The sequence below is a fragment of the Antechinus flavipes genome, chromosome 6, assembly GCF_016432865.1.
Source record: "Antechinus flavipes isolate AdamAnt ecotype Samford, QLD, Australia chromosome 6, AdamAnt_v2, whole genome shotgun sequence".
In the NCBI taxonomy this organism is placed as follows: Eukaryota; Metazoa; Chordata; class Mammalia; order Dasyuromorphia; family Dasyuridae; genus Antechinus; species Antechinus flavipes.
Genome location: NC_067403.1, coordinates 177,273,893 through 177,406,800, shown reverse-complemented (window position 1 = coordinate 177,406,800; position 132,908 = coordinate 177,273,893). Strand labels below are relative to the sequence as shown.

Below are 132,908 nucleotides of genomic sequence, written 5' to 3'. Positions count from 1 at the left end.
ATGGCAGCTAGGTGATACAGTGGATAGAGCACCAGATCTATACACAGGAGAAGTCATTTCCTGAGTTTAAATCTGGCTTCAGATACTTATTATGTACATTTGGGCAATTCACTTAAACCCTGTTTACCTTAATTTCCTTATCTGTAAAATCTGGAAAAGGAAATGGCAAACCACTCCAGTATCTGTAATGCCAGAGAAACTGAGGCAAGATAGAGATTAGAGGTTTTTGATATTTTATTAATGGAGAGCTTGGACTAGTTGGCTGGATCAGACTACTGTTTCAATATATCCAGCTAGGAGCGAGGGATTCCAGGGATACTTATAGGCTTCAGCAATAAAGGAAATAAAGGCAAGGTGGGGGTAGAGCACTGGTGAGCAGGAACTTCCAGGAACAGACCATAATTTCGATATTGACAGGTTGGGGGTAAGAAAGGATCATAAATTCTGATAAGTTGGGAGGACTAGAAACCATGATGTCTGAGCTAGGAGAAATGCCTACATATTTTGAGAGAAACCATCTGTATTTTATGACTTTTTAGAATGCTAGTAGTCAGGGTTTCCAGCCCTAATTATCTCAGTACTAATGGCCAGGAAGGGGGGTTGCCACCAGAGAGACTGAGGCAGAACAATTCAGGGAAACTGAGGTAGGGAAATTGTCTGTGTCAAGAAAACACCAAACGGGATCAAGAAGAGAACAATAACAACAATAAATAGCTTTATCCTAGTTCATAATGCTCAGTAGTGTTTTAAAGAACCATATACTGTCCTTGGAAAGATTAGCATCTGTCAAGTGATAAAATGATGCAGATAGATTAAATTGGTCCACTTTTTCCAGAGGGTAAAAGGATAGGATATATATTAATATTTATTTATTATTATATATTTATTTATATATATGAGAGAAATAGCTAGAATGATTCTCTGGGTGTACTCCCTGCACCAAAAATATTCTACTGTTGAGCCCTGGGTAATAAGCCATAGCATAGCCATCCCTCTCCATTGCAATTAAAACTGGGAAAATTCAGTGTAGAAAAGAACTCAGGGATATTAATACATTGTTGATGGAACTGTGAATGGATCCAGCCAGTCTAGAGAGTAATCTGGAACTATGTCCAAAAAGTTGTCAAACTGTGCATACATAACCTTTGACCTAGCAGTGTCTCTACTGGGCCTGTATCCCAATGAGATCTTAAAGGAGGGAAAACATTTGTGGCAGCCCTTTTTGTAGTAGCAAGGAACTGGAAACTGAGTGGATGCCCATCAATTGGAGAATGGCTGAATAAGTTGTGGTATATGAATGTTATGGAATATTATTGTTCTGTAAGAAATGATCAGCAGGATGATTTCAGAGAGGCCTGGAGAGACTTACATGAGCTAAGTGAAATGAGCAGAACCAGGAGATCATTATTATACACGGCAACAACAAGATTATATGAAGATCAATTCCGATGGATGTGGCTCCTCTCAACAATGAGATGAGTGATGCCAGTTCCATTGATCTTGTGATGAAGAGAGCCATCTACATCCAGAGAGAGGACTGTGGGAAATGAGTATGAATCACAATATAACATTCTAACTCTTTTTGTTGTTATTTGTTTGCATTTTGTTTTCTTACTCATTTTCTTTTCTTTTTGATCTGATTTTTCTTGTGCAGCAAGAGAATTGTATAAATGTTACACATATTGGATTTAACATATATTTTAACATGTACGATATGTATTGGATTGCTTTCCAATAGGGGAGGGGATGGGGGGAAGGCGGAGAAAATCTGAAAAACAAGGCTATGCAAGGGTCAATGTTGAAAAATTATCTGTGCATATGTTTTGAAAATAAGAATCTTTAAAAATAAAAAAAAAAAAGGAAAAGAGCCCAGGAAAACCTTGAAACTCTGACCTCCCCCCCCCACCTTTACATACCATTAAGTCATAAAAGTCCAGGTGCATTATCTCCATCTTTTCTAAGATAATTCCCCCTCCTTTTGAGTAATTGCCCCATGTCATACTGTTTCCTATCCTAGACCGTCTTATCTTGACCCCTATCCTGTTAGGTTTAAGTATGATCCTGTGAGAAATGCTGAAAAGTTGTGTTTTCACAGTGTTGCAAGCTTTGAGGTAGTGTGAGACAGTGGGTACCACTGACCAAGAGGTTTTCAGAATGTGAGAGGTTAAGGAAGATTAGGATTCACAGAACAATTAAGTGAAGGCACGGGTGGATTCAGCCAATCAAAAAGACTCTTTTGGTTTTGAGAAAACCACAATTTTAAGATAATAACCCATCCAGCCCAAACTAATTGGGGTCAATGACCTGACTTGACCAAATCATTACTTGTGCCTGCTTAATAAACTGAATATTAAACAATACATCCCAGAGGAGGAGTTTTCTACCATTTTTGAACATGAGATGTATGATGGGGGGGGGGGCATGGGGAATCCTATGTTTTATGCATATTAAGGGAAAACATGTAATGTGCATATCAGAAAGACTGTAACCCAGATAAAAGGGACCAATCCATTTTCTGAAGGGAAGAGCTTGCATCACAAAACGAGTATAAAGATTCCCCTACTTTGTATTTGGGGCTCCCTCTTCCTGAAGTCTGCTTCTGGCCAGAAACATTAAGATGATTCCTTAAGATTTTTCTTTAATAAATTGTCCTTGATATCTGATTTTCAGTGTCAAGAGTATTATTTCTAACAATCCTTTCCTGGAATTATGGCTTGTCCATCCTCCCAGTGTCCTTGTCCCCCCTTATCTGCTTTTGTTTCCCCTAAAGCTGCAATATGTTAGGATAAAATTGTATACTCAGGTTATGGATTCTGTTTACAAATCCTAGTTAGCTAAAACCCTATATAAACTCTCTGTCTCTGTTTATCTGCACCAAATGTTTTGGATTGTAGTCCCATTCGGTCAGCTAGCTTAAAGTCTTCATAATAAAATTAAAAACCAATCTCTACTTGCCTCAGTTTCTCTAGTATTACACTATCAATCCTATTATTCATTCTTATCTAGCCTGTTCATAATTAGTCTCTTCATAGGTACCTAAGATCTGCTTAGCACACAGACTGGTAAAGTTGTAAATGACTCTGACTCCCTTCATTTATCTCTATATAGAACACCACAGACTTTTCTGGTTTTTTTTGTTGTTGTTCAGTCATGTTCAGCTCCCCCTGTGAACCAAGAGTGGTAGTGACAGAAGCACATGACTCTTAATAATGCTGGGATTCAAGGAGCCCCAAAATGTTGGGGTTCTAGACTTATGTCTTGAGGTATCTCAAAAGAATTTGTAGTCTCAAATCCAACTCCAAGTCAAGGAGCAAAGTTTATTATAACTGTAATGCCAATTAAAGTGGGCTAAGTTCCAAAAGAAATTAACAAAGAACCAGGGATAAAAAGATAAATTTGTAGGAAAAAGAAAGAGAAACCAGGTGCTTCATATGTCACTGACATGCTAATTTTATGTCTTAGAGGTGGAGTTGAGAAGTGGTCTGTTTCTGACTTTGTGTGCAGGTACAATACCCATAATTCTCTGGGCAGATCTGAGGGAGAGGAACCTCCTGGAGGTGTGTTTTTAGACTTGAAACATCATTAGATTAAATGGTGGATACCCAATTTTGTTCTGCACCTGCACTGATTTTAAGTACCTCATTATTGTTGCTTATTAATCCCAGAAACTGTTATTACTGACCAATAAGCTGTTATCTGACAGCCAGCAAAATTTATAGTCACATCATCCTGGCCATATAGAGTAAACTGGGGCAGGATAACCTAGGGGAAGAAATATATCATTTCCAACTAAACTACATCAGTCCCAGGCCAGATGGCCTTAAAGTTATTGCTATGCCTTCCCTATTATTATTTGGATAGATTTCCAAATTGTGAGAGTCTACTTCACAGTGAAAATCTAGTTCATCCAGTCACTCAAGAGTGAAAAAGACCTAAGCCATGGAAGATCTTCTATCACATTTTGATCTAGATCTCCACAAATTACACATTTGTGTTTGATATACAGCTCTATCTCAGAAGCTGTCTAGTCCAACTCTGTCACTTTCCAGTTGGGGAAAGTGATGCCCAGGAAGGAAATTAATTTGTCAAAGGTTCTAAATGGTAATAAGAGTCAGGATTTAAATTCTAAAATGGACACTCTTGGATGTGTTACACAAATTTTATCAGTCTGGTGGCTAAAAAAATGTTGACAAGCTATAAATGTAGCAAGGGGCAGTTTTCACAGGTTCTATCAGAATGTGGTCAGTATTGCTATCTAGAAACTATCTAGCACCATTTATATTGGGACTAAGCAGAGGGATGGGGATAGAAATTTGCTAGTGATAAGATCTTTGGTTGTTATTAAATAACATGAAATTCAGAAAAATTGGAAAGAAGAATTAATATTTCAGAGAAGCACTGATTTGACCAATGATCAGGAGTTTAAAAGCCGACATTGCTAACTTCATTTTTTCTATAGTAAAGAGCCCATTCAATCTACATGTGAATAAATAATTCTCTCAAGTCATTTGAAGTTGGGAAGGAGATTGGGATCCTTTGGAAAGAGAGATATGACTTAAACTGGTTATGAATTATGATGAAATGAAACCATTCCCTTAGGATTCATCATTCTGCAAGATGAAATCCACCCTAAAATTCATCACTCTTTCTCCTGGGTCCCTTCCCTTCTTCTTGGTGGAAAGGCTATAAAGTGAACATCTGGGAACTTGTCCCTGATCTTCCATTATTTAAGAAAAACATATAGGAAATTCATCATATCACTTCCTATGGGGCTAGAAACTTACCATTCTGCAAGATAAAATTAACTTTCAAAATTTTAGCTCCTTAGATCATTTCCTCACCCTGACTACACACTTTATCATGCTGCTATCTTGTCTTCCTATTAGATTATGAACTTCTTGAAGACAAAAACTGTCTTATGCTTTTCTTTCCATCCCTAGGGCTTTGTGCAATGCTTGGTACATAACAGTTCCTTAATGTTTATTTTTGTTGTTGTTCTATAGTTTCGGTCATGTCTGACTCTTTGTAACCCCATTTGGGGTTTTCTTGGCAAAGGTACTAGAATAATCTGCATTTCCTTCTCAGGCTCATTTTATAGAGGAAGAAACTGAGACAAACAAGAATAAGTGACTTGCCCAAAGTCACACAGCTAATAAGTGTCTGAGATCAGATTTGACCTCAGGAAGATGAGTCTTCCTGACTTCAAGCCTGGCACTCTACCCACTGTGCCACTTAGCTGCCCAAAGTGTTTATTTACTTTGCCTCTAACGTTGTAGGTCATCCAAAGAACAATGGTTGGGTTGTAACATATGAAGAATCCACTTACTATTGGGAGAACAAGTCTTCCTCTCAGATCTGTGGAGAAGGAAGGAATGTATGGCAAAGAAGAACTAAAGAACATTATGAATGCAAAGTGGATAATTTTGATTATATTAAATTTAAAAGGTTTTGTACAAAGAAAACCAATGCAGACAAGATTAGAAGAAAGCAGAAAACTGGGGGGGAAATTACATCCAAGGGTTCTGATAAAGGCATCATTTCTAAAATATATAGAAAATTAAATCAAATTTATAAGAATATAAGCCGTTTTTCAACTGATAAATGGTTAAATAATTTTCAGATGAAGAAATTAAAACCATTTCTAGTCATATGAAAAAATGCTCTAAGTCACTATTGATCAGAGAAATGCAAATTATGACAACTCTGAGGTACCAGTACACACCTTTCAGATTGGCTAAAACGAGAGGAAAAGATAATGATAAATATTGGAGGAAATGTAGAAAAACTGGGACTAATACACTGTTGATTAAATTGTGAACTGATCAAACATTCTGGAAAGCAGTTTGGAGCAATTTCTAGAGGGCTACAAAACTTCTGATCCAACAGTACCCATCCATTAGGCCTGTATTCTGAAGAAATCATAAAAAAGGGAAAGGGACCCAGATGTGCAAAAATTTGTAGCAGTCCTTTTTGTAGTGGCCAGAAACTGGAAACTAAATGGATGCCCATTTATTGGGGAATGTAATATATGAATGCTATGGAATATTATTGTTCTATAAGAAATGATCAGTGGAATGATTTCAGAGAGGCCTGAAGAGACTTACATGAAATGATTCTAAGTGAAGTGATAGGACCAAGAAAACATTGTACACAGCAACTACATGATTATGTGATGAACAGGATGCAGCTCTTTTTACCAATAAGGTGATTCAGGTCAATTCCAAGAGACTTGTGATGGAGATAACCATCTGCATCCAGAAAGAACTATGGGAATTGAATTTGGATCACAACATAGTATTTTCACCTTTTTGTTGTTGTTTACTTGCTTGTTTTTTTTTCCCTTTCATTTTTTTTCTTTTTGATCTAATTTTTCTTGTGCAGTATGATATTTCTGGAAATATATATAGAACAATCACACATGTTTAACATATATTGGATTACTTGCTGTCTAAGGGAAGGGGTGGAGAGAAGGGAAGGAGAAAAGTTTGGAACCCAAGGTTTTGCAAAGATGAAGGTTGAAAACTATCTTTGCATACATTTTGAAAAATAAAAAGCTATTATTTAAAAAAAAATCCCAGGGATCAAATGAGAAAACATTTTGAAAACCTTAAAGCACTATAAAATGATAAATTAAAAAAAGAATCTACTTGTTCCAATGGGCAATGCCAAGAGAAGTAGGAAAAAAATCCTCAGCATGTTGGGTAGACCCTGAGTTTCAAATTTATAGGAAATGGATGGAGTTGCACAGGTTGAAAAGGCAAAGCTGGGTCCTAATTTGCATTTGTAAGATGAGTACCCACATTGATGAGATCACAGATACATGGAAACATGTAAATACTTTCTTTCTTTCTTTCTTTTTAAGCTAAAGGAGAGGTGGATTTGACTGTTTCTTAAGAACTAGAGCTGGACTAATTAATTTACTTTCTGTTTATCCCATGACTATTGAGATTCAACATGGGTATTAAAGAAAAAAGTGGATTGTGGAATTCAGTAAATGAGGAGTTGGGAATGGGAAGCAGTTTCCAAAAATAGAAATAGGGGCTTACAGCAGAGATTTCTGGTTTTTGCAATATGACCTTATTCCAGATCATATGTATAGATCTGCAGAAAAAGTATATGTTGGATAGAGAGTTTTAGCCTTGATGATTGATAGACTAACAAAAGGAATAACTTACTACTACCCAGAAAAGAATGCTGATCACAAAGCAAGAAAAACTTCAAAAAAAGAGATATAGATTTGATCAGACTACAAGACAATGACTCAAGCCCCAAAATACTTGCAATACTTGCCCATGGTTGCAAAAATGCTTCAGTTGTGGTCGATATAGGTTTCCTGATAATGTTCCTCTACCATACTTCCACAGCCTATGGGGTGGCAAAAATCCTCAAAGAGAAACATCATTCCATTATAGAGGGTTCCTAAAGAGATTTATAGCAAGAGAAGTACCCATTTTATATTAGTTTCATTAGCTAAGCTGCTTTCATCCTAGCCAATTACTCAATGTCTCCATTATGCCTATCATCCCAGTCATCATGATTAACCATTCCTGATTAGAGTTAAGGGGGACTTAAAACCTCCTTTGCTAAATTGCTGAGGAGCTAAATATCCCCCTGGCCAAAGTCCTTCCTGTAGCCGTGCTAACCCTTAGGTGCAGACCATTTGATTCTCATAAGCTCAGTTCCTATGAGATAGTAACATAATGCCCAATGCCTCTGCATCCATGGGTGGGAAGCATAGCAGTAAAGGCTCCTTCCTACAGTACTGTATCAGGTTGGCTCAGAAAATATCAGAGATTTATCAACTTGTCTCATCTCATTCTTTAGAAATTCCAACTGATACTCAGACCCTGTTCCAGCCTCTTGGCTTGATCTCCCAGAAATGTCAACTCTGAAAACACTCCTTGAAGCCACAATGGAAAAGTCTCTTTGAAATTCTGCTCACAAACCCCACTGCAACCAAATTCCAGGGAATAGAATCCTTGATCCACATCTCAAAAAGTAGACTAGACCATAGAACCTGCAGGTGACTTGACCTTGAAAATGTAACAGTCCAAAGCAACCAACATCTTCTGAAATAGATAACTGTTCCCAAGAATCCCAGGCAGATGATGGTCAACATGTATGGATGCCCTGCTCTCTCTGAATCACCCACTCAGGAGCTGAATAGAATGCTTCTCAAACCATTAACCATTGGGCCCAAATTCAGGGCTCCACCCTCTTGAATCTTTAGCCAAAGCCACCCTGTTAGAAATCTGGCTAATGACCACAGTAGTTGCACTCTATTTTACTGACTCTCCAAGACTGCATGTTCCTACAATCTTTGTTCCTCCCCATGTTAAACCAAGAAGCCCCAAACTGTTTCACAGATCAGTAACTTGTGTAAAGGGAGCAGCTCATAACCTCTATCCCTATTCTCATGACGCCACCATAGTTGTAAGCACTAAAACACCTGCCTGTAGACAAAAAAGAATGCCCTGAATGAAGGTTAAAAGATTTCACCATAGATTTTAGAGTCCCTAGGATAAGCAAACCCTTACCTGTAGGGTCCATTACACTTTCAAGGGTCTTTTTAGAAACTCAGGCTCTGCTCTACACTCTAGGTACAAGTGGCAAAATGGGCCTCTATCTTGAATTTCTAAATCTCATGCAATGTAATTCTATCTTCATTCTGAACACCTCAGAGATTGCTCCTCTAATTACCCCGACTTGACCCTTCTGGCCAGCTTCTGCAAGCCACAGATTTCCCTGAATGGAACTGGGCCATTTTATAAAATTGCAGATGCTCTCTGTAGGAAGTGGAACCTGTCCTTACAAATGAGACATCAGAGTTTTGATCTTTATCCCCAATAAAAGCAATTAAAGGAGTCTATTCAATTTTCAGGTTAGTATAGGAAATCACAGGAAGGCTTCTAGCTCCATAACTTTCCCAGAACTAAATAGCTATATCTGAAAATATTCTACTCCATAAGTTTAACTCACTCTGCCTACCATTCAACTTCTAATCCCCATATCTTTGCCATTGAATTGCCTTTTTCCATAGTACTATTTTTCTTATATGGCTCTATTCTATATTGCAGTCTCCTTAGTTTGTAAGAAAGCCTCTGTGCTTGTTTATATCCTATCCAAATAATCCCTTTTTTAAGGAAACCACTCTGCTGAAGTTCCTCTCTGGTTAAGACTGTTCCTCCACTGACAACAAAAGCTTGTTTTCCTGCCTGTTCTGGCCCTGTTGACATCTGTTGAATCTCTGCTAGTACTGAAGCCACCTGTACCTATATGTCAGGAACTTCTCAGAAGAATTAGCCATGAGCCTGGAGTATACAGGGAAACTTGTTACCAGCTAACAAATATAGGTTGATTCACTAGTCCTCATGGTTTTGAAAAATTGATGTACTAAGGGGGAAGGAAGGAATGAGTCCATCCTTGGGGAGAAATGTTGTCTCTTTGTCAACAAATCCTCTCAAACAGAGGAGATCTTAGCAGTCTAAATAAGCAAGAAGACGACTTATGGAACAGGGGCCAAAACATTCTGAAGCATGTGTCCCCCTTAGCTTCCTTTGATCTACTCTCCTGGTTGCCTGGAAACCTTGGCAGCATTCTTCATTCTGCCCTTCTTGGTCTGATGTTTCTCTTATTTGCCTTGTTGTCTACCTTGGAAACTAGCTTTTTCTTATGTAAAATCAAAATCATGTATTAAATGAATGTTCCTCATCGATCTTTAAGAGTCGTTCCAACATTTGATCAAAAGGAGGGAATGTGAAGGCAATTATGATTTTCATGTTAAATAATATGATATGTTTAGCGAGTATACTAACAATTTATATTTTTCAGAGCTGTGTTTTCTGGCTTGAGAGTCAGAAACTCACAATGCAGCTTAAAATTATCAATCATTCCGGCAATTGCTATATTCTTATACCATACTGTATGTATGGTATGTATACCATATATGTGTATACATATTGTGTATGATAAATGAAGTGAAATGAAGTTTACAGAAAACTGTTTCCATCACAGAATTCTGTTTCTGTGCCCTAGGTGGGAGGCTGTCAGGATCCTCAAGATTTGAAACTTATGACTGTCATATCATCTTCCACTTATGGACTTGTCCTGCTAAATCACTCAAATCTTGGGAATGATTGCATTGTAACCTACCTTCCCCCTCTTTTCCCACTTAGGATTTGTGTATAAAATTTCTGCTTTTACTGCAACAGATGAGATCTTCCCAAGAGAGCATCCAGTTTGCAAACCACATCCCTCCCTCTGAAAAAAAGATTAATTAAACTGCTACTTGATCCCTAAAAACCTTTCTCTAAGCCTGCTTTGTGTGGCTCCAGCTATTTACAATTTAAAGATGGATACAGCAAAATTCTGTTAACACCATAAAGGACTGGAAAATTCCAAGAACAATAGGAATTCTGATCTAAAAGCATTTAATTTAGAATGAGAAATGATTCTTCAAGCTCTTAAACCAGAATAGTCAGCTGATGATACACCCGAATATGGACATCTTTTGAAAAGCCCTGTCCCTCAGGAATATCAATGATAAATTGGTTAATTGCAGGCAGTGTTAATGAGGGTTAGAAGTTTAGCAGATGGGGATGCTGGGAAAGCCAGCTCTGAAGATTTAAAGAATTAGGACTGGAAATGGACTAACACGCAGGAAGGTTCCCCTGCTTCCCCTCCCCCCCTGCCCCATTTCTGTTTGTTGCGGGTTGCGTGGATGCTAGTTGCACATGGTGGTGTTGCCAAATGAAGAGTGTCAGCCTGGCTCTTACCCCTGTTTTCGGGGGAAAAAAATTTTAACTCCCAGCGCCTGATCCACAGTAAGCGTTTAATATACGTTTACGAGGCACCTGCAGTCCCAGTGAAGGATCCCGGGAAGGCACGACCTCCAGACTCCACGTATTCAGCGTGGCGAGGAGCACCTCAGGCTGCGCGCGTCCACGGGCGCACTCACGAGACGCAGGAGGTATCGCGCCTCCGCCTCCATCCCCGCCCACCTCGTGCGTCCGCGTGCTGCCCGCAGGGGGCGGGGCGGTCCGAAGCCATGATCCAGAGAACTTGAAGCATGATTGGTCGCAATAGCGGTAGGGGCGGGCCAAAGCAGGCGTGAGGCGGTTGATGATTGGGCAAGCCGGCGCGAGCGCGGCCCGGTCCTGCAGGAGGCGCCCGCCTATTTGAAAGACGCGACCTCGCGCCCCAGGGCTTTCTTCGACCCACCTTCCACCCTGGTCCCAGCGGCGGCGTCGGCGACGGAGGCGGCGACGGAAGCGAAGACGGAGGCGGAGGAGGCGGCAGAGGAGGAGGCGGGGGCGGCGGCTCCGAGGCAAGGCAGAGCGGGCCAGCGGGGGCTGGGGCGGGCTGTATGCCGCGGCGTCCGCCGCTGGAGGCCCGGGCCCTGGGTTCGAATCCCGTCTCTGTCGCCCCCTCCCGGACCGCCCTGGCCCACTCCTCGGGGTGACCGGATCTTTCTCCGATAGCTCTGAGCCCCGGAGCCCGACATTAGGTCCCAGTGGCCCCTCCACGTCCGGTGCTTTTACAAAGAAGGAAACTGAGGCAGTGTCCACGAGGCTGGCGGCTGGGCCCGGGCCGAGAAGGGATGGGGGTGGTGGTAGTTGGGATTTGCAGACAAAGTGGTGCTGGTGGGAGGTCTTAGTTGGAAAAGTCGACTGTGCAAGGCTGGGATTGCATCAAACCGGAACCTCTCCGATGAGCCCATGCAGGTGGTCTGCACCTTCTGGTCCAACCTCTCGGGAGGTTGGAAGGGAGATCATTTATGAACCGCCTACTGTGTGCTAAGAGACCGCGGTGAGGTGAAGACTCCAGCTAGGAGTCACCAGTCGGTGAGAGTCAGAGACTTGAACCAGTATCTTTCACTCCGGCTGTCTTTTCTTCTTAAAGGCTCCCAAATGCAAGGTCAAAGATGGGGCCTCGGACCCCAGATTTCACGAACAGAGAGACGACGCTTCCCCCGGGGACCTACCCGCTTTGCAATTCAGAGTTTTGAGTAGAAAAATTAAGTGCTTCACGTGTCACGCCCTTAGAGGCCACATTTGAACCCAAGTCCAAAGCCCCCCCTTTTTTTACTCCTCCACCCTGCCCTCTCCTTTTTTGGTTAAATTTTAACATGCAAAAGAATCCTCTTAACTATTTTTTTAAAAAAGTAGATTGTTACAACCAGCAAAATCAACCTTTTGTACTGAATCATGGATAAATAAATGACTCTAAACGGGCAGTTTTTCGCCTCTTTAAAAGGATTGAGGATTTGAGTGAATCACCTAGGATGGGCAACTATGAATGTATTGTAATCAGTACTCCTGGAGGGAATCCTGACAATGATTAGTTCTTGGTTCCATTGGAGTAGAAAATGGGAATGTTAATGGCTGCGGGGATATTTTTTGTAAATCCATAAAATTTCAGATGCTTTTAAAATGCTATTATCATTGATTTTTAAATTGATGGTTTTGCAAGGCATAGTACCCGATGCCTGGTAGATATTTAAATGTTTATTGAATTATTCTTGTTTAGTTGATAAACGTTTTTTTCTCTCTCTCTTTTTTTAAAATCCTAATTTTCTTATGATTTCTAGGCTCAAGAAAATGTCTGGTAACAATGATTGGTTTCAGAGTTCCCGGGTTCCTAGCTTTGCTCAGATGTTGAAAAAGAACTTGCCAGTTCAACCTTCTTCAACAACAGTCAATCCTCCTCCAGGATATTCATCATCAGAGAACTATAGTGTGTCAAATTTAGCTTCTAAAGTTACGCAAGTCACAGGTATTTGTTTGTAGTAATACCTGGTTTTTTCAAATTGCTAACATCTGTTGTATTCCTTTGAAGGGTCTTTTCTTCCTCCATATCCTTCTTAAACCCCCATGGTTCAGATCTTTATCCCTTTTAGGCCTATACATATTAGAATGGTAACTAGAAATTTACATTAATATAGTAGGCCCTAATTGGCTTTTGTGACCAAATACCAGCCATATTATTGCAGGCCTGCTTCTGAATTTTCTATCATAAACAGGTTCTTCATGCCTTCATCCTTTCCCCCTTCCTTTACGTGGGTTGGTATGTAGATGCCTAATTGAACCCAGTTTATAAAAGCTCCACTTTTATCTTGCTCAAAAGTTTTTCAGCCTTTCTGGATTTCTGGAAGCCTGAATTTTTCTAGATTTGAAGGCTCTTCTCAGGTCAGATCCTGGAATTGCCTGGGCATCAACATGAATCTTTGGCTTCCCTTAGGCTGGTTTTGCTGTACCTCCAGCAGACTATGACATGGTGTCTGGTAACAATGATTGGTTTCAGAGTTTCCAGGTTCCTTCTGTCACCCTAGCTTCTGAGGATCTGGATTCAAGTTCTGCCCCAAAGCTTCCTACTTGGATTAGCTTGAGCAAATTACTTCGTCTCCTGGGCCTGTTTCCTTATTTGTGATCTTTGAGGTTCTTTGCAGTGCTAGTTCTATGATTCTCTATGAGTATTCTAACGCTTGGGGAAAAGGTGAAAAACCAGCATTTTCATCGAGAAGAATCCTGCTAGCTGAACTTGACTTCTTCTTTTGACAGGGTTCCAATTGTAGTTGATGAATAAAATGTAAAGTTGGAGTCTACTTAGATTTCATTTGACAAAGAATCTTATGCTTTTCTTGTGAAGAAGTAAAGAAAGAGACCTGATGATGGAACATTTATTGAGGGGATTCAAACTTGAACCAGATACAGAGTCTTCAGTGGTGAGAATGTCACAGGCTTGGCTCTGTGCTATATATGCCTGTGCCATTTTTATCAGTGACTTAAGTGTCCTTATCATATTTTCAGTTAGTATGAAGCTTGGAAAGGTCTCCAATTCATTGGATAAGGAGTGTCAAATTCAAATAGAATAAAGATCAACTTAGAAAATCACATATTGACAATATTTATGTTCCTACTGTATGTTTATTTTGTTCCATCAAACCAGTTCGTTTGGTTTGAGCAGTGAGTTTGACACCACTGCATCAGATGACTGATTGAGTATTCAAAAAGTTCTCAACAAGTTAGAACATTTAGCTGAATCTAATAAGATGAAATTTTAAATTGTGTTTTTTCTATACTTAGTAGGTTTTTTTTCAAGACCCTAGTACAAATTGGAGGAGTTGTGGCTAAACAAAATTTCATTGTTAGAAAGAATTCTAATAAATTGTAAGTTTGCTATGCATCAGCAGTAGACAAGTGATCATTCTTAGTTTGATGTCTGGAATCTGTCCTCCATACCTGGATAGCTTCACTATACTAACATATTTTAGCCTAGGGAAGCCACAGATTGTGATGTGTGGGATTCTCCCAGGGTGCCAGATCTGTTTACTGTCTCTCATATAACAAAAAGGGAGTTGGTAGGACAGGGCCTAAATTTTCCAATCCTCACTTCCATCCTTCCCCTACTATGTTATGCAGAGAAAGGTTTTAGCTGGGCAGGTCTTTAGGCTATGGGATTGTAGAAATAGAGCTGGAAGGGAACTATAGCACCATTTTGAATAAAAGAAATTGAGGCTGAGGATATAAAGTGACTTCTCCAACGGCATGCCATATCCAGTCTGGAGCCTCGATTCCAGAGCCAGTGCTGTCCACTAAAATGCAGACTTCAGGAGATCCTGAACTGCCTGAGGTTCTCTGATTATCTCACACATAAGATACCAAGAATGTGGCAAGGTAGGATGGAATTAGGGCAAAGGAGATAAGAGATGGAAATTTCAATAGGGAATAAAAGTGATGTTTGTATTATTTTAAAATGCATACTCATTTTGTGGGTGAAATCACTGAGCTCCATTTTCCACATCTATAAAATGTGGTAGATTAGAGTACCAGATCTATTTCAGCTGCAAAATTCTGTAACTCTATTAATTTAGATGTTCTTGATGTTTATTATTGCCTTTCTTGCAATTAAATGTGTTCCTAGATTGTGCTTAGTGTACCAGAATAGTTTACTGGCACCCTGTTGTCTAAATGGCAGAGTATCTATGATGGAATTTTTTTTATCTAGACCTAATGTCAGTATTGGTTTGGATGACTAAAGGAAAAGAAATCTTAAAGGCAGAGCAATAGGCTTTTTATTCTGCTTCATCTTTTTTATACTTACTTGAAGTTGTTTGTGTTTTAGGCAACTTTCCGGAACCACTGCTTTCCAAAGTAGTTCTACCTAGTCCAAATACCGTCCTTCCTCCAAAGAAGATTCCCAAGGAATTCATTATGAAGTACAAACGTGGAGAGATAAATCCAGTGTCAGCCCTCCATCAGTTTGCACAAATGCAGCGTGTGCAACTTGACCTTAAGGAAACTGTAACAACAGGCAAGTGTTTGCTAAAGTTGTCTGTACTTGTCACAGAAAGAATGAATGAACACAAGAATAATTTTAGGAAGTGCTTTTTAGGGGCACTGTGCCAGGCATAAGGAGACAAGCAAGACAAACTTGTAGTGGGTAGGGATAGAGGTGAAAAAAATGTCTCTTAGGGTCCTTTTCATTTATTGAACTTTTGGCAGGGCCCAAAGACATAGAGACCAGATCTTTCTTATGGAGACCAGATCTTTCTTATTTGTGTAGTCAGAAATGGTGATTACTAGGAGTAGGTTAGAGATGGCTTATGATACCCACCAAGGGAGTTGCCAACTAGCAATTTTTGAATTTCGTTCCTGGGTGATGGCTTTAAGGCAACATTACCAGTAGTGTTAAGTAGAATACAGTGGCCCTATTGCTGTTACCCCATTACTGAGGTTTGGCAGAAAGTTTTGTTGGATACCATTAAGCAACTTTGACATTCTTTGAAAAAATAGTTTATTTTTTTCAATTACCTGTAAAATAATTTTTAACATTTGTTTTTAAAAATTGAGAATTTCCATTTTTCTCCCTTCTCCCTCATTGAAAAGGCAAATATTTTGGTATAGGTTATACATATGTAGTTATATAAAACATTTCTATATTAGTCATGTTATGAAAGAAAATACAAAAAAAAAAAAAAACAAGACCCCTAAGAAAAATAAAGTTAAAAACAAAAGAATGCTTTATTCTGCATTGTTTTTTCTCTGGCCCTAGGTAGCATTTTTTTATTGTGAATCTTTTGGAAATGTTTACATGTATTGCTGAGAGCAGCTAAGTTTGACATCCCTTTTTTTTGGGGGGGGCAGTTTTGGTTTTAGCTTTCTCAGTCTCTGAAAGGGAATCTACAACTGGTGGGTGAAGTGTTTTTTTTCCTGGGCATAAGTTCTCTATACATGTACAGGAGATGTCTGTGCATGAATTCTCAGCATTTACGCCATTATTGTAGTGCAAGAAATATCATGTGATGCAGGTATAGGTTTGTCATGGAACTTAATTATGGCCACTTGTAGGAATATCTGAAAAGCAGCATTTAAAATTTTTTGTGCCTTCTAAGGAAAGTACATGGTATAGTAGCAAGGTTCTTTGATTTCCTTTTCATTAAATACCTACTATGTTCCCCTGGAAATACAAAGACAAAATTTGGAAAAAGCCCCTGAGGATGCTTATATTCAACTGAAAGAAACAATATATGTGCCTGTAAGTAAATACAAAGTAATTTGGGAGTAAATGAAGGCAGAAATAATTGGAAAGTTGGTAGGTTGAATTTATACCAGGGACAGATATGGTTAGTGTCACTTTGAGCTGGTGTATGTGATCTGGGACTCTTGCACAGGCCTCTCTGCAAAATACAGGAGGGCTGTTTGCTTATTGGACCCTGAGGGAGTTTTTCAGATATCAAAAATGTGGTATCCATGTCTATTCATGGTTAGTGAGTATGCCGAAGTCTGGAGGGGCCATTCAGTAAGAGAACTGCCTAAAGTGCTTCTGGGCCTGGGGATTCTTCATTGCCCAAGAACACAAAGAACCATCCACTCTGGGAAGTCAACAGACCCTGATGTATTGGCCTCATGATTTTGAAGGGATAATAATGAAAAGAAACATTGCTAAGGGATGTTACTGGCCATGAGATGGCCAGGAATTGTGGATTCTGTCAGGTAAATTCTATTAATGGGACCTGGAAACTTATCTGAGCCTGAAAATGTAGCCAAATCATGCAATGAAGAATGAATTGCTTTTCAGCTATCTGGATTTGTGATTAAAAAATTGTCATGGAGACTGTCACATAATAAGAAGGGATCAGAGGGGTCAGTGAAGATTGGTATCAGCTACCCCTTCTTGATAAGGGTTTTCTCCTCCAACCCTGTCTCAAAAAGTACCCCAGAAGGAAGTGGGATCCTCTCTATGTCATCTACTACTTGTATGCCCCAATTCTAGGATAGATGTGCTTTCGCTTTCCCTTCTTAGTATATATATTCCCTCCTCTCTTTCTCTCTCTCTTTTTAAAAATTCATTAGAATGTAACAAAACCACTTATTTTTTCCTTCCCCTTTCCCTCTCCCTCTCCCTTTCCTTTTCTCTCTCTCTCTCTCTCTCTCTCTCTCTCTCTCTCCTTTTCTCTCTCTCTCTCTCTCTCTCTCTCTCTCTCTCTCTCTCTCTCTCTCTCTCTCTCTCTCTCTCCTTTTTTCTCTCTCTCTCTCTCTCAAATTCGTTAGAATGTAATAAACCACTTCCCAAATTCCTCTCTGAGTTCTAGAGATCTGAGGAGTGGCTTGTTCTTTCTGAAGCAGCTCATCTGTCTCTGGAACTTTTTTAACTTCTGTTTTGTTGTTATTGTTGTTTTTACCCATTTTATGGCTCTCAATGACATAAGGATTCTGAAGGGGAGTCTTGTACCAGTTCCCTTATTAGAATGGAAGTTTTTCATCCTTCTTAGTTAGGCCTCACTTTTAGGGTAATGCCTGTTACAGCGTGAGTGATCCTTATAGCAGCTCTTTGATACTTGAACTTTTTTTTTCCCCTAACTGCTTGTGATTTTTTTGAGGACACTGATAGATTTCATATTCATTTTGTGCTCAAGTAGTTTTGAATAGTTTTCTTCTATGATTTCTTCAAATATATCCAGGCTTTTTTTGTTTTTCTTCTCATCATGGTTTTCAGGTAGCCCAGGAATTCTTTAATCACATCTCCTTAATTTTTCCCTAGTCACTTATTTTTGATATGTTTTCTTCAATTTAAAATTTTTTTCAGTTTTAAAATTATTATATTGTATCTGCATGTAAGGGAGGGTATAGATGATAAGGGTGACTCGGGCTTTGATAAAACACAAGTAGTAATTAATAGATAGTGTTAAAAATAGAAAAATTTCTATCTAGCAAAATGAACTCATCTTCCCCCCATCCCTGAGACCCCATCCAACTCCCAGTTGAACTTCCTACAGGGCATTACCTTTCTTATTTCCTAGTGTGGTAGGTGAAAGATAAAATGACTGAGGAAACAAAGGTTCAATCTTGTGAGCATATGATTTATTAAACAATGTATGGCAATTATTTCCCAACAATCTAGGACCATGTCTCTTTAGCTTAGGCTTAGACTCAGAATTCAGAAGGAGACAGACTTTTAATATAGTAGAAAGTCAAATTAGACCAATTGATTAAAAGGAAAATACAGCATTAAGTAATCTGATTTCTAATAGGATGAAAGATAAAGGACTTTCTAAGTTGGGCAGGGGAGAGTAAGAATAAATTTCTTTTCAGGAAATTTCAGTTCCGTGAAATCAGGAAAAAAAAGACATGTCCTATTCCCCTTAAGTTTCTATAAACAACCAAAGGAACATGGAAACAATAATTGATTATATGAGGCCAGTTGTCTAAAACATATGAGTTGTTTAAGATGTACAATTGTAAGTACTCCTTGCATAACTGTTTCTGTGTGATTTTAATTGTGAACAAATTGGGAAGGGCAGATGGTGTTGATCATTTCCAATGATGCAGCATCCAAGGAGCCAAAATCAGGGTTGGAGACCTTTATATAATATATCCTTTGAAATCTGAATACCTAGTTTTTGACTTTTTGGCTTAAACAGTAATACACTATGAACATTTAGCCACACAGACTTAAAATGTGGAATGGAGTGCCTTATGTTTACTTCTTTTGTAGGTCTTGAAGCAGAGCCTGTATAATCATTTCCTGAGATGTTATCAAGGGGATTCTTAGGAACAAGTTGAGCCAGATGACCTTTGAGGTTCCTTCTGACTTTGAGATTCTATGATTCCAAGTAAAGAAAAATAGATATTGGCTAAAAATAATCCCACAAGTGTTACATATCTGTGAAAAAAATTTAAAAGCAGCAGTATGGAATTAATGCTCTTATTTTTAAAATAATTGTTCTAAAGAGAAAAAATTTCTTTCTTTTGAACCTTTTAATCAGATTTTGAAGATTTTATTCATAGTTTAAATTCATACCAGTAACCCTGGATATTTTTTTCAGGTAATGTTATGGGTCCTTATTTTGCCTTTTGTGCTGTGGTGGATGGTATTCAATATAAAACTGGACTGGGACAAAATAAAAAAGAGTCTAGATCCAATGCAGCCAAGCTAGCCCTTGATGAGCTTTTGCAGTTGGATGATCCTGAACCAAGAAACGTAGAAACGTCAGGTGAGTGCTTTGGCCATCAAATGGTAATTCTTTCCCTTCTTCTCACACCTCCCCTCTCCTCTGTTTATTCCCCTTTTCCTTTCTCTATCTCCCATAAATAGAAACTGGACCTGTTATTTCATTCTGATAAAGAGCCTTTAGTGAGGAATATCTTATCTTGACCAAGCCTATGCCTGTTTTGTCATTATTTTTGATTCATGCTACTCTTTTTTTAAAATCAGGCTTGATTAAATCTCCTTTCTTTTTTTTTGTATTAGAAAAAAAAAATGATTTCAAAGTAGAACTTCCTGTATAGCTCCGTTTGTTTTTTCAGATGAGTCTTTGGGATTATATAGTTTGGGATTATATTTCTCAAACCTCTTTAAAGAAATTATTTTTTCTAGCCAGTTATTGAGAGAGAGAAAGAGAGAGAGAATGAAAGTGAGAGTGTGTGTGTGTGTGTGTGTGTGTGTGTGTGTGTGTGTGTGTATGAGATGATATTGTTGATCAGAAAGATCAGAGTAACAGGTACTGTATACCCTGATTACTTCCTCTCTCTTTCTTATAATTATTGATTTTAAGATTTAACAATTTTGGCTTCAAACTTCTAATGAAAGCTTTTAGACCTAGATTCCAAAATGATTGTTTTTTCCTTCCTGAATGATTCTCTGTGATGGCCCCCATACTGACCTTCTAGGTAGAAATTATAAAGAAGAAAGCAGAAAGCTTTGATTGTAAGATGCGCCAGAAGCCATGAAAAAAGCATTAATTACTGTAGAGTAGGCTCAGCTGATGTTCCACCAAAGACTTGCTGTAATGAATGGACATTCATTTGTATTATTATTCTTCACATGTATGTAGATATTTTCATGATTAATAAACTGCACATTATAAAAAAAGAAAATAGCTTTAGTTTATTGATTGTTCATATACTAATTTTTTCATAGAAAATGCTTTTTGCCATGATAGTTTATATACCACTATATCAGAAAAATTATGAAGTAGCCACCTTTAAAATTTTAATGGTCTTATGTTTCCCAATTTCTTTCTTTTAATAGGTCCTCCTCTCATCCCTGCAGAACCGATTATTTCAGCTGAGTCGAATTATGTTTCCAAGGTGCATTACGGTAGGAAAGTCTTTACATTCTTGTTTGGTACCAGCTGTACCATCTAAAGAAATATTACATATATAAACTTGCTTCAGATTTCTGTGTTTTTGTAGATCCTCAGCTGAGAAAGATATGATTGATCTGATTTTGTAAATATATGTTCAACATTTGGTGTGGCCAAAATTATTTTCTTTGTAGTCAACCTGAAGATGAACCATCTCACCCTTAGTGAGGCTATCCTTGAATGGCAGCCATGGTAATACTATTAGTGGATTAGGCTTTTGAAGACTTTCCAACTTAGAAAAGATAGAAAAGCTTCAAAAATTGGTCTCCACTGGCATTGCTATTAATTGTTTGGTTACCTTGGTCCTGGGCATGATGAGTTTTTGGGTGGCAGACACTGAAAGTTAATTCCATTGGAGTTATATATGAAAACTGAATTACTATGTATTAGCTTTCTGAGCCCAAGTAAAACCATTGCTAAGGGGAAAGGGAATTTGGCTTCACCTGAACTTTTGATTCTTCTGAAAATTACAGAGAATAGATAAAACTCTACTGGAGGCCAAGGAGCAAACAAGCTATCTAATTCCTCCCCTGAAATTGAAGACCCAGATTTGTGAGCAGCCAGCTCTTCAGTCTCTAGTCTGTTGCTAGAGCAGGGCTTCTTAACCTTTTTTGTGTGCCTTGAGTGATCTAATGACACCTAGAAATTCCTCGGAATGATCTTTTAAAATCTGTTAAATAAAATGCATAGCATTAGAGTGGAAACCAACTACATTGAAATAGTTATCAAAATGGAAAAAACAAAACAAAATCAAATCTTAGGCCCCAGATAAAGAGACTTTTGTTTTAGAGCTTACTGAGCTAAATATGTATGACATCTTTTTACCTACATTCCAATGGCAGTGACTTGTCAGTGACTCGGGAACACTGTCACATGACTGTTCAGCAGAAAGCAGTAAGGTCACTGTGCCATACCATTTCTTCTTGGTCCAGAAAACTAGATTTAGAGGACTTGACCCTTTAATGTTTCATATACTGAGGACCTCAAGTATTTGTAATTTCTATTAGACTGGGGGAAAAATAATATAGATTTACATCCTTTTTATCCCTTTATCTCTATTGCACCACCTTAAAGCCTGGGCTTTCAACTCCATAGGCAGAAATTTCCCAGAAGTATGCCTGATAAAAAAGTACCTCAGATTGCTAGTGTTAGTGGTCTCTGATTCCATGCTAGCTTCTCTAGTCCAAAAGAGCTCTATTCTCACTTTAGATCTCTAAGGAACAAGGTGAGAGCCCTCAGTGTTTACCTTCCCTTTCCATGGCATGTCTACATAGCTGCCTGGTTGAGTGAATTTTCTTAGTTCATTTTCATCTAGGTACAGCTTTGCTCCTGAGCCTCATGTGATTTCTTGTTGCCTTTGGAAGAAACCTGACCTCTATGGCTTAGTTTTCAAGTCAGGTCAGGTCCTGGAATATCACTGGTTACCAGTGTGAATCCTTGACTCTGCTTGGATGGATCCTTCTCACTGTGCCTCCAGCCCATCTCTGTGAAGTTATATTCAGTTTTGGATAGAGTCCTGGAGAAAAAATATAACTAACTAGAGCATGTCCAAAGAGTTTTCATGTGTGTGCTGAAAATTCTGGAGGTTATGCCTTTGGGAGAAGGACATGTGGTCATCTTCAAAGGAACCACCTGGTCATGTGAAAGAAGTGGCATTGAAGTTGGAATCCAAGGACTTGTGGTTATCTCCCAGCTGTGCTGCTTACTGCTGTGCCACCTTGGGCAAGTCCCTGTCTTTAGTGTGCCCTGTCTGACTAGAGGACCTCAAAGACTCTTTCTCTCTAAACCTTTGCTTTGATACTTAAAGCCCTCAAGTAGTACTCAGTTCTGTTGAGAGAGTAAAATTGAGAATGAGGATATGTAATCCAAATTTTATTAGCAAGGCATGCAGTTGCATAACAGATCAGATCCAAGATCCTTCAGTAGGCAGGAGGACATTGAATAATAAATGACAAATTGAAATGAAGAACAAATTGTTACATGATCTTGAGGAATGAGGATATTTCTTCTCTCTGAACAAAGTATGACAAAAAACAAAGGGTATTAAAGTACAAGTTGCACCAGAACATTTGCGGGTATTTCCATGAAATCATGAACTAAGCTTTTTTAGGAACATAAAAATGTCACCATGAATCTTAGTAACCAGTATTAAGGCTTTTCTGTCTTCTCATGAGGATTGGAATCAAGTAGAAAGAGCAGTTGGTAATAACTTGATAATTAAACAGCAAGAACATATAAGAGGTTGAAATCACATGATAAATACAATTGTGAGGCACAATGTAAATGGTAGAGTAAAAAATATCCATTAATTGATTTCTCATTCCCACAATTTTATGTTACTTTTTGATTCAGAATTCTCATGAACAGAGTTAACTGGGGAAGAAGAAACACTAGATGATGGTATTAAGATAAAGCAAAACAAAACAATTTTCAGTTACAGACCACACTCGTATGAAAACAGTAAGGAGGAGATTTTTACATGGATATAGTGTGTCCAAGAGTCTTTTTCTCCAATCTTGACTGCATTAGGATGGTCAACAATATTCAGAATGGGCCTTCCATTCTGCTGGAAATTCTTGTTTTGAATCTTCTCTCCAGGATGGAAGTCATGTAATGGAAAGTCAAAGATCTAGTTTGTACTGCAGCTCCTTCGTGAAGTCCCTTCATTCTATTTTGTAATTCCTGTCTATAAGAAGCAACAGACATATCTCTTCCCAACAATGATGTATAGATTGTGGAGAAAGGTTTTGCTTTTATGGGAAGATGACCAAACGGTATTTCAAAAGGAAAGACCTATAATTCTCACTTCAGTCTGCTTTGCAGATAAAATAAAGCAAAAGGAATTAATTCAGGTTACTAAGTGGGTTTTAGAACATAATTTACTAATAAGGATTTTAAGTTTTTTGTTTATACCCTTAATATATATAACTTTTACATGCCTGAACTCTAGAAGTGATGTGGAATATGAAACTTAGGAGTTATCCCAAGATAAGAATACATTTGAGAGTATTGAGCCAATGAAATAAGGATTCTCTGCCCTCCCCTTCTCCTTGAATCCCTATGCACTGATTGATCATACCTGGGCACTATTTAAAAAAGAAGAATTTTGGCAAAAAGTCTACTATGGCTTTAATCAATAAGTGCCTTAATCCAGTAAGTGAGGTAGTCTGCAATAGGCAAGACAAACTTTTATAGTGGGCAGCTCTGGCCATGCATATAAAATCAGTTTTCAAATGTTTAAATAGAGTATAAGCTAAGACACCAAAGGCAATGGTTTGGAAGGCATGTTGGTTATTAAATACCTGACAAGTGGACAAGGCAGCACAATATAGCTGCATGTGTGGTGATACCCAGAACAACCAATACCCATTGTATTAACCATTCTTTTAATGACAAAAAAGATCCCCTTTATGAACAGGCATGTGTACCTGGTGATGGTAGCTCAGAAAAAGGAGTGATTCACCTTCTTCAGCTACCCAGATCCCAGGGGCCTTTTTTGTCTTAAATCACAATGTCCATTTTTCAGCAAAACTCAGAATTGTAGACAAGTGGGTACTCATTATCAATGATAGAAAAGAGGGATAAAACATAAGCAAGTCCTTCTGATGTAGCTAACTTTGTTGCACCATGAACTTGATTATTATCCTGTAAAATAAGGTCATTGGCACCAATATGAGAACAGTGGATGATGGATAGAACTTTGGGCAAATGAAGAGCAAAATGAAAATCTTTAATGAAGTCAGCATTAACAATAACTTTACCAAATGAGATGAGAGATCTTGATTGTGACTATAGTATTCTGATGGCATGACAGATTCCGAATCCTAAGGACAGAATAGTATGCCACAGGGTGAAGAGGTGATCCAAAGATTTGTTAGGGAAAGCAAACCTCTTTGTTCATGTACAAAAAGATTACTGTAATTTGGGAATCCCAGAACTGGAACAGATAGCCAGCCTTTCTTGAGTTCAGCTGAGTTCAGTGAGATATTGTGATTCAAGGTGTAGGTGCTCTGGAGTTTAATCTTTGATTCAAGAGACAAAAGTCTTAGTAATCTCAACAAAGAAAGGGATCTACTGTTGATAGTATTTAACTGCTCCCAAAGTGGCACACAATTTTCTTTTGGTCATAGGAACAAAAGAGTGGTTGAAGAGCTTATATGTGCTTCAGGGAAGCTGCTCAAATGCTAGCAGACAAAATGAAACCAAAATACTCCACTTGGGGGAAGACACCACTGATTCTTTCGTTTGGAATTTTTTTGTGGCTTCTCTGAAGCTAAAGAAGATGATAGACTTTATCTAGGAAGGTCTAAATACTGGATACTGCAAGTATTGGACCAGAGAGGAATATTTAAAATAATGGAAATTAAAAATTTAAGAGAAACAGGGTAGAGTTTTCTATGTGTTCTTGAGGCAGATGAGTCCATATCCATTGTAAATTCTTCCAACACAAACAGGTACTGATCTTCGTAATCAATAGGATTATTGAACAAAGCTGAAGAGTAGCCAGGTGGCACAGTGGACAAGAGAACAAGGCTTGAAGTTAGGAAGACCTGAGTTCAGATTTGGCTTTAGAAACCAGCTTTGTGACACTGAGCAAAACATTTCACCCTTAGTTTTTTCATCTGTAAAGTGAGTTGGAGAAGGAAATAGCAAATTAACTACAGTATCTTTGCCAAGAAAAACCCAAAAGGGGTCATGCAGTATCAGATGTTATCGAAATAAATGAACAACCACAAGCTAGACACAAATCTAGTGCTGTAAAACAGGTAGTGTGACAAGGAATGGGTTTGGAACTAGTGGATGTCTAGATATAGGAGAAGCATTAATGGAATGTAAATTTTGCATAAAGCGACAAATAGGTTTACCATCAGGGTCTGGCTCAGGTTTTTGTTTTTTTTTTTTTTAAACAGGAAGAATGGAAGTTTTACAAGGCATTTACATGAAACAACAATATCCTGGTCTTTGTGAGAGTTGATCATGGGTGAAATACCTTCAGTAGCATATGGTAGTGGTTCTCCTTTAGTTCTAATAATGACGAGAATAGCCTATTTCAACAATGCCACATCTGAGGATTAGGCAGCAAAAGTCAAGGATGTCAGATGGAATACTCACATCATTTTCAAGGTTTTGGGGGGCAGTTTGAACCAAATTGGAAAGCTAAGAAGGGGAGTTCTCAGGGAAATGTAATATAGTAGATCCATTGGGGAGTGTAAAAAAAGGGGCTTTTAGTTTATAAAGAAGATCTTGACCTAACATATCCTTAGGAGATTTAGGCAGAAATAGAGGACCAACAGTTACCATACTAGGAACCAATTTGGGGACATTTTAGGGCTTATCAGAAGTTCCCACATCATTTAAAGTTTTACCAGTCATACAGTTAGGATATGACTTTCTTGTCAAAATCAAAGTTCCAGTATTTAATAAGAAAGAAGTCTAATAATAAATAAACTATGTGTTTCCAACTTTAAGAGTAAAAAAAGTATTTTGGCATTTTGGTACATATGATGCACCAAATGTGGGGAGAGGCAAATTGGTTTGGTTAAACCATTTGGTTTAATTTGGATTGGTTAAAAAAGAAAAAAATTTTTTCCAGAATTTGTGGTCCCTTCCCCAATTTTTCCCACCTCCTTCTCCACCTTTTTATCCATAGCTTCATGCCACAGATCTGCCTTGGTTCCTACTAGAGTTTCTCTTATTCTTCTTTAAGTCTCATTTCTTTTCTTTTTTTCTTTTTTTTTTTTTTTTTAGTTTTTAGTAATAATGTTTTATTTTTCCAAATGCATGCAAAGATAGTTTTCAACATTCATTTCTGCAAGACTTTAGGTTGCAAATTTTTCTCTCTCATTCCCTTCCCCCCAAGACAGTAAGCAATCTGATATAAATTAAACATGTGAAATTCTTTTAAGTATATTTTCATGTTTTTCATACTGTGCAAGAAAAATTTTTACCTCTTTAGGGAAAAAACTATGAAAAAGGGGGTAGAAAGGTGAAAATATTATGCTTTGATCCATATTTAGTCTCCATATTTTTTCTCTGGATGCAGATGGCATTTTTCATCCCAAGTCCATTGGAGTTGTCTTGAATCATAGTATATAACAAGGTGATATACAGCTTCTTAGGCCACGTAACCCTTTCGTTGGACAATGGAATGTAGTCCAGGCCTTATCTAAAATCACGTGAATCCGGATAACCAAAACTGAGGCCTATAGACTTGATCTACTTTAGCTAACAGTCTCTGATCAATATGTACTTAATCTGTAAGCTCTTCACCTTTTCCCACACATATATATATTTTTAATAAAGCTTTTTACTTTCAAAACACATGCATAGATAATTTTCAGTATTAACCTTTGCAAACTCTTGTGTTCCTAAAGTTTTTTTCTCCCTCTCTTCCCTTTGCCCCCTCCCCTAGATGGCAAGTAATCCAATAAAGATTTTTAAAAAATTTTTTTTTCAAATATAGTTGAAATGAACTTTGCTAAATATCATTGGCTGCCACTGGGGCATTATATAATGAAGGGTGTGATTGCTGCTCTTATCCCAGAGTCCAAGTGATAGTTTGTGTTATGTTCATGATAACATACAAATAAAAGTGATGATGAAGATCCCCAAACTGGACAAGTTTGATATTCTAATTTATTTTTTTTTTGATATTTTCTTCTAGAAGGGAGGCATATCCAGCATGCAAAGATCTCAGAGGCAATTAAGGATACCTTTAATCGTCTAACTGCCAAGCATTCAGAATATTGGAATTGTAGCAGCTCACTGGCTGCTTTTGTAATTGAAAGAGGTAAGTCTGACTAGAAGATGGGGATTTAAAGGGAAAGATAGAAAGCATCATGTGTTATTTTGCATAATTAAGTCATGAATTGAATTGTAATTCAGTAACCTGTTGATAAAACCTGCCTTCTGTCCCACAATCCACAAGTTTTTTTTTTTTTTTTTTTTTTTTTTTACTGCCCTTTAACTCTGTGTGGAGCAGACTGAGTCCATGTAACAACAGTAGGATTTGAAGTATCACCCACCAACATTGTTGCTATGACTACCACTCTCACTGTCAGCAACAGTGGGGAGGAAAGTGGCATGAGGGAGGAGAGAGTACAGACAAATCTAACCAAAAGTAGTCCCTGAAATAACTTGGCAAGTTTTAAACATTCTAAGTGCTATAATTGAAGTTCACATATCTGCTGATTCATAGGTATTGAGTAGCCAGAGAACTTGATCCACAGCCGGTCTCATAGAAAAATCCCAAATCATTTCATAATAATTATACTTTCCTCATTTTATACTGAGAGAAGAAAAATTCTGTTTTTGAAAAGTAGGAATGGTTTGCCTTGACTCGAATGTTCTCCAGTTTTGTTAGGAAGCACCTCCATCATTGAGCTCTTTTCATAAATCCTCTAAGGCCAGTTTTGTTCATTTCCCATTTGGACTTCATTAAGCCTCCTAGAAATAATGAAGTATTGGAGTGCAGTTACAGAGATGGAAGTATCAGACTTTCTCCCTGTTCTCAAAGAGCTTTGTAGAGACAAGATACTGTGTGAAAAAGCAGGAAGTTAATTGCTAAATTATGTGGTACTAACTTGAATTGTGATAAAAGTTCAGAGGAGACACATGAAGCCAAGTGTAGTGGTAAATGCCTGTAATCCCAGCTGCTGGACAGTCTGAGATTGGAGGTTTTCTTGAGTTTGGGAGTTTTTAGTTGTGCTGGGTTAATAAACTGAGGAGGCATTTGAATGAAATTTAGCATTATTATGGGAAACCCCCAGGAGTAAGGAGCCCCCAGGTTGTCTGAGGTGTAGTGTGTCAGTCCAAATCAGAGCTCCTGGGCCAGTTAATAGTGGGATTCAGCCTGGGCCAAGTGGGGAGCCTCAGTCTTAAAACAAACAACAAAAAACAGGAAAAAATAAAGAAAAAGGCATGGTTGGAATAGTTAGGGGGGAAAACATTGTTTGAAAAGGGAGAGTAATGTCAAGGAAAAGTTGTGTTGTAAGGACAATGAGGCCTCATTCTAGAGTTGATTGCAATTGGAAGTAGTAAAAAATCAAGTTAGCTTAGCTTGGGGGAAAAAAGTCAGATGATGGAAGCTCTTTGTTAGAATGTGAATTCTTTGACCACATGATCCTATCCCTTTGGACTTTGTGATCCCAGCTCTTGTGCTATTATCAAACAGCTGTGATGCTGGAATTTTGTTCTGGCTTAAAAACAAAACAAAATTCTGTACCAGTGTAGTGCCTCGTGTAGAATTGTATAGATTATACACATTGGCTGATTTGAATTGAAGAAGAGCTTTACAGCTCTGCAGAGGAGAATATGTAGGAAATGTATTAGCATGAGCCAGAGAATATTGATGGATTATAGATCTGGTCCCAATAGTGAGAAGTATTTTAAATGATAAATAAGGAGTAAGTAATAAGTAAGTGGAGAGGAAATGGAAGCAGTGAGTGTAAATTCTGTCTGAGGAATTTGTGAGCAGAAGGAAGGATGACTTACCAGAGCCAAGGCAAAATCTTTTCAAGACAGAGGAGATCTGTATCTGCTTTAAGGGAGAGGAGAAGATGTTGCCCCATTCTACCTCTTTCAGCAGAATGCTCAATTTGGCAACAGGAAGACCTGGTTTCAAGTCTTGCCTTAAACACTTCTCATGGGGGATCTTGGGTGAGTTAACTTTGTCATAATTTCCCTCATCTGTTAAATGGGAATATTAATACCTACCTTCTAGAGTTTTTGAGGCTTAAATGCAATAATTTATGTAAAGCTCTTTGAAAATCTTAAAGCCCTACAGAATGTGGGCTTTTTGCTGTGATAATTAATAGTAGTACTGGTGATACTTATAGTGTTATAATTAAACACATCTGTTATCACCTTAATGCTGTAGACTCATACAGCTAGCTACTCTCCTTACATCTTTTTTGGACAGCTTGACACATTTTAAATGTATATGGGTAGTAGGAAATCTGAAATAGCATTCAAAATCATGGATCCATGAAGTATTTGATGTAAATATAAGGGAAGAGAGGGGGGGAAATGAGCTTCTATTTTTGACATGTCCTTTTTCAGCTGGACAGCATGAAGTTGTAGCTGTGGGCACAGGTGAATACAATTACAGCCAGTGCATTAAGCCGGATGGGCGTGTGCTTCACGACACCCATGCTGTAGTTACTGCGAGGCGTTCCTTGCTCAGGTAAGGCCACTAGTGTCTTAACTAGCTTTTGTGTCCAGATTGTCTGTATGGCCAGTCTCCTGTCATTATTTACTGTCTTTTTGACAGGTGTAATCTGCAGGGCTACTGCAGGGATTGGGAGGTGACGGGATGAATTAGGCTGCCTTTCTTTCTTATCTCAATTGGCCTTCCCTGTTGCTAGAGGGTCCACCTCAAGACTGTTGGTGGTGAAAGGGGATCATCCTAGATCTGCAACAAAAGAGCTCCTTTGGAACCTGTGAAGGTTTGCAAGGGCATAAGGACTATATTTGTCATATAAGCCTTCTAAAATATTTTTATCAGCATAGTCACTTAAAACAACTAATTGGGCAAAGAGGAAGCATTTTGTTTGTTTTGTTGTTTTGATGCTCTTTGAATCATCACTTATTTTTTATTGCTGTTTTTTTTTTTTTAATGGCTTGACACTTTATTTTACGCTTGTCCCTTTTGGGTTTAAGATCAGATTTGACAAGTTCATTAAAATCTGTTTATTATTTTCCATTCTAAGCATATATAAGTTTTCTCATTTAGCCTTTCAGAAAATTTTCACAGTAGAAATGATTTTTCGGGAAGTTATTTCAATTGCAGATTCACCTCTTAGTGATGATGTTTTAGTGTCTGAGCCTGACATTTTGAACACAGTAGCGGCTGCTATATCTAGGGCAGTCTCCCTTTCTGTACCCTCATGAGCATCTGCCTCTCCTTCAGGAGATAGACCTTATGTTCTCTGGCAGCAGAGGAGAGAGAAACAGTCCCTGGGCTCTCCAAGACAGATCGGAGGGAGAGGGAGGCACAGGGGCAAAGAAGCCTATCCTAAGAAAAGTAAATTTTTTCTTAAAAAAAAAAAAACTGTATTTTCAAAATACGTGTTAAAATAGTTTTCAGTATTCACCCTTGCAAAATCTTGTGTTCCAAACTTTTTCCTTCCCTTCCTCCTATCCCCTTCCCCTAAACATCAAGTAATCCAATATATGTTAAGTATGTGCAGTTCTTCTGCATATATTTCCACATTTATCATGCACAAGAAAAATCAAATCAAAAAGACAAATAATGAGAAAGAAGAAAAAGCAAGCAAACAGCAACAAAGATGAAAATACTATGTTGTGATCCACATGAAAAGCCATTTTTAAAAGGCATTGGTGGGACAGAAGAGAAAATTGATGTGGAGCAATTGGGAGTAGGATTTTATGTAGAGAAGGGGCAGATTGAGATACAAATCATCCAACTAGACTGGATGCTATGCTAGATCTGGGGCAGATGCAGACATAAGTGAGACGTGGCACCCGCCTCATGGACCTTAAGAATCTAGCAAGTCAGTGGGAAATCACATGTGGACAGAATAAGATAATGAGATTGTGTTTTGGAACATATGAGAAGAGAAAATCTTAGCCTGCTTGGAAGTAGAAGGTAGGAAATAGGAAGTATAAGGAGCTGGGCTTTGGAAATGTGGATGGAATTTCACCATAGAGCTCTTCAAGGTGGGAGGAAGCAACAGATCTGTACCTGGAATCACCCCTGAATAGGACTAGTCAGGTCACATGATACTGGATTGTATATGATTTTGAATACTAGACTTAGAAGGTTAGGACTATCTCACACATCTTGCACATACTGTGTCTCTAGATAGGTTCTTCCTTTTGAAGTTTTCCTGCTTTATTTTAGGTACTTCTATAGACAACTTCTGCTCTTCTATAGCAAAAACCCTGCTATGATGGAAAAGTCAATATTTTGTACTGAACCAGCTTCTAATCTCCTCACTTTAAAGCAGAATATCAACATTTATCTGTACTTGAACCAATTACCAAAAGGATCTGCTCAAATTAAGTCACAACTGTAAGTATTTTTCAGGTATTTGTAAAAACTGGTCCTGTAAAAACTGGTTTATTTTAGAAACAATCATTTTAGTAACTGAGAACTTTTCTTCTTGGATATTTCAGAGTAATCCCTCTCTCTCCTCAGAAAGAGTTGATTTCTTGTGAGCTATAGCAGCCCTAAATTCTCTTTCTACTTCCTCCCCTGACACTGGTCCTTCATTGCTACCATTCACTATGGTAACTCCCACTTGCTGCCCCTGCTACTACTACTATTACTGAAATCTCCCATTCCTTTTCTCATTGAACCAAAGATCTTATTTTAGGTTTAGACTTCTTCCTGCCCAAGTGACTGAGGGGGCACTATGCTTCCTGTTGTGGTCATATGAGGGTCCTTCTCACCTCATGAAGAGAGGGTTCCCAGTTAAGTTTAGGGAGGGCAACAAGTTCTGTAATAAAGGCTCAGGAGATAATTGGTGTGGGAAAATCAGTCTAATGTGAAAAGGGAGAAGTTCACAGATGTATTCTGTATGTTGTATTATTAAGGGATACCTTAAAATAATGTGGCTAAATATCCTTGTTTCTTCTAATATTACTCATTATTTTAAATATTATTTCTCTTAAGTGATTTATGGAAATTAAACAAATTAGAATAACTTGTTATGAAATCAGATCACATACAGATAACAATTTTATGCTCAGACTTTCCGACTCTAGAATCATGCTGTTAAGTAGCTGTCAGAGGGACATTTGAGCATATGTTTGAGGCATCATTGATAATGAGAATAGTAGAATCTGGGCCTGGATTTGAATACTATATCAGATACTTGGTACTTGTGTGATACAGGGGTCAATCATATAACCTCTTGAGATTGATTTTTCACACTGCAAATGAAAATTCTATCTCTAACTTCTTGAGTCATTATGTTTTGGGGAGGTTCAAGTACTTTATAAATTGTCAAAGTGATATCTGCCTATTTTTTGACCTGATTTGCAGTAGGAAGAGGCAGAGACAGGTTTTCTAGATATGAGCCCTAAGGTGGAAGTGAATTGAATTTCATGCATTCCATATGAAAGGGACAGAAAACAGAGAATTTTGAGCTTTATGGTTGTGGCAAGTAGAGCTGCATCTCTGGACCAGATTCCAATTTTTCCTTATACTTTTCCCCCACTTCTTTTCTTTTTTGCAATCAGGATGGGAATAAGAAATAGCGTCTTTGTTCTTATTCTTGTTTTGGCTTTTCTTTCCCTCCTAGAGAGGATAATATGGTTTGGTCAAGACAGTGATTAGTTAAGCCTTTAGCTTGTTGGTTTTCAATAATGATGTTAATGGAGATTTACTTTCTGGAGTACTTTGACAGAATGAAAGCTGACTTCCTTTTTGTGTGCTGTGAGGGTCTTAAGAGCTCTATCCTTCCAGGTCTTTGTGTTTGTCATCTATTGTTATTACTCATTTCCAAGACATACAGGCAACTGTAACATGTTCTAGTCTTTAATAATAAGTGACATAAGGATATTTCATTTGATCCTCACTCTAATCTTGTAAGCTAGGTATTATACTCATTTTACTTAGGATGAGAGTAAGACTCAGGAACAGGGCTACCAGTGAGGGAGGCAAGGTTTAGACCCAAGTCTCCTGCTCCAAGGTGAGCACTTGACCTTGTTCCCTCTCAATTTCACTGTATTGACTTGAATGAGAGAGTCTTTGAACTTCAGCGCTTCCCCACTTTGATTTTCCCCCTTGTCAGTCCTTCTCCCCAAACCCTTCCTCCCTCATGGGGTGTAAGGACAATCTTATAAATCTTGAGGTTACTTATCTATATGGGGAGGTCGTGGTGGTAAAGATCATAGTCAAGAAATCAGAACAGAGGAAGTATAACTTTGTCTTCAAGAGTGGGGCCATTTCCCAGAAGGATCAACTCTGAATCCTGGCCATTTTCTTTTTCTCTTCTCATTAACATGTTAAATATGGATCTCTTGTTTTGGGACATGTGCTTTAAGAGTTAACTCCTCACTGTTTCCTTTTTAGACGTCTCAATCCTCGATCCTTATCTGCATTTGAAGCTAATGAGGAACTGAGTCTCCATGTAGCAGTAGAAGGCAAGATTTATCTCACAGTTTACTGCCCTGCAGAAGTGGTTAATCGAGTGAGCAGCATGTCCTCCAGTGACAAACTAACCAGATGGGAGGTGCTTGGGGTGCAGGGAGCCCTACTCAGCCACTTCATCCAGCCCATTTACATTAGCAGTATACTTGTGGGTAAGCACATGTCTTGAAAGCCTTCTGATGAGTTTCAAAAGCAGTCTAGAATATGACCAATTAAAATTAGAAAGATTTCTATGTGTGAAAGAAAACTGGTAAATTTAGTGGTTTTAATGTTTGGGTGTTAGCAGCATGTAAGAAACAATAATAGCTTCTAATTCCTCACTGTCTCTTAGCTTCGAGACCTAAGCCTGAAGACATTAGTCCAATTAATAATATGTAATAACTGGCCAAATATATTTTGATTTTCTGCTTTTGTTCAAACTGTGTTGCATTTTTGTTCTTTTAAAAAAAAGTTTTGTAAATGTTTTTTGTTTTTTATAACACAATCATTTCTGAATGTTCTTCCCTCTATCTTTTGTAACTGAGGGAAACAGGTGAAAACAGACATGTAATCCAGCGACTGCCTCCAGCAACGTAGATAACATTGTTCCTCCCTTGTTTTCCATCTTGGCCAAGAAAAAAAGATGTGTTTCATTATCTTTTCTCTTTTTCCCTTTCCTTTGGAAGGGAGAAGAATGAATGCTTCCTTGAAACTAATTAAATTTTAAGCTGGAATGGAATTTAACACTCTGAAAAGATAGAAAGAAGTGTAATCAACAGATTCCCAGCTCTATGGAGGCCAGAACAAGAAAAAAATGTTTGACCTTAAAGAGAAGATATTTAGGCTGCATCTTAGGAAATACTTTTTGTGTCTAATAATCATTAGATATCAGAGCTAATTACTGAAGAAGTTAGTTATTGAGGAATATTCTTAACAAAAGTTTTAGTTGTCAAGGTTTAAACAAAATCCTGCCTCTCTTGGACCAGCTGAATTCTTCTGTATTTAATTCTATGATTGACCTTTCTGATTTAATTCCTAGAAAGCACTTGGAACATAAAACTAGTCATGCAGCAGCACAAGTCGTGACTTTGTTTCTTGTTTCTTTATAGCCTGAAGAATATTAGAGTGAATGTTTTTCCCAGAGATGCTACAGTTCCCTCTTCCTCAGAAAAGATCCAGCATAGATTGGAAAATGGAAGAAGCAATCTCTGTGTCTGCCTAACTATCACTTTCTCTCTCTCTCTCTTTCTCTCTCTCTCTCTCTCTCTCTCTCTCTTTTTCTCTCTCTCCTCCTCTTTCCCCTCTTGATCTTGATCTCTCTTCTCTCCCCTCTCCTCTCTCCTTCCACGCTTTCTATCTGTCCTTCTCCTATCCTCTCCCCTCTGTTTTCTTCTTGTTGGAGGAAGATTACCATTTATTCTGATGCATGGTTTCATTTTGATGAAGTCATTTCTTTCATTTGGAGGCAGTCTTAACCACTATTAGAAGCCTCTCTTGATAACTTTCAAGTTTTATTATTTTACATAGATTGGGGGGGGTTCTTCTATAAGAAGGTTTTTCCTCCCCCAATAGATTTGTCCCATATGTAAAAATGATGGTGGGTTTTTTTTTTTTTTTTTTGCCATTTTTAAAAAATAAAGAGTAGTTATTTATAATGATAGCTTTTTGAAAGTATATTCTTGTGGCTGATTATTTGACCTCCTTTAAGTTTTATCTGTTAAAATTCTTATTATTTCTCCTTGATTTCTAATATATTTTGAGGTAAAGATAATTAAGGGATTTGGCTTTTTATGTGTGTAGAGGGACAAATTTGTGTTTTAGTGATAGCTGTCTTTTTCCATTGTGACACTTACATGTATTGCTTTTGTGTTAATGAATTCTAGGTCTACTAATGAGCTTTAAAGAGTCACTTAGTCCTCTGCAGTTGGTAAGGCTGGGACTGGACATAGTTATTTTGGGTTGTCATCTTGCCACTGTTGATAGCCAGGAATAGAGGAAACACAGAAACATTTTATTAAAAAAACTGTTTTGTTTTGTTCTTTCATTTCCACTATTTCTCCTCTATGAAAAGAATTGTTTTGTCAAAAATTGTAGGTTGTTTGAACCAAAACATGAAGTGATCTTACTACTAATATAGTATGGATATTGATTAGCCCTACTGATGCAGAGTTGAAAGGAATATGTTACCATCTTGGTGTGAGTTCCCAATTTAATTTTAAAAATTGTATAACGTGTCAGCAGTTGTACTGTACATAGGTGCTAGGGATGCAGACAGAGACAAGAATAAAAAATTCCTATTCTCAAGGAGCCGACATACTACCATATTTTTCAGATTGCTCTTAGTAGCTGATTCATTATTTGGAACTATTGCTACTTTCTGTTTAGTATAACAGCAATTGAAGTGCGCTAAGTTCCAAAAGAATTAATTTAGCCTATGTTCTGTAATAACAAAGAACTGTTCCCACATAGTTGTTGTAAGTATTTGAAACAATTTGTTCTATCGGACTTTGTTCAGATTTCCTTTGCTAGGCCAAATGCTCCCGGGTCCTCTTCTTGTGATTTTCCTCGGAGTTATTTGTTAGTTTGTCAGGGTGTGTCTATAAAATAAGATACTCAGAACTGAACATGATGGGCTGTTGACCAGAGAGGAGCATGATAGGATCATCTCCTCTTTTCATTTGTCTTGCTCTCCTTTTGTAATCTAGGCCAAAATATTAGCTAATGTAGTACCCACATTATACGCTTGGGGGCTCCTGTTCTATACTTTTGGGGAAAATGTTGTTTGTTTTAAAAATTTTATGCTATTTTTTGACCTGATTTTCAGTAGGAAGGTGTTATATATGAAATCCAGATAAAGGATCATAGAGCATCAGGATTTCTGATACATGTATTCTTAGACCTTAGAAATTGTGCAGTCTTTTGGAAATTCTTATGTTTATAACTACAGACTTTTCTCTGAAACAAAGGCCCATCTCTTTGACATCAGTTTTCTAGTAATGTTATTGTATGACTGATCATCATGGAATAACATAGCCCCCACGAAGGATTAAAGGTAAACAATAAGAATGGAACAAGGATGGTGGTGAGTGTGAGCCAATTTCCCCATGTCATCATTGGGGAATTATGTGGATTTCATCAGAGATATGTATGCGTTGAAAAAAAATATGAACTTGGCTATATGTAGTGAGAGTGAAAGATGACTGATGCTCATCCTTTGGAGTCTGTTTATTGTGAAGGAAACCTAAAGAAGGCTCCCAGGCTGTTTCTGGACTTATTGCACTGAATTCCTGGACAGAAGTCCAGAGAGTAGATGGGCTTTATTTTGTGTCATTAGAAGGGATACCTATCAAAACTGATCATGGCTACATTGGAATATTAGCGTGTAGCAGTGATGGAAGCCAAAGCAAAAGTTGTTCTTCATTTCCATTTCTTAGAATCTCTAAATTAGCTTAAGCACCACTTGTGCTCGAAACCTTCCCTGATACTCATAGCTGCTGATATCCCTTCCAAGATGCTCTTATCTTTATTTTTTTTCTTTTAAAATAGTATTTTATTTTTCCAAATTCCTGTAAAGATAATTTTTTATTACATAATTTTTAATTTATAAGGTATTTGCATGGGTAATTTTTCAGCACTGACAGTTACAAAACCTCTTGTTCCAACTTTTCCCCTCCTTCCCCCCACTCCCTCCCCCAGATTGCAGGTTGACCAATACATGTTAAATATGTTAAAGTATAAGTCAAATACAATACATGTATACATGTCCATATGATTTTGCTGTTCTTGTCTTTATTTTGTACATGTTTAGTATGTGTTAAATGGCTTACATTTTTTCCCATTAGGATGGAAACTCCTGGAGAGCAGGGCCTATTTTGCTTTTGTCTTTTGTACTCTCAGTGCCTAGCATAGTGCCCAGCCTATAGAGGTGTTTGAATGTTGTTGAGTGTTGCCTGCCCCATTCCTGTTAGTACAAAATTTTTTTTTCTGTTTCTAGGGGATGGAAGCTGCAGTGATACTAGAGGATTAGAAATAGCTATAAAGCAACGTGTTGATGATGCACTTACTTCCAAGCTTCCTATGTTTTATTTGGTCAATAGACCTAACATTAGCTTGGTACCATCTGTATATCCACTTCTGACAGACTTGGAATATAAATCCCTGAGTCTGAATTGGGCACAAGGGGACATTTCTTTGGAAATTGTAGATGGAATAAATGGAAAAATCACTGAAAGGTAAGAATTATTAATTTCTCCCAAAAGTTATTTATTAAGCCAAGAAAGTTGATTTTGAATACTTTTATCAAGTTTGTGTGATGGGTATCATAGAATATAAATCTGAAATATCTATATGCTATATATCAAACTTACAAAATTAAAAAATTAGTGTCTTTGGGGGACATTTTATTTCTGAAATGTGGCTATTCTGTATCTTTAACATTAGATTATTTAAATGGTGGTGTTACCTTACAACACCATACTAAAGATGGTATCTTCAGAGTTGCTGTTATAAGAAAGTGGTAGGTACATAATGTAAAAAAATAAAAATACAATTTTTCTCTTCCAAAACAACAGCCAGTTGTTATAATTAAGACTATATTAAAATGAAAATTGTCCTATATCATGCATGTACTGAGTTTTAGATAGAGCTTTATTTATTGTTACATGATGCTATGTGCTCTGGAAAAATAAATGTGACTTTTGCATGTAAGATTTCTCCTAGAATGAAATATTGCATGCAGGTTATCTCATATAAGGCTATCCAGATAGAAAGCAGAAGGTTTTAGAAGTCTATGAGAAATAGCAGTAGTTTCTGAAAATAGAATGTGAGCTTCTTGAGGGCAACGACTGATTTTTACCTTTTTTTTGTATCCTCAGCATTTATGGGCTGGCCCATAGTAAACACTTTATAAGGGCTTCATGACTGAATGAATCAAAAGTGATTTAGAAGTATGAGAAGTTAGAAATGATTCTGAGTTAGAGTTCAAATAGAGTCTTTGATAGAAATGTAAATGTCTTTGAAAAAATAACCTGAGTTTTATTCAGTGTTTTTCTTCATATCAAACTTGCCATTTCTCTAGCCTAGATATGCCATTGTAGAAAATACCAAGTTTCACAATGCTTGGAAAATGGATTAATCTCATTATCTCATTGTTATCTCATTGACACATGCTAATTAAGAAACTGGTGCGGTAGATAGAGGTGACGTTAGAATATGGAAAACCTAGATCCATTTCCTGTCTGTGTCACCTGTGTGACACTGGGCCCCACTTTCTAAGATTGTCACTGCTAGGTAAATTCCTAATTTGTGTTGAAGGAAGTTCCTTCCTCTCTAGAGAATCCACAGTTGGAAGGAAACCTTTCTTTAGCCTTCCCCTACCACTCCCATTATATTATGAGATCATACTGACAAATGCTTAGTTATCCAATTAAGTGCATTCTTGTGCATTTTTCCCTCTGGCCCCAGACATGTCTGTTAGAAGGAGCCTCCCTCCCCCACTGGAACCTTTTCTTTTTTTTGCAAGGCTACCATGATGAGGCCATGTCTGCAGGCAGAGTGGACAGTGATGGAGGAATGCTGTTGTACTCCCTTAGAGCTGATTACTTGAGGATGCTGGTTGAGGCCTTAATACTCTGTGGGCATATAGGATAACGAGAAAAACAAGTGTTCTGTAGTTCTGGGTTGTCTTTTCATGAACCTTATTTCCTCCTCACTGGGAAGAGTTGTATGGGGTAAACCCTTGGGGCTCTACCTAAAAGCTCTACCTTTCCTGCTGACTCAGCCACACTCCTTTTTGGTAATGAAGAAAAAAGGTAGAATTCAAACATTCCTAGTCTTTAATATAAAGGATAGACTATTTTACTTGGTATATTTGTACATATTTGGTATATTATTTTACTGAAAAGAAATAAGCCCAGAAAAGGACTCCTAATAGTGGGATAAATTTTTCTTTTAAGAGTCCTTACCTCAGCAATTCTAGTGCAACCATGAAATGTTTTCAAGCATCATATGGATATTTTCATTGCTTGAGAATAGCGAGTACTCAGCTACAGTGTTACTGAATGTGTGTTGAAATGTGTCAGTAAATGTTAGCAGAGTTAACTTAATAATTTGATCATTTATGGATGTTTATTTTCCACTTTAGTTCGCCCTTCAAAAGTGGTATATCAATGGCGAGTCGTCTTTGTAAGGCTGCAATGTTAAGTCGGTTTAATCTGCTCGCCAAGGAAGCTAAAAGAGAAGACTTGCTTGAAGCTAGTACTTATCATGCAGCAAAGGTGAGAGTGGTTGAAGGGAATGACCATTTTATTTACTTTTTATATTTTAAGTTCTGAATTATCTCCCTCCCTTCCCACCCCATGCTACTTCCATTTGACAGAGATCTTTGTAGCTATATATAGAAAGATAAATAGATGTGTGTGTGTGTGTATGTATGTATGTATGTATGTATGTGAGTGTATGTATATATGTATAACAAATATATGTATATATAAAACCATATTATGCATATTTCTATTTATCAATCCTTTCTTTCTCTGAAAGTAAATAGCATCTTCCTTTCTAGATCCATTGTAGTTGCTTTGAATATTTTTTAATACTAAAAATAGCTCAGTTATTCACAATTATTCTATGAACAGTTTTGTTCTTCCTGTATATAGCATTCTTTTGGTTCTGCTCATTTCCTTCTTCATTATTTCATGCAAATCTTTCCATGTTTTCCTAAAATCAACCTGCTTATCATTTCTTACAATGCAGTAGTATTTCATCAAATCACATGCCACAACTTGTTTAATTGTTCTTCAATTCATGAATATCCCTTCAATTTCCACTTGCCACCACAAAGAGAGCTGCTAAAAATATTTTAGGATATTTGGTCACTTTGGAAAACAGACCTAATAGTGGTATTGTTGAATCAAAGGGTATAACCCAAAGGTTCCTTTAACCTTTTCGTAACACTTTGGGCATAATTTCAAATTGTTCTCCAAAATGGTTAGATCAGTTCACAGTTCCACAGCAGTGTATTTGTGTTCCAGTTTTTCTCTACTTCCTCCAACATTTGTCATTTTCTCCTATCACTTTAACCAATCTGTTTTTCTGTACTCCCTCCAATATTTATCATTTTCTCCTATCATTTTAACCAATCTGTTAAGTATGAGTTGAAATCTTATGGTTGTTTTAATTTGCATTTCTCTAATCAATGATGAATTAGATTTTTTTTTCATATTACTATATGTAACTTTGATTTCTTTATTCAAAAACTGCTCTTCATATCTTTTCGTCATTTATCATTTGGGGAATGATTCATATACTTCAGACTGAGACTTTTTCCCACCCCTCTCCAATTTTCTGTTTTTCTTCTAATCTTGACTACATCGGTTTAGCTTTATTTATAATTTAATGTAGGCCATTTTATTTTAAAGCTCATACAAAAATAAAAATGCAAGCATAAGTTTTGTGGAATATTCACTATGGTTATTAGCAAATATCTTCTGAATGAAATGCATTGAGGTATGACCATATAAAATAACGAATGATTCTTTTAAATAATCATTTAAAATTCTGTATATTCTTAGAAGTCTATTTGACTCGAGACACAGTGTTGAATACTTGAGGTAAAGAACAAGTTTTAATGCAGCCTAAACCAGATTAACATATAACTGGGAAATGTTTAACAAAATAAATTAAAATATACCACCAAGATAATAATTTGTGGTTTTCTAAATCAGTGTATGGCGTTCTGGTATCTGTATCTATTTGAGTTTGACACATGTGTTCTACATAATATTACATGATCATAATCCAAAGCTCTTCATGAAAGTTCTCTGATGCCTCCTTGTGGGAATGAAGGTGACTGGTTTTTTGAAGCTTAGGCCATTTAAGTTTAAGCTCTGATAAGTTATATAGGGTTGGAAAAACTTCCAGCTTGGTTTTAGTGACAAATTGAATCTTTTGTCTGAGACGCAACATAATTAGGTTTGGTGGGGCCCATTTCCAAGAAGTTAGTTGTTCTCTGAGTGCTGGTGTATCTTTTCTACTGTGGTTATGGCAGAAGGATGGAAAAGAGTAATAGGAGTAAATCACAGCTCTTAGAACATATGGAAGCTGTCATTTGATATTGGGCATTCTTGGAGAGTGTCCCGTGAGTAACAAGTTGATAAATTATTGGAAAACTGAATTACATCAAAATTTACATTTTTTTTTGCTAAAAACAAGGCTGAAAGAAAAGGATCTAAATGGAAGGATGGTGCACAGGTTTTCCTTGGAGACTCATGTCAAGAAATTGTTCTGATCATATGTCCAAAGGCAACAAGAACATTTGGGATTCTTAGTCATCCTTGAATCTTCATGCTGAGCAAAAATTAAAAATTGCCATGAAAATAATTATGTTTGTGTGTAAATATCTGCAAAGAATGAGGTAGAGAGGAAACCAAAATGAAGAACTTTAACAGGATGCTTCAAGCCAAGTCAGTGTAGACTTTGGTACTCCTTGACTTAGGTGGACAGAAGGAAGGAGGAAAATGAAAAGTATATTGACCAGTATAGTTTGGTTTTAAGAAGCAAAAGAGGTCAAGGTTTTTAGATTATTCAGAAGCCATGTCCTTGGGCATCATCAATATTTTCTCTAAAAGATAGTTCACCATAGTGGACATGGTGAACAAAGAACATCATATGTTAGTCTTTTATATGTATTTTAACAGACAAACAACTGCCACTGAATATGCCAATATTAGATCAGAAGAAGAGATGAAGATAAAAAATACCATGCGCATTTTACTAGAGCTTCAAAATACCTATTCAGCAATGTTATTAATGTGAAAAAGTGGAAAAAAGTTAAACTTTTGACCCAAGTTAAGACTACTTCCTACAAAATTTAATTCTTGTTATAAAACATTCCTCATAATAATGAAGTCAAAAGATCTCAGAAGAACCCCCAGCCATCAAGTGCTTGATCTTACCAACAGCTAATATGGCAACCCAGGACAAACCTGACTTAGAATGCAAAATTGTTGTGTAAAAGATTATGGAGGAGCAACAGCCATGAATTCTGGAGAACCCAAGTTCTACCGCTTCCTAGCTGTGTGACCCTAGGCAAGTCACTTAACCCCAATTGCCTCAGGAAAAAAAGATTATGGGGAAAGGTTAAAAATTTGGCCTTCTAAAACATAAGCAACAAAGAAATTAAGTTCACCCAATTAAGACACCTTTTCCCAAGAACATTCACAACTGAAACTGGAGGGACTGCAGCCAATGTGTGAAAAATCTACACAATAGAGTAGAACCCCCACAGTTGGATTCATAATGCTTTAGTGAACCCAGGTACAATGAAAAGCAAGTAGAGGGGTAAAGTTGGGAAGGACAGCTCCAGGAAACCAAGCCAATCTAGGCTTTTTATTTAAGATTGTTTTATATGATCTAGCTTAGGGAAGAAATCACAGATACTGTTGCCGTCAAAAGGCAGACCCATTCCAAAATCTTGATAATAACCTACTTTATAATGAGGACATCTTTGAATATGAGAAGGGAACAGGCACATGTTGATTAATATCTGGGGATCAACACATGTTTCTTAAATTCTATGTGTTAAACCTGGGATAAACTAATATTCTAACAGAGGAGTCAGCATGCAAATAACTACATATGAGACATAAGCAGGGTGAGGGAATTGGGAAAGACCTTTTGTAGAAAAGGGTTTGACCTGGATCTTAAAGGAATCCTGAAAATCCAGGAGGAAGAGATGAGGTGGGAGAGCAGCCTAGATGTAGGGGATTACTAGTGAAAAGGCCCTGTGTGTGTAGGGATAGAATGTCATGTGCAAGAAATGGCTAGATAAGGCCACTATTGCTAGATAGGAGAGTGTGTTGAGAGAAGTAAAGTATCAGGAATTGCAAGCTTTAAAAGTCAGAAAATTTTATTTAATTCAGGGGTTAATAAGAGAACCACTGGGTTAATGATTATATGATTTTCACTTGGAGATACCACCTTGCCTATTGCAACAGTCCAGGCATGAGGTGATGAGGTGTTCTCTACTGGGGTGATGATTATATGAGTGGAGAGAGAGTAATGCTTATGAATGACAAGACTTGGCAACATGGGATGTGAGATGAATGCAAGTAAGATTTGAGAATAACCCTAAGATTATGAGCCTTGGTGCCTGAGAGGACAGTAGGGTCATCAACAGTAGTGGGGACTTTGGAAGAGGAGAAGTTTGTGAAAGTTTTGTTTTGGACATATTGAGTTTCATATGTCTGTACATCGGTCTGACAGTTGTAAAAGTACAGTAAATAATTGCTGATGTGCACCTAGAAATCAGGAAAGAGAATCATGATGGGTATATAAATCTGGGAATCATCTGCATTGTGATCATTTGAAACCCTGTGGAGTGGAGGAGGAGGACCAGAATAGAGGCTATTGGAGATCCAGTAGACTTAGGAAGAGTAGTTGGTTAGGTAGAGCAAAGAGCAAAGTCATGAAAACCTAGAGATATCCAAGAGAAAAAAGGTGGTATTATAAAAAGTTGCATAGATGTTGAACAGGACGAAGATTAAGAAAATGTCTTTAGCTTTGACACTTAAGAGATTATTGTTAACTTAAGAGAATAGTTTCAGTAGAACAATGATGTCAGAAGCCAGATTACTGAAAGTTTAGAATTGAGTGAGAAGTTAGGAGACAATGAGCACGGATGATTTTCTCAAGGAGTTTAGTTATAAAGGAGAAAAGAACTATAGTGTAATAGTGGAGATGTTCAGATCAGGTCGAGGTTTTTAAGAAGAGGGAGACAAGTTTGCCAACAAGAAAGCAGCGAAAAGATTGAGATTGAAGATTAACAAGAGTAAACGGTAAAAGGGCAACCAAATGGACAAGAAGACAGGATGGAATGGGATTAAGGGTGTGTGTAGAAGAGTTTGCCTTGGTCAGAAAGGTCACTTCTCCATATAAGACTAGAAATAAAGGAGAAGAGAGGAATACATCCTGAGTAACTTCCCCTCCTTCCATATTTAATCCTTCCTTTTGAAGTACAGTGTAACCAAGAATACCTGATAGAATAATGATTATATTTGAAAAGATTTAAAATAAACATCCTGTCCATAGAGTCTTCTGGCTCTCATGGAACATGAAGACAGAGGTATTGTTCTCTCTTACTGTTTTTTCAATTACTTAGGGTTTCCCACAATATTTTTTTTCCTACTATGAGGGTTATTGTTGATTGGGTGGTGGTGTTTATGCTTGAAAAGGTCCAAAATGACATCACTATATTAGGGTCAGGGTACAGTAGATCTGACAGTGGCTAATTAGACAGCCTGATTAGACCAATGATACTGTGCAGATAGTGAAACCAAATTAATGGTTGAGCTTGCCTCCTCACTGGTATCTGAAGACTATCTCAAAGAGGAAAAGCTTCATAGTAGTACCATGGATAAAAGGGCTTATCTTAGTGTGATTTGCCAAGATAATAGTTTATTGAGACCATCCCTCAGTATATTTATATTGAGAAGAAATTACAGGAGGGCAAAGAACTGGACCCATAATTTAATAGAAGTAGAGGCCAAATTGTCCAGTTTGGGAATTTGGCAGTGGTCTTAAGATGATCCTTACATAAAACTCATCTTTTAAAAAAAAAATTAGTTCCAGATTTTTTTCCTCCTTCCTCATCCTTTGAGAATGCAAGAATCATGATACCCATTATGTATATGAGGCCATGCTAAACATATTTCTGCATTAACCTTATTGTAGAAAGAAAAAAATGGAAGAAATACTTCTGTCCTTAATTCATCATTTCTTCTCTGGATTTCATCATGATTTCCTTGGAATAGTCATAAAATTCTTTTTTTTTTTTTAAATACAAGTATTTTCCTGTATAGTTGCAAAATTCTGGAATAATCACAATTCCCAAAACAATCAGTTGAATAATTTATTAGATACTTGTGTGTGTCAGGAACATGGCAGATCCATTTTTCACATATATGGCTAATTGATTTTCCTAAAATAAGGAAAGACCCCATAGCCTCTTCTGCTCAGAAAATTTCTCTGTCTCTTTATTGGCTCTAGGATAAAATACAAGTTCTTTTGGCATTAAAAACCTTTCACAGTCTGGTTCCTACTTCTTTCATGATTAATTTCATGCTTTTTCCCCTTATATCCCTCTTTAGGCTGCATTTCTAACTTCTGAACTTTTTATACCAGGTGTGCCATAGAAATCTCTTCCTTTTGGAAGTTCACCTTACTCCTAGACTTCTCATGGCAGAAATAACCCTTTGCTCTTGCTGCCTCTGTTTCTGATTTGCTGATTCCTTACAGAATCTCCATATTCTCTTTTTTCAGCTTCCTTTCACATGTCACTTTTTTCCCATTAGATTTAGGCAGAAATTTTGTTATCTGTCTTTGCATTCCCAATTCTGAGCATAATACTGGCTCATAAGACTTCATAAATGCTCATTGACTTGACTCACAAGTGGATATCTGGAGTTTTCAGTAGATAATATTTCCATCTCTTGTGTCTTTATCTTTATCTAATTTCTCCCCTCTGCCATATCTGGAATGTTTTACCTTCATTCCAGTGTTTCATAGAACCCCTACTTCAGGCTCAACCCAAGGACTACTTGTCCTGATAGATCTGTCCTGATTCCTCCAATTGTTGTCATAGTCCATGAACTTGCTTCTTATATAGTTTGATCATGCATTTTTCTCCTTGGGATGTAAGTTTATAGAGAACAGAGTCTCTTGCAGGGGTGCTTTTGTGCAGCACAATGCCTGGCACCTTGTAGGTGTTTAATAGTTGCTTGTTGGATTGACTTGATTTATGGATGACTAAAAGGGCAGTGGACATGTGAAATGTGACCATAGGTGGGCTACAGCATGTTTTTTTTTTTTTTTTAATAATGCTTCCAGTGATGGCAGGAAGTGGTGTAACAGATATCCAGGGAGTCTGATTGCACATGAAAGTGGGTCAGGAGAACAAGAACTAGTAGGTAGATAGTCTGAGGGGCCTTAAAGGAGAGTGGCCTCTGGAAAATTTATAGAAAAGATAGGCAAGAAGAAAGTATGAATGAGAATGATCTGCACCAGTAGAGGGAGCACACATACAAAACCCTAGATCTTTTGGAGCAAGTATTCTGCCAAAGAGTGCAGTGGGTTAGACCCCCAAGAGTGAGATCTTGACTTTCCTGTAGGGCATGGGTTGGAGCTAGGGCAGAGAAAAAAGACTTGAAGGAAGAGGTGCATAAGAGTTGGATATAAAATTAGAGTAAGATCTGAGACGTCAAACATAGGTAATGGCAGCATTACCTATTAGAAAAGACACAAGATGTCTTCTGGGTATTGGGAATGCTGAGAGTGAGAACAAGACTAGGGAGGTAGACAGGACATTACCAGATTATTCAGGGATCTTAGGATCATTGTTTTAGAACTGAAATCCAGTCTTAAGTCCTCATTTTATTGCTGGAATCTATATTGATTTTGCCCAAGATAACACAGGTCCTGAATAGTGGAACTAAGATTTGGACCTCGGTTTTCTGACTTTAAATAGGGTGCCCTCCTACCAGTGCCAAAAACTTTTCTTCGGTATGTATTAGGGAGAAGTGTAACTTAATCAGATCTGTGTGAAAGGATGATTCTGCCATCATCTATAGGCAGCTGGAGAAAAGGATGGGGAGGAACAGAAAAATCTTCTATTTTAAGGAAGTTGTTGTACGTTTTGGTATGGGGACAAAGAAGTGCTGCCCAAGCAAGTATGGTAGCAGTGAGGCCAGAGAAGGGAAGGAAGAAAAACAGACAATCCAACATTAGAAAGTGACAAATACTGTGAGTTGAATAAGAAGCAAGTGAGAATATAAATTTGCCAGATTTGAGAGATTAGGTAAATGGTGATGACCCAGCTAGAAAGAAGAAAAAGAAGCCGGTTTTAGAGGAAAGATGATTATGGTCTCTGTTTTATCATATATTTACAACTGGAAGGGATCTTCGAGGACATTTTCAATCCTTTTATTTTACAAATGAAGAAACTGGGACAAACCTTAAGTGACTAGTTCGGGGGTCATTCAGCTAGTAAATGTCAGAGGCAGGACTTGAATTCAGGACTACTTGACTCCAAGCTCAGTGCTCTATCCACTCCTCCATGTTGCTTTATGCTGAGTTTGAGGTCCCCCCAACAGTTACTCATATACTACTATCCATTCAGAGTTCACTTCAAGAAGTATGGTGTGAGAAGAGATTTAGAATGTAAGTAGAGAAGGGTAGTTTTATTTTTAAATGTTTTTGTGTCCCCAGTGGGTGACACATAGTTGGGACTTAATAAAAATATTTATTTTTCTTTTGCTGAAGCTTGGGGTTAAGTGACTTGCCCAGGATCACACAGCTAGGAAGTATTTAGTGTCTGAGACCAGATTTGAACTCTGGTCCTCCTGATGTTAGGGCTGGTGCTCTAACCATTGTGCCACTTAGCTGCCCTGACTAATAAATTTTTGAATTGATTTGTGGAAGATCGAAGATAGAACCCTAGGGCAATAGCGACATTAAGGAGATAGAGAAGATTATGAGGAGACAGAAAATACATTAGAGAGAAAGAGGAAGAACCAAGAGTATGACATCTCTGAAACCAAGGAAAAAGGTAGAATTTAGTGGAGGGAGATGGGATATATACTACAATGTCAGATGATGCCAAGAAATACAAGAACTTGGATGTCTTTGAAATTAATCTCCTTGGGAAGTTATACCCTTATTTTTGCAATGCTGCACTACTGAAAATATATATACTACAATTGTGTATCCACAATGGGGTTCATCTCTCACTTTTAAGAAAGAGAATGGCATTTTGACCTTGTCAGGAATATCTTTTGAAAGAATTATATGTATTTTTCTTTTTTTTTTTCTTAGTAAAAATACATGTAAAGATTGTTTTCTGCATTCATTTTTGTAGGACTTTGTGTTTCAAATTTTTCTCCCTCCCTTCCTTCCCCCACCCCAAGACAGCAAGCAACCTATATAGGTTAAATATGTGCAGTCCTTTTAAACATATTAACATATTTATCATTCTGTGCAAGAAAAATCAGACTAAAAGGGAAAAAAAATAAGAAAAAAACAAACAAAAAAAGGTGAAAATACTGTGCTTTGATCCATATTCAGCTTCCGTAGCTCTCTCTCTGGATGCAGATGACATTTTTAGGTATATTTTTAAAGTAAGAAAATGTATTTAAGGTATTAAGATGAAAATTGTTCAGCCTTAAATCTTTCAGGCTACTTAACATCAAACTTGGACTTGATTAATTAGTACAATCACTCAGTTCCTCTGACTTGTAGTTTATTTCACTCACCAGAATCACTTTGGGAGATGATGACTTGATTCTTTTTTTTTTTTTTGGAGGGGGGGAGCGAACTCTGCCTTTTTACTTATTTTTTAAAATAAAACTTTTTATTTTCAAAACATATGCATGGATAATTTGACATTGATCCTTGCATACCCTTATGTTTCAGATTTTCTCCTATTTCCCCCCATCCCCTCCCCTAGATGGCAAGCAATCCAGTATATGTTAAACATGTTAAAATATATGTTAAATCCAATATATATAAACATATTTATAAAATTCTCTTGCTGCACAAGAAAAATCAGATTAAAAAAAGAAAATAAATGAATAAGAAAACAAAATGCAAGCCAACAATAACAAAAAGAGTGAGAATGTTATGTTGTGATCCACGTTAATTCCCACAGTCCTCTCTCTGGGGGTAGATGCTCTCTTCGTCGCAAGATCATTGAAATTGGCATTAATCATCTCATTGTTGGAAAGAGTCATGTTCATCAGAATTGATTGTCCTATAATATTGATATTGCCATGTACAATGATCTCCTGGTTCTGCTCATTTCACTCAGCATCGGTTTGTGCAACTCTCTCCAGGCCTCTCTGAAATCATCCTCCTGATCATTTCTTATAGAACAATAATATTCCATAACATAGCTTATTCAGCCATTCTCCAACTTACGGGCATCCACTCAGTTTCTAGTTTCTTGCTACTACAAAAGGAGCTGCCACAAACATTTTTGCACATGTGGGTTCCTTTCCTGCCTTTAAGATCGTGTTGCGATGTAGGTCCAATAGAAACACTGCTGGGTTCAAAGGATATGCACAGTTTGATAACTTTTTGAACATAGTTCTAAATTGCTCTCCAGAATGGCCCGAATCCATCCACAGTTCCACCAACAATGTATCAGTGTCCCAGTTTTCCCACATCACCTCCAACATTCATCTTTGTCTTTTCCTGTCATCTTAGCCAATCTGAGAAGTTATGTAGTGATATCTCAGAGTTGTCTTAATTTGCATTTCTCTGATCAATAGTGATTTAGAGCACCTTCTCATATGATTAGAAATAGTTTTAATTTCTTCATCTGAAAATTGTCCATATCCTTTGGTCATTTATCAGTTGGAGAATGACTTGAATTCTTAATTTGAGTCAGTTACATATTTTAGAAATGAGACCTTTATCAGAATGCTTAAATGTAAAAATGATTTCCCAATTTATTGTTTCTCTTTTGATCTTGGATGACTTGATTCTAATGTCCTTATGATTTAACTAAAAGGAAACTCAAAAATGTATCAATTTTCCACAATATAATTCTATCCCATTTCCTCTCTTGATTAAAATTTTGATTCTGAACTACCTAAATCATTTTTTAAAATATGAATAGATCTTTAAAAAACTTTTTGTGATTATCCTTTAAATTAGAAGAATCACTAAAGCTTATATGGTTTCTGTGCATTAAAATTATTGAAGATTAGAGATGGAAGAAGCTGTGAAGATTATCTCATTGAATTTTCTCATCTGGTAGATAAAATCGAGGCCTAAAGAAGTTCTCATGTTCAAAGTCTCAGATCTAGTTAATTTATTGGAACTTCCCCAGTTTTGTGGGGAAATTTTGTTTCTCTGAGTTTAGTGTGGATATGTTAATGCATTGTTAATAGGGCTTTAAGGTTCCTCCTGCCTAAATGTTCTCGTATTATGAATTGGTAATCCTAATACTTTTGTAGCTATGCTAGGTTAGTTAAGTTGCTTTTCTAATTTCTACCAGAAATAATTGCAGGAAATCCCCAAAGGTGAGAAAAAGCAATTTTTGTATTCAATTATTTTTTGTTGAGTGGCTCATGATGGAGAATATTCTTTAAGACTCTTTACTTATCTTTTTTTTTTTTTTTTTTTTGGTGAAAATCATCTGTCATTACATGTTTAGAATATTTTCTACTTAATTGAATTGTAGAAACATTGTTGCAGTATGGTTTTTTTGGGGATATCAATCAGAGAGCGCTGGAGAATTTGATCTCTGATCTCTCTCTCTTTTTAATCTCAGGATTCTTCCATCATCTCATCTATAGCACGCCTGTGGTCTCTTAGTACAAAAAGAGAGTGTAGGGTGGGACTTAGTGAAAATTCCCACAGGGTTTGCCTATTCACTTTGTAACATGAAGGAAAGATGAATCTGCTGGTGGCAGCCCTAGGGGAAGCCAAAGGAAATGAGTTGTACCTGGTGACCCAACAGTCACATGGATCTTAGAAGGAATTAGGCCTAAGGCCCCAAAGAGGAATGATTCATTTTCTGAAAGTAGTCTTTACTAGATTAAAAACCCAGCTAAGAGTAATTTTGGAATGTATATTTATATTTGGGATTAGAGAAATTTCTGAGCATGGGTGTGCTCAGAAAAATTTTTTAAATGTAAAAATTTTTTAAAAATGGAAATAGAATTTTCCAAGAATATTCTCATCTTTCCCTTAAGTTAAAGAAGTAGTTAGGCTTACCTTGTTTATTTAAAGATCTTAATGTTCTCAGAATATTCCTGAAATTTCCACTTACCAACTGGATCATCCCTTTTTCTGTTTGATTACCCTCTAATATGGCATGTTTTTCTTTCCTTAGTGCATGTCTGGATCCTATCAAGAAGCTAAAACCTTGTTGAAGTCGTACTTACAGCAGCATGGCTATGGGTCCTGGATCATGAAGTCTTCCTGTATTGAACAGTTCAGCATGTGACCATCTGTGTCATGTATAAACACTTGTATTTTTTTTTGGTGTGTTTTGACGAGTAAAAATGTTTAAAAAAAAAAAAAGAAAGAAAAGATATCAGTAGTGTTCAGCTTTCAAATCAGTGTCTTACAACAGCAATGTCCAGCAAATGCTGAAAATTTGTAAAAATTCATGTCAATTTACATTGAACCATTAGTTGTTTTTTTTTTAGTAAAGCAATTACTTTACTCAAAATGTAGACTTCCTGCATTTATTTTTTTGCAATTATTTTAAAATCATCACCTTCTTGCAGCCTAAAAAAGAATTCTTGTTCTTGGCACCTTTTTACTTCTAACCATTTATACATTTTCTTCTCCATAATTGTGCATTATTGTGATATACTGGTTTTCCAATATGCTTTTATTTTTAAAAGCCCCACAAAACAGGAATTTAAAGAAAAATTGTATACAGCTTGTTCAATCCATTTGTGATATGTGCTAGGCCCTAGAATGTAGTGACAAAAATCATATGATAAATACAAAGAGAAATTGGAAGTAGGAAGGCACTAATACTTTGGACAATCTGGAAAGGGCACATGTAGAAGATGCCTCATGATCTGAATTTTGAAGATGTATATGGGTGTTTTAAGGTCAGGTGAGCAAAGAAGAGATTCCAGGGATGGCACAGATAGAATGGGTGAGTTACAGAAAGAAATGTGAAGGAGTGATGTTCAATATGCTTGGAAAGTAGGTTGGGGCCAGATTGTGAAGTTAGTCAATAAACATATTAAGTGCCTTCTGTGTGCCAGAATGACAATTCCTGACCCTAAGGAGATTACACTCTTAAAATGAGGACAAGACACAAAAGGAAGCTAGAATCAGGGGAGAAGGGGATGATAGAGCCCAGTCTAGAGGAGGGCAGTGTGGTGGGAGATAGATGCTGTTGGCCTGGAAACCCTTGTTAAATGGAGACTTTGGGAGGAGTTCTTCACACTTTCTTATGCATGTGTCTTACTGTTCAACCAATGAGTTCCTATATCATGGGCATGTCCTTGACAAAAATGAGTTAAGTTTAGGTTCTCTTTCAGGCAGGTTGTTTGAGATGCCTGCAGGAAATCAAATTAGAAGATCTCCATAGGTAGACTAGGGATATAGATAGATATGTCTGTCTATACAAGCACACACACACACACACAAACATACATATGGCTGGACCTTATGTATATAAGGTCATTATATACCTTTTATTATATATGTCATATATGTTATATGATATATATGTGTGTTTGTGTGTGTGTGTGTATGTATATATGTTAGCTAGAGGTTAAAGGATTTGCCCTGGGCCAAATTTGTAGCTAGGTCTAGGTCTTCCTGACAAGTTTTAGAGCAGCCCAAAGCATACTCCTCCTCCCACCCAAATCTTAATCTCTTGATGCCTACCCTGTCATCACACAAGCTACAGATCCTGACACAGGATAGCTCTGTGAAGCCTTTAAATTTGGTTTATCTAACATGTGATGTGCATGTGTTAGATAAGCTGATTTTGGAAGTTTCCCTACTCTGAAGTAATATTTCACTTTTATCAGTTTGCTTCTTAGCTCCATAGTGTCCATCATCCTCTTGTTCCTCTTGTTATGACCATGCTTTATGGGAAATCTACTTTATCATTCCCTTCTCTCTGTCACCTCATACACAAACTCCTTGGTAAAGACGCATGTGGTAAAGGGTTATTTAGCTAAACATGATAGAGTAGACAAAAAGATTCTTCTGAAATGATAGGTCATTTTTCCAGAGCCGTTTCTTTCTATTGGGTAATAATGCTTTGGGATTATTATTACACTTTTCTGTTCCTCACCAAGTTTCTTAACATCAAACAATCCTTGTTCTTTATTTCTCTGATCTGATATTTTCTTCCTTCCTGAAACAAAATTCCTAACTGCTTATATATCTCTTTTCTCTTTAGCTTCCAACTTTCTGTTATGGCACATTTTTCCTTGTATTAGAAAAATTCTTGCCCTCCCTTTAACATTCATTTAGTTTATCTTTTGAAATGCAAGTGAGAGCACTGCTTATGAGCTATGCCTCCTTCCCTACTGTTTCTGCATTTTTTTTCTGTGAATACTATACTATTCTATGGAATGTGAAAGGCTGTGTATGACTCTTCCTTCCATTCTGTCCTGGACTCTCTTGTATTGTGTATTTGTGAAGGATTCACAAGTCCTTCCCTCTATTTACCAGCATGTTGTTCTCCTATGTGACATCATGTCTCCCCGGGGCCCCTGAAACAAGGTAAGAGAATTGAAATAATAGTTAGATTCAGCCAGGAATTTGCAAATGTGTGACTTATAAGTTTTCTCAAATGAAACTGAGTTTTTGTAATAAGCATAGCATTAGTAATAAATGCAGCAAGAAATAAGAGCATTTTGTTTGAGATAAGGTCAATTTCTTAAATAAACAGTTGTAGAATTCCTATTAGACATTTTTTCCCATGTTTCTCTAATGTAATATGTGTGCATGTGTATTTGCTTCTCTATGCCTATAAATGTAGAATCCAGAAATGTTCATAGATACTGAAAATACACACATTAGTCAGCTTCAATTTTCACTGAATAGGAAGGGAAAATATTGCTAGGCTTTCAACAACAAGTTTGATTCTTTGAGAACGAACTGAAATAGATGAATCTAGATAAAAGTAATTATGGTTTGATTTAAGATATGACAGCCTATTGTTGGGTAAACAGGAAATATGTGAATTTCCTTTTTAGACCTTTTGATCCAAATGGCATCCTGTAAAGTATCAGCTTTAATTTTACTCTGCTTAGCTTAATGGTTATAGCAGGCATAACAATGATAGCCTGATCACTTAGATATTTTCTTGCCTGAAAAAATGTGTTTTTCATTAATTATGCTGCAACCAAATCATCTTTTAAGGTTTACCTAACTTGTTTTTCAAGGTTGGAGATCTCTTTCCATGGACAGAGACTAAAAAAAGGCAGAAAATGTTTCCTGTTCCCAAGGTTGGTGTCACCATTTAAAACTTACATATTTTAATGACTATTTTCCCCAAAGTAATAATTTTAACTTGTCTAAATTTAAAAGAGAATTCTAATTTGATTATATCACTCTTTATTTGCTAGCATTTTTTTCATCTTAAATTTTGGCTGAAATGCAATTAAATTGCTATTTTATGGAGGCATATTAAATGTGATTTTATGTGGATAAATGCATTCAAGACTTTTAAGTAGCATCCATGAGGAGCTTTTCTATATATTTTAATAATGACTTTTAAAAATGAACATCCATAGGAACATTTTTTCAATATTATTACAAGTGTTCATGATTACAGTTTGAAGTCTCTCAAAGTAAAATTTGAACATTTCTAAGTATATGTAACTCTGACCTAAGATTTGTGTTGGATAATGGTCTATTATACTCTGCATAATGTCTTCTATCCTTTGGGATTATATCATTCTTGTATCCTGAGTATAATTGACCTCTCCCTCTCGCCTTCCAAAGGCATCAGCAAAACAAACAATAGAAATTGGCTTGATTTTAAGAATAAAGCTTTTTAGTTTGATTTTAAAATGCAAATTATCTAGTGGTTATACTAGATAAGCTAATATCAGTTGCAACAGAAGCATGGTTTTGTGGGGGGAGAATGTTAAGGTATATAGCTGTTTTGTCAAGTCACAATCAAGGTGGCTTATCATAGTGATGATAATGTGGCATTGTAAGGGTACCAACAAGCATACCTGGAAAATGAATCCAGCATTCTAAAACATAAAGAATCATTTTTGACCTGTATTATTTGATGGTTTTTGAAAAATCTATGTCTAACAGCTTGGTAAAGTTTAACACAACAGAATTGAAATGTTATTTCATTTTGCTTTCACAGTAGACAAGTATGGAAATAGATTTCATTACCTAGCATCTCCATGATCAGCTTGGAGTCAGGAAGACCTAAGTTCAAATACTGCCTTTGACACTTTCTAGCTGTGTCTCTCTGGGAAAGTCATTTATCCTGTTTGCCTTACTTTCCTCATCTATAACATGAAGAGTTTGGACTTGATCTAGAGAGCCTCTTCCAGTACTTAATTTATGTTACCTAAATCAAATTCAATTCAAAAATTGCTTTAGGGTTGTTATGTTTTAGATAATGATTTATACTCTATTATGGCACTATTGTCAGAATCAAAAAATACATAACCTTATTTGTGACAAATCTCATCCATGTAAAACTCAAATATGTATTTCATCCTGAGATAAAGATTTTGTATTTTATTTAATACTTATCAGACTACCTGATTTCATGTATATTTCCCAAAGACATCCCTCGAATTGTCTTTTCAAGTGAATGTGCTCCCTTTCTTTGGTACTGAATTTTAAATGGTTACCTTGACTATGTTTCTCCTTTCCTTTTCTTTTCCCTCCCATGTCCCCTCTACATATCCATGCCCAAATCCATCTATAAATGAATGTCCTTGATTTTACATCAGTCATTTTTGGTTTTACATACCGCCTCCCAATCATGCCTTGTAATGAAGAAGCCCCAAATTAACGCCATGATCACAAAGACTATGTGTTATGTCCTGCACCCTCAGTCCCAGGTGTTTCCAGTGTTAGAAATAAGCTTTTGTCACTGAAAATCAGATCTTAAGGAAAATTTATTAAAGAATGGTTTTGGCCAAAAGTGAGTCCCAGTTCTCTTCATGGAAGCCAAGACCAATCATAAGCATAAGCATAAGGCTTTATTTTAGTGTTCTCATTTACATAATAGTATTTGTTGTCTGTGTTACACTTCTCTGCTGATTTCTCTAAATGATAACCCTTGCTAAGTCCAAGGGGTCAAAGATACTATGCCCTACATCCCTTCTACTTCAGACTTTTCTTTCTTCTCTGGACCTTTACACACTGATTGGACCAAGTTCAGTCCTGGATGTGACTTTGGCTCATTATATCTTCATCACAGTGTCTTGGGAAAATATTATTTAAGGTTTAAGCAACCACTTTTGTCTAGAGATCTCATAAAGGATGGAATAAAAAGGTATTCAGTGTATTATATGCTAAATACAAAAAACTCACAGCACACATGCTTAAAACAAATAATAATGAAAAAAAGAGGCAACAATAATTTACTGAGAAGTTAGGACTAGAGCCTCATCAGAAGTTAAAGCAGTTTGTGGGACTGCTGAATGGGTATTTTACATATCATCTCATCTCTGTATTATCTACTTCATGATATATCTTCTGGTCATTTGTTCTAAGAGGTTGAAATAGTGACTAATTAGCTCTAATCAAGGAACCTAAGACTATTGCACCTTGTGAATACATAAGATGTCCTCTAAACTTGAACATATCTACCTCAGGATTAATACTCATTCCTTCAAGATAAGGAAAGAAAAACAGAGGAAGCAACCCCCCAAACCAGAATCTATTTCACCTAATTAAGGTATGGGCTTAGTGGTTTGTTATTTTTTCTGGGGTGAGGGAAGGAAAGGCCCTTCCCTTCTGTCCTCATGGGAGAGCTTCTTGCCACATAGAAATTCCAAGGAATTTAGAGGAGTCAAAGATTGGTATCATTACTCTTTTAAAGGTTCTGGTCAGGAGCCAGTAGGGAATCCCCTGTCATTTCAAAGGTTGAGTCCTTTAGTGCTGAGTCATATATGATCAGAATCAGCAGTCTTCATCACACTCAAACTGTCTGACCACTGACCTTACACATGCGTTTATCTAGGCTCAAGGAGGGCAGCTTGGTGTATGCCTTGTTTAACCCATAATTGCATTTCATTCTAATCAGTTCATGAGTTTTCCTGGATTTCTCTGAATTTTCATATTTAATAATATCCTATTTTAATATATAATATGTTGACATATTAAAACATTTAATGTGTAATATTATAATGTTTTATTCATGCTTTCTGTGTTCTGTCCAACCATTATTCCATGAATATTCACTTTATTATTATTTTTTTTTTCTATTGCAAAAAGTATGCTGTGAATATTTAATATGGGAGACTTTTTTCTATAACCTGTTTTTGTATCCTTTGACTCAGAGATATCTCTGTTCCACATATGCTTTAAGGAGGTCAGAAGCTATTTTCTTATTATTCCCATTTGTTTTCCAGAAGAGATGGGCCAATTTGCAATACAATCAGCTGTTTGCTTACTGCTGAACCAACATTGGATATTACTATTGTTTGTCATTTCTTCTGCCAATTGAAGTGAAAACTAGTGGGTCAAGCTGAAGCATAAGGATTTGCTTTTTTTTAATCTTTAGGAATTTAGAGCCATTTTGGCCTTGTTGATAGTTTAATATTCTCCTTTTCCAAAACTTAAGATCTTATTCTAAAAGCAATGCTTTTTAGGGGGAGAAATAGAAGGAGTTGTAACAGGACTTATTAAGTAGTCACTTGTTTCTGTTTAAATACTTTTTCCGCTTTAGACCTTTAACAGTTAGTGCTAAATGATACATGTCCTTTGATTTATATGAATGACTTTGTTTATTGTAATGAAGTCTTGATATATAGCCTTAGGATTCTTAGGACTATAAACCAAAATTTTTCCAGAAGAATATAATTTCAGTTTTATAAGGAATTTATATAGCACATTATTAGTTACAATTTATTATATGTCCCCATGCAAAGTACTGTGAGCAATACTCAGAATTCAAAGATTAAAAAATGGACTAGAACTACATACCTCACTTCCCCATCCCAGAGAATGATCTCATAAACCATAATATTTTTAAAAGAGGAAAAAAAATCACAACCAAATAATACATTGAAAAAAGTAAAAAAAAAAAAAAAAAACAAAAACAAAAAACAAAACCCTGTACAATGCATAACACTTGTGCATCTATCACTTCCAAAAAGGGGTGGGTTGGAGGTGTTATCTCTTCATTTGTGTAACACTTGATCTTTATACTTTTGTTATGTTCATTTTTGGTTTTTATGTGTTCTTGGTTCTTTCATTTACATTGTTGTCATTTTTATGGATATTGTTTTCTTGGTTTTGCCTACTTCACACTGCATTGGTTTATGTAGATATTTCTTTGCTTCTCTCTATTCATTACACATACACACACACACACACACACTCTCTCTCTCTCTCTCTCTCTCACATATATATTTTACATTACACACATTTCTTATAGCACAAGGCCATCTCCAGTCATCCTGATCTTTGTCTGGCCACTGGATCTAGATAGTTTCAGAGGAGAAAGTGAGACTGTTGATTTTTGTAAAGCTCTTCCTCACTCAAATCCAATATGGCATCACTTCCCGTGTCATTGTCACCATTGAGAACAAAGGACAGATAAGCATAGCAATATTCCATTACATTCATGTACCATAATTTGTTTAGCCATTTTCCTATCAATAGACATATTGTGTTAACAATTCTTTGCTATCATAAAAAGTGATACTATAAATATTTTGGTGTATGTGTGAACTTTTTTTTTAATCTATGGCTTCTTTAAGTGAAAAGCCAATAATGAGAGTTTCTAGTTCAGAGAGTCTGGACGTTTTAGTCATTTTATTTACAGAATTCTAAGTTGCTTTCCAAAATAATTGTATCATTTCACAGCTCCCTCAGGAATGTGTTAATGTGTCTATTCTACTGTGATTCCAACATTAACTATTACTATAATTTGTCATTTTCACTAATTTGCATGATGTGAGGTGAAATCTCAGCATTATTTTGGTATGCATTTCTCTTATTAGTGATTTGAAACATTCTTTCATGTGGTCATGAGTATTTTGTAATTCCTTGGAGAATTGTACTTATCCTCTGACCACTTATCTATTAGGGAATAACTGTTGGTCTTATATATATGCAAGTATACATTTGTTTATATGTGTGTATGTGTATATATATATATGTGTGTGTCTATGTATAGATACATATATATAGTTTATCTTACATACCAAACATCAATTTCATACAATTTTTTTTCCACTTGACCACTTAATCTTCTGATCATTAATATTGTCTATACAGAAGCTTTTCAGTTTCTTGTAACAAAGTTGAATATTTTACGATTTGCAATTGCCTCTATTGCTTGGTTGAGTAAGAATATATCTCCTACCTATAGCTGTGAGAAGGATATGATCTTCTAATTTTTTCCCTAAATTTTACCATGTATCCATTTAGAATATACTGTGGAATATAGTATAAGGTATGGTCTATAACTAAGTTTCGCCAGTTTTCTGAGCAGTTTGTATTAAATAAAGTTTTTTCCTAGATAATTTATGTTTTCCATTTTATGAAACATAGAGTTACTGAACCCATTGTTTCTATTCTTCTTTGTCTGTTCTGCTTCATTGATTAGCTTTATTTTTTAACCCAAACCAGTTGGTTTACGATATAGTTTGAGGTCTAGAAGTGCTGTTTCCCCTTCATCCTTATTTTTTCCCATATTTCCTTTGATATTTTAGATTTTTTGTTTTTCCAAATGACTTTTGTTATTATTTTATCAAGTTCTATAAAGTATCCCCCTTGGTAATTTGATTTAGCAATAAAAATATATAAATTAATTTTGATAGTATTGCCAGTTATATTGGCATAGCTAATCATAAGCATTGCATATTCCTCTAACATAAAATGAAATGAAACCTGTAAAAATCTTGTGTTCTTTGATGAATCAATCCTGATATATTTTATACTTTTTATAGTTACTTAGAATGGAATTTCAATTTCTAAAATTTCTTGTGTTTTGTTATTATTATATAGCAATGCTGTTGATTATTGTTTAGGATTATTTTATAACTTACAACTTTGCTGATTCTATTAATTGTCTTAATTAGGATCTTTGCTGATCTCCCAAGATTTTCCAAGTATATTTTCATATCAACAAAAAGGGAAAAACATCACTTATTTATCTATCTTTAGGCTCTGATTTCTTTCTCTTTCTCTTATTGTTGATGCTAATATTTCCAGGACCATATTAAAGACATAATAGGGAGAACTGGCATCTTCACTTTACTCATGTATTTTTTGGAAAAGGTTTTATTGTATTCCCACTATATCTGATGCTTGCTTTTGGTCTTAGGTATTTTTTATGATGTTAAAAAAAAAGCCCCTTTATGCTTACTCTTTTTAGAGTTTTAAGGATAAATGAGTATTATGCTATGTCAAAGGGTTTTTCTACATCTATTGAAATAATAATGTAGTTTTACATAGTTTTGTTTTTAATGCGATTAATTATGTTGATTATTTTCTTAATGTTGAACCTCCTTGTATCCCTGACCAAAAAAAATACCACCTGATAGTAATGAATGGAGTTCTTTAAAAAATCACTGTTTCCTCTTGGCAGAATTTTGATTTCAAATTTTAAGTCATTCATTAATGATAATGATATTCATTAAAGATTTTCCTTCTACATTTTCTTTTTCCTTGATCTAGTTATTATGACTCTTTATTTTATAAAAGCATTCTGGTAGGGTGTTTTCTTTCTCAATTTTGAGAATAATTTATGAAGTGTGGGTGCTACTTGTTCTCTAAAAGTCTGATAGACTTTTCCTGTGAATCCATCAGGATAAGGATTTTTTCTTTGATACTTCCTTTACAGTAAGATCTATATTCTTTTTTGAGAGTGGATTATGATTTTTATATAGTCTTTGGTTATTTAAAATTTTTTGTTTTTAAGGTATTTCTGTATTTCTTTTGTGTTCTTAGTTTTGTTAGGATATAATTATGTACAATATGTTCTGATTATTTTTATTTCTTCTGGTTTTGTTGTGATTTCACCTTGCTCATTTTCTATTTTATTGATTTAATTCTCTGCCCTCTTTACTCAGATTAAAGATTTGTCAATTTTATTAATCTTGAAAAAGTTGGATTTTAGTTTTATAAATTCCATTTTTTGTTTCCAATTTATGTTTCTTTTCTAATTTTTAGTATCTCTTTTTCTGCACTTACTTTAGGTTATTAGTTGTCTTTTTTATTTTTTAAAATGTATATTCAATTCACTAATCCTCTTTTTTTCTATTTTTAACAAATATTTCGAGGAATATGACTTTTTCCCCTGAGGACTACTTTCATTGCATCCCAGAAATTTTGATATGTTGTTTGATCATCATAGGTTTTTTCCATGTAATTATTCATTGTTTCTATGATTTTTTGACCTACTCATTATTTAAGATTTCATTATTAAATAGATTCAGATCTATGTATTGTTTGTGGTCTTCCCTGAATCAGTGATTATTTTAATTGTGTTGTGTTTTTGCAAAAGATGTATTAACTATTTCTGTCTTTTTCATTTGTTTACAATATTTCTGCTCTTGTACATGGACAGTAATAGACAGTTTTTGTAAAAATTCCATGTAGTGCTGAAAAATAAGTATATTGTTTTACAGTCCCTTTTATGAGGTGTCATAGATCTTTTAACTCTAGTTTCTCCAGCACTTGGTTCAATTTCATGTTTTCCCTTTTGTTGATTTTTCTTTTAGACTTATATAAAACTAAGAAAGAGATATTGAAGTCTCCTGTTAACTGTTCTTGTAGCTCAGATAGTGTTTCCTTTATGCATTTGGATGAAAAGGCATTTGTAGCATATAAGTTTATTACTTATACTGATTTGTTGTATAGTATTCCTTTTAGCACGATGCAGTTTCCTTGTTTTTTACTTTTTTGAATGTTTTTTTTTTTTTTTTTTTTTTTTTGCTTTGTCAGAATGATTGTAATTCCTACTTTTTTGGGTCCACTTAATATATAGTACATTTTTTCTAGGGCCTTCACTTTTTTCTTGTATTTATTTTTATTTATTTTTTGTATTTGTTTTTAAAATGTTTTAAAATTTCTTGTAAGGAATTGATTATAGGGTTTTGTTTCTTATGCATTCTGTAACTTTTACATTTTGTTGGATTGTTTAATTCATTTATGAGAATTAGGTTTATACTTTTCTCTGTCCCTAATATTGGGATTTTTTTTCACGTTACGATTTTTCTGCCTCTTTTGCTATACAGAGTATTATATTCCTTCAGTTACTTTGGCTTAATCTTTTTTTTTAAGATGTTTCTGCTCCCATTGCCTTTCTTCCCAACCTCTCTCAAATTTGTTGCCCCTTTCCCTTTGGAGTTTCTGTTATTAGTTCCTTTTTTTTTTTCCTGCTTTTATCTGCTTATTTAATTCTCAGTTCTATTCCCCCCCCTTTTTTTTTTCTTCTCAGGCAGTAAATTCCCTCTTTTCAATTATTTCTGTTCAGTAGTTTTTAAAATTTTACTGAAATTTTCTCTTACTCCAATATTCATCTTTTTCAGTCAACTCTAGACCCTCATTCTCTGATTCATGTCCCTTGTAATTATCTAGTCTTTGTCTATTAACTGTATTCTGTTGGAATCCTTACAAACTTACTATATTGGAGATAATAAAAGATCTGAACTTTTATCACCTGGCTGCATTTGGGAAGATCACCACAGTATTCCTCATGGAATCAAAATTTCCAGGGTATCTAATCTGGACTCTCCTCTTTAGGGAGTTTCTGCTACTGCCTTACAGATCTTTCCCCATGAATTTCCCTTTTCCGTTGTGCCTCACCAAATGATGCTCATTACTATTTTTTAGTAGGACCTCCTCCCTACCCTAATCTCTGATTATATAGTCCACCACTGATCTATATCTTCTCCATGATTAGCTTCTTTTCCCCATTTTCCTCAAAATCACCTCCCTAGGCTCGTGCTCTCTCATTCTCTCAGGTGTTAGTTGCCCCCAACAGTTCTAATTCTTCATTTCATGAGGTAGAAAGAGAGGTTTTTTCCCAAGCACCAAGTTCCCTAGACCACCCAGTATAAGTCCCTTATTTTTCTTCAGACACCCTATCTCTTTACCTATAGAAGCATTCATATTGGAACTTCCTTCTTTCACCAAAGCAAGGCTTCCCTCCTTTCCCCTTTCCCTTTTCAATTCTCCCTCCTCTCCCCCTCCACCCCCCAGCCCATTCTCTTGTAAGTTTTTGAGATTATGAGTTCCTTCAGTATTAGATCTTGATTTGACCTGGGTATCCCACATACTTTCCTTATTCCTGCTATATATCTTGCCCTTTTCATGTACCCTCCCATTTTGTAATGTAAGTCCCCCTTCACCCCCTCACCTCCAAAAACACTGATTCACCTATAGGCAGCTGTTGGTGGATTCTCTTTATAATGCCAGATCTTCCTTTTCTTTATTACCTGCCCCACCTCTAACCTCTTTATATTTAGAAAGAAAAATTTGGTCTTAACTAGTCCTTCTGTTCTTGCTCTTGCTGTCCTTGGCTAGTTGCATTTATTCTCTATCTTTTCCCTCCTGCTCTTCTCTTCTCTGAATTCCTGTTATCTGGAGTATAGAAGAAGTAAATAATATCTTCAGGTCTGGTTTTCTTTTCAAGAATGCTTCAAAGGCCTCTTTATTATTGAACATTCATCTTTTTTTCATTTATTGCTAAACTTAGATTTACATGGGCTGTTTCCTGAGCTCAGTTACCCTTTGTAACACATTATTCCATTTTATCCTGTGTTTTCTGGTAAAATAGTTTTATGTCTTCAGCAAATAAATAAACCTTCTATGCTTTTAATTCAAGACCATGGATAAAAATACTCAGCCAAATATATTTTGCCTCAAATACGGGGCACAAATGTGAAATGACATAATGGAGATGAGAGTACTTGACAGATTTGTCTGTGATTATGTAGGAGAAACTGCTTTGTCTAAAATTCAGCTGTGAATTCTGAGTGACCACCACGTTAAACTTGCGGATACATTTCTGAACCCAATCAGGCAACAAATGGTATTTTTAGATTATCAGATACTTTAAAAACAAACAAAAAAGCAAATAAATCTTGATAGTCATCTTTTGTTTTTGTAGCAGAGTCTTTTATCTTTTAAACAACCCCTCTACCCTTCCCAAACCCTGGATTCATGGACTTCATGCAAGGAACTTTAGGAAAACTAAACTGCGTACAGTAAGTTTGACTATCTATTGCGCAAATAAAATTTTACTGTGCCACACTTATACCATGATTTTAAGAGAATATGTTTAGTTGATCACTGTTCCTGCAAAGGACAACTGGAACTGATGTATGCAAGTGTATTTCTAGTTTATAAACAGGACTTTGCAGATTTGATTCTGCCTTACTTCTGGCCATCAAACAGCAGAAGTTCCATAAGTAATGGAAGAGGTACAACTTACTGCCATTTGCAGTGTTCTGATTTGTAGGAAGCATATCCTCTTATGGTTGAACACAGCATCCAGGTGTGGGATGATAAGAACCTGCCCCAAGATGGGAGCAGTGTCAGAGAAGAGGAGGGCTCTTCTTGAATTCCACAGACTTTAGCAACAACTTGGATATGGGGAGTGAGTGAAAGGGAGGAATTTAAGATGACTTGGTGGGAGACTCTGAAATTGCTATTGTCCTTTATACTAGTAGGGAAGATAGGAGGTGGGTAGGGCTTAGGGGAAAAGATATATAGTAGTATAGATGGGAGAAGAGATCCTGCAAGTTTGAGGCCATAGTCTTAATCCAGTAAAGGAAAGAAGAGGAGTAATCAGATAGTGAAGAGTAGAACTAGGAGAGACAATCGAGATGGAGAATGTTCCCAGTATCAGAGGCTTCAGAGAGACCAAGGAGAATGAGGACTGGGAAAGGTTTGGCTTTTGAGAGATTGCTGACAACTTTGGAGAGAACAGATTTGGTGGAATGGTGAAAGCAGAAGAGCTGAGGTTGAGAAAACACCTCAAAGAGACAGTGAAGGTACCTATTGTAGACAGTTTTTTTCCAGGTGTTTAGCTACAAAGGGTGGAAGAGTTAATGATAAAAGAGATGGAAGGATCAAGTGAGGGTTTTTTTTTTTTCCAGAATAGGGGAGACAGTCACATTTTTTTAAACAGCATAGAAGTAGTCAATAGAGCAGAGATGGAAAATCTCTCAGTAAGGATGATCTAGAGAGGGCAGTATATTAGAATAGAAAGAATGAAGTTTAGCCTTGGTAATGAGCAAAACTACTTTACCAAATGAAACTGGTAAAGGAGGAGAGTGTTGCAGTAGTATCTGCCTTAAAAAAATTCAGAATAGCCTTTATGGAGAGTAGGTGAGTGGGCTAATAAAAGGGAAGTATAGCAGGATTGCCTAGCAGCAGGGAGGGCTTAGTTGAAAATAATATAGATTTGTGGATTCATTTGGAATGGTTTTTAGATTTTTCTCCACTTTGCATTTAGCAGTATATTTAGGTGCAAAGGTGATGAAAGATGGGAGTGATCCAAGGCATATAAGAGGGATATAAATGATATAGAAGGCTGGGGATTGAAGAGGAGAGATTAGTGTGGAGTTGAATTGGTTCACTAAGAAGTCAAGATGGGTAAAAGAGAAAAGATTGACTAGTGCAGGGGAAGTGGCTTGCAGGAGCTTTGAGGAGTTGTAGTGGTTATGATATAGATGAATAGGCTTAAAAGTATAAAACTAATAATATCATTATTTAGTCATTTTCAGTCATACCCAAATACACAAAATAATCAAGCTTCTTGTTATCCATCATCAGATTTATTAAATAACTTTATTAACCTACACAGACATTACATTTAACAAGTTATAATTTAATAAATAATCTTTGAGATGATAATTTAAAGTAGTTTTAAAGCCCCTAGGGCTTACTGTTAGGATCATAAGATCTATTATGTTCAGTATCTGAAGACTAAGACCAATAGTTATAAATCATAGTAAACCATACATTCAGCAATAAATTATAAAATTTAAATATTTAAATAAATAATTCTACCCAGACAATTAATTAGTTATCATCGAGTTAATTGGATGAGTCTTTGGCAGAAAGTAATGAATTCTTGAAAAAAGCCTGCGATCTTAATCTTGGCAGCATAGTGACACTGTGTTTCAGATCCCTACAATAAAAACAAAAGACAAAGAAATGCCATGTTACTCCTCACAAATGACTTTTAAATGGACTTCTTGTTAAGAAGAGCAGACCCTAGCCAATCTAGAGCTATCCTTTTCAAACACAGAGGATTCTTTAGGACATTAAGCTTCTTTAATTTTTGTAGTGTGGACATAACTTCCTTACAATACACTATAGTTTTGAGAATTTAAAACTACCCCCCAAATTCATCACCCTGCATCTGACCTGTTGACGAGTCTATCCAAACTACAGTGGATTACAGATGCACAGACAGACCCACACCAGGTCAATCGACATGATGGAGATTGTTCACTAATAGCAAACATTTTGAATATTAGAATAATGTATTGCTATTTATTGATACTATTAGTATTTGGTAATGGCACAAATCTAAGATTTTGCTTTGGTTTATTGTCTCGGAAGTATAATGCCATCTTTTCTCCCTCTTCCTGAATTACATTAAATATGAAAATAGTCTTTTAACACATCACACACACACACACACACACACACACACACACACACACACACACACCCTACTTGTAGCTATTAACATCTTGCTGAATCGTTTAGGTGGTCCATCTTCATTCTCACTCCATCAGTTTCCCTGAAGTTATAGTGGTAGACCTCTGAGCAAAAGCCTAACCTTCTGATTTAGGGTGGATTTAGAGACAAGGACAGAGCTAAATGCCTCTTGATCAGTAGTTCTTCACCTACTGAACTGATAAAAGTTCCTGATCCTTAGAAATCTTGACCACAGGGAAGACCTGCGGTCCAGTGACCTTGTACTGTCTGCTTTGCTAAAAAGAAAGACTTTATTCATGCAATAGAACTGGTTGCCAGGATGAGAAAACTGCCTTGATCCACATTTGAGTATAAAGGGTTTTTACCCCTGTAATTAAAATCAGTTATTAAACTAGTGACTCTACCTTACGTAAAAGGAATCAAAAGTAATATAATAAAGGATCCCCTTGATTATACAGTGGATAGAGCATTGGCTCTGGGGTCAAGGAAACCTGAGTTCAAATACCACCTTAGACACATAATAGCTATGTGATCTTGGGCAAGATGTTTAACTTCTATCTTCCTTATTACTCTAATGTATGAAATGGGATTAACACTACAACCTGCCTTCCAGAGTTGTCTGAAGATAAAATGAGAAAAAATGCAAAGTGTCCCAAATGTCTTGGGACAATTAGCTTTTAAAAGGGACACAAACCTTTTTATTTTTTCATTCAAACTCTCAATACCTATAAATATTATCTATTATTGTTAGGTTGATGATGATATACTATCACCTATCTTAACAGCTTTATTTTTTGTTCAGTCTTTTTCAATTGTGTCCAACTCTTTGGGACCCCATTTAGAGTTTTCTTTATAAAGATACTAGAATGGTTTGCCATTTCTTTATTCAACTCATTTTATGGATGAGGAAATTGAGGCAAACAGACTTAAGTGACTTGCCCCGGGTCACATATCTGCTAAGTGTCTGAGGTTCGATCTGCATTCAGGGACATGTCTTCATGCTTCTGGGTCCAGAGCTCTATTCACTGTGCCACCTAGCTGTAGCTGAATTAAAGAAAAAACTGGTGGGTGCTGGTGTGTGTGTGGGGGGTTTGTTTGTTTTGATGTCAATCAAAATTTTTGAAAGAATTTAGTGTCTCTTTTAGATTGGTTTTGAGTAAAAAGAAAAAGATTCTGTATTTAAGGTTCTCAAGTAGTTTTTTTTTTTTTTTGCTCCCATGCATCTCCCAGTATTCTTTGTTGTTAGTAGTCTCTCCTTCCCCCTCCCTGTTCATATGTCTGTCTCTCTCGCACATGTGTGTATGTTTCCCTTCAATAAGAACAGATATTTTTGTTGAGTCTTAAGACAGTCTGATGTTTCGAGCTTGGTGTATATGTGAGATTTGCAAGTTTTATAAATATTATACTTAACTACATGTGCTGAATAAAGTGGATATTCAATAAAACTTTTAACAATTTTTCTTCTATTTGCAATAATGGAACATCTCATTCAGAGGCACATCTAGCAAAATTAGTGGCATACTTTTGAGAACCAAGGTAGTCATAATGACTTTTGATCACTTAAATTAAGAAGAAAGTAACCATAGTTGTGAACAATTTGGGTTTTACATTTTGGGACAGCTAGACTTAGTTACTGTTTTAATGAAATTATGTAGTAATTTTTTTTTTTTTTGAGAGAGGCACAATGAACATGCTGGGAATTGATCACTTGGCAAAGTAAGGGAAGAGGACTTAAAAGAGTAAGCTCTTTGAGACTTTTAGATTATAGTCTACAAGTCATAGCATCTCAGAGTTGGAAGGAACCTCAGAGGACATCAAGTCCAATTCATAGTTCAATAAGAGTATCGGGACCTACTTGCAAAAGTGGTTGTCTAGTCTCTGCTTGAAAGATAAGAAACTACTTCCTTCCAAGGCAGCTATTTTGCTTTTTGAAAGTTCTGACTGTTAGGAGGTTTTTTTTAATTGACATTGTTGTTCTTAGGTTTTGTTTTTTTTAAGCAGTCAAAGAGAACTGTCCAAATCCTCTTTCATGTAAGAATTCATATACTTTTCTTCTCTTCAACTGGCTAAACATCCCTCTATCCTTTAACTGATCCTCATATGTCATATCCTTGAGTCCTCCACTGTCTTATGCTAGATGCTCTCCAGCTTGCCTAATCTCCAACCTAAAATGCATGCTGAACTGCCTTTTTTAAGGTACCCTCAGTGCCTTTTTGCAGAGTGCCTGATAGTTTGAAGTGGGAAAGGTTTAAACTAGTGAGTAAAATTAAATTTGTCTATTTTTCCTAAATTCTCATTTTTGAACTGGTAGTAACCCTGACTTGGGGCAAGTATATGGTACAGTGAATAGGGTGCTGGGCCTTAAGTTAGGAAAACTCATCTTCTTGAGTTCAAATCCAGTCTCATATACTTAACTAGCTCTGTGATTCTGGGCAAATCAATTGTCTCTTTTTCCTTATCTGTAAAATAAGCTGGAGAAAGAAATGGCAAACCTCCCCAATATCTTTGCCAAAAAATCCCAAATAGGGTCTCAAAGAGTCAGACACAATTGAAACAACTGAACAACAAACAAAAATTATCCTTGACCTTCCTTATAATAGAAATTGAAAATGGACTGTATTCTTAATTCTTAGGGTGGTGTTACTATCAGTGTAAAAGTTAAAGCTGGTCAGGTTCAACATATCATTTCCCCAGTATAACATGTAGGAAAGAACCCTATATTTTATAATTTACTGCATACCAATCAACCAAAATCTGAATGCTTCAATGTCTTTTTCAAGATTTCTCGTTTAAAAAAGCGACTTGGTTAATTTTAAACATGGACATGATAGTCAAATGCATACGTGGTATGTCCCCAAACACCAAAAGTGTGAATACCTCTTAATCCTATATCCCAGCTATACCTAGACTATTGTTTTATCTTGTGGTCCTTTAGGATATAGTATCTTTTCACTTATATTGTTGCCAAGAAACAAAAAAATTATAATATCCTTACCATTAAGTTATTAACAGTCAAATTAATGTTACTGATATGATCCTGAATATCTGAAGCTTCTCTTGATTCATATTTCAATGCTTCAGCCACAGGGTTCAGTTCTTTAGTGAAACACTGCAGGTCTGCGATGCTACTGGCCTGTAGTCAAAAGAGTAAGTCAGTTTTCACATAATCTTTTTCTTTTTTTTAAACTTTTTTAAAACTTTAAATGTCATAGGTTGAGATTATATAAATCCAGGGATAGAAAAGCTGAGGTCTAGGGAATTATCTTTATCTCCTCTGTGGAAGAATAGGTTAGGGTAGGTTTTCTCCCATCCAAGCTCTGACTATTGACTATATATTTAGTATAGGAATTAGCTTAGGTTTTGTTTGTGCTTTTATATATAATTGTGGTCATGTGTTAAATATTTGTTTGTTTTTAATGATACATTTTTCTCCATCTACATCCTCAAAATGCTCCCTATGTGAAAGATTCTGAAAAAACTTACTTGCTTTAAACCTTATAGTTCAACTTGCTATTAACACTAATAACTTTATATTTACATGGTGTGGGGTAGTTTACAAAGCACCTTCACACATCAGGGGCTTTTAGGTGGCACAATGGATAGAATGTTCAATTTGGAGTCAGAAAAACATGAATTAAAATTCAGTCTCAAACATGTATTGTGTGGCCATAAACAAGTTACCCCATGTCTGCCTCAGTTTCTTGTAAAACCAGGATAACACTAGCCTTTGCCTCTCAGGGTTGTTGTGAGGTTAAAAACTAAAGTGTTTTGTAAACCTTAAAGTACTATGTAAACACTAGTATATACATATGTACACATCTATCTGTCTAGTTCAAGACAACAAATGTGAATTGGACAAAGGTTGTTCTCTCTCATTTTTAAATGAGATTTAGAGAGCTTTAGTGACTGACTAGATAGGGGTCCTAGATATAATTAGCATGAAAAAGGAGACTGGAACTCTAATCCTTCTGCTGTTAGATTGGATCTTCTTTCATTTATGACAGGACAACAACAACAACAATAATAATAATAGATATATGCTAATGGTAAGTGGTTTACCTACATTATTTTATTTGACTGTCACAACGCTGTGAAGTAGGTATCATTACTTTTTTTTTTTTTAATGGCAAAACAAACTGAAAGAGGTTGATTGACCTCCTCATGGACTCACTGCTAATTGGAATAAGAGGTAGAATTTGAATCCAGGTCCTCCTGATAATCCAGTGCTCTCTGTTTCAGATAATAAAAATGACTTCACCTTTAAATGAAATGGTTCAAAGCCTTTCTAAAATCTGCTCAAATGAGCTTTCAATAATTGATTAACTTGACCTTTCTAGACTTAGGCCATGTTACACCAATTTATACAGTCTATCTTCAAGTCAAACGGGACCATTAACAGTTCCTTGAACATGACTTTTCCCCCTTTTCCCATCTCTGTGCCTTAACAGAGATGATCTTCATGCCTAGAAAACATTTCCTTCCTCAGATCTGACTTTGCTATTTAGCTTTATTCAAAGTCAGACTCAAAAACCATCAGAGATAGCTAGGTAACCTGGTGACTTGAGAACATGCCTTGGAGACTGGAGGACTTTGCCATGTTTAAACCCTATCTCTGATTCTTTCCAGTTATATGACTAGTCAGGTCCCTTAATCTCTCCCAAGCCCACTTTATAATCTGCAGAGAAGAATAACACTCTCCTTACAGTTAGTGCAAATCAAATGAAATTGTGTGTGTGTGTGTGTGTAAAATTTTGTGTTGTGCTGCAAAGGACAACAAGACAGTGTTCCTGGACTTGGGATCATCCTGGGGTAAGCCCTGTTTCCAGATAAAAAAAAAGCCTTCCAGTTGTAGGATGAAACTATGAACTACTGCCAACCAAGTAAAGCAGAGCCTAACAAAATAAAACTTTCAGACTTGGAAATCATGTGGCATTTTAAAGGATAACTTCTTAACAAACCTGCTTCCCACTGTTGGCTTACAAGATACCACCTCCTTCTTTAATGAAAGATTTTGGTTTGGTTTGTGACTGTATCTCACCTCTACCACAGACGGGTGTGTGGCATTGGCCGAGTCATTTAAACACTCCTTACTCTGGGAAGCTAGAAGAGGGGCCTCCCCAAATCAACAGAGAGCACATCTTCACCTGGAAGGTCTTTATCTTGAAGAGATCACAGACCCAGCCACTATCCTATTCCCAAGAACATTTGCTGTTCCCATACAGAATGAGAATCTAGCTGGGTTTTTTACATTGTGAAGTTTGCCATCTATGTGATATAATGATCATCTATGCATATGCACGAAAATCTGTCATTTCATTGGTGTGGGTAACACCGGACTGAAGAAAACCCCTCTGCTAAGGCAGATTAACTGTTTTCTCTAACTTATGGTTAGGCCAGAATTACACAAGCTGTTGTGTCAGAGGCTGATTTGACTCTATATTCCTGACTCCTGGGGGTGTGTGACTATACCTGGCTACCTCTGAGTAATAATGATGACAACTGATTCATATCCAGCACACACTTAATATAAATGATCTCCTTTGACCCTGGGTCCAATAATGTGTGTAATCAATGTTGATTTCCAATTTTGAAAACACATTTTTAAGCATTAGGTAATCTCAATATAGTTACCTATTAGAAAACAAAACACTACTTCAAAAGAAAAGTAGATGTTCAACATTCTCATTTTCTTTTTATGTGTGTGTGGGGGAAGGTATAATAGATAAGTGTTTAGATCTATCTACCCATCTACATATAACCCTAATTTGATTATTTGGTCCTTAGAAAATACAGAATAACTTAAAAAAAATTTCCCTAGAGTTAACTTAATTGAATACTAAAGTCATCAGATAGTAGCTTTTTATAAAAAAATTCTACTTCCTAATGATCTTAAATTTGAAAATTTCCAAAAATTAGTAGAAAAAATGCTTACTTACATTACTCGGGATGTAGAGTTCATACCTCTTCATCCTTTCTGATACATCCTAAGAAAGTAAAAATGTCATTAATATGAATCCCATGAAAATGAAATCAGTACAATATTTTTAGGTTTTAAAAAAATAGCAAGATACTTACATTGAGTTTCTTTTGGACTTCTATTAAGTCGGGTATTAAGTACTGCAGCAAAGTGGTGGGAGGAGGCAATGTTGGTGCCCCACTGGCAAAGAGAACAAGAGTTAGTGCAAGACAGGACAAGAGTAGGACCTTGTTCATCGTGCCTGGAGCTCAGTAACTTCTGGTTACTCTGCGTAGTGATTAGATAGTTGAATGGAAGCCCCAGACACAGGGGGACAATTTATATTGTTAATTCTGGAAAAAGTATCCTGGGGGTGTTAGAGAATTTTACATATTACACATTTTCAAAGGCTTTTACCTGTGGGGCAAGAATCATTACCTTTCATTTTCCTCCTCTGATGACTCTTTGGAATTTCTTTCAACCCTCGTAAGCACTGACTGAATGGATGCCGGTGAAATCCCTCTTGCTTACTCTAGCCCACACTAAGTGGGCTACTCAACTGCATTTGAAGGTTTCTGCATGAACCAATTTTTCCTCCCCTTTCATTAAAGGGGTTACAGAGGTTGCTCATGAAAATTTTCTCTTTGTCATAAAACCATGTCGAGCGGCACCTTTCAGTGGACATGTGCAGGGGGAGAAATATAAACAGATAAACAAAATAGAATGTTAGATTTGTTGATTAAACAGGAAGACTATTGGTTTCCTGTGTTAGGTGGTTTTGCCTTTTTTTCTCCACAAAGACTGAGCTAATGCCTACAAGGGAACTCGTGAGATTTCAATCTATAAGCTAAGCTAAGCATTGTATCTAAATTAACTCCAGTTAGATCATGCTTTTAAAGTTCTTGAATTCCATTCATTGTAAATATATAGAACCTCCATTTAATGAAGAAAGCGCACAGCTGACGGATGCCTCAGAGAGGGTATGGTACAGCTCCCAGGTAGACATAGATTATTTTATGCGTGCCAGCTGTATGTTGGTGTGTTCTAGGTGCATTGTCAAATGCAAATAAAAACCATTAATCCACACATGGGCCGCTAGGTGGCGCAGTGGACAGAACGCTGAGCCTGAAGTCAGAAAGACCTGAGTTCAGGTGTGGCCTCAGACACTAGCTATGTGACCCTGGGCAAACCACTTCACCCTGTTGCTCTCCGTTTGCTGGTCTAAAATGAGCTGGAGAAGGCAGTGGCAAACGACTCCAGTATTTCTGCCAATAAAACCTCAAAAGAGATACAAAGACTTGAATATAACTGAAAAATAATAGCACACATTTAAAATGCAATATTTTCTAGGTTTTGTTGTATTTTCCTTTATTTAAAAAAATATATTTGGTAGTTATGTTTTAAATTTGTTCAAACTACACAGGAGTGTTCTGTTTGACCCTTCTGTTTTAGGATATTTAAGATTATAAGTTGAACAAAAGATTCAGATGAAGCAGCATTGATAGAGGGGAAGTCTTCACTGGGGAGTTCTCCCCACTGTCAATGCTCTGTAGGAGATCATATCCATAGAGTATGATCAGGTATTTTTCTTTTTTTTTTCTTGCAGAATTCATGACTATGCTTACTATTCACATTTATATTTTTTATGAGGTACTTCATTTACATTATGTAAAGCCCTTTCTCACTAAAGTTCATTAAGTTGGGTACTGTCAGAGATTGTATTCCCATGAGATGTTCATAAAGGATATTTTAGCCACAGCAATGGCTTAAATGGCACAAAAGAAAATGTTTCTTTGAGGCTGCACTGCATGATCAGAAAGTAATTTGGGTCGAGGGGAGGCAACAAGAGCTAACTCTGACATTTGAAAAACTATCATTTGATTTTTCCAACAACTCTCTGAAATAGGTGCTATTTAAAACTCCCATTTTACAGATAAGGAATTTGAAGGTGATGTAGTTTAAATGATTTGTTCAGGATCACACAGCTAGAAAGTATCTGAGGCAGGATAAAAATTCAGGGCCTGATTCAAGTCTAATTCTTTTACTCTTTTGTGTCAGCTTCCTAATAGATAATGCTATTAAGCCTTTTTATTTTCTTTATCTAACTGCCTATCTTTGTCATCACTATATGCATGTCTACTTATCTGCCTATTTCTATCTGCCTATATCATCTTTATTATCCTTCTAGCTGCCTATCAATAACATCCCTCTGTTTGCCTCTATTATCTCTCAATTTGCCTTCCTATTGCTGTCATCTCTTGGTCTGCATATTGTATCTATCATCCATCCATCTATATGTCTGGCATCTCTCTATTTGCTATAGAGAACATAGGATGTAGAATCAGAAAAACTATATTCAAGTCTTGGTTCTGCTTTTTTTGCTAAGTGACTTTAACCAAATCTTTTAGTTTCCTCATCTGTTAAAGGGAATTGAGAGAGGGATTCCTAATACTTGTACTACCTACTTGTAAGGAAAGTACTTTGTAAAATCCCATACAAGGTGAGCTATTATTTTATAATTAATACAAAATCACCATTATAAACTCTTGTCAAGAATCATAACTCATCAGATTGAGATATGGGTAAAGGTGGTAGTGAAAAAGGACTTATGGAGACTAACAGCATCAGAGGGCAGATTCCATGACTACTTTTTTGGTTAGCAGAAAATACAAGCTCATCTTGGATCTTCCAAGTCTAAAACCACAAGATTTGTCTTTCATGGAGTGGAAGAGCAGCTTAATCCTCATAGCAACACCTTTTTATAACTGTGTGAGGAGTTCATGGGCTCATCCTGCCACTGTTAGCTGAGATAATCACCCTTCCAGAGTGGAAAAATGAAAGCCCACACAATTTTCTGTGTGGGAGCTTTTCCAATGAGACCTTTGATATTCTCAGAGAGTCTTCGTCTTCAAAATTCCATAACTCTTTCCATTCAAGACAGGGGAAGGCCCCAAAGAGTACAGCCTTGTTTCGGAGATCCTGATGAAAACTTAATCTCAGGTGCCCATTGGTCTCTGCTGTTGGATAGCCAACACTTATCTACCTGTGCAGCTGAACTCTTTAGTTTTTGAAACGCTGAAGAAGGTGCGATTCCTTCTGACATACTTTCACTTTTTACTTTGACACATAGACTGACTTCTGGCTGCAGTGTTATGTTGTTAGCATATTCTATTAACCACGACAAGAGTGACATCTCCTACTTTCGCTTTGACGATGGAATGGATGTCAACCAGCAAAAACTGACCTGGGGCAGAATTTTGAATAGCCTCTCCTAACTCTATGATAGCTTCACTGAACACTCCCCCAAAGTTTAGTTACTAGAAATTTTCTATTTAGCATTTTCGATGGATGAAGCCTACTTGCTCATAATCACTCATCTAATGTCTTCCTGATTTCAAGGGCAACACATATTGTCCAATAATGCATACTGCTGATCTGACAAAAAAAAATAAAAGTTTGGACTATTGTACTTTCAAGGAATATACTTTCAAACTTTGGATTATAATGAATATATCTCACCTATATGCCAGGCATTCTGTTAAGCTCTTTAAAAAATATTATCTCTTTTGATAGGTGCTATTATTATCCCCATTTTATAGATGGGAATCCAAGGTTAAGTGATCTGCCCAGGGTCAGAGAGTTAAAAAGTGCCTGAGGCCAAATTTGAATTCAGGATCTCCCTGATTCCAGGCTTCCTACTCTATCCACTGTGTCACCTAGTTGGCCCATGTAGATCCATGTTTTCTTGGTGTGATAGATTTGGAGTAGGAGGGGGCAGATGATTGTAGAAAATCTTTTTTTCTTTATAAAGTATTTTTTCAAATATCTGCAAAACTTTGTGTTCCAAATTTTTCTCCCTTTCTCCTTCCTCCCCAAGAAGCAAACAATCTGATATAGATTAAACACATGCAATTCTTTTAAATGTATTTCCATATTTGTCATGCTATGTAAAAAAAAAAATCAGATCAAAAGGGAAAAAAGCTCTAGGAAGGAAAAAAAAAACAGGTTTACCAATAAGAACAAAAAGGTGAAAATATTATGCTTTGATCCACATTCAATCTCCATTATTCTCTCTCTGAATGAAGATAATACCCTCTTATCTCAAGCCTATTGAAATTGCCTTGAGTAACCTCATTACTGGAAAAAGCCAAGTCTCTCACAGTTGATAATCACATAGTCTTACTGTGTATGATATTCTCTTAGTTCTGCTTATTTCACTTAGCATCAACCCATGTAAGTCTTTCCAGGCTTTGCTGAAATCATCCTGCTGCTCCTTTCTTATGGAACAATAATATTCCATTACCTTTCTATACCATAATTTATCCCGCTATTCCCTAACTGATGGGTATCTACTTGCTGCTACAAAAAGGGCTGCTATAAACATTTTGCACATGTAGGTCTTTTTCTGTCTTTGGGATACAGATCCAGTAGAAACACTGCTGGATCAAGGGGTATGCAGAATTTTATAGCCCTTTGGGCATAGTGCAACACAAAGACTTAAAAAACAAAAATGAATTTTGAAAACTATCTTTACATATATTTGGAAAAACAAAATTAAGAAAAATACATATGTTGAAGAGCTACGGTCAGATTACACAGGATTTGACAGCTTCCACGTTAAAGAACTTGGTCTTCGGATATGATATATTGGAATGTAAAAGAGTTAGGATTATAATCAAGAATCTTCTACCCAACAAAACTCAATATAAACTTACAGGGGAAAATAGGCATTTAATAAAATAAAGGACTTTTAAATATTAAAAGGCCAGAGCTGAGTAAAAATTTGACCTCCAAATATGACTCAAGGGAGACATAAAAAAGTTTTTAAAAAATGAGAAAACACATCAAAAGGGATTCAATAAGGTTAAACATCTTTATATTTCTATATGGCAAAATATTTGTAACTAAGACTTTAAGGGCAATTAGGTAGAATATATATATATATATATAGACAGGGTGTGGGCATAAGGTAACTGCTGGAATCCCCCATCACTACCCCCTCCAAAAAGAAAAAAGCACAAGGATGAAAAAGAAGATTGAAATGGAAGGGGGAATTGAATAGGATTAAATTATCCCATATGAAATAAACATGAATGAACTATTATAATGGAATGGAAGATGGAGAGGTGGAAAAACCTTAAATGTTACTCTCATCAAAATTGGCTCAAAGATGGAATAACATACACATTCAGTTAGATGCAGAAAAGTAAAAAGGAATGGGGAGAATAAGGGAGGAACTGGTAAAAGGGAGAATCATCAGGGGAGGCAGTGATCAGAAGTAAAAAGGGGTGGGCATGGGGGGGTGATAAAAAGAAAATAACATGGAGGAAAATAGCATTGTTATAACTATAAATGTGAATAGGATGAACACACCCATAAAACAGAAGTGGATAGCAGACTGGATTAAAAATCAGAATCCTACAATACAAATACTTTTGAAACATATATAAACAGGGCAAATATAAGGGGACTGGAGAAGAATCTATTATGCTAAATCTGAAGCAAAGAAAGCAGGAGTAGCAATCATCTTAGAGCAAAAGCAAAAATAGATCTAATTAAAAAAGATAAGGAAGGAAGCTCCATCTTTATGAAAGGAGCCATAGAAAATCACTAATAAACATATATGCACCAAATAGTATAATATCTAAATTTTTGAAGAAGTTGAATGAATTACAGGAAAAAGATAAAACTATACTGGTGCGGAGATCTCAGCTTCCTCTCAGAACTAGATGAATCTAACCAAAAAGATAAGGTAAATAAAATTCTGGAAAAATTAGATAATAGATCTCTGGAGAAAATTGAATGGCAATAGAAAGGAACACACACACACACACACACACACACACATATATATATATATATATAAAATCTTTTCTTAGCAGTATATGGCACCTACACAAAAATTTTGCAACCAAATTCAGAAAAGCAGAAATAGCAAATGTATTCTTTTCAGATCACAATACAATTTAATTACATTTAATAATGAGCAATGGGAAGATTAAAAATAATTTCATCTTAAAAATAGGTGGGTCAAAGGAACAAATCGTAGACACTATTGATAATTTCATTAAAATAACAATGAAGCAAAATACAAAAATTTATTGGAGTCAAAGTGTTATTTAGGGGAAAAATTATATATCTAATTGCTTACATCAGTAAAATAGAGAAAGAGATCAATGTGTTGGACATGCAACTAAGAAAACTAGAAAAAGAAATTTAAAATCCTCAAACCTTAAATTGAGAATTATAAAAATTATAGGAAAGATTAATAAAGCTGAAAGTAAGAAAACTCTTGAACTAATAAAACCACAAGCTGGTTTTATGGGGGAGAGGGATAAAATAGATTGATTTTTAAAAAGGAAAGAAAAATTAGAGTATCAAAAATAAAAATCAAAATAAAAATCAAAAATAAAAGTGAATTTACCACCAAAAAAGGAGGAAATTAAGACAATTGTTAGAAGCTATTTTGCCCAAATATATGCCAATAAATGAAATGGAGGAATATCTACAAAAGTACGGATTAACAGAATAAAATATTTAAATAACCCAATCTTAGAAAAAGACATTGAAAAAATTCTGGAAGGTCAGATGGATTCACAAGTGAATTCCACCAAATATTTACTGTACAATTCCAACACTATAGAAACTATTTGGAAAATTAGCTGAAAAAGTCTTCAAATTCCTTTTATGCCACAGATATGGTGTTGATACCTAAACCAGAAAGAACCATAACAGAGAAAGAAAATTATGGACCAATTTTATTAAAGGGTATCCATCTAAAAATTTTAAGTAAAATATTAGCAAAAGATATTACAGCAATATATCATAACCAACATATACTATGACCAGGTGGAATTTATACCAGAAAGGCAGAACTGGTTCAACATTTAAGTAAAACATCAGCATAATTGACCATTTCAATAATAAAACCAATAGAAATCATATGATTGTCTCAATAGATGCAGAAAAAAACATTTGGCAAAACATAGCACCTATTCCTATTAAAAACATTAAAAAGCATAGGAATATAGTTCATCTTAAAATGATGTCATATTTATCTAAAACCATCCACAAGTATTTGTAATGGGGATAAGCTAGAAGTCTTTCCATTAAAATCAGAGATTTTAAGTAAGAATGCCATTATCACTTCTATTCAATATTGTGCTAGAAATATTAACTATAGCAATAGGAGAAAAGCAAATTGAAAGAATTAGACTAGGCAATGAGAAAACAAACCTATTACTTTTTTGCAGATGATATGATGCTAGGGAATCCTAGAAAATCAACTGAAAACTACTTGAAACAGTAAAGTTGCAGGGTACAAAATAAATCCATATAAATCAACACTTCTATATATTACCAAGAAAGTCCAACAGCAAAAGATAAAAATCAAAATTCCATTTAAAATAACTGCAGACAATATAAAATACTTTGGAATCTACCTGCTGTGACAAACCCAGGAACTACAAGAACACAATTACAAATGCTTTTCACCAAAATAAAGTTAGATCTAAACAAATGAAAAAATACTAATTGCTCATGAATAGGCCAAGCTAATATAATAAAAATGACAATTCTACCTGAATTTGTTTATTAAGTGCCATACCAAGCAAACTATCAAAAATTATCTGATAGAGCTAGGAAAAAATAAAGTTCATCTGGAAGAATAAAAGATAAAATAATATCAAGGGAATAAATGAAAAAAAGTGAGGATGTGCTAGCTATACTAGATAGGTTCTGGCAAAGAAATAAAATGATAGATCAGCAGACTAAATTAGTTATAAATTACATAATAAATGACTATAATTTAGGACATGGTAAATTCTAGCTTTTAGAACAAAAACTCATTATTTGACAAAAAAAAACCTGTTGAGGAAATTGGAAAATTATGACAGAAAATATAGATTAACATTTTATACCATATAACAAGATCAAGATGGGTATATGATTTACACATTAAAAGATGATACTATAAGCAAATTAGAATACCATGAAATGGTTTAATTGCCAGATCTATGGGTAAGAATCTAGAACCAAAGAAAATAAAGAGCTTTACAAAATGTAAAATTGGTAATTTTGAATATATAAAATTAAAGTTTCTGCACAATCAAAACCAATGCAATCAAAATGAAAAGAAAAGGAAACTGAGGGGGAGGGGGAGGTTTGCAACAACTATCTTTAATGTTTTATTTCTCAAATATAAAATATATATAGTCAAATTTAGAGAATTATAAGTCATTCCACAATTAATAAATGGTCAAAGGATATGAACAGTTTTCAGCCAAAGAAATCAAAGCTATAGTCATATTTAAAAAAATCATCTGAATCAGTAGTGATTAGAGAAATGCAAATTAAACCAATGTGAAGAGCAACCTTATACTTATTATATTGGCTTATATGATGCAAAATGAAAATGATAAATGTTGAAAGGAATGTGGGAATACTGGAACACTAATATACTTTTGGTAGAGATATGAACTGATCCAAGCATTCTGGAGAGCAATTTGGAACTATCCCCAAAGGTTATAAAGTTATGTATATCCTTTGATCCAGTAATACCTCTTCTAGGTCTATCCAAAAGACAACCAAAAGAAGGTGTGGGGGCAGGTTTTTTCTGATGCCTGAGAATGGGAAGTTGAAGGGATACTCATCAGTTGGGTAGTGGCTAAACAAGCTATGGCATATGATTGTAATGGAATATTTTTATGCTATAAGAAATGACAAGCAGGATGATTCCAGAAAAACCTGGAAAGACATGAACTAATAAAAAGTGAAATAAATGGAATCAGGAGAACATATACACAGTAATAGCAATATTGGTTGATGAAAAACTGTGAATAACTTAGTTATTCTCAGCCTTATAATGATCCAAGACAATCTTAAAGGACTAATGATGAAGCATACAATCATATTGTTTTAATACAAACTGAAGCATTCTATTCACTTTCTAAATGTAAGTTGTCTTGTACAAAATGACCAATTTTACATAATTGCTCATTTATAACATATCTGATTACTTACTATCTAAGGGGGTAGGAGAGGAAGGGAAGGCTAGAATTTAGAACTCAAAACTTTAAAAAAATGTTAAAAATTTTTAATGTTATTGGGGGAAATTGTGTGTGTGTGTGTTTGTGTGTGTGTGTCTTACTGAACATCCAATTCGAGATGTCTGAAAGATAGTTGGACATGCATGTCTGGAAGTCAGCAGAGAAGTTAGAGAAAGTAGATTTGAGAATCATTAGCATAGAGATAATTCAATACTTGGGAGTTAAGGAGATCAAATAAAGTAGTATACAAGAGGAGGATCTGAGACCCATATTTAATAGGCATAATCTGGATGAGGATTCAGTAAAGAAAATGTAGAAGGAACAGATAGGTAGAACACCAAGAAAGGTATCCTGAAAATCTAAAAAGAAGAATATGGTAATTGATCATGTCAAAGGCTGCAAAGAAGTCAAGATGGATGAAGCCTGGGAAAAGGCTTTGGCAATCAAGATCATTGGTAACTGTGGAGAGAGAGTTTCACTTGAATTATGAAATCCGAAGCCAGATAATCATTGGGGATAAGCAACAACGTGCACAATTTGTCTTTTCATTGGCCTTGTGAACCACTTACAACCTTGGAACCACTTAACAAATTTGATTCTTTCAATATGCTCAGAGGACCAGGCCATGTTAGAGTTGTTTGAAGGAACCAGGTCAATTAGCCTAAAAAAGGGACATGGGAAAAACTAAAACTGTATTAAAGCACATAAAGAAAGAGATCAGATCTCTTTTCCTTGTCTCCAGGATTCAGAACTAGAAACAAGAGTTGGAAATTACAGTGAAGGAGATTTTAGATGATCAGAAGGAAAAATTTCTTAAAAAGGAAAGGAGCTGCTTCAGGTATATAGGTTACTGTGCTGGTAATGGTTTAACATATTTAACAACTGGCTTCCCCCACCACGATTTTCCCATGACATCTTAAACTTAATCTGCATCATTGTTTTCTTCAAAAATTTCTTAAAACTAGATACTTAAAAAATCAAGCCCTGATGTATAGCATTTGCCAATTTCTTAGGTATAAATTCTCACACTGAAAAATTTAACAATTGGCTCTTGAGATTCAAGCTGGATTTAGCACAGTGTTAGGTAAACCTCTTTAAACATTGTCGAAAGGTTGGATAATGGGGAAGAAGTGATTTCTGTGTACATATGGGTTACTGGCTTATGGAATTCTTATATCATGGACATGTTCTATAACACTTATTCAAGCATCCCTGGGAGAATATCAGTGGTAAATAGATGAGATTTTGTGGCAGCAAACAGTTTGAGATCATAAAAAAGCATTACAATTTTATACACAAATTCCAGTTTAGGATTCAATTCATTGTCCAGTGTCCAAGAACTTCATGTGTGTACATGCACACATATACATACATATTCAGGGATGTGCTGGGAAATGTTTAGCAATTGGATCCCTGGGGGGGAAATATATACATGACACTTTTAAATTTAATATGCATTATTAACATTTTCATTTTATTACATCTAGACAATCAAACAATAAATCAAGCTCTTGTCTTATTGTGTTTACTAATTTCTAAGTTGCAAACGTTCATCCTGAAAACTCAACAATTAGTTCTTTTGAGCTGATATAAGATAGCTCCAGTACATCTCTGCATATGTTATGTACATATATGTCAAGAATGTCAGAGAAATGAGTAACTGGAGAAAAAAGTGAACTAGTCATAGTGAGAGTGAGGGAAAACCAGCAGACAGTCCATGATTTTTAATGCCAGGTATACAATTGTAAGGCTCCCTCTGGCATACTGAATAAACTCCTTGGGGAGGACTTACAAGAGGACATGGACATTGGCACATAGAATCTCTTCTTTCAAGACACAAAGTCAAGTATCATTCGCATGAAACATTCCTTAATCTCAAATTTTAATACCTTTCTTAACTACTTCCTATTCCACTACATTGTATATATTTCAATTTATGCTACATATATTCTTATTTGTACTCACTATCTAAGCTTCTTGCAAGTAGGGATTGTTTCATTCTTTGTCGTTGAGCTCATACTTAATAAATGCTTGTTAATGGGTAACTGATAATTTCACACAGTGAAATGCTATGGTTGGGTTGTGCTTTGTATTGTTGGAATGAATCACACACATAAGTGAGATTACAGGTCCTTCAATCCAGTATATACAAAAGGATTTATGTCATATTCTGAAAAAAGGATTAAATTATTTTAGAAAATATTACATTCAAAATGATTTTATGTCTGTTTTTAAGATCTTTGAGTTCTAGTTTCTCTCCCTTATCCCTACCCACAATTAAGAAATCACATGTGAAGTTATGTAAAACATTTCCATAAAAAGCCAAGTTGTGAAAAAATATATAGTACTCCCACCCTAATGATAATAAAAACCCTTAAGAAAAATTAAGTTATAAAGAAAGAAATAAAGAAATAGAAAATGCTTTAAGTTATATTCAGACACAATCAGTTCCTTTGTAGATATGAATAGTATTTTTCATTGGAAGTCCTTCAGAGTAGCCATGGATAATTGTAATACTGAGAATAGCAAAGTCATTCACAGCTGGTCATCCCAGAACATTGCTATTAGTTTGTATACAGTATATTTTACTTTATTCATGGAGGACTTTCCAGAATTTTTTTTTTACCTGAGAGCATCTGTTCATCATTTCCCAGAGAACAACAATACTTTATCACAGACACATACCACAGTTTATTGAGCCATTCTTTAATCAATGGGCATCCTCTCAATTTTTAATTTTTTTGTCCTGAGAAAAGAGCTATAAATATTTTTGTACATATAGATCATTTTTCTTTTTTTTCTTGTTTTTTCCAAATCTCTTTTAGTAATCTTGCCTAGTAGTTGTATTGCCCTCTCTTTTAACACCCTTCCCCTTTCCCATATCCTATTTCTCTCCTGTTTTCTTGCAGGATAAGATAGATTTCTATACCCCTATTGAGTATATATGTTATTTCCTATTTCTCAAATTCTGAAGAAATTAAAGTTCACTTACTCCCTCTTCTCTCTCCCCCTTCCTCTTGCCTCTTATTTTTATGGCAAATAATTTGTACCATTCCACTTCTCCCTTTCCCTTTCTCCCAGTATATTTATCTCACATCCCTTAATTGCAACACTTTAAAAAAAGATATTGTCCCTTCATATTCAATTTATACCCATGCTCTCTGTCTATATATATTCCTTCTAACTACCATAATAATGAGAAAGCTCTAATGAGTTACAAATATCATCCTCCCATGTAGGAATGTAAACAGATAAACCTTATGAAGTCTCTTTTGATATCACTTTCCTGATCAACTCTTTATGCTTCTCCAGAGTTCTGTTTTTGAAAATCATATTTTCCATTCAGTTCTGGTCTTTTTATCATGAATGCTTGGAAATCCTCTGTTTCATTGAATGACCACTTTCTCTTCTAAAGAATTATACTTAATTTTGCTGGTTAAGTGATTCTTGTTTGCAATTCTAGCTCCATTGCTCTCTGAAATATCATATTCCAAGACATCCAGTTTTTTAATTTAGAAGCTGCTAAGTCTTTTTGTTATCCTGATTATGGCTCCACTATACTTGAGTTGGTTTTTTTCTGGCTACTTGCAATATTTTCTTCTTGACTGGAAGTTATGGAATTTGGCTATTATTTCTAGGAGTTTTCATTTTGGGGTGTCTTTCAGGAAGATTCTTTCAATTTCTATTTTATCCTCTGGTTCTAGAATATCAGAACAGTTTTCATTGATAATATCTTGAAAGATGATGTCCAAGCTCCTTTTTTTGATCATGACTTTCAGATAGACTAATAATTTTAAAATTCTCTCTCTTAAATCTGTTTTCCAGATCAGTTGTTTTTCCAATGAGATATTTCACATTTTTCCTATTTTTCTTTTTTTTTTTTTGGTTTTGCTTTATTTTATCTTGATTTCACATAAAGTTATTAGCTTCCATTTACTCAATTCTCTCTTTTTTAAAAAAAATTAAGGCTTTTTATTTTTCAAAACATATGCATGGACAATTCTTTAACATTAGCTCTTGCAAAACCTTGTCTTCCAATTTTCCCTCCCTTCCCCCACGCCTTCCCCTAGATGGCAAGTAGTCCAATATATGTTAAACATGGTAGAAATTATATGTCAAGTCCAATATATGCATACATATTTATACAGTTATTGTGCTGCACAAGGAAACTCAAATCAAACCAGTAAAAAAAAGAAGAAGCAGAATAAAATGCAAGCAAGCAACAACAAAAAGATGAGAATGCTCTGTTATATTCCACATTCAGTTCCCATAGTTCTCTCTCTGGATATAGATGGCTCTCTTCATCACTGAACAATTGGAATTGGTTTGAATCATCTCATTGTTGAAGTGCGCCACGTCCATCAGATCAGTTCTCTTTTTTAAGAAATTATTTTCCTCAATGAGCTTTTGTACCTCTTTTTCCAGCTGGCCAATTTTGCTTTGTAAGCTTTCTTCTCTGCGTTAGCTTTTAGTATTTCCTTTTACACCTCAATTCTTTCCCTACTTTTTTCTCTCTCACTCTTACTTGATTTTCAAATCCCCTTTTGAGCTTTTCCATAACCTGAGACCAAATCTTATTTTTCTTGGAGGCTTTGGATGTAGGAGCTTTGACTTTGTTATCATCTTCTGAGTGTGTTTTAATCCTCCCTGTCACCATGATAACTTTCAATGGTCAGAAAAAAAATTTTTTTTCTATTCATTTTCCTAGACTATTATTTTGCTTTTAATTCTTTGTTAAAATAGGGCTCTGTTTCCAGGATGGAGGGTACATTGTCCCAAGCTTCAATAGTTTTTTTGCAGCTGTTTTCAGAGATCCTTCTAAGAATCTGGCCATTCTTTTCTGCCATGGAGCTGTTAAGTGTGTCCCTACCCCACTGTGGTTGTAAGCTCTCATGTGCTTGCTGGGGCTGGAGCTTTGTTGATCTGGACAGCACTGGGGACTGTATACCAGACTTCCACCTTGTTGCCATACATCCTTTCCACTGATCTTCTGAGTTCTCTCTGGTGTCCCTGGGCTGAGAAGTCCAGAAGCCTCCAGCAATGCTACTGATTCAGAGGTCCTGCCTCGCTGACACTGGGGCCTGGGCCAGGGCCAGGGCTAGACTGGGATTGCACACTGGGCTCCTACCTTGGTTCCTCAGAACTTTTCTGCTGACCCTCCAGATCTTCTTTGGTGTCTCTAGACTGAGACGTCTGGAAGTCACCAGTACTGCTGCTGATTCAGAGATTGTTGTACACCCACTTGCATATACACAAAACACATGCATATTTATTGTATATATATATATGTATATATATACACATATATATGTATATATACACACACACACACATATATATATATTATGTAAATATACACATTATGCATGTTTATATATATATATATGTACGGATATGTATGCACCCATACACAAGCACATCCCTAGCATCTCTCCTGATCAACTAACTGCATTTTAGATGCCTCAAATTGGATGTCCCATACGCGTCTTGAATTCAACATGTATATAACATTCACCCCAAACCCACTCCTCTTTCCAACTACTTGCTTACTGTCAAAGGTATCACCATCCTCCCAGTCAGTCAGCCTTACAACCCAGTGTCATCTTCACTTTCTCCCTCTCTCTCCCTCTTTCTCCCCAAATCCGATCCATTATCAGACATTCTCTCTTCTCTCACACCTCTTGTTATGTCACTTTCTCTGCACTCATCCAGCCACAGCTATAGTTCAGACCCTTATCACTTCTTACCCGGACTATGTCATGGCTTTCCAACTAATCTTCCAGCCCATCTCTCTCCATTCCACTCCATCCTCCTTTCAGCAGCTATGGTAATATTCTTATCAATGTTATTTATCTCCACCTCTCCCCATAACTCAGTGAGCTCTAAGGGCTTCCCATGACCTCCAGGAGCTAATGTCAGTTCCTCTGTTTAGAATCAGAATCTCTTTATAACCTCCAAACTTCCAGTCTTTTTATATTTCTGGTTTAGCATTGCCTGCTTCCCTACAGCTTTTCAGATAGACCATTCCATATCCCCTTTCAATAGTTATGCATTGGTTGTTTCCCCTGCCTAGAAAGTTCTCCTCCTCACAGCCACTTTGTAGTTTCCCCAACTTCCTTCATGACTCAGCTCTATAGGTGGTCTTTTCTAGTTTGCCCCACACCCCACCCAACTGCAGCTGCTAACATCTTCCCTTTGACACTGCCTTCTTTCTATTCTATTTTTTATGTTTCTGGTTATTTATACAGTGCCTCCCCTTTTGAATGTAAGTTCCTTGAGATCAAGGTCTGTTTTTGTCTTTCTTTGTTATTCCAGTGTTCAAAACCGTTCCTGGCACATAGTAAATACTAAAGAAGTGTTTGCTGAGAAGCAGGTTAGTGATGAATGAATACAGAAGTAAGAGTGAAGGGAGCTATCACTGAGAAGGAGCTGTGGCAAGGAACTTTAAGAATGAATTTTTCAACTCTTTTTGGGGAAAGAGGTTCACAGAAAAGAAGGTACTCACAGTATGCATCCATTATCTTTCATTCGCATAGTGCATCTATTATCTCTCACTTTCACTAGACAACCAACCCATCTCCTTTTTGAAACTTGTTTTTTCTCTAATATATACATATCTACTGCCACTTCTTTACTTAGGTTATTATTGAAAGTGAGTGACAGTAAACCTCTGGCCCCAAGCATTTTACCACTGACTTTTGGACAACTACAATTTTCTTCTTCGACAATTGTGGCATGACAATTTCCAACCACATGGCATCACTGGGAAAATACCCATGTTAAAAAGCTGGGTTTTTTTCTGATTATTTGTACTTTTTGTTTAATTCCCTGATTGGAGTGATAAAGCAAAATCAGTAGTGAAGACTACTGGTATCAGTTCTTTTGCCAATCAGATCTCTTCTTCCAATGAACAAGTTAGAATTCAGAATATTCTTGGATATGATGCATTCATGCATATTTTGTGCCAAAGATTGACTGACTCACTAACAATCTGTAATTCTCATTCCAAATATATAGACTATAACACATATGAGATATCCAATACCCATTCTTAATTCATATAGTTTCTCCCATATAGATCAATCTTTTAAGTAATCACGGAGCTTTTAGAGGCGGCCCCATAATGATGTAGGGTTTGATACAATCCATACAATGTCACCTCCAAAGAGGAACAACTGGCCAAACTCCCCATCTATGAAGGATTCCTCTCCCATTTGAGTCCTGTGTAAAGCATTGTCTATGATGATAAATATCCTGGTAAACCATAACATCTCCCTTTTTTATGGGAGTTAATAGTTAGTTAATAGTCAGAGGACTGTTGTAGTTGCTTTTTTTCTTCAAGTAATCATGCCTCATTTTAATACATGCTTAAGACAAATTATTGGAAGAGAGATAAAAAGATATATTTTGCTGTCCTGAGCCAGAGGATTTTTGTAACAAGCAACAAAAATAACAGTCTTGTATTTTTCTCTTCACCTTCAGTTATATATATAGCTATAAAAATATGATCTGTTGTATAAAATTGTTTGCTTCCTTTTTAAATATTTTCATACAGGTGTACATCATTCTCAAAAAGATTTTTTTTAATGAGAAAGAGGGGCATCTAGATGGCACAGTGGATAAAGCATTGGCCCCAGAGGCAGGAGGACCTGAATTCAAAGTCTCAGATACTTAACATTCCTAACTATGTGGCTCTGGGTAAGGCACTTAACTCCCAAGTGCCTTGCCAAAAAAAGAAAGAAAGAACAAGAAAGAAAAGATGAGAAAGGATGACCTATCAAAGTCTATACACCAATACCTTTTTGTGATACAGAGGTCACCCTGTGATTTTAAAGGCTGCACCAACAGAGATCTTTCTGGTAGAAAAACTTCAAGGACATTTTTAGAAATAAACCGAGTCTGGTAACCCAGGACTACCCCAGTTATTCAATGAAGAAGTTCATAACCAATAAAATTATTTAATCTGAAGGGAGCCAATATGGCAGAGTAAAGGCAGAAACTTGCCCAACCTGTCTCCCAAACTGCTCCAAATTCTTTTAAATAATGACATTCTTCCAATGAACAAATTGGAATTCAGATTTTTCTTGGATATGATGCATTCGTGCATATTCGACTCACTAACAATCTGTAATCCTCATTCCACATATATAGACTATGACACCTATGGGAAACTTTTTTTTTCTTAACTGACCTCAAATCTAGGGTCTGTATCAGAGTCATTCTGGTATAGAGTGGTCACTTCCCCAAGGAAGTCCTCTCTTCCTTTTCATTACCACTGCCACCATCCTAATTCAAGGCCTTAGTACTTGTCACCTGAACCCATGTAAATCTCCCATCTGCTCTCCTTGACTCTGAATGCTACCCTTTCCAACCTATCCTTCATGTCCCTACCCTTGTAACCTTCTTTATTTGCAGGTCACTCTCCTGCCCCAAAAATCTTTATTTCCCAACAAAGTACAAACTCCTTGGTACAGTGGATATTTTGGGTCTTCCATAATCTTACTTCATTTTACCTTTACAGCATTATTTCATATGACTTTTCTTCATATCTTTTCCATTGCTAACCAAACTCACCCTTCCCTGCTGTCATCCTTCCATTTCCTCTGTTAGTGTGCTTTTGCCTAAACCTTTTTCTGTACCTGGAACAAACCCTTCCTTTTCTTTTGTTGAAATCCCTCTCTTCAAGTTCCCTTTTCCCAATATCTCTTTCTCCTAAGTGAAAAATTATTTTATTTCTCATCACTAAAATCTCTCCCTCATCTTGATTTTCAAACTTGTATTTTATTTATGTCTTGTTTACTCGGTTATATGTTCCTTGTGGATAGGGCTTAATTACATCTAATTCCATCTTAACATATTCCCAGTATCTTGCACATAGTAAGCACTTAATAATGTCTGAATTTGAATTTTTGGGAATTTTGCATGTCTTTCACGTGATTTAGATTGGTTTAATTGTTGTCCTTCATTCTTGGAGGGGACCAGATTAACATCATTATATTAGAATCAAGTTATAGTGTATTCAATTGTGGCTGATGAGACCAAGATGAGCCTGGAAGGCTCAATCACAGGTTGGGCCCAAAGAATCCATATGAACATCTGGGTTGGTTCTTTAAATTTGCACATCTTACATTTCTTTTTTGTTTTGCTCATAGAACACAGCCCCTTCTCTGATGACAACATGCCATTCTGGGGCGTATTCTGCCTGCGTCTCCCGTGTCATACAATCAATTTGGAACTATCATTTCATTTATATAGGAAACTCTGATGAGAAAACTCTCCCTACAGATGTAGATTGAACACTTGTATGCAATTCATAATCTTCGATGCCTAGAATATGGAGGGGTCACACAGCAGCAGCAATGAAGGGGCTGCTTGAAATAGGGCTTCCTGCCTTTAAGGCCTACTATACAATGTTGTCTCTCCTCAAGATGGATGTGATGAGGGACAGGTGCAAGACCCCCTTTCCCAATCAACCAATCAGAGACATCTTCAGGTACAAAGAGAAAGTATTTATTTAGTCCCTGCAGGGAGAGGCCCAGACACACCTGGGAGCCATCCCAGCTCCCACCACGTGCTCCTGAATCCGATAAGCCTGAAGTAGAACAGCCACTTAAATAGGAAAAGATCCAAGCCTTCTCATTGGATAGACGAAATCATCCTTGACCAATGGTCACCAATGTTGGCTGCCACCTACAGGTCATGTCACTTCCTGCAATTTCCTGTATCCCAGGATTTAAAGTTCATCCCTCCAGAGATCATGTGACCCAATACTCAGAAATACTTTATCCAATCAGTCCCATTCAGTGTCAAATGATGAGGTTAGAGGTAGTTGTGATGAAGTGCGAGTATTAACGTGGGAAAGCCCCTCTGATCAGAGGCGCAGTTCCTTGGGAAAACATTCGCAAACTCAAAATCTGTGCGGCAGAAGGGATTTATTGGCCCTGAGAAGCCAGCTTGCTAGAAAGACAGACTTCTTAGTGGGCAAAAAGGTCCTGTTAGGAAGATAGCAAAGGTTAACACTGAGAAGAGAATCTTCACCAGCGGGCAAAAAGTCCTGGCAGGACAGCTTGCCAAGAAGACAGCTTCCTTGGCAAACATAATCCTGCTCAGTTCAGACTATCCGTTCAAAATTGAATGAGATTCACGCCATTGTTGACAATGTCCTGGGCCTAGATCCCCAATTGAAAAGAATCTATCTCCAACTGAGGGAGACCACTCAACTGCTCTCTCAGAGAAGAGTTTGGACAGTTTCAGGATTCATTCATCATCGATCAGATGCAAGTAAAATTCAAGGGCCACTCACTTCTGAGCACATTCCAGGTACTTGATGAAAAAAGTTATTTTTTAATGGATTTATTTGCATAGGAAAACTCTGCCTCAAGTAATCTAAAGAATTTCAACTAGGAGTTGGAAAAACATAAACTCAGTTTTTGCTTATGCTATTCTTCTAAAACCCAAGTTCATACTAAAACATATGCTGTATGGAACACTTTCTCAATAGCCAAATTTTAAATTGTACCTTGACACCTTTTTCTGTACCTGGAACCTTCCTTTCCTTTTGTTGAAATCCCTCCCTTCAAGTCCCAGTTCCCTTTTCCCAATATCTCTTTCTCCTTCTAAGTGAAAAATTATTTTATTTCTCATCACTAAGCTTCTTCTAGCACTTGGCCCAAATCTCTCCCTCATCTTGATTTTCAAATTTGGGCAGTAAATTAAGGGCAGATGGAGACAACAATTAAAGTTACACTCTGAATTTTTAAAAGTTAAATTTTCCTGATGCTGAGTGTTTTATGGAGAATGACAGAGTTTACCAGAACTATAGCCTTATGGAAAAAAAATCTCATCTTTCCTTTGTTTATTTGGCTGCTCCCCAAGTTTGGCAGAGAGGGGGGAAGCTCTTTCTCAAGAGATTTCCTTTTCCTTTCTAGCTACATTGAAAATTTGACCTTTGTTGTGGTAATCTACAGGAAAAAAATTAAACAAAATACAATTTCTCTCGTTAAGAAAAATGTCTATAAAATCTTGTAGTAACAAAGCTTTTTTTTCCTTTTTAAAAAAAGCTCATATGCATCTCATTGTGTTTTGGCCAAAGGCCCAGCTTCCCCTTCTTCTTTACCTCTTTTAATTCTGAATGGTCTGTGCTCCATCTGGGCTTCCCCCAGACCTCACAGTGGCTTCAGGTGAACCCTTTTTATTGTTCCACCTCCTCCCACACAAATTTGAAAAATTCTTTTTCCTTCTTACTTCCTGACCCTGCCTGCCATTGACTTGACTCTTCCTATGCTTATCAAGAATATCTAGAATATCACTTACACACACACACACACACACACACACACACACACACACACACACACACATACATATACACATATAAATATACATACTAATGTCTAATGTATGCACTTTACATACTGGGATAGAGTGGTCACTTCCCCAAGGAACCCATGTAAATCTCCCATCTGGCCTCTCTGAATGCTACCCTTTCCAAGGGTATACATACATACATACATACATACATATACATATATATATATGTGTATATATATATATGTGTGTGTGTGTGTGTAGGTATAAATATACACACATACATATGCCTGCTCAATCCTTTCCCCTCTCCCCCAAGTACTTTTTAATCATGGCTCCAACCTGCCTTCCTAAGCAACATTAGTCTAAACTAAGCAAAGCACATATGTAGAGACTACATGTGGCTAAGGAGCTCCTCCAGACTCTTAAAGCACTCCTTGCTCCCCTCGGCCATTTAGAATCCCTCCCAAGTGTCCTTTAAAACTCAGCTCAAGTGACTTATGAAGCCTTTCCGATGCCTTCAGCTACTGATGCTTTCTCCCCTAAAATTGCCATGTATTTACTTTGTGTATACTCATATGCATACATGTTGACCTTCTCCCCTCCAATTATGTCATTTTTGCTTATCTGTCCCCAGCACCGAGTGCCAGGTACATAGTAGTTACCTAATAAATACTCATTGATTGATTGAAGTTGATTTTCTCTGAATTCAGTCTTTCCTAAAGGAGAATTCCCTCTTAAGGAAATTGATAATTCATAAAGTCACAGTGCCTGAGGATATAGCCAAGGTAAGGGCCTCTCAAGTAGTAAATCATGCCCCAAAGATTTATGAGAATAAAAAGTTCTTCTCATTATCAAGGACTTGTCACTTTTTCTTGTAGAAAATATCTATTAACTTAAAAGAAACAACTTTTAAATGACCCTCTTCATAATTTGACTTTCATTGCCACTGCTCAACATAAGCCACTTCCAAGTCACTAATAATTTCCTAACTACTGAAGCATATTGCTTCTTACTAGGATCATGGACATGAAGCTTATCCTCTCTAAGCCTTAGTTTTCCCACCTGTAAAAGGGGGTGATAATAGTATCTATTTAATAATTGTACAAATGAAACAAGAGAGATTAAAGCTCCCTAAATTACTGGCTATGGTTTAAAATGCTAGATAGAGTAATTTGTATTTTAATCTTAGAGATAATAGGAGTTTGACTAAAGAAGTGAGGAGGTCAGACAGATGCTTCAGGAATATCATTTGGCAATGATATGGAAGATGGAGTGAGGAGGGGAGAAGCTGGAGGCAGTGAGACCAAGAAGGAGATTATTGTCATCATCCAAGTGAGAGGTGACAAAATGCTGAACTAAGGTGATGGTCACATGAGAGAAGAGGAAATTGAGGGGAGAGATGTTGTTGGGGGAGAATCAAAATAAATAGAAACTGATTATATAGGTCAGGTTAGTGAAAGTAGAGTCAAGCATGACCCCAAAATGGAAGATGTGGGCAACTGGTGGGTTGGTAGTGCCTTCAACAGAAATAAGGAAGTTTGAAAGATGGTTGTGTTGGGGAGAAAAGAGAATGAATTTTATTTTGAATATAATGAAGTTTGAGATGCTTATAGTTGGAAATATCCAATGGGCATTTCACGATTTAGTACTAGAGCTCTAGAGAGAGACTAGGGTTGATGTGGAATATCAATTAGGGAGTATGATATAGATCTTATATCTTTGGAAAAAACAGTTTCATTTGAAGGTTGCGACCAGGAGCCAATTTGTAACATGTTGAACATGTGAAAGAAGAAGAAGTAGAGCATTACTAATAACAGAGGCAAACATACCTATCTATCTCAATTGGCCTTGAGGAAATCAAAATTTTTTGACTCAGCTGTCCATAGGGATGCCTCCAGATCATTAAGGAAAAAATATACCTTTAGCATATTCATTTTGGAAGATGAGAAGTATATATTAATTTGAAAAAGACTTCCATACAAAATGATATCCCTTCCCTCCCCACCCCCTTTTTTTTAAAACAAAAGTTGGTGTCAAGGTACAATTTAAAATTTGGCTTTTGAGAAAGTGTTCCATACAGCATATGTTTTAGTATGAACTTGGGTTTTAGAAGAATAGCATAAACAAAAACTGAGTTTATGTTTTTCCAAATCTTTTAGAAAAGGCCAAAGTCCTTATCTAAAACCAGTCAGAAGAAAGTATTCTCTCTAGCCTTGTGTACTCTCCTTATTCTCTCAACCTTAGTGACTAAACCTTTTCTTTCTAGGAGTTTTTTCTGCCCCTGATATCAAGCTTATTAAAACAAAAATAGGATTTTCTTAGCTAGCTAGGATCCAGAGACTAAGTCTTATCTCTAGACTTGTCTTCCTAATCCAGAAGGCTAGGCAGCTCTTTGTCATAGGATTTACTCTAGCTTGTGGGGAACAATCCAAATAACTCCCAATCTTCACCTCTGAAAGCTGATCAATTTTTCTTTGCCTGTGCTTTAATTACTTCCAACTCTTTGTGATCCCATTTGGGGTTTTCTTGGCAAAGATACTGAAATGATTTGCCATTTTATTTTCCAGCTCATTTACAGATGAGGAAACTGAGGTAATCAGGGATAAATGACTTGCCTATGATCATACAGCTTGTAAATACCTGAGGCCGAATTTGAAGTCAGGAAAATGAGTCTTTAAATCTAGCACTCTAACAAACACTAGCACAGACGGCACAGAATTGGGGCATTGCTAACTCCACATGGCAGAAAATCTCCACAGGGAAGAAACTATAGGAATCTACAGCAGTGTTGGCCACTTTGCCCTGGTTGCAAGCCAGTAGATTAGCAGAGAAATTATAAAACATCCAACACAAATACAAAAGATTAATAGTTAACTCCATGATGCCAGAATCTCAGGGGACCTGGCCACACCCATCCATGAGAAGTGACTTAGCACTGATCCAGCGCAGCTGCGGTAGCTTGGAAAAACTCTCCTATCCTAAAGGTAGACCTTAACTTAACTTTTAAAAAATGAGTAAAAAAGTAAAGAGGACTCTTAAGAATTGACAGCTTTTGGCGAAAGAGAAGAACAGATGTAAAGGGCAGGAACTCAGTATGATTAATTTAATCCTACAACAAGGTGTTAACTCAGTGGAATTGATAAGACAATAGTTATCTAGTTTAGCATGTGAGTTCTCTAGTTCAGTATGATTGATTTAATCTTACAATAAATAATGGTTCCCTAGTGACATAATGATTGGTTTATACTCAGTATACGGTAATGATTTGATTGTAATCGAGTATATAAACTGGAGACAAACTCAGCCAGAGACAGACTTCAAGATAGAGAACATCCTGGTGGCTCTCCTGCCTCCTGCACTGAAACCAAGACCCATTCCGGAGGGCCTCCAGAAAGCTAGCCAAGCCCCAGCTGAGGGAGACAGACTGTGAAGGAGACAATAAAGACTTTAGACTTTATTCCTGTCTATTCTCATGGTAATTACTCTGCTGAAAACAAGGCTGGTCCCAAGACATCCAGAAAGCTAACCAGAACATTACAAACAGATTTCAAACCCTGAGGAGACTAAAGGCAGATTGTCTCCAGATGAAGCCCCAAAAGGTGATATAACGTGATCCCCATCACACAAGGCTCTCCTAGAAGAACTTTAAAAAGATCTTAAAAGAAAGCTAGAAGAAAAATGGGGTAAGGAAATGAAAGCTTTGCAAGAGAGTTTGGAAAAGGCAACACAAAATAGACATAGTGAAATGGCAAAAGCATATAACTCATTAAAAGATAGATTTGATAAACTGGAAAAAGAAAATAACTCCCAGAAAAACAGAATTTGTGAAACAGAAAAAGAAAGTAACTCCTTAAAAAACAGAATTTGTGAAATGGAAAAAAATTCATAGAACAAAACAACTCATTCAAAAATTCAATTGGACAAATACAAAAAGAAGCAAAAAATGGAAATGAAGAAAATAACACACTAAATCCAGCACTCTATTGTGCTTCCCTAACTACAAAATATTTCTGAGTTTGGGGGTTCTCCAATTTTTTAATGTTAAACTTCTTTTGTTCTCTCATGTAGATGAACATCTAGATAAAAAACAAAAAACTCAGAACCCAGAGAGCAAATTCATTGCCTCATATATCTATTGAAGCTGTGGCCCTTTCATGTACAGCTAGACCAAAACCTTACAGCCCTTTGAGGAAATATCTGAGAGATAAGATAAATCTTTCTCTGTTTCTGTCTTTCTCTTTATCTCTGTCTCTGTCTTTCTGTCTCTCTTTGTCTCTGTTTCTCTCTGACAACACTAGTATAGAGGAAATCAGTCAGCAAACATTTATTAAACTCCTACTATGTGCTAGGCATTACTTAAGTGCTGAAGATATTAAAAAAAAGAGCAAAAAACAGTCCCTGCCCTCAAAGAGCTCACAATCTAATGGAGGAGAAAACATGAAAACATGCAAAGCATGTACAAACAAACCATATATAGGATAAGAAATAATGAATTAGGGGAAGGTTCTAGAAATAAAAGGGATTGGGAAAGCCTTCCTGTAGAAGGTGGGATTTTAGCTGGGATTAGAAGGAATCCAGGAAAATCATAGGCAAAGAGGAGGGACTTGTACAGAACCTTAAGAAACAAGTCTATGGTTAGTGGGCATGACCTAGATGAAGAATAACAAAATAGCCTGTCAAGGATTTATAAGGTAGGTAGGAGTAGACCTAGAAGAGAACAGCATCACTATAATCTAGAGAGAAGAGAGTTTCAAGGAGAAGATGATCAACAGTTAAAGTTTCAGAGAAGTTAAGGAGAATGAGAATTGAGAAGAGGTTATTGGATATGACAAGAGATCATCAATAACTGATCCATCAGCTTTGAAGAGAATGGTTTCTTGTTAAATGATGAACCAGATTGTAAATGAGAGGCTCAAAAGTGGAGGTACTCATTGTAGATGGCTTCACTAAACAGTTTAGTTAATAAAGGGAAGAAGGATAAAGGATCATAATGGAGATGGCTACATCAAGAGATTTTTTAAAGGTTGGGGACACATGGGGGGTAACCATAATTGTCCCATAGATAGGGAGAGATTGAAGATAAGAGTGAATGATAAAGGGAGCAATCTATCTAGATGAGATGAGATAGGATCAAGGGCTTATATAGAGGGCTTTGCTATGGCAAACAGAAAGGTAAAACCCAAGTTAAATAAGGGTCAAAGAATAAATAGTGGAGAAAAACATCCAAGTAATGTGAGATCCAACTTACTGTGAACTGAAGAACAAAGGGGTTGTCTTGCTTCAGTGAAGACCTAGTTGAGATTATGTAATATAAATTTGTAGTGGCCCCAATTGCAATGATTTCATGATTATTCTCCAACTTCTTCCAATAATTGTGAATAGGAATGAAGGCAGCAACTACACACCTGTCATATTGGCTAGAATGACAGGGAAAGATAATGTGGAATGTTGGAGGGGATATGGGAAAACTGGGACATTGATGCATTGTTGGTGGAATTGTGAATACATCCAGCCATTCTGGAGAGCAATTTGGAACTATGCTCAAAAAGTTATCAGACTGTGCATACCCTTTGATCCAGCACTGTTACTACTGGAATTATATCCCAAAGAGGTCTTAAAGAAGGGAAAGGGACTTATATGGGCAAGAATGTTTGTGACAGCCCTCTTTGCAGTGGCCAGAAACTGGAAACTGAGTGGATGCCTATCAACTGGAGAATGGCTGAATAAATTGTGGTATATGAATATTATGGAATATTATTGGAATATAATATATTGGAATATATGGAATATAATAATAAAAAAGGAATGAAGACAACAGATTGAGGGAATAATCCAAAACTCGAGTTTGGTAAATCATGATCAGTGATAGGGCAAGGATCCAAGGTATTCTGGTTGAGGATACTGTAGGGCTGAATTGTTTCACCAAGAATTTGAAATGAGAAAAGAAGGAGAGGGAAGAAATGAGAGTCTGGGAAAGAAAGATGGAGAGTTTGGAGGTCATAGTGAGGACAAAGAATAGGGTTGGGATGGTAAGAAAAAGGAAAAAACAAAAGGATAAAAGACTAAAGTCAAGTAATGTTTAGAAAATAGAAGTGTAATAGCTGTAGATGATGGCAAGATCAAGTTTATGACTATTTTTGTGTGTAGTTGAGATGAAGGAGAGAAATCAGTCATGGAAATTGAATAGAGTTGAGGAACTGGGGAAGTTAGGATATTTATAAAGAAAGTCCCAAAAGTTTGAGTGGAGTTTAAAGCTCTATTATCTTAAAACTACAGCAGACATTAAAACATTTTGTATGAATGTTGAAGTTTTTCAATGTGAGGTCAGGAATTAGGGTGAATAGAAAGAATTGAACTAGGCACTGATTTTATTTTTATTTTTTTCTTTTAGTTTTCTTAGTGTACAATTTTTTATTATAGCTTTTTATTTACAAGATATATGCATGGGTAATTTTTCAGCATTGACAATTGCAAAACCTTTTGTTCCAATTTTTCCCCTCCTTTCCCCACCCCCTCCCCCAGATGGCAGGTTAATCAATACATGTTAAATATGTTAAAGTATATGTTAAATACAATATGTGTATACATGTCCATACAGTTATTTTGTTGTACAAAAAGAATCGGACTTTGAAATAGTGTACAATTAACCTGTGAAGGAAATAAAAAATGCAGGTGGACAAAAATAGAGGGATTGGGAATTCTATGTAGTGATTCATGGTCATCTCCCAGAGTTCTTTTCCTGGGTGTATCTGGTTCAATTCATTACTGCTTTATTGGAACTGATTTGGTTCATCTCATTGTTGAAGAGGGCCACGTCCATCAGAATTGATCATCATATAGTATTGTTGTTGAAGTATATAATGATCTCCTGGTCCTGCTCATTTCACTCAGCATCAGTTCATGTAAGTCTCTCCAAGCCTCTCTGTATTCATCCTGCTGGTCATTCCTTACAGAACAATAATATTCCATAATATTCATATACCACAATTTATTCAGCCATTCTCCAATTGATGGGCATCCACTCAGTTTCCAGTTTCTGGCCACTACAAAGAGGGCTGCCACAAACATTTTGGCACATACAGGTCCCTTTCCCTTCTTTAAGATCTCTTTGGGATATAAGACCAGTAGTAACACTGCTGGATCAAAGGGTATGCTCAGTCTGATAACTTTTTGAGCATAGTTCCAAATTGCTCTCCAGAATGAGTGGATTTATTCACAGTTCTACCAACAATGTATGAGAGGCACTGAATTTGTTGAGGAAGAAAGGAAGGAAGGGAAGAGAAGAGAAGAGAAGAGAAGAGAAGAGAAGAGAAGAGAAGACAAGACAAGACAAGACAAGACAAGACAAGACAAGACAAGACAAGACAAGACAGAACAGGACAAGAGAAGAGAAGAAAAAAGAATCTCTTGGAGATCAATATATGACAGCTACCAGGACCTGTGTTGGATGACTCAGTTATCCTGAGACCTTTTAATCCCACTTATGTCAAACTCAAATAGAAACAAAAGTCACTAAACCATGTGTAAAGATCCCTAAGGGGATATTTTGATTTAGAAAACCAGATATTTACATTATCATGTTTTATTTCTTTTGTTAAATATTTTCTAATTACATTTTAATAAAGTTCTGCCACACTCAGGAGTGTTGTGAGCCATATGTCCAAGGGACCATATGTCTGACCCTTTCCTGTTGACCCTGTAATTGGTCATCCACTTGCTAACCAAAGTCTACTGGTTATCTACTGACAATTAGTTTATATTTTACTTGGAGGATCATAAATATCAAGCTAGAAGGTACCTCATTTGGTACCTAGTCAACTTCCTCATTTACAGTTAAGAAACTGAGAAACAGAGAGGTTATGTGATTTGCTCAAAGTCATACAGGTAATAAGAGAGATAAGATTTGAACCCAAGATCTCTGACTACAAATTTCATTTTGTTTCATTTTTCCCCCAATATTGCATGTTGCTTCTTTGACTTGAAAGTCTAGGGTAGCTTGGAACCAATCTAGGCTCCTCTGATTCCTTAGAATCAGATCTTTCTCAGAGACAGTTCAGACACAGGGAAGCCACATTAGAGTAAAAGTAAACAAGTTGGAGATAAGTCTAGTTTCCTCTGTAACCTTCTGTTTGTGTTCCTTTCTTTAAGGTAGGAAAGAGTGATGAGCAAAATTTCACTTTCCTTCACTCAGATCCATCCCCCACAATTGACTTGCTTGTGAATTCAAGTCACTATGCCAATAATATTGAGTCTAGAAAAGAAAGTTACTACAATATCAGTTGGCCATAGAACCCTGAGGTTCCAAGTTCTAAGAGTGGAGTGGGAGTAATATAGAAAATCAAGGGAGGAGGGCAAAAAGTGTGAAAAACAACTTAGGGAGAAGATAAGAAGCACCATTTTGATCTTGTTCATCTCCTGTAGGAAACGGCATGTCCATTATGAATGAAGAAAGCACCTTGATGATTAGCAATTGAAATATAAATTTAAGAGTCACATAGACAACAATTACAAAATAAACATAAAAACAAAATTAAACAATCTTCAAGGTAGTGAGTAAAAGACAAGTGGCCATTTGTGTGAACAGGATTCAAGGAGACAGCGTGGGAATACCTGTCAGTCACCTAGAAGTGAACAATGTTTATATGTCTCTAGGACTCAATATTCCTAGGATCAGATTTCTAGGGCAGGATAATAAGTAGTCAGTGTAAGGGAGTGTTTGGTGAGTATTCTGATCTTCCTCTTTCCTCTTATTACTGGCTTGAATCATCATTCTCAAGACAGGACCTAAAGATCCATGGCTCCCTTCTTAGAGGAAATTACTTCATTTCTTTTGAGAACATTGCTCAAGGCCTGAGCTGTCCTGATTGATATGTGAATAAGTACAATTCATCTTACCCACTGTGATTATGTGGCCCTAAATCATATCTCACAACCCAATGGCCACCTATCTCCAGTATCTTGATATCCTTGCTGCTGAATATGACATATTCTCCTTCCACTGACATTCTCCATCTTCATCTGGGAATTATAATCAAATTAATATTACCATTATGCTTGGAAGGAAAAAAAATGAATATCCCCAGACTCTACTTGCCATTTCTACAAAGGAGGCAATGGAACATATATTTCTCTGGAGGCAGAGGGCCTGAATTCAAAACCCATCATCTCTGACACTTTCCATCTGTGTCACTTTAGGCAAGTCACTTAACCTCTTTTCTTATCTGTAAAACAAAGAAGTTGTTCTAGAGGGTCTCTGTCATCCCTTTTAGTTCTAAATTTATCACCCTAAGATTTAAGCTTCCTGGGTCTTAATTTCCTTACTTGCAAAATGAACGGATTAGATTAGCTCTCTCTCTGATGCCTTCCTGAGTTCAAAGACCTATGATTCTATTAATAATTAGATTCTCTTAAATGAGAATTAATTGTGAGGAGAGAAAGAACTCTAATAAGGGTCTGACATCATCACTATTCTGACCTTCTTATGATTTATTTTTGCCCTCTTTTAGCCACCACTCTTGGTCATATTGTGACCCAATTCTCCCTGTTGGTGTCCTGGATTCTAAAGCTTATCCTTTAATTTGTTTTATGAGTTCCTGTCCACCAAGGTGTGGCTGCTATGAAGTTGAATGACCCAACTGTGTAGAAAAGAAGACTTTCCTAGAAGCGAGCTTGTCTACCTGTAGTTTGGTAGCACTCTGTAGGAAACATTTAATTCAACCAATAGGGATCGTAGCAGTACCAAGTCATCCATTATTCTCATTTAGCAAATGAGGAAACCGAAGCTTTGAGTGACTAAATTAGTTGCAAAGTCCATGTATTTCCTAAGCAACATATGTATTATAGAAACAACATTTATAGTGTTTCTTCTGGCAATATCAAAATGAAAATTGAATTGCTTCCTGAGCACCCACTTATTTTATTGGTTTCAGGGAGCAGAACTGGGAATAATGGATAGAGGCTGGAGTGAGATTTAGAAAGGAGTGTGCTAGTAAATGTTTAACAACCAGCTCTCTTTTTAAAAAAGTACCCAAAGCACAGTTTTAAGTTTAATCTGTACCTTAACATTCCCTGTATCGCTTTATTAAGTCTGGACAGATCAGCAAAAAAATAAGTTGAGTGCTAATTTGCAGACTTTGCTGACTTTTGAGGTGTAAATGCTTATGCTGAAAATTTAACAATGAGCTCTTACTTACTCCAGGACACCTCTTAATTTAGATTCGATATAAGGAAAAGCTACCTAGCAACTATAGTTGTCTAGAAGTGGAATGAGAAGTGATTAGTTCCCCAGCCCTGGAAGCCTGAAGTCAAAAGATTGGAAGGAACCTTAGTAGGTTCAGATGCGAGACCACTAGGATATCCCTCTGAGGCTCTTTCCACCTCTGAGATGCCCTCATTCAGTGAAGGTAGGTGCTCTGCACAATGCTGCAGAGGTAGAAGTACAGAACTAGGACAGCTACTGCCTTTAAGAGACAGTTAAATCATTAGGTGAATGGAAAATCCATTTAAAATAATATGTGAAATTTTTGCATGGGGAAAATTAGTGTTGGTAAAATTGAGCTGGAGTGAGTAAAAATGAAGATTTTAGAGTACTTCACCTCTCTTTTATGGTCTTTTACTGACATTTTGGAACAAAGAACTGTGGTAAATTTAAATTTTGGGGCTACAAGCACAGTGAGCAGGGACCCACTTCCTTTGAATTGCAAAATGAAATGGTTTCTTGGGGTGAGATCAAGAGCTTGGATTTTCTTGCCTATTATTCTCTATCTATTCTTCTCATCCAGTGATCTGCTGCAGCCTGCTCTAATCAGGCTATTGAGAGCCAATGTTAAATTTTTAATGTGAGCAATTATACCTCAGAAATGGATAATCTCTACAAATTACTGCTTGGTTTGTTGTTCTGTTGATTGTCTAGATTTACAAAAGTTTTAATGATACAGATTAAAATTAAAAGAATATGCATGCACTCTCTCTCCCCAAGAGCCCAGTTGTTAAACATTCACCAGTACACCTCTGTATTGCTCCATAAACTCACTGAGTTCAACAGGAAGGCAAAAGAAGGCTCAAGGAATCAGCTCATCACCAGATGAGGCTAATAGTCATAATGATAACAATAGCTGGCCTTTGTTTGATGCTTTGACGTTTATAAAGTGATATATATATTCAGTGTCTCTACACCGTTGCCCATATTCCTTGTAGAGGTTTGCTGTAGTCCTTATTCATTCCTAAATATCAAGGGATGTTGTTATTTTAAAAGTTAACCAAAATTACATACAAATCACATTCTTAGTTAGTTGGAGTTCCCTTGCTTCATGAGACAGACATATTCTCTGCCCTAATCATAGTCTATAGAATTCTATTCCGTCCTAGGTTCCTCAAGTACCCACTCAATAAGCATTTATTAAAAGTGCTTGCTATGTGCCAAAAACTGCTCAAGCATTGGAGATACATATACAAGTAAACCAAACACTTCCCTGACATTGAAGAGTTTATATTCCAAAGGGAGAAGATGATACATAAAAAGGGAGCTGAAAAGTTGGAGGAAGGAGGAGGGGAGGAGGCTACATGTTGGGGCAAAATGGTTAAGTCAAGAGACTGAGAATGCCTGGTCTGAACCTTTTCCCAAAATGGATGTACTGGGAGACATTCACCAATGGGTGAAGGACTTGGAAGAAACAGTGAGGAGGAAGCTGAGGTGGACAATTAGATGGTGAAGGACCTGGAGTTCATGATTCATGAGGATTGGTCAAAAAAATTGGGAATGCTCAATCTAGGGAAGGCTACCTATTTGCTTACCTGCTTGTGTGTGGGCACAAACACACATACACACATATAGTGCAGCTATTATGTGGAAGAAGGATTAGTTTATTTTATTTGACTTCAGAAAGAAGAACTAGAATCTGCAGACAGAATGATTTAAGTTTCTTATAAAGAAAAAAATTCTTGCACTTAGATCTATGTAAAAGGAGATTGGGCCACCTCGAGAGCTAGTGACTTCCTCTTTACTGGAGATCTCTAAACCAAGGATGGACCGACCATTTGTGAAGTATATTATACGAGGAATTCCCTCCTGATGACATTAGTCTATACAATTTAACTCTTAAATTCTAACATTCCTTCCACTGAACATGAATTTTGCCTTGTCCATTCTTGGTTACTGATAGGACTTTCTCTGGTCTTTAATTTGAAAACTCAAAAAAATGGCTTTCCATTTTTGCTAAATTACAAAAAGCCTAGCATTGACCTAGAGCTCTGCCATGGACTTCCCCCTCTGAAAATGGAGAGATGAATGCTGATTAGAGGACCTAGATAATGGAAAAAAGATGCTGGAGTCAGAGTGCTGTTTGCCCAAAAAGCCTGGAGTTTTTATTAACATCAATTTGAGAGTGTGGGCTAAAGCAATGGAGAAACATGCCTGAGACTTGGCCTTCCCACCTTGATTTAAATGACTGTATTTATTACTTTCCATGTCTTAGTGAGGGAAAAACTGAAAGGCATTGCATGTACATCACAACCTCCTCAGTCATACCTTCCATAAGCAAAACTGAAAATGAACAAGCAATTTGTTTTTCCACGTTCAGAATTTTCAAAAAAGAAAGAAAGAAACCAAGTTTCATGGCATTAAGACCGAATCCATAGGCAGAAGCAAAGGCATTCAAAGCGAAGAAAATAACATTCTTCCTTAAATCACAAACTGGTGAAGATAGAGAAAAGTGTTTTGGACTTACTAGGAATCCCCTTACACCCACTCCAAAGTAGCCTGTTTTCCCTGGTAAGCTCTCGTATTAGTCATACACAAAGATTACTGTATGTGCTTCACACACACACATACACATATACACAAAAATGTGAATTTTCCAGAGAGTTCTTCATCTAGAGTGTCCTGAACCATTTTTAGAGCTTCTTTTGGTAAGGAGTTTTAATAATCCAGGAAAATTTTCCTGAGTTAAGATCTGAAAGGACTCATGCCCATTCTTTGTTCTTGCCTTGACCTTTTAAGTAAGGTGATTAAGGTCTAATCATTCAAAGCTGTTATCTTCTGAGGAAATCAAGGGTCAAACCCCAAAAGTGGTGTGGTATTCTTACAAACAACTGCTTTTCTTGTGTTCCCACAAACAGGGAGATTCATTGATTGGTAATGCTCATTTACATACTACATTCATCATTCATTTGCTCCAATGGACTTTATAATGTATACTGCATTTTTAAAAGTCTCTAATCATATATGATCTTGTACTCAGGATGCTCATATTGTTAGAATGAATTAAAATGGAGCCAATTAACATCCTTCAGAGTTCAACTGTGAGATAGTCTTGTTTTTCTTTTATTCTCATCACCTAGCACAGTACTTAGGACACACTGTACGTGATTAAAGATTGCTTATTGATTGGTTCTAGGGCAATGACTTGAAGATCAGAGTATTCACTTCTAAAGGTAAAGTAATATGTAAATTAATGATTTGGAACTAAAATAATTGTGGTAGGTGGATGAGGTGACAGGGTTCCATATAGTTGACATCATCAAGAAACACTTATTTTAAAACTATTTGCAGGTGGAAATGGAAAGAACACTGGCTTCTGAGTTAGAGGTTTTGGGCTCAAATCCTTCCTCTGTCTGTATGACCTTTTGAGCAAGTCACTTAATTTCCCTGGATCTCAGTTTCTTCATCTATAAAATGGGGAAGTTGGATTAGATGGCTTCTGAATCAATCAGATAATGAAAACAATTTTAAGCTCCTATTCTATGCCAGACACTGTTTTAAGCATGAGGGATACAAAGAAAGGTGAAAGATAGTCTCTGACCTTAAGTAGTTCACAGTCTAATGAGGGGAGAAAACAAGTAAACAACCATATAGACAAGCTATATACAGTTCAAATGCTGGTGGCAGGAATCAATAGAAGGAAGGCACTAGAATTAAGAGATTGAAAAAGGCTTCTTGTAGAAGGTAAAATTTTAGCTGGTGGTGGAGGGGGTGGAGTCAAAATTGGTAGAGTAAACATAATAGCCCAGTCAAGTTCTCCTGATATTAATCTCCAAACTTTAAAATAATACATCAAATTGAATTCTGGTGTGGCAGACCACATTTGGAATGAGACATTTTTCTAGTATAAGGCAACTAAGGAAAATGGCAAGTAAGATCTATATCAAGATGGATGCTGGCCCAAGAGCTCATGTGTTAAGAGCACCAACAATGGGCTTTGGAAGCTCTGAAAGCAGCAGCAACTTACAGAACTCTGGGCACAGATTTAGAGTGGCAATTCTATTACCCATATGTATTTCTGGGTCACAGTTCCAGGGTCAAGAAGAGCACTATTGCTTGTGGCTTCAGGGGAACAGGGGTGTTGTGTCCTGCTTTCTAGAGCCCCCAAGTTGGGGTGATTAAAATATTGAATCCTGCTTTCTAGAGCCCCCTAGTTGGAGTGACGATGCATACCATTACTTTCTAGAGGTCCCACACTAGGGTGATGAAGATATACCTTTTTAGTGGAGAAGTGATGAAGCGGGACTCCCGAGGAAAAGTGGGGTCCTTTTATTTCAAGGACTTTCCCCTTTTTATAATGTAACAAAACCAGCACTGAGTATGTAGGACCACATAAACAACTTGCTATTGTATGTAGTTTGCCACCTGGTATCACTCTGCTTCAATCACAACACAGGTTGTCACTGCCTCCTAACTTCTCAGGAAGGCTGAGAGCCCTTAGAGGAGATGGAGAGCCGAACCAGACATTGTTAGCAGACCTGAAGGGTCTTATACCTTACTCAGAGTTTCCCGACTGACTGTGACCCTTTACATAGGGGTCCTTCCTAAGTAAATCAGAGCCAAGACCAGGAGAACAGTGACTATGCCTCTCATCAGATCATAACCCAGAGATAGCTCTAAAAAGATACACACACACACACACACACACACACACACACAAATCTGAAGTTTGATACAATTTTTTATCCTCTTAGGTGATCCAACTTTGGCATTAAGTCAAGAAGTAGACTAGAAAAGTAATCAAACAACAATGAAAAAAAACTTGATCATAAAAATCTAGTGGCAAGAAAAATCAAGGCACAAAATCAAAATAAGACAACAATGTTTAAACAACTACTACCAAAGCCTCAAAGAAGAATGTGAATTTGACATGTCTAACAAAAATTCATAGAAGAGCCAAAGAAGTGAGTGATAGAGGAAAATTTAGGAAAAGAAATGAGAGTGATATAAGAAAATTATGAAAAAGAGATTTAATAGCTTGATAACTTGGTACTTGAAGGAAGCCAAGAAGTAAAGATGAGGAGGGGGAGTATTTCAGGCATGGAGGATAGCCAATGAAGACGGCCAGAGACAAGAGATGGAGTGTCTTGTGTGAGGAATAGCAACGAGGTCAGTGTCACTGAATCAAAGACTATGTGGAAGGGATATAAAATATAAGAAGACTAGAAGGACAGGGGAGGCTATGAAGAGTTTGAATGCCAGATCATTTTATATTTGATCTGAAAGGTGATAGGGAAACATTGGAGGGGATGATTACATCAAGGGAAGATTTTTAAAAAATATTGGGGAGACATGGGCATTTAACAACAGTAGTGAAGTGGTTAGAAAAAGAGATTGAAAAGTAAAAAAATGGGGGATTATAGCAGGAACAATCTGTGGGAAGAAGCACAATAGAATAGGATTGCTTATGCACAGTTTTATTTATTTTATTTTTTAATGAGAAATCTTTTTTTCATAAAGCTTTTTATTTTCAAAACATACACAGGGATAATTTGACAACATTGACCCTTGCATAGCCTTGTGTTTCAGATTTTCTCCTCCTTCCCTCCACCCTCTCCCCTAGATGGCAAGCAATTCAATATATGTTATACACATTAAAATATATGTTAATCCAATATGTATAAACAAAAATATTTATATAATTCTCTTGCTGCACAAGAGATCAGATCAAAAAAAAAAAGTAAATGAGCAAGAAAACAAAATGCAAGTGAATAACGACAAAAAGAGTGAGAATGTTATGTAGTGATCCACACTCAGTCCCCACAGTTCTCTCTCTAGGTGTAGATGGCTTTCTTCATCACAAGATTGTTGGAACTGGTATCATTCATCTCATTGTTGGGAAGAGTCACGTTCATTAGAATTGATTGTCGTATAATATTGATATTGTCGTCGATCTCCTGGTTCTGCTCATTTCACTCAGCATCAGTTCATGTAAGCCTCTTCAGGCCTTTCTAAAATCATCCTCCTGATCATTTCTTATAGAACAATAATATTCCATAACATTCATATACTATAACTTATTCAGCCATTCTCCAATTGATGGGCATCCACTCAGTTTCTAGTTTCTTGTCATTACAAAAAGGGCTGCCACAAACATTTTTGCACATGTGGGTGCCTTTCCTTCCTTTAAGATCTCTTTGAGATTCAGACCCAATAGAAACATTTCTGGGTCAAATGATATGCACAGTTTGATAACTTTTTGAGCATAGTTCCAAATCTCTTTCCGGAATGGCTGAATCTGTTCACAGTTCCACCAGCAATGTATTAAGTGTCCCAGTTCTCCATTATTTGTCCCCTTCCAAGACATAGTCTTTGATTCAATGACACTGACCTCCTTGCTATTCCTCACACAAGACACTCCCTCTCTTGTCTCTGGCTGTCTTCACTGGCTATCCTCCATGCCTGAAATACTCCCCCTCTTCATCTTTACTTCTTGGCTTCCTTCAAGTACCAACATCCCCTCCAACATTTGTCTTTTCCTGACATTTTAGCCAATCTGAGAGGTATGTAGTGATTTAATGAGAAATCTTAGAGTTTTATTATATAAATGTATAATGAAATGGACCTTCAAAATCCTTCATTTCTTTTTTATCATAGCTTTTTATTTTCAAAATACATGCAAATTTAGTTTTAACATTCACCCTTGCAAAACCCTGCTTCAGATTTTTCTCCCTCCCTTCCCCCCATTCCTCCCCTGGACAGCAAATAATCTAACGTAGATTAAACATTACACAGTTTTATTATAAATGAATGGATACAGAAAGGACTTAAAGCCTATCACCTAGACACAGGGGTCCTCAAACTTTTTAAGTAGGGGGCCAGTTCACTGTCCCTCAGACTGTTGGAGGGCTGGACTATAGGAAAAACAAAAACTCTGTTTTGTGGGTCTTTAAATAAAGAAACTTCATAGCCCTGGGTGAGGGAGATAATCGTCCTCAACTTCTGCATCTGGCCCACCGGCCATAGTTTGAGGACCCCTACCAAGTGGACTACTTAATCTCCATGATTTAGAGTACAGCCTTGGATGAACCTCCAACAACCCATAGTTGACTTCTCCCTGTCCTTCTTCTCATGTAACTTCCTATGGTGCATCCTTTCATCCATCTGTTGGTAATAACTCTTTATGGGTTCTGTTCACTGATTTCCAAAGCTATACTTCTGGAATTCTGCTGCTGGCATCTTTATTTCTTCTCTCTCTGCCCTTCTCAGCTTATCTCCCCCCCCCCCATTACTGCCATAACTGCTTCCTGTAGCTCAGTTCATTTACTGATTCCTGTAATCTGGCCACTCTCTGGTAGATAATGCTTGTTATCTTGTTTGGAGGACTAGCTCTTAGCAAATAACCTACCAAATAACTACTGTGGTATCTTGTTCAAAGATGTAACACTTCAAGAATACAACTGCAAACCAGGATGAGTATGTTTTGGGAAATATTCCTTGTACATCAAGGTTTTTTTAAAAATCTGGTTTATTAGAAGATTGAGGGCAGGGGAGAATTTTAAATGTGTTAAAAGAGGTTTGAAAGGAGAGTCACAGAATCATAGATTTAGAATTGAAAGAGAGCTTAGATGGCATCTCATCCACCTTCTTCATTTTACAAAGTAGGAAACTAGGGCTGAGAAAGGTGATATAATATGCCCAAGATTACAAAGATAGTAAGTTCACAGATTTGATTTTTTAATAATATATATATTTTTTCTCCCTAAACATCTTAGATAATTTGATGTAAATCTTTCTAGACATAAAAAGGTAGCATGCCATAGTAAATAGAAAGCCATTCCTGGAATCAGGAAGACCTAGGTTCTGAATCACTTCTGACCCATACTGACTATGTAATCTTAAGTAAGTCTCTTAATCTCTCAGACCCAGGAAGCTTTCTGTGCCTATGAAATGCCAAGCAACTGCCTGTCTATATTGGTAGAAGAAATTTCCACAATGGGAATTCCACAATGACATTACAGTGCTAGTTAAAAAAAAAATTAAAACATAGGCGAGTTTCTTTTTGTGGGTCTACATGACCCACAAATAACCTTTAAGTCTCTAATTAGAAATACTTTCTACATTTTCAAAATAAAAGGTTTTGTTTTTAAACGTAAAAACCATTCTTAGCTTATAGATTGCATTAAAGTAGGTGATTGGGTTGACTGAATCAGAGTTTGTTAACTCTCTACTATATATTAGAGGGAGAAATTCTACAGCAGGTGAAAAACTGAACAAAGAAAGACACTTGGAACCATGATGCTAATAAGACTTTGTATACTTGACAGAATTCTTGCTGGGATATTGAGGGAAAAAAATCTGTGTCATGATACCTTTGCAGTTTCTTTTCTAATAGCGTGTCTTGAAGATGCTGTTGGTTTTGTAGTTTAACATATAGTTGTCACGAAGTCACCTTGAATCCAGCTGGGATTCTTGGAGGAGAAACCAATGTTGGTGTGGATTGGCTAATGACACAACACTTCTTCTTCAAGATTTAAAAGATTTTTTTTTCCTGTACTCGGAACAGCTCACAATTATAATTCTTAATAGTTGACAGTAGTTTCTCCCAACTTCAATCAGTAGTTAGGACCTCCAATTTTTGAGGTCTTCTTCAAAAAAATCTTCCGATTTTGCTGATAAGGGAATGAAGGTTCAGAAATAATGACAAACGACCACCCTAATAAAAAGCTGAACTGAGCTCAAAGTTTTTTTACTTCAATTTCTGTGTTCATGGCCCATTTTCCAAAAAGGAAGTGACTTCACCTTTGCCACTTAACAAGGAATGTTGTGACTACTGTGACTGCTTCTATTAGCTTTAGACATTTGAGAGGCTCTGTTACTCACCTGCAAAATTTTCTTTTTTCTAGGATCTTTTAGAGATCAACCATTACTGCTTTGTTGAAGGTTTTCCTTCCTTCCTTCCTTCCTTCCTTCCTTCTTCCTTCCTTCCTTCCTTCCTTCCTTCCTTCCTTCCTTCTTTCTTTCCTTCCTTCCTTCCTTCCTTCCTTCTTCCTTCCTTCCTTCCTTCCTTCCTTCCTTCCTTCCTTCTTCCTTCCTTCTTCCTTCCTTCTTCCTTCCTTCCTTCCTTCTTTTTCATTTTTCCTTTGTTTCATCCTTCCTTCTTTTTCCTTCTTTTATTCTTTCCTTCTTTCCTTTTTTTTTCTTTGTTCCCTCTCTTTTTCTTTCTCTTTGTCTTTCTTTTTTCTATTCTTTTCTTTCTATTCTTTCTTTCTTTCTTTCTTTCTTTCTTTCTTTCTTTCTTTCTTTCTTTCTTTCTTATCTTTCTATCTTATCTTTCTATCTTTCTTTCTTGTTTTAGCCCATTTTCCTGGAACTAGTTACAAAATCAAGTCTAGAAGTTAGATGAGATATCCAAAATGGAGAAGCAGAACTAGGATTCATGAGCAAAACTAAAATGTGCATATCCCCATGCTAGATATTGGGGAATCTATAAAGGTTAGGTAAAACATGGTCTCTAGGTGATTCTGTGGATAGAACACTGGTCCTGGAGTCAGGAAGACTTGAGTTCCAGACTGACCTTAGATACTTTGAGTTATTCTGTTTACCTCAGTTTCCTCAACTGTAAAATAGATACAGTAGTAGCACTTCCCTTGCAGGACTGGTCTGAGGATCAAATGAGATAATGTTTATATAAAGAAAGCACTTAGACCAACATGATTCATAAAGAAATGTGTATTAAAAAATTAATGTACATGTATAATCAGGAAAAAAATTAAAAAGGAAAGCACTTAGCACAGTGTCTTGTAAATGCTATATAAATACATATTATCTCCCTCTCCCCACCTTACAAGACACATATGAATAGGCTATTTCACCTTATCTCTGCCTCTCAGCTTTCCTGGTTTCCTTTAACTTTCAGCTAAGATAACATCTACTAGAAACTTATTCTGGTCTCCCTTTGTGTTAATGCTTTTCCTCTCAAATTACTTCCAAATTGTTGTATATGGATTTTGTTTGTACATAGTTGTTTGTGTGAAGAGTCCCCAAATTATATTGTAAGTTCTTTGAAGACAGAGAATGTTTTTGCTTTTCTTTGTATATCCAGGGATTAGCAAGGGTCAAGTGTGCAGTAGACATTTAATAGAAGATTGTTGACTTGGTAGCTTAACTGTAATGCATACAGAGATGAGTAAGATTCTGCTTTGAAGGAATGAATGAAGGTTGAATTAAATAATGTATTTTGATCTATTAAAATATGATGTCTTCTGCATAATGGGTGCTCAGTAAAGATTTATTGACTGAATAAATGAATCCATATTGGTATTTTGAAGTCAAACTGAATGATGATATGGAATGAATTAACGTGTTCTGATGTGTTGTCGTTAAATGTATCTGTAATAATATTTTGAAGTTGCAAGAATGGCTGCTGAATGACTTAATCTATACTGATATATTGAAATACAGTGTCTGGTTTATAGTAGGTATTCAAAATAGGTTGTTTAAATGAATTATTACTGATATATTGAAGTTAAATAAAGAAATGACATTAAATGAATGAATCAGTGCCATCATATTGATGTTGAATGAATGTTGAATGAATATATGTATGGAAGCATTAAAGAAATGAGTGAATGTTGGATGAATAGATATATTTTGAGTTATTAAAGCCAGATAAATTAAAGAATATTGGATAGCCGTATCTCTATTGAAGTAGAACAAATAACTGTTGAATGAATCTTTCTTAAGGTATTAAAGTTGAATGAATGAATATATATGGAATAAATCCATTTCTGTTTCAATGGAATGAATGAATCTGTGTTTGAATACAGACTTTTCTTGTAATATCACAAGGCAACATTTTTTGAAAGCCCCCATGTATATGGTCGATTTCATATCTAAACTGTAGCTTCCTGTTTCTATGTGAGCATTTTAGAAGGAAGGCTGTTAAACATTTCTGAGACTACATGCTCTTGTCTCTATGATGCTTTTTAGACAATCTTTAGGCCAAGTGAGTCCAGAACTACTCAGGTACTCTGGCACTGTGACCCTTAAAACTTCTACCCTACTTTGGTCTCTAAACAATTAGGAAGTAGTGACAGGCAATATAAGCTACCCCTTTTTTGTGGTTTGAATTATATTTTCATGATTCATGAGTATGATTCAAGAGTACAAACTTGGGGCTTCCCCTGACAAATGGTACATCCCTATTTGTGGTAACTCAGGGGGGTTTTCACTTACCTCAGAGGAGGTTGATGCTCAATATGTAGTGTGTTCTAAAGTCTTTTAAAATGTTAAATTATTGTTGTGACTATTTCTATTTCAGAAGCTTGTAGCATAGCTAACTTTTCTAGTATTAGTTTTTTAAATTTAAATTTTATTTTTAATGAATCATAAACATTTTGACATACAGAAAGCAGAAAAGGATTATTTATGATATTGTAAGCTTTTGTTATATATGGTTTTGAGTTACATATACTTTCAAGTATGTATTGAATTTAACACAATAATAACAAAACTTCCCTGTTTATGCTCCTTCTAAACTTCCTTCTTTTCTCTACTGTGTATTTTTAAAGTTTCAATGTTCTTCCTTTCTTTCTTTTCTATCTTATCATTGCCCATAAACTTTTTCATCCACGTCCTCAATTCTGTTCCCCTCTCCCAAATAGAACCTTACCTTTTCTAATAAGTAGAATCAAACAAAACAAATTCACAACTGACCCTGTCTGAAAAGATGTTTTATTCTATATTTTAAGACTGTTGTCTCACTGTAAGGAGGTAAGAAGCATGTTTCATCACTGATCCTCTAAAGTTGGGATTGGTGATTTATTGAATAGAGTTTTTTAGTCTTTTAAAGTTATTGTTCTTTGAGAGTTATTGTCACCATATCAGTTTTCCTCAGTTATGCTCTCTTCATTCTGCATCAGGTAAGAAGAGTCTGCTTAGGTTTCTCCAAATTCAAACTTTAAATAATTTCTAATGGTGCAATAATAATTTATATATCATTTTTTTTAGTGATTCCTCAATTGATGGTTATTCTCGTGGTTTTCAGTTTGGCACAAAATAAAATACTGCTAGAAATATTTTTGTTCATATGGGTCTTTTCTTTGTCTTTTTTCTCTTTAAGGTACAAACCTAGTATTGCTTAGTTAAAGGATATGCACACTTTAGTGACTTTGAGGGCTTTGTTCCAAATTGATTTCCAAAATGATCAGACTATTTCACAACTCAAACAAATGTACATTAATATGCCTGTCTTTACAACAACTATTATTTTGTTTTTTAAAGAAGGAATTAAAGTGTTTAACAGACTCCTTGAATCTACCCTTGGTCCATGGTATCTTTAAAATACAATTTAAATACACAATGCATTTTACTTCAGTTACTTGATTTGCATGATTTGGTGTTGAATCCATCAGGCAACCAGCATTTGTAAAACACTTACTATATGCTGGGCTCTGTGCTAAGATTTTGATGCATAGGCTTAATTCTTCATCATGACACTATATTTTTATCACATTGGATATTAAGCATACCTTTAATCATTTTCTCAAAGTCTAGCTTGCAAGTTTTCAATATGGTTTAAATCAGATGTGTTCACTGAGCACTGAATTAATAAAACCATACCAAAATTATCATTTGTCTCAAGCAATTTGCACAACAGTTCAAATACCAATATAAAGGATATATTTCTTTAGATGTATGACTTTTTGAAAAAGTAAGGTAATCTTGAGGAAATAGGAGTAAGTCAATGTTGGAAATACATTTGAATTTTTCTTGACCTTTTAAAATGATAAAGGTTGGTCTGCATAAGAACAAGAAAGGTACCCTGAGAAACTTAACTGAGACCAAATTTTCCCTGCAGGTGTTTCTATTAGTGACAATTCACTTCCTGTGGCTAAAAGATTCCCTTTGAACTTAGCCTCTTGGGGCTGTTGGGCATTTTTTCTTTTCCCTTTGGGGGTTCCTCTGGTTTTTTTTTTAAAGTTCAAATCATAATTGCTGAAGTCTGGGAATTATAACAGCCGTAATAGTTTTGGGCTTTTTTTACTCTATAACTGCTATGAAAAGAATAACAGCATATGCACACACATACATACTTCTCCCTATATATGTGTGTGTGTATGTATATACACATATAGATATATATGTATATGTACACCCACATATGTACATGTCTTTCTCCATCTATATTTTTCATATAAATATGAAAACATATAGAGTTCCTTAATTGATAAATGGTCAAAGGATATGAACAGACAATTTTCATTTAAAGAAATTAAAATCTTCTGTATTCATATGAAAAAATGTTCTAAATCATTATTGATTACAAAAATCCAAATTAAAATAGCTCTGAGGTATCCCCTCATATCTTCCAGATTGTCTAAGATGACAGGAAAAGACAATGATGAATATTGGAGGGGATGTGGGAAAACTGGGACACAATACATTGTTGGTGGAGTGGTGAATGGATCCAACCATTCTGGAGAGCAATTTGTAACTGTGCCCAAAGGGCTATCAAACTGTGGATATCTTTTAATCCAGCAGTGTCTCTATTAATCTATATCCCAAAGAAATCTTAAAGGAGGGAAAGGGACTCACATGTGCAAAAATGTTTGTGGCAGCCCTTTTTGTGGTGGCAAAGATTTGGAAAGTGAGTAGATACCCATTGATTGGGCCAAGTCTATATAGAAATAATAGAATATTATTGCTTTAAAAGAAATTATGAATGGTCTGATTTCAGAGAATCCTGGAAAGACTTACATGAACTGATGCTAAGTGAAGCAAGCAGAATCAGGAAACCATTGTACACAGCAACAGCAAGATTGTGTGATGATCAATTATGATAGATTTAACTCTTCTCAGCAATTCAATGATCCAAGACAATTCCAATAATCTTTGAATGGAAAATGCCATCCACATCCAGAGAGAGAACTATAGAGACTGACTGCAGATCAAAGCATATTTTTCCCCTTTCTTTTTTTCCCCCTTCTTTTTTTTCCTTTCTTGTGATTTTTCCCTTTTGTTCTGATTTTTCTCTCTCAATAAATATGATTTATATGGAAATATATTAAAAAAGAATGTACACATATAATTTAAATTTTTAAAAAATAGGTAAAATATAAATGATAATACAGTAGATACAAGTTAATTTTATATATATATAAATATAAATAAATATAATTATATATATAAATAAAAATAAATTAAATATATAAAAATTATATATAAATATAAATATACATTACATATAAATAAAAATATAAATATATATGTATATATAAATAAATATATGAAAATATATATATAAATGGAGAAAGACAATATGTACATATACATAAAGATGTGTATATATATACACACATCTTTATGTATATGTACATATTGTCTTTCTCCATCTATAATTTCTACATATGTGTGAAAATAAATGTGTGAGAGAGATAGACAGAGAGAAACATAGAGAGAGACACACACACACAGAGAAAAACAGTGAAAGAGAAGGAGAGGGAGGGAGGAAAAAAGGGAGAGAGAGAGAGAGAGAGAGAGAGAGAGAGAGAGAGAATGCACATAAATAATATACAAAGTATCTACTTTGTAGATACAAGATAATTTTGGAGACCACCAGAGAAGCCAGGAAAGACCACTTTGCTACTCCCCTTTAAAGGAAGCCTTCAATTCCAATGAGCAAAGAAGTGAGAAGAGAGGGTGTTCTAAGTATATGCCAAAGTATGGATATGGGTGGAGAGTTTTGCCTGAGGAACAATAAGACAGTGTAGCTGGACTGTAGTTCACGTAAAGGGGAATACCATGTAACTAGTATGGGAAAGTAGATTGGGGTCAATTTGTAAACAGCTTTAAATGACAAGCAAAAACCTTCATATTTAGTCCAAGAAATTCTTTGGAGTTTATTATATTGAGAAGTAAGATGCTTATTCATTGGATTTAGGAAAATCATTTTGGAATCTATCTGAAGGATGCATTAAAATGAGGATCAGCTTGAGGCAAGGAGACTACTTAGGTATTTACCATAGTATAGGTAAGAGGTTGTGATGATCTCTATGTTGATGGTGGCTGGATGAATGAAAAGAAGACAGAGGTAAGAGATGTTTGTGTAGATGGAAACAATCAGACTTAGCTGGCCAGAGAGGCACAGGCTTAGAATTCCTATAGAAAGGAAAACTGAGCCTGGTAGGTCACTTGAGCTCTGAGTTCTGAGTTGCAGGGGTCTAAGATAGTTTGCAATGAGTCTGATACCAATGTGATAGCACTCCCAGGGGAGGAGAGAGCCTATGGCAAATGGTCTCTATTTTCCTACTAAAGTATGAGGAGAGATCTTCAACTGTGAAGGTAAAGGTGGTAGGGAAGGCTTGGAGAGGGAAGAGAGGGTCTGGAACAAAAAAAGAATCAATTATGGAGGATTCAAAAGGCTATCTTGCTGCAGTAAGGGCCCAGTGATTTTTGGACCAATCAGCATGGTAAGTGACTTTCTCCAGATAAGTTCAGTAGTAACGAAGGTGATGATCTGAGTAATCCAGGGTTGGGGTTTGGCAAGATATGAATGGCAATAGGACAAGAGAGCATAGAATTCCCAAGTTAAAGATTTCAATATATATAAAGACATCTTCTCAGCTCTTCAATCTATTCCAATCAACTCAAATTAATTGGATAACTAAAAGATTAAGATTAGGAAGAAAGGAAAATTACTCTAACAATAAGCATAATGTCCCGGAGATGTCAGGAAATCTGGGTTCAAGTCCCATCTCAGATACTACCTTTGTAATCTTGGGTAAATTATCTAATCTCAGTTTCTTCATTTGTAAAGAGAAAAGAGTTGCATGCGGTATCCTTGAGGGTTCTTCTAACAGTAGCTCTACAATCCTTTGAAAGTCCTGAGCGATGGAGGAATTAGAGATCACAGTGTGGATAAAAATAAGCCTACTTTTAGGTAGAGGGAAGCCTAGGGAGGAATGGAATGGTAGGGTTGGATAAAGGAATTTCTGAATTCTGAATTATGGAAATGGAACACTTATGGATGAGGACCTGAACTAATGTGTAATCCTCCCTGTGTGTGGCTAAGGGATGGAAGAGTAGGTCATGAGAATTGAATGAGGAACTGAGAAGGTGGGGTATTTGAAGGGACATCAACATATATGCTGAAGTCCCCTAGTATAAGGATAGCAGTTGTGGTAGAGAGGAAAGCTACACACCAACTATTGACCTTCCTGAGAAAAGACTGACATCTAAATTGAATGATACATTTGCCATAGAGAAAGAGAACTTGCTAAGGAATGAAGGCAATTTGGAATGGGAGAACTAGAAGATAGTCTAGGTTTCCCTTGAGCACCACTGAGGTGCAGGGTAAAAGAGTAGGTGCAACTGGTAATGGAAAAGATCTCTACGTCTGCATCAAGTAGGGGAAGCCCTGTGAATTCCAGAAGATGGAAGGACCAGGAGAGGAAAAGACCCAAAATAAAAAGCAACTTGTTAACTATGAGAGAGTTCCAACTAAGTCACTTCTTCATGCCTGGCTCCATTCGTTACTGTTCCACCTATTCATCAGCTATGGATCATCCCTTTCCCCCATTCTCTTTCCTAAACTCTTTATATTTTGTCTTTTCTCATTTGAATGTAAACTCCCTGAGAAGAAGAACCATCTTTTTCCTTGTATTTGTATTCCTAGCACTTAGCACAGAACCAAATACATTCTAAATGCTTGATAAATGCCTTCTATGGTAAGGAGCTAAATAGAATTTTAGGAAAGTTAGGTATAATAGAGCTTTGGAGAAAATTAAATGGGGACAGAAAGGAATATATACTTTTTTCTGGATAGATGGAAACTTTACAAAAATTAACCATGTATTAGAGCATAAAAACTTCAAAATCAAATTCAGAAAGGCAGAAATAACAAATGCATCTTTTTCAGATCATAATGCAATAAAAATTACATGTAATAAAGGACTGGGGAAAATAGACCAAAAATTAATTGGAAACTAAATAATCTCATCCTAAATAATGAGTGGGTGAAACAACAAATCATAGAAACAATAGATAATTTCATCCAAGAAAATCACAATAATGAGACAACATACCAAAATTTATGGGATGCAACCACGGCAGTTCTTAGGGAAAATTTATATCTCTAGATGCTTACTTGAATAAAATAGAAAAAGAAAAAAATCAATGAATTGGACATACAACTAAAAAATCTAGAAAAGAACAAATTAAAAACCCCCATATAAGTACCATATTTGAAATTCTGAAAATAAAAGGAAATATTAGTGAAACTGAAAGTAAGAAAACTGTTATACTAATAAACAAAAGTAAAATTGGCTTTATGAAAATTATGAAAAAATCAGGGCCAGATGAATTTACAAATGAATTCTACCAAACATTTAAAGAACAATGAATTCCAGTACTACAGACTATTTAGAAAAATAGGGGAAGAAGGAGTCTTACCAAATTCCTTTTGTGACACAGATATAATGCTGCTACCTAATTAGAGAAAGAAAATTATAGACCAATTTCCCTAATAAATGTTGATGCAAAAATCTTAAATAAAATAATAGCAAAGAAATTAACAGCAAGTTATCACCAGGATAATACACTATGACCAAATTGGATTTATACCAAGAATTTAGGACCAGTTTAATATCAGGAAAACTTACTGGGTTAAGTTCCCAAGACACAATAGTCAATGACTATAGTAATCTAGTGTTTGATAAACCCAAAGACCCCAGCTTCTAGGATAGAACTAACTTTTTGACAAAAATTGTAGAAAAACTGGAAAATAGTATAGCAGAAGGTAGGCATTGATCAACACCTAACACCCTGTAACAAGATAAGGCTAAAATGAATTCATTATTTAGACATAAAGGGTGATACTATAAGTAAATTAGGAGAAGAAGGCATAGTCTATCTCTCACGTCTGCGAAGGAAGGAATTTATAGTCAAAGAACTAGGGAATATTATGAAATGTAAAATGGATAATTTTCAGATGAAGAAATTAAAGCCATTTCTAGTCACATGAAAAAATGCTCTAAGTCACTATTGATCAGAGAAGCAAATTAAAACAACTCTGGGGTGCCACTTTACATCTCTCAAATTGGCTAAGATGACAAGAAAAGATAATGATAAATGTTGGAGGGGATGTGGGAAAACTGGGACACTGATACATTGTTGATGATACATTCTTTTTTTTTTTTAAATTTAATTTTATTTAATAATAACTTTGTATTGACAGAATCCATGCCAGGATAATTTTTACACAACATTATCCCTTGCAATCATTTATGTTTCGTTTTTTCCCCTCCCTCCCTCCTCCCCCTCCCCAGATGGCAAGCAGACCTATATATGTTAAATATGTTGCAGTATATCCTGGATACAATACATATTTGCAGAACTGAACAGTTCTCCCGCTGCACAGGGAGAATTGGATTCAGAAGGTAAAAATAACTCGGGAAGAAAATCAAAAATCAAATAGTTCACATTCATTTCCCAGTATTCCTTCTTTGGGTGTAGCTGTTTCTGTCCATCATTTAGTTGATGATACATTCTTGATGGAGTTGTGAGTATCTAGCCATTTTGAAGAGCAATTTGGAACTATGCCCAAAGGGCTATCAAACTGTGCGTATCCTTGATCCAGCAGTGTCTACTGGATCTATATTCCAAAGAGATTGTAAAAAATAGAAAAGGACTCAGATGTACAAAAATGTCTGTATCAACCCTTTTTGTATTGGTAAGGAACTGGAAATTGAATGGATGCCCATCAGTTGGGGAAAGGATGAATAAGTTATGTTATATGAATCTTATGGAATATTATTGTTCTATAAGAAAAGATCAGCAGGATGATTTCAGAAAGGCATGGAGAGACTTACATGAACTGATTCTAGTGAAGTGAGTAAGAACCAAGAGAACACGGCAACAAGAAAATTATGGGATGATCAATTTTGGTGGATGTGACTCTTTTCACCAGTGAGGTGATTCAGGCCAATTCTAATTGACTTGTGATGGAGAGAGCCATCTGTACCTAGAGAGAGAGAGTTCTGTGGGGACTGTGTGGATCCCAACATAGTATTTTCATTTTTTATTGTTATTTGCTTTTCCCCCCTTTTGGATCTGATTTTTCTTGTGTAGCGTGATAAATGTGTTTAGAAGAATTGCAAATAGAAGAATTTAACCTATATTGTATTACTTGCTGTCTAGGAGAAGGGAGAAATGGGGAGGGAGGGAGAAAATTTTGGAACACTTAAAAGTTTTCCAAGGGTGAATGTTGAAAAGTGTCTTTGCATGTATTTTGAAAATGAAAAACTATTATTTAAAAAATGCCCTCTCTTCCTATTCTCTCTCTCTCTCTCTCTCTCTCTCTCTCTCTCTCTCTCTCTCTCCCTCCCTCCGTTCCTCTCTTTCTCCCTCTCCCTCCCCCTCTTAGATTTACAATATATGGAATGGTAATCTATATAACATATATATACACACACACATTTATTTATACAATGTATCATGTATACATATATATACACATATGATATTGCCTGAGAATTCCAGAGACTAATGGAAAGGACATACAGATCTTGAGTGAGATACTAAAGGGAAAAAGTTGAGAGGGGTGAAGTGAAGGAGTGAATAGAATGATAAAAATACCTTTTATTATATTGTTTTTACATATATAAGTTGATCCCAAAGTTTTACTGCAGTTTTAAGCTTTGAAAGTTTAAAATTGCATTCAGAGGTAAGGACATGCCATCATTTGAGTCTCCTAACAACCTCATTTGACAGAAGAAAAAACTCAAGTTCATAGATTCTAAGAATGAGCCTCATCAAACAACTAACCAGTGTCAGAGATGTACATTAAATTAATCTCTTCCCAAAGTCAAGTTCAAACCTTCAAACCACATAGCCTCACTTAGCCTTTATGTTGTATTATGGTGCTTCTCAACCAAGTTTTAGTGAATTCATTTAAGATCCTTATCTGATAGAAAATACATCTTAAAAGCACTAGATGTGAATGACTAAGACAGCATGAAGATTGAGTATAAAGAATGAGACTGATTTTACCAAACATTCACTGGAACTTATTTTGTTGTTTTGTAGTCCTGTCTTGGATGTGAGTCACAATGCAAAAAGGTGCCCCAATATGTGGTTTCCTGTCATTGGATAATAGTGGATGGAAACATTCACTATTGGTGAGTGTTGTCAGACAAAATGGAAGTCAAATAGTAAAGAGAGCGTAAAGGATCTGGTTTTAGAGTCTAGGTGTCTGTTGAAGGCATGGCTACTTCCAAGTTGTGCTTAGAGTTGTTATTAGAACATTCTATTTACTATTAATTACTAGCTGTGGAACCTTTGATGATTTACCTTCTCTCTCTGTTCTCACTTTTTTTACTTACAAAATAAGAGGATTAAACCAAATAAACTCTAAATTCCTTCCAACCCTTTAATAAATGGAACACTTCACTTAACAGGGAATCACTTTTGTTTTTCTCTCTGCACAAAATGGAAATTGCTATCCCACAATCACAGAATGTCAGAGATGGAATGTAGATTTATTTTCTTACCCATAGCTCAAAAAGAATCCCCTCCACAACTCCTAACAAGTGATCCTCTGGTCTTTGATTGCAAGTCTCCAATGATGTGTGAACTATTAATTCCCAAGGAAGTATATCTCTCTTTTGGGTAGTTTTGATTGTAAAAAACCATTTTATCATAAAGAAGTTTTTTTGGTCACATATATCTAATCTCCTTGTTCAATGTTCTTAAAGTGTGATCTGGGGATCCTGGGGGTCCCCAAGACCCTTTTGAAAGGTTGAAGAGGTCAAAAATATTTTTGTGATATAGGTGTTTTAATTTCTAATATGGTAAATATTGATAGATATAATACACATAAACAAAAGCTGTTCAGGGTCCTCAATGAATTTTAGGAGTACAAAGTGATCCTAAGACAAAAAAAGTTCAAGAACTTTTGCCCTTGTTGTAATAGAAAAGAAAACTGAGGTAAGAGGAAGTTCAGTGATTTATCTTCTTCATACTGGTAGGAAGTAATGGAACTAGGTTTCAAGTCCAGGATCTGAGGTCTCCAAGAATGGGCAAAAACTATAATCTGGTAGATCCTCTGATAATGGACCAGAGCCAGACAATAATGCCATTTTGCACAGTAACTAAAGACTGAGGAAGAGTTCTCACTCATTTGTCTTCCTTCATCTCTCTCTGCATTCTGCTCCTCACTCTCCATCTTTTTGACGACACTGTCAAATAGTTCAACATCAGAAACAAATGTATTATTGATAGAAATGGCATTAAAGAAGAGGAAGTGCCATCTATTTGGCTGTTGCACTAAGGACCATGGAACCCTTCTGCCTGCCTTATAAAATGTGTCCATAAAAACCTTATAAATGTGTCTTTTCCCCCTTTTCAAAAGAGGATCACAGGTAAAATGCTTTATAAATCTATAAGCTCCATGTAGATACTAGCTATCAAGATACTGCTCGAGAGCAGATACCAGCCTGCTTTTCTAATTCCTTGTGCTGGCAGTGAACACAGTGCTTGATACCTAGTAAGAACATAAATGCTTTTAAAATCTTTCCCTTTCCCTTTTTCACTTGCCTTTCCTTCTTTCTTTCATTCATTTTCTTTTTCTTTCATCCTTCCTTCCTTCTTTCCATCCCTTCTTCTCCTCTCCTATTATCACCTCTCCTCTCCCCTCTTTTCCTCTCCTCTTCTCTCTCACCTCTCTGTGCTTCTCCTCTCCTGTCCTCTCCTCCCTTCTCTTCTCCTCTCATCACCTTTTCTCTCTTCAACTGTTCTCTCTCACCTCTTCTCACTCACCTCTCTTCTCCTCTCTTCTCCCCTCTTCTCCTCAAATCTTCTCTCCCACTTCTCCTCTTCTCTCCTCTCTTTTCCTTTCATCTCTTCCTCCCCTCTCCTGTCTTCCTCCCCTTTCCTTTTCTTTTCTCTCCTCTTTTTCCTCTCCTCTCCTATCATCACTTCTCTCCTATTGTCACCTCTCCTCTTCCCTCCTCTCTTTAATTTCTAATATGGTAAATATTGATAGACATATCTATCAATATTTAGATTCTTATCTCTTCTTCTTCTCTCCTCTCCTCTCCTCCCTTCTCCTTTCTGCTCCTTTACCCCCTTTCCTCTCTCTCCTTTCCTCCCCTTCCCTCTTTTCTTCTCTCCTGTCCTTTCCTCCCCTATCATCTCCTACCATTACCTCTTTCTTCTCTCTCCTCTCCTCCCCTTCCTTCTCTTTTTCCAAAAAGAGTAAAAAACAATCAAACGTGGGATCCTGGATCATTGTAAGTCACTTTCAGCTAGACACAGTGAAGGAAAGCCTCACTTTGCCCCATAGCTCAATTACTGTTATCCTGAGATGGAGGAATAGATTTTCGATGAATGGGTCAGAGGTACATTTTGAAATCACTTTTTAGATAACCATATTGCCAAGGAAAGTTTACCAAATTTACAACTCAGATGAACTTGATTTTATCCCCAGAAAGCCCATAGCAATTGTACTACTAAGAATAGATAACATTTAATTGCATTTTAATGCTTATAATTATGATCTCATTTGATTTTCCCAAACAACCCAAGAAGGAAAGTGCTATTATTAGTCCCATTTCACAGATAAGCAAATTAAACTCTGAACAGTATCATGTCTTGCTCAGGGGTCACATAGCAAGAGTTGACGTCAACTCTTCTTGACTTAAGGTCTCAGTCCTATTGACTGCCATGCCTAGTGCTCAGTTACTAGCTCAGAGACATCCAATACCTCCTAGCCTAATGCCAAGAAATCACTTTCTTATAGATTGGGAGGAAAGTTTGAATTTGATAGCTCCTCTGACTTCCAGAAAGCATTCAGCTTTTGGGAGGGATAAAAATGTAGACTTACTATTAGATGGAAGAAACCCACTTCATTCTGGGATTTGCCTTTTACTCTGGCACCCAAAAGGGTGGAGATGCTCTGTGGTTTTCCCCTCCTCATAGGCGTTGGCAGCTAGGGGCCCTTCAAGGGAGTATTCACCTCCATTGTGGCTGAGGTAACCAGCAGGATAATGTGTTTGCATCTATGGGGGGCTGGGCCATACTTTTGTTCTGCCTCAGGAACAAACAGACACTCAGTGTCTGATTTTGTAGACATATAATATTATAAAAGTCAATATTTGTAATCCTTTAATAGCTAGCATCTCTTGTGGTACATATAACTGAAAATATTATCCCTATTTTATGGATTAGTAACTGAAATTCAGAAAGGTTATTTAAGAGGTTAAGAAAGCTGCATATATCAATCACATAGCTAGTAGATGTCAGAAATGGGATTAAAACTCAGGTCTCTCTTGACACCAAACTCATTATTCCTTCCCGTATTGTATTACTGTCTCTTCTATATGGAATACAACTTGGTGACCTTACTTAATTTGGTGATAAGCTATTTTTAAATTTTTTTTTTGGAACTCGGGTACTTGATTCAATATGGCACATTAATCAATAAGCATTTATTAGATGCCTATGCCAGGTACTATGAGAGATGCTAATGTTATATATGTATTTAAAGTGTATATATACATATATACATATGTATATATACACATAAAGTTTCTATGTGTATTTTCTATGTGTATTTAAAGTATACATATGCACATACATATATATATATTTATACATACATATATTGTGTGTATACATATCCACACACATATAATAAAGGAGTCATTGCAGTTTCTTGAATATGTAGGTCACATGGTTGGACACATAGTTTAGGTTTAGGTTTATACCATCTGTAGACAGTGAGGGGGTACTGAAGTGAATTGAGGGCTGGGTCTAGAGTCAGGAAGATTTGAGTTGAAATCATCTACTAGCTATGTGATCTTTGGCAAGTCACTTAAGTTTGTTTCAATTTCTTGATCTGTAAAATAAGTATTGTAATAGCGTCTACATTCAAGGGTTACTCTGATGGTCAAATAAAATAATATCTATAAAAATACTTAGTACAATGCTTAGCACACAGTAGGCACTTAATTGATACTTGTTCCCTTTGCTTTTCTTTCCTTCTTTTCCCCCTGTAGTATCATTCAGAAGGTTGTCTTTTATTCATAAGTATCAAAAACAGGGAAAAGAAGACTATTTGATGTTTTCCCCTGCCCCAGGCCCTGGAAGAAGTTACTCTATAAAAAAAATCCAGAAGACTAACAGCTCTTTCTTAACTTCATGCACAGTCAGTGGGCAATGAGATATGTGGAGAGGGGTCTGTGGAAAAGTCACTAAGCTAATGTTTTTAAAAGTAGTTTTTATGGATGCTTTCTGTTTTCACATTACACTCAGAGATAGTCCCTCACCTCTTTGAAATGAACCCTTCCTTATATAAAGAAAAACAGTTTAGAAAAGCAATGTTACTGACAATGCACCGCTCTGTCCCTGTGGGCATCCTCCCCCCACCTCTCTGACAAAGGAAAAAATAGTTTCATGATCTGTTCTCTAGGTGTTTACAGCTGTTACTTACTCAGTGCTCAGCTTCTCTTAGTGATATCTTTTTAATTTGTAATATTGTAGTTATTGCATCAATTAGTCTTCTGGTTGTGCTTATTTCAAACTGCATCAGCTCAGGCAAGTTGCCCATCCTTCTTAGAATTCATATGTCACATGTATCAATCTTACAATATAATAAGAATCCAGTGTATTTGTATGCTACAATTTATATGTAACTACGGAGTGTAGTGGATAAGCTGGTACTTAAATCAGGCACTCATCTCTGTGAGTTCAAATTCAACCTCAGACTCTTACAAACGGTGTGACTCTGGGCAAGTCACTTAATCCTGCTTTTCTTTATATGTAAAATAAATGACAGAAGAAAACGGCAAAACACTCCAATATTTGTAATCCTTTAATAGCTATCATCTCTTGTGGTACATATAACTGAAAATATTATCCCCATTTTATGGATTAGTAACTGAAATTCAGAAAGGTTATTTAAGAGGTTAAGAAAGCTGCATATATCAATCACATAGCCCCAAGTGGGTATCATGAAGAATTGGACACAATTGAAAAACAACTAAACAATAGCCACAAAAGGATATATGATGTGAAATACATAGACAGATAGAAACGTAGATAGGGACAACATTTGTAAGCATTTATTATGTGCCAGGAACTGAATACAAAAATAATCACAAAGAAAGGCAGTTCCTATCTTCAAACTGCTTAGTTTCTAGTGCCTAAAACATATAACAGAAAATTAAACATGGGGGTGAAAAGGAGAGATAGTGTGCGGGCTAGTCCAGATTTGAAGTGAGCATGGCTGGCATGGTTGCTTCTTCACCAATTAGGAATGCATCAAATAGAAGCAAAGGCCATAAAAATAAAGACATTGCCAACATCTTCTCACTTGGAGGATAAAGACAGTGAAGGCTCACGTTGAGATAGAGGTATAGAGGTAGCCCAATAGTTTATGGGCTATTGTGATCATTGGAGGGAAAAAAAGAAAAGAAAGGAAAAAAGGAAGGAAGGAAGGAAAGCAGGAGAATATAAAACATTTATTAAACACCTACTATGTGCCAGGCACCATTTCAAGCTCTTTATAAATATTATCTTTTTGATTCTCACAAAAAAACCTTGGAGGTAGATGCATGGGAACTTCTAAGTATGGGTATTTCCTTCATTTGCGATTTCATATATTAGGGTTGGAAGAGACTTTGGAGATGAGTTGGTCAACCTCTATTTTGCAAACAGGGGCCTGAATTTTAGAAAGGTTTAGTGACTTATGGATAGAATGACAGGTCTGAAGATTCTTCTTCATTAATTTAAGTTTGGCCTCAGACACTTACTAGCTGTGTGACCTTATGTAAGTCATTTGACCCTGTTTGATTCAGTCCCTCATCTTTTAAATGAATTGGAAAAGAAAACAACAAATCACTACAATATTTTTGCCAAGAAAACTCCAAATGGGGTCACCAAGAGAGGATTAAACAACAACAAGCAAAATTAAGCAGCTAGAAAGTGTCAGAGGCAGGATTTGAACCTAATGTGGGCTAAATCTCACACTTTTACTGATGAGGTCAGGATAAGCAGTTCCTATTTCTAAATAAACATGTGACAAATTAATAATGTCCATTCTCTTTGGCAAAAGGCAGTTTTATTTAGAGGAAGAGGTTGCAGACAAAAATAAGAAGTAAAATAGATATCAGGAGCAGCAACTATGAAATAGAGTTGGGAGAGTTAGCAAGTTAGCAAGGAAAAAAAAACAAGTTCTCCAGGAGAACTCACAATTAACCAGGAGAAAGGAAATACTTCATGAGGTAGGAATAAGCCATTATCCATAGAGGAGTTTAGCAGACTAATTAGAGTTAGCTAGAGTAAGAAGAAAGGTACCATTAAAGGGAAGACACTATGATGAGGAGAGAGAATAACCTCATAGTGAATTTAATACTGAAAAGAACTTAGGAACAATCTTCATCATAAGCAGATTTTTTTTATAGGGGAAATACAGGTTGGAGGTTTCTCAGGGAAAACAGGGAAATAAAGGTGGGAACTCAGAGTGGGGATCAAGGATCCAGATGGAATGATCTGGCAAATCATGTCTCAGACTTGTCTAAAGATATGATAACCAACATCTCATAGGTTGTTTAAAGATGCACAGAAGTTGAGGATAGACAGTGGAGATGGATGAAGAGTTCCATCCTCACAACCACTCTATACAAATATGATAGTCTAGGGATTAATTATACTTGCTAATAGCCAGATGGGCTTCTTCCTGACAGAGGAAGAATAAGTTACATCATAACCACTGTACCACTCTCCCTTTGTAAAAATATTATAGATCATAAAACATGTGGGTTTTATACTTGGATTGACTTACACATGTCTTCTTTAAATTAAAAAAAAAAAGGATTAGTATCTTTAATTTGTATCACTTCCATTTCCAAGTCATACCTCTTCTTTGGTTTTTTTTTGAGTGGTCACTATTATTATAGTGACATTTTATTCTTAATCAGTGATCACATTTCACTTCATTGCAGGAAAGAGCTCTTCAATCACTTTTAACTTATTAATCTAAATGCCTCTTGGTTACGGCAGAATTCTGAAGCTCTATACAAAAAGCCTGTTCTGGTTTTTGCCCTGCCTTGAGCTATCTAAGAGTCAACTATTCACCCCCGAGTGTTGGCAGGAGAGGAAATGATACAATGTAGCTATTAATAACCTTCTGACTCATTCTCTTCCTCGGTGATATGTGGGTGTTTACTACAACTAAGCAACTTTCTTTCATGGAGTGGCTGGTGAGTGTTCTCTGTACTCCAGCCAAGTCTGGTGGGGTTCTCACCACCCTGTTGTGCCCTTAGCTATGATATATTCCCTCAGGGGATAAAGATAGCTACGGTTCATTTGTCCTAAAGGGGAGAGGGCTTCTCCCCAAAGGATGGGTGCTATTCACTCAACACTGAGTGTCTCACAATTGGGTTTCTGTTAGAAGGCCCCTTCAGAGCATACACTTAAGGGAAGAATTTAGGAACATGGTAAAATGGAGAGTGTTTCTGGGTATTTTACTTGTTTCCAGGAAAAAAGAGGCTCGAAAAGCCCCACTTTCCATGAACGGTGGGAAACCTGTGGCTATGAGGTGGGACGGGGAAGAACATCCCTTCCCCATTGTTCCCTTGTTTTGAATATAGCAGAATATCTTCGATTGTCATTCTGCACTTGAATAAGCTTTTCAGGTAGATTTTACACTCCATGACTAACAGGAGATGCTCTTTGTGATAGGATCTTCTCACTTTCACTTTCTTTTCTCAGGTGTCTGACGGGGGCACCCCTCTGATTTTTTGACTCTTCTTTCTCCCCTTCTGCTCTTTTCTTTTGTTCTGGAGTCACTGGAGTAAACTGAGGAAAGGGCAATCTTGCTGGGACAGCATCAGATGATCACTCTGGTTATAAAGTCTCACCAACCCAGGCAAAATGAGGGGATTGGACTCAATAACCTCTAAGATCCTTTTCTTCTTGAAATCCAAGATGCCTCTGACTTCTTGTAATGCCCAGACTCAGTATCCTTTACTGTCTACAAGATTTCTCAACATGATCAAACTGAGCCTTTTATTTTTCTCTGTAAATTTGTTCTTCCTTCTGCCTTTTACTGGTCTGACTATGATATGCATATTCACCTGTTCATAATCTTAGGGTTATCTTTGATACTTCCCTTTCTTTCACCTCTTAAATTCAGTCAGTGACTGAATTCTGTTGATTCTACTTATATAATACAAGTCCTCCTGTCTTTTGGAAACAGAACACTTGGATTCAAATCCTGACTTTGATGCTTTCTATCTGTGTAACATTGGACCCTTCCACTCCCTAGTTTCTTCATCTGTAAAATGAAGAGATTAGACAACATAGCCTCTGAGGTTCCTCCAACTCTAGATCCAAGATCATAGGATCCTCTCTGTCCCCACTGCTACAATCCTAGGATAGACCCTCATCACCCCCTACCTCGGGGGAGCCTCCTGGGTCTTCTCACTACCATGAGCATTCAACTCTATGCATAATAATCTGGTGGGCATGCAGCTATCTATCTGCCCATTATGCCAAAGGACTTTCAAAACCATATCCAGACATATTCTTGATGGAGTGATTACAAGGATTGTTAAGGAAATTAGGCTTTGAGGAGCATGGGCAGAGAATTAGTAATATTAGTAATGAGCCTTCATACTGTTAAAGAGATAGTAAAGGAGCATCCTGGTATCAGCCACAGGAAAGACACAGGACCTCAGTGTTGGAGTGAATATGTACGCTGGGGTGGGGTGAGGGTTGGCAACGTTCTATGTCTCAGGATGCCATCCATGTACTGACTAGAAGTTACCATGCCAATAAACCATTATTAAAAATGCTTACTAGGTGCCAGGCACTGTGCTAAGTATTACAGGGGGGACAAATGTAAAGAAAGAAAGATAATTCATCCCTCTAGCAGCTTAAATTCTAACAAGGGAAGACAATACATAATATGGAGCTGTGAGAGTCTGGGGGCAGGATGACATGGTGGTAAAGCTTGGGGAATGGGACCGTTTTCAAAATGGAATCTTTGGAAGGGACTTATCAAAGTGGGGAATGTGTGTGTAGAAAAAAGCATCTGAATCCTGTGCCGAAGAGGGTCTGCACAATGAAGCCTTTTTGGTCTTGGTTCTTCCGATGGTGGTTCTTGGATTAACTCCCAGTAGGAGAAGGGGGCTGTAGAAGTAGAAGGCAAGAGTTCCTGAATTCTGTCTGATTTTATAGTTATAGTTAAGTCTGATTCT

General features: G+C 36.3%; 2 protein-coding genes and 1 long non-coding RNA gene across 3 annotated transcripts; 2 read left to right on the top strand and 1 right to left on the bottom strand.

Annotated features, from left to right (window-relative positions):
• The first annotated feature begins 12,578 nt into the window (after positions 1-12,578).
• ADAD1 (adenosine deaminase domain containing 1) lies at positions 12,579-51,981 on the top strand. The gene is made up of 11 exons (XM_051966246.1): positions 12,579-12,774; positions 15,124-15,312; positions 19,328-19,495; positions 20,533-20,601; positions 27,312-27,437; positions 29,708-29,831; positions 31,512-31,682; positions 33,690-33,919; positions 37,741-37,978; positions 39,889-40,021; positions 51,640-51,981. The coding sequence occupies exons 1-11, from the start codon at positions 12,579-12,581 to the stop codon at positions 51,751-51,753; spliced, it is 1,758 nt and encodes a 585-aa protein (XP_051822206.1). The 3' UTR covers positions 51,754-51,981.
• A 2,531-nt stretch (positions 51,982-54,512) lies between these two features.
• Positions 54,513-56,011, top strand: LOC127541144 (uncharacterized). Its single transcript, XR_007948374.1, has 2 exons — positions 54,513-54,742; positions 55,621-56,011. It is a non-coding gene; the product is annotated as an uncharacterized LOC127541144 (long non-coding RNA).
• Positions 56,012-66,445: 10,434 nt separating this feature from the next.
• On the bottom strand, positions 66,446-73,471 carry LOC127541142 (interleukin-2-like). The gene is made up of 4 exons (XM_051966252.1): positions 73,209-73,471; positions 73,070-73,117; positions 70,129-70,266; positions 66,446-66,594 (listed from the first exon to the last, which is right to left on the bottom strand). Exons 1-4 carry the CDS (start codon positions 73,344-73,346, stop codon positions 66,493-66,495), a joined length of 426 nt encoding a protein of 141 aa, XP_051822212.1. The 5' UTR covers positions 73,347-73,471; the 3' UTR covers positions 66,446-66,492.
• Positions 73,472-132,908: the final 59,437 nt, after the last annotated feature.

What these genes read in the sequence shown, in the direction of transcription:
- ADAD1 (XM_051966246.1), top strand. Translation starts at nt 12,579, where the DNA reads ATGATTTCTAGGCTCAAGAAAATGTCTGGTAACAATGATTGGTTTCAG. An exon ending in AAGAAACGTAGAAACGTCAG is followed by an intron (nt 19,496 to 20,532) that starts GTGAGTGCTTTG and finishes TTCTTTTAATAG; the next exon opens with GTCCTCCTCTCATCCCTGCA. An exon ending in GTACTTATCATGCAGCAAAG is followed by an intron (nt 40,022 to 51,639) that starts GTGAGAGTGGTT and finishes TTCTTTCCTTAG; the next exon opens with TGCATGTCTGGATCCTATCA.
- LOC127541142 (XM_051966252.1), bottom strand. Translation starts at nt 73,346, where the DNA reads ATGAACAAGGTCCTACTCTTGTCCTGTCTTGCACTAACTCTTGTTCTC. An exon ending in AAGTCCAAAAGAAACTCAAT is followed by an intron (nt 73,118 to 73,208) that starts GTAAGTATCTTG and finishes TTACTTTCTTAG; the next exon opens with GATGTATCAGAAAGGATGAA. An exon ending in AACTCTACATCCCGAGTAAT is followed by an intron (nt 70,267 to 73,069) that starts GTAAGTAAGCAT and finishes TTTTGACTACAG; the next exon opens with GCCAGTAGCATCGCAGACCT.